We start from the raw sequence: 144,179 nt of genomic DNA, 5'->3' as shown, positions 1-144,179 counted from the left end.
CTTGACAAAGTATTTTCCAAGACTAAGATTATATTCTTTATAATCAGTAGAAGAACATGTAGGTACAGTCTTCATTCATTTAACTCATTTGGGATCAGCAACGGAAATTCACAGTGCTTATGGCTAGTGAGGTACTGTTGGGATATACCGTCTGTGTTAATGGCTAGCATTGGAAGAGAATAATTCCTAGTTTGCCAGTGTTGTTCCAGTTTCCCTCACTGACTTTTGCTGTGACGTAGCTATGAGCTATTCAACCATAATCTATAGAAAGTAGTGCAGAGAAGCATTCTTACTTGGGTGAGAGCCCTTGTTTTCAATCTGCCTCTGCTAAGAAGATGTCCAGAGGACACTTTGAAGCAATAAATGTCTCTGTACCAGCAAGTTTTTCTCAAATTAGCAGGTCTTCAGTGGATTTCTACCTAATTGATTAAATGGCTAGGATAAATGATTTATGAGAAAAGATTAAAATAACTTTATACATATTGCTTCGTTAAATTACAATTACTCTGCCTTTAATAATGATCTACAAGTATTATTTGAGGAGCATATGTTCCTAGGAAGGAGATGAATTGTTCAATGTTATCCAGGGACCTATAACTCGAAATACAGCTGCAAGAATGATACAAAACCAATCACCAAGATGATATTTGCAATCCCTTTAGTCACTTAAAATTAAGATCATGCAAAACCAATTTCCTTGACACGCAAGTTCACAGAATATTCACGTCAGAGAGTACCATTTGTGTGCCTAGATACTCTGTTTATATTGGCAACTGCTAAAAATCAGCTTAAAAAAATCTTTGGATTCAAAACCTTCCGTTGCAGAGATAGAAGCAATAGCAAGTGGCAGACACAGCAAGTAGTCAGCTATGAGTCAACGATATTCAAAGCAGTAATCAATGAACACTTAGGGAAGGGTCGTCAGCAAATGCTAATATTAGCCTAAGGAAGCTTCATCTTTAGCCAAGGATGTGGGGAAACACAGCCAGACAGACGAGTCCAGGAGGCAGAAACCATTGTGCTCTGAATTGCTCTGAATTGAGTAACTTGTTTGTTTCTCCCTAGACCCTGTTGGCCAGTGACATTCTCCCCAGGCTACAGTTAGACTTTATGAACACTCCACTCTACTGTCTGAAACAGGCTTGTTAAAACCATTCATCATGCAACTGTACAAAGACAGAGCTGTCTTTCAAACACTGCAGTCATGGACTAACTTATCCACTGGAAACATCTGTCAGGATTCATTCAAAGATGACTGCTGCTCAAATTTACCGCTTTTTTTCTTTCAGTTTTGTTTTGCAGTTTTGTTGTGGTTTTGGGTTGGGTTTTTTTTTTTGGTTTATTTTTCTTTGAACTGAATGGATTAATTCTATGTTTTTGATAAGTGATGCTAGGAAATTCAAGCCATTTTGAGTAGGTGGGATTTGCTATGTGGTATCCTGGTAGAGTCTTAGGCCAGTGCATTGCAGATTTTTTCCTGAGCAAGTTTTACTGCTGAAGTATAGGACAAATAGAAATTAATTATTTTTCCCCCTTTTTACATTTTCTTCTTTTAGTGGTGTCTCAGCTGTAGACGAGTAGAGGTGAAGGGCTGCAGTGCAACTTACAAAGATTCCTCTGTGTGCTAATGGACATTTGGAAGCAGCACCGAGGTTTGTGTCCTGTGGACATTCCAGGGTGGTTAGAGGAGGACATTGGCCAAGGAAAGGACATTGGCCAAGGAAAGGATGTCATGAAAGTGGAAGAGAGAAGAGTCAGAGCACAGTCAGCCCTGTGATTCTTGCAAGAGCATTTATTTGTCCTTGTACATTCAGACTGTTTCTAATGACAGGCAGCTTTTATTCACCTGTATACCCCACCTCATTTGAAAGTGTTTTGACATATATAGGTGTGTGTCTTGTATCTACAAATATAGATATATATACACATGCACCTCACCAACAACATATATTATAGAACAAGAATCCCTTTGCTAATATTTCTGATTCAGGACTGCTTTAGAAAGATTTAATCAGATGTTCCTCTTTAAGACATGTAACTGCTTTTCTGAAATGGGCCAAAAGGATTAAAATGAGAGTGAATTATCAGAGTCCCTTCCTATTAAAAAGCTGCCATTTTATAGTGAAGTGATCATTACTGACAGACCCAGGGATAACAATAACTTTGAACCCTATTCAAATCTAATAGAATTAATAAGATCCAAGATTTTGTATCCTTATGTGAAAACTAGATTTTCACTGTGAATAGATTTTCACTGTTTTTTATAGGCAGATACTTCACTGTAAAATACCAGAGGAGGAAAGACACAGTTACTTTGATGAAGTTTCTTGAGTTGTAAGTGACCTGAATTTTACACTGAAATAAATAGCTAATATGAGTTTGAGTGTGTCTTACGGTGAGATGGGGAGTTTGTAGAGACATAGCCATTGTCTTTTTTTAGACCTTTCTGACAGATGAAAGGAGCCTTAATAAGAATGCAAAATAAGAATTTATACCCACTTCAAAGCTCCTTTATGCTGCCAAAGTGGCGATTAGTGGCGTTTGTGCAAATGGCAATCAGACCCTTGTGGTTTCGAACTGTTTTTTGATGTGTGGAGAACATCTTAATAGAATTATGCTGTGTAGAATGGCTTCTCATAGCTACAACTTCATTAATTTTTGTACGGTTAAATATAGAAAACAGGGGATTTTTAATTGTAATTTTATCTAGTTTTCCCACTGGTTGTCAAGTGGAAGATTTTTTGGGGAGGAAGGGAAATTATTTCCTTTGGTATAAAAAAAAAAAAGGTTTGGGGATAAAATATCAAACAGTACATTATTTGGTTTCTGACCTGATCAGTCTCTGTGCAGCTTTGTCAACTTTATAAAACACATTGTCCAAAAGAGTGGGTAAGGGAGCTGCTCCTAACGTTTGCTTGTTTGCTTTGTCCTGCTGCGGCTGGTGTCTGCTTTCTGACACTTGCCTTGAAAATCGTTTAGGGCAGGGAGGTGATCTCATTATTTTTTGAATGTAGTGAGAACTCAGTATTTCAATGAGATTTTGAGGTGATGTCGTAAGTAAATACTGATGACTACAGTATTATGATTACTAAAACAATAACCATTTTTGGTGATGTTCCAGGTATGACAAATACGATACAAAGGATCAAGTTAATAATTGTACTGGAAACAAAAGCCATGGTTTGGCTCATAAGGAGTCAGCTTGAAGGCTTGTTAGGCTACATGAGACTGAGGAGTCATTTGTTATTCTAGGGGAAATGAGATATGAAGTTGTAATTACTGATGATTTATCTATTGCATTTTAATCTCCTATAGTTTCATCTGGGTAAACCAGGCTTATTTTCATAATGTATTAAATACACAGAGCAGGTCATGTATTCAGGCCAAGCTAAACTCAATAAATACAGGGGGCAAAGTGCATGTTTGCTCTGAGTAGGATTGGCGGTTAAGGTAAATTTTCAGTGACATTTCTGTGCCTGTGGTGGCTTAGAGGACCTCACACTGTTCGCCTTAGAAACTCCCCACAATGCTTCAGCACAGAAGATAATGTTTTTGCTGATGCTATTACCTAAGCACCTGCTTGATGGCTCCAGATTCCCAACTGCTGTGCCGCCACAGCAGAGGCTCCTGTTCCAAAAAGGTCTACCTCATAATATTGTAATACACAGTCAAGTGTAAGAGTGCAAGGGAAAGCAGTGAAATTTATAATAAATGGAGTCAGCAAATACCTAACCAATGTCAATTACTTTCAGGCATGACTTTGAAACTTGAAGAATAATGAAATTACTTTGAAGAATAAGGAAGTAACTTTGATGATCACAGGAAACTGTAAAAGACATGGCAGTCATGGAGAAGGCATGAAAATACTTATCTAAAAATGTAGTGAGAAAATGTCTTGGAGCACCTAGAAAATGAAGACAGTTAGTTTGATGCACTAGAGAGAGGGGGGGTTACAGAGACCAGCCATGTGGAGGAACGTGAACATGCAAGATTTGCACAAAGGAAGGTGTCTTGCCGTCCTTGAGAACTGAGATCTTTATAGGCTTTGGGCAAAGTATGCTGTAGGTGGAAAGGGAGGGTCTGTCCCAGCAATGATACAGGGTCCATGGCTAGCCCTACCCGAGGCTAGCCATGTGCTAGCCTAGCTTGTGTCTGTGAGCACCAGCATACTTTTGAAAATCAGTCCTGCCAAGATACAGCTACAACATAAGACTCACCTCCTTATTTTCTGTGCTGTGCTGCTGCTGTCTTTCCACTGTCTCCTTTTTCTCCCCCCCACCCCACAAAAGGGGCTTTGTATGTGTTTGGGAAGAAGTCTTCAATTCTTTACAGTGGCAAATTCTGAGGGACTGAGCTGTAAACCCCAAGGGGCATGAAGATTTCTCTTCCTCACTTCCCTTCCTCCTGGGTTTGCATTGTTTTTTCCCATTGTGAAATGGTGGCCTAGGTCTGAGACTCCAGCATGGACATCCACTGCAATGCAAAGAGTACGAGACTAATTCCTTTAGTCACTACCAATAGGGACTTGGAGTCCTAGGTGGGATTAGGTGTGTACAGGATTCAGCTTGAAAGTTATTTTAACTGTTCTTTCTTCCACTATGCTGCACTTGCGATCTTGTCAGAAACCATATGTCAAACCAGCCTGGAGGGAATTTTTGTATCTGACTTGTCATCCCTTTAAGTCTGGGATTTAAAATAGGAACTTAGATACAGATTTAACTATTGCAATCCTACTGAGCACTGCTGTAAACTAAAATGAGTATTTAGAAATACATAGGTAGATGGATAGATAAAAAGGCTTCTGAAGAGCTGCTAGACTTCTACTTTTTCCCGTGACAGACCCTTGCAAGTGATTGTATTGATTTGCATTGCATACAAATTGCCCAGAACTTTGGCAGTGCATACCTATTTGCTGTCAGTTGCAGAATTAATGCTTTAAATGGACAAGAGGAAAGCGAATGTCACTCCAGTCTTCAAAAAGGGCAGGAAGGAGGACCCGGGTAACTATAGACCGGTCAGCCTCACCTCCATCCCCGGAAAGGTGATGGAGCAACTTGTTCTTGGTGCTGTTTCTAGGCACATCAAGGATAGGGGGATCATTAGGGGCAGTCAACATGGCTTCACCAACGGGAAGTCTTGCTCAACCAACTTGATAGCCTTTTATGAGGATGTTACCCGGTGGATAGATGATGGTAAAGCTGTGGATGTGGTCTATCTCGATTTCAGTAAAGCGTTTGACACGGTCTCCCACAGCATCCTCGCAGCTAAACTGAGGAAGTGTGGTCTGGATGATCGGGTAGTGAGGTGGATTGTGAACTGGCTGAAGGAAAGAAGCCAGAGAGTAGTGGTCAGCGGGACAGAGTCCAGTTGGAGGTCTGTGTCTAGCGGAGTTCCGCAAGGGTCGGTTCTGGGACCAGTTCTATTCAATATATTCATTAATGACTTGGATGAGGGATTAGAGTGCGCTGTCAGCAAGTTTGCTGATGACACAAAACTGGGAGGAGTGGCTGAGATGCCGGAAGGCTGCGCAGCCATTCAGAGAGACCTGGACAGGCTGGAGAGTTGGGCGGGGAGAAATTTAATGAAATATAACAAGGGCAAGTGTAGAGTCCTGCATCTGGGCAAGAACAACCCCATGTACCAGTACAAGTTGGGGGCAGACCTGTTGGAGACCAGCGTAGGGGAAAGGGACCTGGGGGTCCTAGTGGACAACAGGATGACCATGAGCCAGCAGTGTGCCCTTGTGGCCAAGAAGGCCAATGGCATCCTGGGGTGTATTAGAAGGGGTGTGGTTAGCAGGTCGAGAGAGGTTCTCCTCCCCCTCTACTCTGCCCTGGTGAGGCCGCATCTGGAGTATTGTGTCCAGTTCTGGGCCCCTCAGTTCAAGAAGGACAGGGAACTGCTAGAGAGAGTCCAGCGCAGAGCCACGAAGATGATTAAGGGGGTGGAACATCTCCCTTCTGAGGAGAGGCTGAGGGAGCTGGGTCTCTTTAGCTTAGAGAAGAGGAGACTGAGGGGTGACCTCATTAATGTTTATAAATATGTAAAGGGCAAGTGTCATGAGGATGGAGCCAGGCTCTTCTCAGTGACATCCCTTGACAGGACAAGGGGCAATGGGTGCAAGCTGGAGCACAGGAGGTTCCACTTAAATTTGAGGAAAAACTTCTTTACTGTAAGGGTGACTGAACACTGGAACAGGCTGCCCAGAGAGGTTGTGGAGTCTCCTTCTCTGGAGATATTCAAATCCCGCCTGGACGTGTTCCTGTGTGATATGGTCTCGGCAATCCTGCCCCGGCAGGGGGATTGGACTAGATGATCTTTCGAGGTCCCTTCCAATCCCTAACATTCTGTGATTCTGTGATTCTGTGATTCTGTGACAAGCCTGCATGCAGAATAGTATTTTAAGCCATTTAGTAGCAATAACAAAATCATATTAAAAGCAAGAGGAGAAAAAAAATAGGAAATACTAATTAATATAAAAGCAAATCTTAAATAAAAAGTTTTATTAGCTGTGAACCTATGTTATAAAGGTAATTTTCCTGAGCATGGAAATTAATTTGTTTTACTTTTGCAAACAACTTAAGGTGGATTTCAGACTTTAAGGAAGTTATCTTGACAGAATAATTACATAAAAAGGTGGGAGAGGAGAGGGGAAATGTACAGATTTTACTTTGGAGTCATCTAAATGACGTAATGGTCATTACAGGGTATAGTCTGTTTACTAATGATCTTTTCCTTTTTTTTTAATAATTGGTCCTTAATTTCAGCACAGAAATAATTTCAGACATCTCTGAATGTAAATAACATTTTTCCTTGAAAGTTTAAAGAATAAAACCGCAGTTGCATAGTTGCATTTCAAATATATGCTGAAGAAATTATACAGTAATTTAATTGTGGTGAGCTTTTAAAAATAACTTTTAAAAAGCATTCCATGACTCCTTTTAATTTTCATTCTGTCTGGTTGCTGTAAAGGTGGACTCTACCACACATTGCTGCACAGGCTAGAGATGCCTGAGCATCAGACTAGACTAATCTGGCTAGCTGAAAGCAGTCTGGCCAAGGCAGCGTAATGCTACATCCAGACTGATTAATGCAATTACGCAGACAACTGTGCTGCAATGAGTTGGTTGCTTACGGTCCTTCATTCAGGATTTCTTTGGTATCTGTGCACACTCTCTGTCCTAAAACACAATGGCTTGGCATCACTTACCACACTCTCCCCATGCCTTTGAATTATTATATTAACACATTTGCCATGACAATCTCTGCTGCTTTCTCATCTGAAGAAACAGTTTGATCATGTTGTGCTAGTATTGTTTGTAAGTGTGAGGGGGTCTGCATGTTTGCCTGGAGGTGCTGCAAGGAAGACAGGTAAAAGTTTGTCTAATATTGTTTTGACTGTAGCAAATAGAAGAGAACTGAAAAAAGAAGATGCAAATTGACACAAAGTTATCAATGTCAGCTAAGTGCTGGGAATGCAAAACACTGAGCCAAGTTTCACAAGGAGTTATGAGCCCTGTTCTGTGATCCATATGTAACTCATTTAGGTTTAATAGGTAAACCATATCTTTGGAGTCATTCATTTCTACCCTTACACACACAGTTGCCTATATATATGTGCATGTACAAAAATTCTAAATTAGCGTGAATATTATTTACATTTTTAAAAACAAACAGAAAATTCACAGAATGCTTAGTGAAATTGAGGGGCCAGAAGATGTCAAAACCAAAATTTCTTTTTTTACTGAGATCCTTGGAAATATAATGGAAATTATCTTTCTATAATAGTTTAAAATTGCTGAGCAATCTTAGGAGTTCAAGTAGAAAATCAATTTCCAGCTCTTGTGGATGGATGCATAAAATTCTACTGGCCATATCAAATAGCTCTGCACACTAAAATATATCTTAACTTTAAAGCCTATAAATTACATTCATTAAAAAAAAAAATATGGTTACCCCTGATTTAAACATTGGCCTTATGATTTGGAAGTAGGCCATAGTCTGAGCACCTGTTAGAGAGCAATATAAAAGGTAAATGTGCTATAACATGTTACCAGATGGCATATATATCTGTACAGTCTTGCATGCAGGAAGTCAAGCAGCCAGAAAATGACCAAGTTTTTTAAGAAATGAATGAAAGTCTCATTTTTTTAAAAAAAAAAATTTCTGCTTAAGAGCTTGATTCATTAATGTCCTTTATTCAGTCAAGGGATGGAGATCTGTTCCTGGGACCAGACTGACCTTCTAAGGTTTTATCTTCTGGTGCAGCAGTTCTTGAGAGAATACAAAGACAGAACCTATAATTCCCGTTCCAAATGGCATGTGGAAAACAATCCTTTTATGTTACTGTGCTGACAGAATTGAGCTACGTGCAATCCCATTCACTCACAGCTATGCTTACGTGACTTTCTCTTGAATAAGGGAAAATAGTTCCTACAGTAACTTTTAAAGAGACTTCTCTTTATTTTTTTCAGGGTTTAATGTGCATTTCTAGTACTGGTACAACTTTGGGTTTTTACCTCTGCTATCATTTATGCTTAGCAATCAAAATACAGCCCCCAACTTAGAAAATTTTCTCAAGCTCTTGAAATTCACGTACAAAGTAGCCCCATGGACTGTAGTATTCATAAGTTTTCAGGCAATTATTGTATAGCGAGAAACTGCTACAGATAGTTGCATCATATGAACACAGTCCTGTATTACTGTAGTACTTTAGCAGAGTATCCAAGACATCTCACGACTAAGTCACACACCATTTCATAATGTTGAAACAGCCAGCTCCCATATACTGTATGTGTTTCAGTGGTGCTTTAGCACTTCTTTTGTTCCACAAATGAGGAAAAGGGAAGTAAAAACCAAGCCCTTGTTGAAGGCACTCTGTCTGCTAAAAAGGCACTGAGCTTTCCATGTGATGGATATTCTCAGGAGGGCATTCTGTGATTTTAAAATATTCTTTCATGAACGGCAGCTTTTTGCTAATACATTTTTAGAAAAAATCATGCAAGGCATGGAAGTTCTAGACAATCTGAAGTCAAAGTCAATTAAAAATGTTATTTTAAAAAAAGTAAAGTCTGTGTCAGAGAGGACCTTTAGCCCCATGTTTGCCTCTTTTAAGTCTATATTTAGCACCCATGGTAAGATACTACTTTGTCTAGAGAGGGTTCAACTGCAATGTGTTGAAGAAAGTACCAAATGCCATATGCATTTGTTCTGTCTTTTCGCTTCCTTCTCACTTCGTTTTGTATGTCTAACACTCACCTCAGGATTTTCCTCCATAGACTTTTCATATCTGGTGTGATATTTTTCTTTTTTTCCTCTTCAGTTCCTGCTGTGCAAAGAAATACTATTTCTGACACAACAAGGGTTGATTAGAATAATGTTTATTACCTTATTTTTTTACCTCCTCCTTTTCATATTTTCACATTTACTCTCATTACCTGAAACTCCTCTCTAACATGTGTGGAATCATATATAGTATTATTTTATAAATGTTTTTGCTTAATTCATTGCTCAATTTTCATAGCCTTGCTATAAGTCACTGGCCCATTGATATGTCAGATGTAAATATATTATAATTAATTACCAATTATTTGGATATCATTCAGCCAACTGACATCAGATAGACATGCATCTATGCTGCATACTACCGAGTTACAACTATTGTTTATATAAAAACCCATTGTGCAGTTATCAAAACCAATAATTGCACTGATTTCATGGGGAATATAATGAAATTTAGTATGAAATCTTAGGTATGTGGATAAGTTCATTTTTTCTCAAGTGGCAGTGGTCCAAGATACTGCTGGGTGATGTGGTGAACCCTGTAATGTACTTCGCAATACAAGTAATGTACTTTGCAATACCAGTGCTGTTACTTCCAGCCACTCCTCCTACTTAAATAGGTACATTATATGAGTTAAGGAGGATTTACTCAATGTCTGGACAGATTAAAGGTTAAAAATTCCATCTGTTTGTGCAAGAAATCTGTTCTTATGTGTCTTTTATCCCATTTCTTAGCTCTTTGTGAAAAGAAAAGTCAAGACCAAGGTTTCAGCTGGTTTAAATTTAGGGCAGCTGCTTTTACTTTATCAGAGTTGCATGGGCTTAACAGGAGCTGGGAACCCCGCTTAATTAACACGTAATTTTACTGACTATCTAGGAAATGTGATTCAACTTAAGCTGGAATTGTAAACCTTCTAGGAGCTCTCTTCTGTAAATGACAGTTGAGGTGATTTTTTTGCCAAAATAAAGCGGCATTGAAAAGTGGGAAGTAGGAATGAGCACATGGCAAAAAGCAAAACAGAACACTACAGGGGAAAAAAAAATCAGCATTGAGACTGACAAACTGTTCCCTCATTTTCACATGGAAAGTAAATAGAAAGTTATATTGATATTGCACACAGATGCCGGAAAACTCTCTGGCTCGTGCAACAGAATTGGACACACATGAATACTTAAATCAACAGAATTTTAATGTGTGGCTGAAACAAACTCCTAATGACCATACTGTATCAGCTATGTTGCAGCTGTCTCTGGCTATCAAAGCTTTCTTTTCCTGACCTAAGGGAATGGTAGCTCACTTTTAAAATGTAAAATTCAAGAAAAAGAGGAATTTTTAAAAATACTAGGAGTAAAAAAAAACCCCAAAAAATCATGTTTTGGTCACAAAGTAGAATACAATGTCAGGTAATACACAGATGACCTGTTCACAGAAGGCCATCTAATTGCCTCCACTTACATTGTGTGGGAGGGAACAGAAGGACCTGAATCTTGTAAAGTACCTTATGCCTAGCTGCTGCTTCTTCCAAAGAGCAGTTTTGATTGAAGCAATTAAGGCAGACACAAAACGGGAGTGGGGAGGTTGATGAAAAGTGTAACCATTCCAGGATAAGACAATTTCTGATGTCCACACAATACATTCTTGCTTAGGAACAGTATTGGACTGTGGGAGGGGTCTGGGTACAAAGAACTGTGGTTTTGCATGGGCAAGCAATACTTTCATATGAGAGAACAGAAGAAAGCAGGGTGAAGATGCATGGGATCTTCCTTCTCTTATTATGCAGACTTACAGGTCATGCTCCTTCCGCTTCTTCACAGCTGCTAAGCTAGGCATGGACTTACAGTGAAGCTAGGGGGTTTCTGCCTTCTTCCAGTTTGCATCCTGCTGCAGTAGCTGCCAGGGTTGAGCAAGACAGTTCTAGCTCATTTCTGCCTATCCAGGTTGCACTGCATCCTGACTTGTAACCTGCTGGCTTCAGAGAGGTGATGCCTCAGGTATGTATGGCTATCAGTTATCTCTTGTCTTTTCCAATGATATTTCTGTGAAAAAGTGCTGTGCTACAGTGTTTTAATGGTTCTTTCTGCCAATACGTAACATTCATTCCCTTCTACGCAGAAAAGCAGTAAATAAAATGGAATGTAAAAGCTCCCAGGCTTAGATGTCAATGAAATTTTCTCAGAACAATTGTCTGGTCCATGAATAATCATATTTAGTCTGTTTGACCTGATAACACCATTTAGTTATCCTATTTGTCTCACTAAACTCATGGAGGCATAAGGGGAAAATAGAAGCTTCTGAACAAGAAAATCAAGGTCAGATGACTCTAAACAATGTTTTCTACAAGTATGAACACTTCTTATCTTGCCTGTCTTAAACCGGTGTAAATGATGCAGAATACTGGTAGGAAACAGGTATTATCTGCATCCAGTATTTATAGTCCAAAGTGTGATTCTTTCGGCACAGCCAAACCGTGCCAGTCAGGAACAAAGTTAGATTTATTAAAAGATCTCAGGGGAAAAATGCTCAATGGATTTTGAGATTGCTTTGAAGGTAGGGGTTGCCATTGAATGTGGATGAGTATAAGCTAGTAAATTAATAGAACTTTGTCTGCTTCATAATGCTTTTCAGTAGAGACTTCACCTCCCTACTTGCCTACAGTTTCATACAGTTTTGACACAGGCTGGAGCTATGCACATGTAACATTGCTCTGTCTTCTTCAGATCTCATTCCTTGATATTTATACACACTCTTACTTTGTGCTGATATTTTGCTACAATAACTAGAATTGCTTACCTGACCCATACCGTTAAAACCATTTGCTTAGGAGACATCCTCTTAGTTCAGTAACTTTTGTAGTCAAATTGCACTAAGGGGGAAGGACTCTTTACAGGTATATTTGGGACTAGAAGATCTTGTGCTATGAGATGATGACGATAGTGATGATGGTAATAATATGTTATAGAGATGGATGTTTACAAAACAGTGGCATTCCAATAGTGAGCAAGCCAGTAAGAGAAGAAAAATGTAAGATCTTTACAGATAAGCAAATTAAAACCAAATCCTTTTAATGGCTTTTAAAAACAGCAATTTTAACAGTTTTTATGCTTTTTCCAGGAGAAAAGAAGTTAGCAGACTAATTGTAAAGCAGATTCTTGGGTTAATTATCCTTATTAGTTAATAAGGATGTAACTGGACATTTTATTGAAGACTGATTTTTTTTTTTTTTACATTTCCAATATGACTACGTTAGGAAAGAGATAGAGAAAAGTGTTTTTGACATCCAATCGCAAATCCACAAATTATTGCCCAATTTCAGATCACACTCTATACGTAGTGCTATCGCATGCAATATGAGTACTGTCCGAGAACAAAATAGTGACAAGAATATTTGAATTCATCTTCTTTAAGACTGCAAACATTGTTAGTCAACGTAGAAAAGCTTGCTTTGCTATTGTGTTTGAAAAACACATTTGTACAGAAGAGAACATTGTTTTCCCATGTTTGAACTCTCTTTTCAAGAGTATAGAGTACTTCTGTCAGCAGCTTTTTATGGAAGTGGCCGTAATCACCTCTTGCCTTCCTGTTATTTGTTGAGCAGGTATCAGCCTCCCTTTCCCTCAGATGCTGTACCTGATTGATTGACATACCTGCTTTGATTCAGAGCAATTGTTCGCAGCCACTCCACAGCTGTGAACTTTCACGCTGCTTTTTTTAGGTGTGAAGAACACCTTAAGTGCCCAAAATCAAATATCTTCACTTTTTTATGACTATATGAGTTAGTCTAATGAAAGATATTACCTCTCCAGACCTTGCTTGGCTTCAGATAACAGATAACATTCTAGATTCTCTCTCTGACACTTTTGTCAGATGTCTTCAGATATTTTACACTGCTAATGCTGTCTAGTTTTTCCTTATGCTTATATAAACTCCAAATTGACTTGGAAATTAAGAAAGAACTAATGACAGCTGCCTTTTCCTTATAGGCAATTTTTCTTAGCAACCTACACTGGCTGTTTTTGTGTCCCTCAGTTAGTGACTGGAATATCTCACACTCTACAATGTTGTTTTTCTCTGAAGACAGTGATTACCATCCCTTTTATTGACAGAAGACCGTGACAGAGAATGGTGATATGCCAAAATCAATAAAAGCCTAAGACAGACCGCCTTCTGATTCCCTGACCAGGACACCAGGTTGTGAACTATCTTTTCTTGCTAATATGGTCAGGGCAAGATTTGCTGAAAGTACGAAATTCCAGTTGGTTCCAGATGAATGGTGTCATTCCAAGAGTTGTAACCATTTCAGATTAGTCATTCATCATACCGCTACATTGGAAATGTTTGAAATAAGCTGAGGAAAAGCTGCTGCAGACAATAATGTTATATTAGAAGTACCATATCAAGTGAAACCACAAGTGTTGACCAAAATACAGATAAGGCTGGAAACAGCCTTTACGCATCTATGAATCGATGATAAAAGGGCTGAACCTCATAGATTTCAAGGCCACTGGGAACCACAATGGCCATCCAGCCTTAACTACTCACAAAGACACAGTGCAGAATTTGGACAGTTGAAGAAAATTATTCTGAAAAAGAATAACAGTCCAAACTCCAATAGTCCAAAGAATAATTTAAATCTCTTGAAAAAGGTAAGTTCTTTCCTCAGTACAGATGGAACAGATGATAGACTTGGTCACAATTCCTTGGAAATTCTTGCAGCCCTTTCTTTATTGAGAAAATTAACTTGCAACCCTGGCAATGCGCAAAACCATTCCCCATTTTGTGTTTCCCTTGCACCACTTCCAGCTTTATAAGTTTTATCATTGTCATCAGCATAGATGTAATTGCCTCCTCTGTGGAAAAAGCTTACATTATAGATGAGGTCCCTCAGTGTGCCTCCTTTCCTGCCACCTCTTTTCTTTCCCCCTAGAATCTAACACTGCACTGAGTGACCTTCCAAGTCTCCTTGAAGGCAGAAGGAAGATTGAAGCTGCTGGTTTTAAATAAGGGGCAGCTGCATTTATTAAGCTGATGGGGTTAAAGCTTTGCATCCTGAAATAGTGCAGGGGTAGAGAGGGTTCCCTTTTGCAAGAAGGTGGTGTCATTCTTACAAAGTTACAAAATCAGACTCCTTGTTTTTTGGTCTTTACCCCCACTTCTGAAAGGAGAATGGACCAGTTAGTCTTTGCCTACACCCCTTCTACAAGAGTGCTGATGTGAGGCACAGTAGCTACGAGCTTGAGCTCTGGCAGTGAATTGCTTGCTCCTGCTACCTGTGTGGCTAGTAGGCTGTTAGAGAAAGGTGAGCTAGTGTGAAGGGTTGTGTAAATTCAGGAAGGGTTTTCAGGCTATAATTCTCTCTCATAGATTGTGAAAGAAAATATCTTATTTCCTGCGCATTTCTTACTAGTACACAGAAAGCTGACATTGGCAGTCCCTTTGGTGTCTGGCTTTCCCCATTCACTGTATGTGAAATTCTGGTGTTTCCCTTGGATTTTTGTGTCCTCTATGTAGTAACGTTTGGTATACCTTGTGAATTTGGATCCACAGATACTCATGAAATATCTAACAGCTCAGGATAAGCTCTATGGGCTTTTATAAAATCCATAGCATTGAATAAACCTTCTTCCAAGAATAAGACAATCAGAAGGATGCTTGATCTTTTAAAATGTAGCAACAGCTAGGAAAAAAAAAAGCCAGTTTACTCCTGTGAAAATCCTTAGTCATTACTAGTAACATTACTAGTCTGAAAAGCAATAATTTCATTGTGACCAGCTGATAGTCCTTTTTTGTTGTCTAAGAAACTGATGATGATTCAATATGCTTTACTGCGTTTCTTTTCAATGTTCTCTGTGTATGCAGTATTTTCAGTCTAAATTAGGAGAAGGTTGTCTTTTCCGTTGCAGAACTAGAGTTTATATAGATTCCATCATTACATCTCCAATTAGCCACATTTTCAATACATTGTCAAAAAGATAAAGCAAAACGGCAGGACATTATTCTATTCCCTTAGAGTATTTTCTTGTGTTGACATGTCTCTTGTGCATTTTTTTAGTCACCAAACAGCTGATATTTGAAGGACTTTTTTGCAGGACGTCTGTACTATCATCTGTATTGGTTGAAACATCCATAAGGAGTTGCTAGGTAGTTCAGCCTTGCCTGTATGGTATCATAGGGATTTTGTGGTGTCTGTGAACAGCTGAATTGTAGTTTTTATTAAAAAGGACTGAGTCATTTGCACTCAAGTTATATGATGTTAGCCAACCTTCATTTTTTTTCCTCACAACATCCCTGGACATCTTATTTCACTATATTAATTTTTCACTTTAATGTACCTAACTCAAAATATATCAGGACCAGGGATCTGAAACTAGTTCATCTTGGTTATTTAGGTCACACCATTTAATTTCATAGACCGAAAGGAAATGATATAAGACTGTATTTGTTTTCTGATTGGGTAAGTATGTGAGCACTTATCAAATAAACAGTTACGGAAGCAAATTTAGATGCATGAAATTGAAATTTGTTTTGCCACGAACATAAACTGTGTACAGAAATTAACTCCAGGTGGGTGAAGAAAAGCATAGCTGGAGGAGATTCAGCTACAAACATAAGTCTGCATCCTACTAGCGTGTTATACAATATCCTCTTAGCTTGACTGTCTGTTCTCTTGGTTTCATTTCCCCCCACATCTGAAGTCTTCCCTGCTGCGTCTTAAGCTCATTAATGCATATGCGTCATTCATTAACTAATAACTAGAGTTGTGCAAAAACCCCACTTTTTCTGATTTAGCTGCAGAACAAAAATCTAAGCAGAGAAACATAAATGAATGGGGGGAGGGGAAGCAGTTCAGACTGAATCAAATACTGGTTTCTTCCCTTGTTGCAAAGAAGAAAACTGGAAAATTAGTTTCTGCTTAAATCCTTCCAAGTGAAATGAAACAACTTAATCAATGGGGCTTACTTGAGACACCTGCAGGAAAAAAAACAACAAACACAGAAACAAACAAACAAAAAAACCCAAAAAACAAACAGATATGGAAGTGAAATTTTCACAAGACTGAGATACTGGTGGTGACATGCTCTGTTTGTGTTAAAGCTGTTGGAGTGCAAAGTGGCTAGGGTATCCAGGTGGTGAGGCATCTCCACCCATCTCAACAGGAAGAGTCTGATCAAGACACTGTTCCCTATTCAGAGGCTGCGGAGCATTTGGAGCTAACAGGGATGCTTCTTGATAAATATTTAAATTTCAGTAGAATGGAGAGTGAAAGCCTCATATGACAATGAGCAACACCGTGAGAACAGTCACCATGTCATGATTCTGAATGTATCTGATGTCAGATTATATCAGAGTTATTATTACTGTGATAAGCAGTGTATTATTTTTTGCATCATGCCTATATAATGTGTACAGGAAGAAAAGCTGAAGTAGGGGACCCCTAGCCAAGAGCTCCAGACTTTGACAACTTCAGCTATGGCCTTCTGACCCACCACTGATCTGACAGCCAGGCAGGACCAAAGACAGTACTGCAAAAAGCAGAGAGAGAAAGGATGGAAGGAAACCATGGGATGCTTGCGTTATTACAACTCAAGGTCATACAGCTTGTTTTAAACAATTGACACATATTGAAGGCAGCTACCTGAGGCATCACAAGAGAAGGGTAAGTGGATAGATTTTTTGTTGTTGTTTTTATACGAAATATCAGAGTATTCCTGATACTTTCTTTTCTGGTCACCTTTTTAATATAATTGTTCCACACATGAAATCTAAATCTAGTCTATTAAGGATAACATAAGAGAGGATTATTTAACAACAGAATTTTAAAAAAAATTATCGTTCAAGTGACCTATTGACATGCCTTACACAACGCTGAACACAACCTAGACTGTGTGTGTATTCTGTTGCGACAAACAAAATTCTCTTTGTTAGAAAACCACTGAAATGCATGAAAAAAAAGCAAAACTGAGAAGTCTTCAAAAATGGCAGTAAAGATTAGGAAACAGAGGTAATGGGAAGTGTTTAAAAATGGAGTGCAGTGTACTTTGGAAGAGAACAGTCCCTGTCTTTAAAATCCTGGGTCCTAATGAAGGGCTTTAGTGTCACTGTGACTTGGTAGATGATAGCCTTCTGCCTCTGGGACAGAAAGTTTTTGGCTCAGATCCATTTAGTGCATTACTGGGGAAGTTGTGCACATCCAGAAGTCACGTTTCGGGTGAGATGTGAAATGGAGGTGGCCAAAAAATATTTCAACATCTTCCAGTCTCTTATTCTGGTTCTGCTTTCAGATGCAGTTCTGTATTGTCCTCTGTTGCTCGTTGCACTACCAAAGTGCACTCAGAAGCAGAGGTTATTTCTGATGACAAATAGGGTAGCCTTTCTTTCTCTTAGATGCTCTGTGACTTTGCAGAGGCATAGTTCATAAAAAGTTCTCTGTTCTATTTATTTTTGTTCTTTATACTGAGGCCATTAGTATCTCAAGTGCTTCAGCTTCCTTTCTGGGATGGGAAATGCTCCAGAGTAACCCCACCCTAACATTAATTCCCCTGTATTTTCCATGAACTTCTACATCACAGTATCTATGCAGATTAGGGGTCATGAATAAATCTAGAGATATAACACTGATTAAGGTCCTTTTGCATCATTCCTTCAATGTTTTTACCATATTCTGCCACCATAGTTCTGAAGATATTCTCATCTGTGTGCGTTGCTGCAGCAATGAGATCAGTTGTGACAGTGAGTGACACTAAACTGGGAGTGGAGGAGGTGTGAAGCTCCCCTGTGGGTGCTCCTGGGGACCTCCAATGAACATTTTCCTTGGGTGAATTTCTCAATTTCATTCAAGAAATAAGATTTATTTTCATGTAGTGAGGGAGCAGAGTGTGTCTGAGGGTGCCTTTATCCAGTGTGCCAGGGGATGACCTACAGCAGTGGGAGCCTGCCAGGCATGCAGCGGGAGGAGCCCGGGTTGCAGAAGGGCAGGGACTGGAAAAGAGCCCGGTGTTTGGTCTGTGGGATCATGCCTGGAAGTCCAGCTCTAGCTGCGGCACCCCGGGAAAAACAGGATCTTTACAGACGGGCAACTTTAGTTGTGTGGAGTCCTTCCATGTAATTATCCAATAGAGAAGGCGTGAAATTCTGTGCCAGCAGTTACCCTTCTGGGACTCACAGTGGGGAAGAGGGTGCTTAGGAAAACACAGCAGCAGGCAGCCAGGAAGGGCTCAGCACAGAGGGAGAGCTGGATGGCTTCACAAAAAAATCTGTCCCAGACTGGAAACAAGAAGTGGGTGTGTGTGCACAGCTGGTGCCAGGAAAGAAAGGAAAATCAGAATAATGGGCTTAAATCTCTCTTGCTGTTTCACTGGTGGGGTGGGCAGGAAAAGGGTAAGGATAGGAGATGATTGGTGGAAAAGAGGTAGGAACAGAAGCCATGTGGCCCAGAGCCTGGGCTTCAGATTAGATTTAGGAAAGCTGAATTCTGCTTTTGTGTTTTCTGCTGACCTGCTACTTGGCTTTTGGATTCTTTATGTCTTGGTGCCTCTGTTTCTCCTCCTCTCTCACCTGCCTTGTCTGATGAGACAGTATCAAAGCCAGTGGCAGTCCCTAAGGGCTCTTTATTTGTACACAGCCAAAACCAGCAAAGCACCTGTCATGACTGTGGCTTGCAGGCAATGCATTTGTATGCATTTGGCTAGTAACAACTACAAAAAAACATAGAAACATGTTCAAAAAGGTTTTTCCTACATTTTGCATGAAAATTCCCAGAGGCCAGCAGTATGGCACAGGCTCAGGTCTGACTACTGTTCTGTGAGACACAAAGACTCTGTCCCGGGGTTGGCAGATAAGCTGAAGCCCTCTGTGTTTTCACCTGCTCTCCTGTCCTGACAGGTGGGATTTAGCTCACCTGACTTTAGGGTCTAGATGCAGTTGCATGACCAGAGGCATTTAGGTCTGTTTGAAGCTGTTGTACACTGCCATGAAATTCTCCATAATGCTGGTATGTTTGAGCCAGGAGTTATGAAAGACTCACTCCACTCTGAAATGGCTGTAAGAGGCTTGACGAGATATACCACGGCACCCAAAATGGTGCTAGACATCTATACTTAGGCAACTGTAGTTGTGCACTGGAGATCTGTATCTGAAGTAATCATTCTGCTCGCCTTTAATAGCAAAGGTCTAATCAAAGAAACTTTATTGACTACCTCAGCAGACAAAGAATCGCATCTAAACTCCACTGACTGCATTAACTGGATGTCTATTAACAGTGAAAGATCTGTGATGACTAGTTCAGATGCGCATGCCTGCACTGTGGACATCCAGAGCGAATCAGGCAAATCACAGCTGATATCAGTGCATTTGCTGAAGGATGGGGAGCTAGCTGCATAACTGTTGCTCAAGTGAGGAATAAAGTCATGTCAAAATGGTGGAAAACAATGGGATATACAAAAAATTTTAAACAGTAGGGATTTATACTATTTTTTTCTCCTCCTCTCATTTGATTTGCTCTGGAACCTATATTGTAAGCTCAAACTATTCAACAGCTGTCTCTTTAAGGATTTCAGTTCAAAGTGTGTGTAGGATGAAGCAGAAACAAAGAGAAAAAAGAAATCAATTTTCATGAGATACCATTTAGCTTTTGTTACAAACACCAAAGAACAGAAAATTAGTCCAGAATTCTTGTATCATGGTATGCCAGAAGTCACATGGAAACAAACAAGACATGTAATCTCACCATGTGGGAAGAAGTAAGGAAAACTTTTAGTTTTCAAAAGATATGTTCAAACTTTTCCCACCCTTTTGAAATACACATATAGTTATGCATCTTACCTATGAAACATTTGGAGTAGGAAAGTTCCCTTGAAAGGCTGCATCCTTGATCTCAAAAGTGGAGTTTGGCAAACTGTTTGATCGGTGATTACAGCATATCTATGGATCAGAACATTAGAAATTTAAAGGAAGTAACACTGAAAATGGTTTGGGCATGATTCTGTACTCACTCCACCTGGCTTTCACAAGATGCTGAGCTTTGATTTCAGCGGTTGTCAAAGTGAAAGCTGGTAGTCATCCATGACGTTGGGTTAGTACAAGTTTGCAATTGTTGACCTGAATCTCCCATACTGCCTGACAGTGTTAGGGAAAAAAAATATACAAGAATACAGTAATGGACGTTTTTCTTTGCTAGAAGACCAAGAGCAAATCATCACACCCACTTTTTAGTCTTTTATTTGCTAAATAATATTCTGCACATCATTTGCATTTCTCTTTCACAAACAAGCTTGTTAAGAAGCACAAGTTATGCCTGCAAGAGCTTTCCACTGCAGTTCTGTGCTCTTTTCTCATTCATGTGTACCTGAAGTGATAAATAAAATCTGAAGTTATAATAAGCAAAGCTGTGAAATGTATGTCAGCCCACTGAGTCTTTTCCTTGACAGTACAAAAGAGAAGGCAGCTTCCTGGCTATTCAGGAGCATTATGCTACCAACAAAACTCCCAGTCCTTATAGCAGAGGTTGTCATCTGCGCTCACCAAATACTGAATTAAAGTATGTATTTCAGGGTAGAGAGTGGGATGTTTATGCTTGTGGCCTGAGTAAAAATGTGTATGGTATTTAACTCCCATACTTTTTGTCTTGTTCAGCAGATATGTGGTTTGTTGCAGAGTTCTCTAGACACATACCTCATTAAGCAGAGTGAGAGGTTCCGTTGAGAAAGGGCAGGGTCACAGGTTAAAATTAGTTTAATATGTGTTTTCACATATACTGCTGGTATCAACAGTCACTCCAGGTTTATACCAATGCCACTTACTTTCACTTACCCATCAGAGCAACACAAGGCCACCCCCACGTAGCAGGGTGCTGGGTGAGATGTGCAAAGGTCAATTGGCCAAAAAGCCACCTGGGATTAGCCATTGAATCCAGATGTTCTTCAGCAATAAAGCCTCCAAGAAGGGATTCTGTGAAAGAGGGAATTTATTTTTTTTCCTATTTTTTTTCCCAAAAATAATTTGTGCATCTTCCCCCACTCTTGTTTTGCCAGGCTGGCAGGATTACTCTGTTTCATCCTTTTCTGAGCAGCCCAGAGTCCCTTCCCTCAAGTCTGCATGTCTGCAGGAGGCCAGTGCTTGGTAGGTGCCTAAAGATCTCTAGCCTTGCTAGTGCCCTCATCCATCAGTACCACTTCTCCAGTGCTGCATTAATGGAGACAGCCTGCTCAGGGATAGGGACACTGGAGCTGGGGCTGCCTAGCGTGGTGGGAAGGGCTGGTTGCCTTCCAAAAGGTTTAGTGGGAGGAGAGCAACACTACGATGTGTCTGAAAAGGAGACCCTGGCTTATCTATAGAGAGAGACAGAAAATACTGAGGCAGAAGAAGATCAGGCTCCAACATCTGTGCTGGAAAGTGAAGACCAGTCAGTGCTAACTGGGAGCTTGTTCATTTTGGGGGCAGGATGGTTGATATAAAAAGTTTCTTTTTAAAAACATTTTTCAACCCGCATTTATTTGCATTTAGTTTTGAACCAGATTGTACTTGCAGAGCAGGGTATGTGTTTGAACTCTACTGAAAGCCTGCAGCCAACAAGGGAGATAAAGGCATTCTGTTCCTCACGCCACGCAATAATAGGGAAGGCATTAATAATGCTGCACTGAAAAATAAACCTTCTGTTTAGATAGCTTTATGCAACGATAACAGGAGCCTGTTCATGAGCTCAGTGTACTCTCTGTTTACTAGGTACACTATGTACAAATTACAGAAACTTGCTCAAGCCCCTGGAATTACAAAATTCACAAGCTAATTAATCAGAGCTTGACAACACAGCAGAGGCCACATCATCTCATGTGCAGAGAGGGAAAATAATTTTGTCATGCAGGCACAAACCTGTGCTAGAAGACAGCTGGTTTTGACTCCTAGCTTTGTTCAGTCAATCCTGCTTAAATTCTTATGGGAATAATATTTCAGATTCAGCAATCTGTCTGTGTTAATAATTAAAATTTGAAATTGGGGGCAGGGAAGTGTTTGTGTGTGAAGCAGGAGTACCTTTTGACATAGATGAATACTTAGCACAATCTGGAATTAATTTTTGGACTATCTGTATGTTTCTGTAATATAAATAATTACACATCATGTACAACAGAAGAAAATGGATGACAACAGCTAATGCAGAGGCAACATTATCTGTAAAATAAAGTGAGTCTCAGCTTATCTTCAGAGTTTCTTCTAGGATGTTTAGACTTTTTTTTTTCATTTCTTGAAGTTCAAATAATTTATAAGACCTGCTAGATACACTCTCTGTGTATGATGTTGTGAAATTCTCAGTTGTTCATGGAACTGGGTAATTTGCTCTTTATATGTCAAATGGGACAGCAGGAGTGTTTTCAGCAAGGGGTCCTTAGCCAGCAACTACGCTAAAAAACTAGCTGGTTAATATTTTATGTGGTGATCATAGATTGGCAGGCTGCGAAGCAAATCTATGCGTAAAACTAAAACAAAGCAATCAATCACACAAGCTCCATAAAGCGTATTTATGAAGATGTGGAAATTCTGAAAGAAACTGAAATCCTCTTGGAGTGCAACAGTTGGAGGTATCCTGTCTTTCATAAAATTTTGCCACGTTGGCCTCTCCAGAGATCTCAGGCTCACATGAAAAAGATTTTGTCATTATCCTTAGATTTAGTTTCAGGCTGTTTTGTTCAGTCACTGTGCTCCAGCATTAACCACAGCAATGTGAAGCATGAACATTGCTGCATATTGTGAGCACTGTAACAACAATAGTCATTTGCCTGCCTGTATCAGAGGTTTTAAAGCTGTGATTGTTTTCTGTTTAATGAAACATCTCAAAAACTTGCCGCTGCTACAATTATCTCATGAAAGTTAAATGTATATGTTACTTGGAAAACCCAAGCTTTTGATAGATGTTTACAATTTTTAAAGCATGTTAATTCTATTTTTGTTTTCTCTCTCTTCTCAGAGGTGTACCTAGACAGACCTAGGGTACCAGGTATATCATGATATGAAGAAGGATATGAGAAGACTTGATAAATGTTTTAAGAACTGACACATTTCTAAAACTGTTTTCTGTAAAGTATATGACCTATGTAGAATAAATGATGGAGCAATGCAGAAAGAAAGCTTTACTGGCACAACCTTTATATAACTCTCTAGTGTCATTTGATTCTATATATATTTAATGAAAAACAGGGAATATGAACTGGATTTTATTGCCTTTTTGAAATAGCAGCATATGGATTTTTTTTTCAGCCTTATTTTCTCTGAAATGCATGATCAAACTCTTAGATTTCCATTCTAAAAATAATTTCAAAAAGGCTCAGTGGTGGAAAACATCTTTTAAAAAAATGTTTTTGTAGAGGGAAGATTCTAAGGGGTTGGAGTCCTTATGCATGTTAACATATCCTGTTAATATCATAGCATTTTCATGTAGAATAAAGATAATCTTGGTCTTCATTTCTCAGCATTTTTTCTCTTTTCTGTAATAACAGATTGCTGTTCTCCTGTCTGCACTAAACTTGCACCAGCTGTATCAGAAATTCAGCACAGGGAAAGAAAAAAGGTCATTTACCTTGCAGATCCAACAGCAGTCCTCAGGTCTTTGGCCAGAGAAGGGCTAGTTTCAGATTATGTAACATTAGATGATGGGGTCACACATTAGGAGCTATTCCAAAAATAAAAAGGTTTATAAAAAAAGGAAGAAAAGAATGAGATGTACTGTCCTAGCCCTAAGTTTTGCAAACTAAAGGTACTGCTTCTTTTCTAAATCCAACCTGCTAGGATTTTCTGAAATATCACATTTTGATGCTTTAGCTCAAAGCTTGATGCTTCATAAATCTGATTTTCTAGAGGATGTCCTTTTTGACAATGAATGTTTTGCAAATTTCTCTACAAGAGTGTAAAGTACTGAATTTAGCTTACGTGTGGACATATAGCTTCTTTGAGGCCTAACATATTTCTAAAAGACCCTCAGCTGGAAGTAGTAGCAGCTGCTGAAGGAAATGGAAAAGAGCATCAAGATCTATTGCATAAAGGAAGATAATATGATCAAGATACTACAAATGGCATAAGGCTGCTAGGAGTCTTGCTAATCCTTTCCCTCTGAAGGCCCTCTCTGCCTGAGGAATTTGAGAAGGGGAAGAAGGAGTACAGTAGGAAAGTAAAAATATGATGAAACTGTTTAAATAGCAAAATAGGTTTTGCCATGGAAAATGTCACTGTTTTCCATTGGCGAAAAAAATCCCTTTATAGAGAAGCATAGATCAATGTAAACAGTTTGTGGCCACTGAAGCCCAAGATAGAAGTTTTGTTATCCCTATCTGTATTCCCCAACAGCCTCACCATTTCAATGACTCTGAGGCACAATATGATGGCTGTGAGCGACTGTCTTCCCTCATGGTGCTTCATGGAAAGTGTGGTCCAATTTGGAGGTCCAGTTTGTGGAAGAAAATGTCACTATGACTCATTTCCCTGCAATGACCTTAAGTAGCTGTGAGAACCTTCACAAGTTAAAATGTATTGTTTGGGTTTTTAGCCAACATAACCATTTTGGACTTTTGGCTAAAAGGAAGTTCTATTTTTTTTTCATTCTTAGTCATATCTCATGTTCTCGTTTTTGTTATTTGGATGCATCTGTGCCATTTCTGGGGCTCAACTGCCCTGGTTCATTATGACTTTACCTTCCTGGTGATACTGCCCACCTCACCAGCTCTCATCTGCATTAGGTATTTGTCCTTACATTAGTACCCCTGAAGAAAAGAAAAAGCACAGTGTGGCAATGATTTACAAAGACTGACAAAACACTGAAGCAATATTTCACACACCCCTCAGATCACAAAAGAAAACTCAATTTCTGGAGGGAACAGTAGCCATCTAACTAATTGCTTTAGGCAAAAAACTCACTGTCAAGGTCAGTCTAAAAACACAGTGAGGCAGAGTATATTTTATTACATGGAACCTCTCAGTGTTTTAATTTGATTATGTTATTAGTTCCATGTAAGTGTATTAACTGAAAAGGCATGATTAGCTGAATAAATTTCAAAAGAGATGTGAAGGCTGGTGTCAGCAGTTAGAATTCAGACACCAGTTTTTGCCTATGAAGGCAAGAAATCAAAATTTAAGGTGGAACTTCCCAGAAAAGAGGCCTGGAAAATCTGTCATGGGAAAGGAACATTTATGGGATTTCTGCTTGTCCAGTCAGAGGAAAAGCCTCTTTGGTCAAACGACAAGAAAAAGGAGAGTTAACAGATTCTTTTGAAGGTCAAGTCGACCTTGGAAAATTAATCTGGAGAACATAGCTCTAAACAAATTTTCCAATAGCAGAGAGCAGCACAGTTGTGAGGCCCTGTATGAAAAAAATCTTTGTACACTGACAGCTTATGTTCACATAAAAAAAAACAAGCCACACAACGTTTATTTTGGCCCATTAAATATAAAGAAAGTTGACTCTACTTCAAAGTATATTTGAGGACTTAAAACGTAAGACTTAAATTCCATTAGACCACTATTATATGCTTTTGAACACATGAAAACATGCTGCTGTGAACGCAGATATTCCTTCTTTCTTTTTCCCTCTGCCTCTCCTTGCACCTTTGGGCATTCAGCTGCTCTTTATGTTGCCCTTAGAACTTGAGATAATCTGATTTTAAATGTCATTCCTGCAGAAAGAAAAAGATGAGAACATTAGGAATTAGAGAGATTCTATCTGTCTGGACACCAAAAGGCAAGCACTGACTGGGCATGATGTCAGAGAAAGAAAGTAAAAATTTTTTCAGTGATGCAAAGGAAGAAAAGCAGAACCTATGCAGGAATTGCATATATGTATAACTAATTGTATCTATGTTTGTGCTCTTCTAGGGTGAGAAAGGTCTCCTGATGTGAAGAAGGTCTTGATGTTGTCTTTGATCTCCCATTTGCAAGGTGTCAGGACTGCTCAACCTTGGCGCTGCTGGGAGAGGCCCCTCAAGCCTGTGCTGCAGAGCTTGCAGAAGGGAAAGCAAGGCAGAATGGGGTGGTGTGGTAAGAAAATACCCTCCTTGAACTTAGGAGAGGTCTTCAAGAGGAAGAGGAAAGCACACAGAATGAGAAACTAGTGTCCCTGGGCCAGCAAAGGTGGCAGCAGTTCTGCCCCTCCAGCCCAGCAGGCTGTTTCTAGCCAGGGTGTGAGCAAATCAAGCCCTGAATGCTTCCTAATGGCCAGGATCCAGTGTAAGACTTAGCTGCAAAAGGCTCTGTTCCCACTTTCCTGAGAGGTGAGAGGACATGTCAGGAGAGATTCTTTGCCCTTTGAGTTTAATGTGAGGTGCTGTAAGTGAATCAGACACTTCAGAATCTCTTCACAATGGCACAAATCACGATTGTCTGCCCCTCCGATCTTCTTTTCCCCTCCTGTGTCTTCTGGATGAATTGGCTATGTCATTTCAATGCAGAAAGGATGAAATCTGTGCTACCTGTTTTAGTACCCTGATTTTGTCCCATTTGGACTTAGATTTTCATTCCAGTTTACCTGTTTGCAGGAAAAAAATACAAGCAATTAGGTCCTTAGGACAACTTGCTTCTCTTCCCAATTTTAGGGTTATACTGTAAGAAATCATTGATTGGGCTGTGGTTATGCAATATATGGGACAAACACCTTTAAAGGAAGAGATTGTTTGGCTTCCTTTGAACTTGGTTGCCTTTGTCCAGGAACAAGTGTTTTGGGAGACAGTGGTCCTGAGTTGGTTTTGTATGAATCAGATATGTAATTTTTGACACTCATGTTTACCTATGGGAATGCTTTGAAGGACTTACAGAGGCACAGGTGAATAAAAAGCAAAGCAAAGCTGTAGAAACAGAACAATATGCACCAATCATACTACTGTGTTACTGTCCAAAGGAAGAGTATGTGCATATATCAAAATATGCATTTAAAAAAGGTTGTAAAAATAGCTCACATCAGCATGCTTTTGCCTCTGGGGAGGCAAAGAAAAGAATTGCTCGAATCTCCCTGTCAGACAGGCTGTGAAATATTGGGTGGGAAGGCATCAGTGGCAGCCAAACCAAAGTCATGGATTTACCCTTAAAAGATGGTTCTGCAAGCTATCACTGTTTCAAGAAATCCTGATGAAATCATTGTGATGACTACTGTGAGTTCTTATTTTATAGAACTAGACACTTTGCTGGAGCACAGGACATTCTTTATCATTTGTGTGTTTATTGAAACCGCTATGATGTATATAAATTGAACTAAAAGCACAACAGTCACTGTTATGAATAGAACAGATCAAACCATTCATTATGAATCACATTTATTATAAACCTTGCTTTTGTACTGAATAACAAACTACCAAAATCCTAGGAATGAAACAATTTAATGCCCCTTGCTCACCCAATGATCCTTCCTATAGCTTATTTTAAGGTGAGTTATTAAACTCTAAGCACTTGAGTGCTATTTTTGGAATATGAGAGAGCAGGCTGTAAGGAGTTACAGCTGTGAGCAAAGGTTCTCTGAACTGGCCTCTCTTTTTCAAGCTTACCAAGACATACACCAGTCGGCACATTGGCAAATGTCCTCTTCTAACTCAGCTGGAAGTGAGAATGAGACTTTGACAATTTCAAAACAGCCTATCATTGCATAAGGGAAGGAAGGGAAGGTGCTGCTCCAGGGCACTATTCCAGGGTCAAGTCCTACACCTGTGCTGTTTTACAAAAGGCTTTTCCAAACAGGCAGAGATAGCAGCTGACAATGAAAGAAATTGAAAGATTTTGGTCAAATAATTCCCACTAAATATTATACGAGAAATGGGCTAAAACTATTTATGGGGAATTCATTCTCAAGGATTATAAAAATAAAAGTAAAAATGTATGTACCAGCTCTAACATATTTTTCACTGCATTAGAATAATTTTTAAAGCTAAAGGAACAGTGTGAAGTGTCTTACATGATAAAAAATTAATACTAATACCTGAAGAATTAAAAAAACAGAATCAAATTCTTAAGCTATTGGAAATCAATAAATACATTAATTACTAAAGCTGCAAAATCTATCAGTCTTGTAGGAAGGTGTAGTCTTATATAATATGTTCAAATGCAACATTGCCTACAACTTATTAGCTAGTTAAGTCCAGACCTTTTGAATGCTGTAATATAGTGAGATTTACTTGAAGAAAAGGCACAGTTAATTTCTTATCACTGGCAGCTTTCTGTTGCAAGAAAATCTATTTTTCTGCCTAAGGACTGTAGCTGGTATGCCAAAGACTTTTTATTTTCTAACATACTTCTTTGGGCATTGACATTAATGCTTTGGCACATTCTTGTAAAAATTCAGGAACTGATCATAAACTTTAAATGAAATAATTTTCCTTTGGAAATGCAAGTTTCTCCCAAAAAAAACCCCACTCTGTAGTAAAATGTCGATTTCCATTGAATCTATTTTGGGAAAAAAATCTAATTGATTGGTGTCAGAAAATACAAATACATTAACAATTATGATATGACTTTTTTCAAATATATAGCAAAGAATAATACAAAAAAGCATTCACAGAGTATTAAAATTTATATTCTGCTTTTGCTATGAGAACATATTGAAGAAAGCCTTTCGTGCGCAATCAAGTAAAATTTCTTGAAGATACAAAGTTCAGATACCCCTAAATAGTTGTAAAATTCCAGGTTGTGTGGAATATATTTCCACCTTCTGGCAAACCCTAACCTGTGTCTCAGGTTGGTGCCCTAACTCACCTCCGGTGCACATATTCCAAACCTTGTTTGCTTGCTGACCAGCCCAAAATCCACAAGTTGAAAGGAGGGCTGCTTCACACCGATGGGCACTGCAACTGTGTTTGGGAAAGACACCTCAAAGCAAGACTGTTCCAAGTACCTTCTCCTATTTCAGGCTTCCTTTCAGTTTCTTCTTATTGGCTGTTGCTGTTGCAGGGTTTTTCTGCTGGACTACACCACTCCCATCACACATGTTGAGTAATGACTGTTCAGGCAATAAAAAGACATATAATCTCCTTAAAATTTGACTTTATTTATTGCTAGCAGGTATCTTAAAAATAGCAAGCTCATGACTATGCAGAACAAAATAAGACTTAAATTTTACTGAGCGCTGAAGAGAAATGAGCAGCCTTAAACAGGGAGCTGCCAGTAATCATGAGAAAGGCAATCACAGAATCACCCAGGTTGGAAGAGACCTCTGGGATCACCGACTCCAACCATTGCCCTGACACCACCATGTCAACTAGACTATGGCACTAAGACCCATGTCCAGTCTTTTCTTAAACACATCCAGAGATGGTGACTCCACCACCTCCCCGGGCAGCCCGTTCCAATGTCTAATGACCCTTTCTGAGAAGAAATTCTTCCTAATGTCCAACCTGAACCTCCCCCGGTGAACCTTGAGGCTATGTCCTCTTGTCCTATCGCTAGTTGCCTATGAGAAGAGCAATGTGATGCAGTGAGGCAGTACCCCAGATTTCCTGATTCTTGTTGCCTCTTCCGTGTCCTTTGATAACAAAGATGGTGCCTCTTGCTTATCCACTGATAGATGGCTCCACTTGCACTGACTTTTTGAACACAGTCATCTATTAGCATCCAGCACAACAGATGTGGTGAACATGAAGTTGCATTGGTGCATATCCCTGGAGGTACTTAAAAAATGTGTAGATGTGGTGCTTAGACACATGGTTTAGTGGTGGACTTGGCAGTGCCAGGTTAATGGTGGGATTTGATGATCTTAAAGGTCTTTTCCAACCACGATGATTCTATGATTCTATATCACTAATGGCATCGTCTGGTAATTGTCACATTTGTTGGTATCCCTAGTGAGCAGAGGATCTGAATTCACAATCATATTTTGAATGAAAAGTATGAGACTCAGTGTGCCACTAAGACACTAAATGTAGCTGTCTAGATGTGGTTGTCTACATTTGAGTGAGATGTCTAAACTCTCATTACAGTCAGTTGAAATCTGGGGTGTGATTTACCTACCTACACTCCAGCCACTTGAGATGCTGCCTGTTGTACCCACTTGGCTCTTGATGCCACTCAAGGAGGTGTGGGTATCCCAAAGGTCTTTTCATATATAGGTAGAAGCCTCATGTAAACACCTCTATGTAGGTACTCAAATTTAGGTGCCTTGGTTCAGAGTGGAATGTCCTTGCCAGCAGTCTTGGTGACAGTGACATAGATAATAGATGCAGAGTAAAAAATTTCCCTTCGGCTGGAATTCATGCATAGTCACTCTATCTGCTTAACCAAACATACATATTCTTATAGTCAAGTAGTATTCTCAAATTCATTGTTTTCTTTGAAATTCATTGGGGTTTTTGACATTTTTTTCTAATTAACCCTCTCTAATGGAAGCTGTTGAGAACCCAGCCCTCTGAAGTGATAACAAATATCTTCATGCACAGCTGATATGTACCATGAAGGTCTTTTGATTGTCTCTTCCAGGATATTTGGTTTCTAGTCCTGATGAGGCCTTTGAACATTATTCTGAGAAGTGTTACTCTGTTTACATACTTGAGTTTAGGTTCTACTATTTAATATAATGAGATACATTTCAAGGAAGTGTCATGCAAAAAAAAAAATGGTTTTATGTCCTCAACTTGAGGGTTTATATCACGCCCTAGACTTTTTTTTTAAAAAAAAAAATTGTTATTTAAACCTTGGATATCCTATTCATTGATCAAAAGAAGAATGGTCACATTTGCAGGCACTCGCTAAGCTCTTAATTACCAGAACCCTGGATACCTTTGCTCACTCAGACAACATGATTAATTTCATCTGAGATGATGAGTTGGGTAGTTCTCAGCCATAGCCAAATCATACATAGTCACAGAGTGCTGACATTGGCCATTAGGATAGGTCCAGACAAGCTGTGGTACAAAGCAGAATCATCAGAATATACCAAGGATTCAGTCTATATTTTTCCACTCTCTCCACTGACTTGAAAAAATAAAGTAAGCTTCATATAGTGTTGCCCAGTCAGAGGATAAAATGGTCTTTCTGTTGGGTGATGCTTAGCACCCTCAGGTGCATAGGATGAAGCTATGCAAGGTAACTGGACCAATTTTGAGACCAGCTGAGGACAGTTTTATTACTTCCTTGGCAAAGTTAGCAGCATACTGTGTTAACGGTACTGAGAAATTGATGAAAAAAGCTCTCATTTAGACAAGTTACTCTGTGCTCCCCCTTGTTCAGTCCTGTTTGTCACTGCTGTGTCTGGCAATGGCCATCGGTATGGTACAGATAGGTCTAGATGCAATAGTACCTCATCTTCTGCTGATAAAATAAGGCTTCTGCCGTTACATAGGCCTTACTCATAAACATGACTGTTGCTTATGTGATTTCTGAGATGTAAATATCATGTATTCTTCCCTAGCTGAACAGATTACTTCCATTTTGTTAAACAGCTTCCCTCTGGAGCACAAGAAAACAGTCAGGACACTGTTTTGCTGCAGTAGTATTGGTGTTATTTGTGTTTTGATGTTTGAATGAGAATTTTCTTAGGAGGCTTATATTTTCATCTTAATTTTGCGTTAAATAAAGTTTTATTGTATTTCCACTGGTGTCCCAAGGAGGAATTTGGCCTGATGTTTTTAACCCCAAGGTTAATTCACATACTTTGGTTTCAGCTGGGAAATGTGAAATTCTTGATTACTCCAAGGCTTCTCAAAATTGACTAGTCTATGAAGACATTAGGCCTTCAGCTTTTACTTGCACTGAATAACACTTTAGGGGATGACTAGTATTGCTGAAACCTATGACCCAGATGTTTAGGCATTTTCTTCCTGTTGACTGCAGGGCTGCAAGGAAGCTATGAACCTTTTATTCATCTGGGCTAAGCGAAGGGACATTCCACAGCGTTTCTGAGGGATGTAGGACCAGAGCCAAACTAGAAACAAAAGGATACTAGCGTCATTAATGATGGCTTAAAGCGCTGATTAGTAATAACAGCTTTTATATATTAGAAATTGTGAAATATCACCAAGAGGGGAACATGTTTGAAAAACATTAAAAACTATTTGAGAAATGTAATAGTTGCTTATGCTGGGGAGCTTGTTTATCTTGTTACCTTTGACGTGATGCGGTTGTGGTAATTGTAATGGGACTGCAATAACTCCTAGAGGTCCCATTTTGCTACCTCTTATGAAAGTTCTTGAAAAGAGAGGTCCTTGAATAACAATGTTGTTAATGAAACACTCCAAAGGACAACAGTTGCCAAGAATGGTGTCTATATTCCTGATGTTATAGAGCAAGGGAGGAAGCTTACTTCTTGGCTGGGATCAACTGTTAACATCTCAGCTGGTCACGCTAGATCCCCTTTATAGTCAGTAGATAGAAACAGCCGCCTCTAGAATGCAATTCACCAAGCCTACACCAGTTGTCTTAATTCTACCTATTACTCCTAAAAGTGTTTATTGACTTTCACTGATTATAAAGGGAGGCCAGATGCCTAGAATTAGCCTGCTGTGGGTAGATTCTACCTACACATGCTTCAGGAAATCAATGTTCTCATCGCTGTTGATCATAGTAATCTGGCATACAAGAGCACAGACAAGAGGGGGCTCACAGCTGCTTTAATTATTGGTATTTTATAGATGCTGTGAGATCCTAGTCCCTCTGGTAATTATTTATTATTATTAGTAGTATTAATATTGGTATAATTTGTTTTAAGTTTAGTGGGGAAGCTCCTAAAACAGGAACACTGTTTTGTTTGTCTTTTTGTAGGCTCACTAAATTAGGCTTTCAAGTCATGTACAGCTTAGGAGGAGGTTGGGGCTTTATTGACATAGGAGCAAATATGAATCTCCAACTGTGGGAAGCAGCAGGCTAGAAGATGTGATGAAGTGGATGTTAATGGGATCTCAGCTGAATGTTCAGCCTGTTCTTATTCTTCAACAGAGAGACAGGAGTTTGGGAAGCAATTGTTATCGTCCACTTGTAAAGCACTACCAGCTGTCTCTTCATCTCAGGCCTTGGAGAGGTGTGTACCTCAGACACCTAAGGTTTTGATATGAAGTTTGTGAGTCAGCAATGGTAGTCACTCCTGCACTACAGAGTACGCTAATGGATTCAAAAACGCCATGCTGTTTTATATAAGCTCTACCACAGAAAGAATATCAGTAACATGCTGTTAAACCATGAAACAGAAATCATTTTGGCTGCCTAATAAAATCCTGACAAGTTCAAGAACCTGTTCCTTTTCAGTCGTGATATTGTGCCTAGAATGTTTAGGGTAGGTTTCTTTTAGCAGGTAACACAGCAGGAGCATCTCAGAAAATATCCCATGCAACAGTGTGTGTATTAGGAAGTAAATTGCATGATCAAGTGGCTTCTCTATTGTTTTCTTGCTCACGGCTTTTCTGGCTCAGCTAACAATGGAAACGTTATTGATATTGTTTGTGTATTACCATTCCTGCACAGACCGTTTGCTCTCATTTTTCAAGATTTTGTAGCAGTTAATCTAACAGTTTATACTTGGCAGAATTCACATTAAGATGTATGTATGTGGTATCTGAATAATGATTAAAGGATTGGGCATCCATATGAGAAAGTTGATGAGTTGCTACTTGTGGTAATGACACTTGCTGTTCTTTTATCCCCAGCCAGACAGCATTAGATGCTGCCTTTACAAAACAGTCTTGTCTTTGTCAAGCAGGAGGTAATCTGGAACCTCTTTCTTAACCATCTGTTCTTTGCTGAAGCTTTGTGAGGTGCCCCAGTGTCCTTGTTCTGGCTCTCCTTACAATGCTCTGAATTCCTTTCGCATCTTTAGACTTCAAAGAGAAGCACATGGGGTGACATGGTGTACATTTGTCTGCCAGATACAGCCCTATTTCTTAGGTGTTTGTTCTGCTTATGCCTCTGATGTTTCTGTTTGCTTTTCTGCAATATAAGAAGAAAGAGACCTACAGAGTTATGAACTGCAAGAATATTTAGTCCATACTCATACTTACTATACCTCAGATTTACAGGACTGTTTCTTCTGGGAATAATTAGATCCTCCACACATTGGAGAAGCTGTTTGCAGATCCTGGTAATCAGAACTAGATCAATTCAATTAATGCCCAAAGAAAATTTCTGATATTTCTTCTGTATTATCACTTGGAAGGCCAAAAAGGAGTTCCCACTGCCATAATACCTTGCTGTGTTAATGTGGGTCATGGGAAGTGGTTTTTTCCATTGCCTAATTGAATGCCAGCAGTGTTGAGAACTGATAGCAGTTGCTGCCAGAAGAAGCCATTTGTAGAACACAATAGCAAGTTTTATCGAGCCTGCAAAATTAGAAGCTGTGCTATGTAAGAAGACTCTTGGAAAAGCATATCAGCAAAGATACAAAAACACACCAGCATTGTGGTAGGTAGAAAGCTTGTCTGATGGACAGCAATTGTAGGAAATGTTATAGCACTGTTCCAGTTGAAAAACGCAAACTTTATGACTTAGTCCTTGGGCTGCATAGCAGCATCCAAACTTTGCACCCCTGGAACAGCCTGAGTGTTAGTAATATGGAAAATCTGACTCATGACTGTCTGAGGTCCCAAAGCAAGGTTTGGAATGAAACCTGTATTTATTTAAGGATATATTTCTTGGCAGCATTAGAGGAACATTAACATAAATTCTCTGCTTTCAAGCTAATTTCTACAGTAACAATAAAAAGTTCTAGGTCAGAGATCATACAGAACTTTTTTAAGGAAAATAAAATTAAATTCCATTTTGAAAGTAGTATCTATTAAATATTCACAGTTATATCTTCTAGAAGAAGGTATAAAAGTCCTTGCTGGAAACTTTTCCTAGTTTGGAAAACTTGTAACAGTTTAGCGCTAGATCACACATCTGTAAGCAGCACAGATTGTACTTGCAGAATGGGAGACTGTGCTGTGGAAAGCAGCAGCCCGGAAAAAGACTTCAGCTGATTAAGGAGCAGTCAGTGTGATGTGATGGCTGAGGGAGTTAACGTGCATAGGGAAGGTACAAATGAATGAGTACAGGTCTGGCATTGTTACTCTGTAGTTAAGCAATGAGGCATGGGGAGCCCAGGGTCCATTTTGTGGCCAAGAACTCCAAGAAGATGCACTCAGTCAAGGGCTCAATGAATGACTTGGAGTGTGATTTCAATTAGGTGTTTTTTTCAGTGAGAATCATAGTAAACTCATTGTATTTAGCCTATCCAAGAGAAATTTTAAGGACAACTTGATAACAGACTTTAAGCATTTCATTGGGGTGAAGTCAGATCAGTTCAGAGTGAGACTATTCAATCCATTCTTAGTAGTGAGGATAAGAGAATATTGGAAATTCAAAGGGTAATGCAAGAGTATCATCTTTGGAAAATCCTGAGTTCTGTATTATTGCAGGACTGTGTCAAAAAAGCCTTTTCTGGCCTTACAATATGTGAATATAGCCTTTCCCCATGCCCCGCCCCCCCTCCTCCCTTTCAATTAACACATTTGCTGTTTCTCTTCTAAAGAAAAATTCTTTGGGTTCTATTTTTCAAATCCAGTAGCACTGACTTGAAATAGAATCATCATTAAATTTAGATGCTGGTACTTTCTGCCTTTTAGATACTGGAAATTTCATCTTGTTTTCATGAAAGGCTTACTAACATAAAGGTACTTAGAAATAAAATCTCTGTGTAATGTATTCCATGCTGAATAAACAGGTTTGCACATAGGGTAACTCATTAATAATTGCTTTCCATAGCTCTATCTGCAGACACAACTGGAGAACTTTTTACTTCAGTTTAATATTGTGAAATTGTCTGTAAGTAAGTGTAGACTTATATTTTAGGTGTGTATTAATATTCTATGAAGTGTTCTTCTGTCAGTGTAGAATAGCCTTAATCTAAAAGTGTAGTGCAGTCCATCTTTTCCTGATCCTTCCTGGCATTTCAATCCCAGAAGAGATTCCACAGTACCAGTGAAAATGTTAGGGTCAGACTGGAACAGTGCTGGGGGTCAGTCCCACACAGGTTCTGGTTCTGATATGCCACTTGAGATAGTGCTCAGTTGTACTGAGCACTAAAACTGGTGAGAAGTGCCTAAGCATTGAGCTACAGCAGAGCTTTGATTTCTAGAAATCAAAAGATAAGTTAGAAGCTGAGAAGTTAATTCAGATGCTTTCCTTATAGCCAACTGACAGTAGAGTGTTGTTGACAAACAGTTTGGCCCAAAACATGTTTGGATTGTCATAGAAATCACAAAGTTTTAAAGAATTTTTTTTTCTTATTTGCTACTTACATTTTAAGTTTTTTGAACTAATTGTATTTTCAACCATGAACATCAGAATTTGTTCTTAATAAAGTAGAGCATAAAGGAATGGGGAATTTAAGAAAAACTTCAACACTGATGATAAAAGTCCTAAGTGTCATCAATACTGCAATAAGGTAAAGTCAAGGCTGTCCTCTTTATTTACCAGAGAATCAGTACTTCCAGTTCTTTTTGTCTTATGAAGTACTATGCCATCCGTCTACCTCAGCATCTTATTGTAACCTGTATAATCTCTTAAAGATGAACAGGGAAGGTGTTTTGGTTCCATTGGCATTATACAAAGAAATTAGCAGGAGATTATGATGTTCACAAAACCAGGATTTGCCTACAAGGTTTTTATATGAAAAGCTAATACAACCCCTTCCATCCCAGAGCTGAAAGGCAGAAAGCTTTCCTCATTAATCAGCCTTCTCTTCATCTTAACAATACTTAGCAGTCACAAAATGCTTTGCATCCCCCAAGCACTGTGCCAAAATTAAGGATCTTGTTTAGTAGTTAGGCATGTAACTACCTGCTAAGGGAGTGCTGATAGCAATCATAAGTACCAGTTCCCAAGTTAAATAAAAAAAAAAAAAATGAGGGGAAAAAAAAAAGAAAAACTAGATGCTTAAAACAGTGCCCACAATTTTAGAGGACTCTTATTTTTTCCCCTTTTACAGTGATTAGATATCATGTTGATAAATGTCTTGGTACCTCTGAAGAAAAATAGACCATCAGTGTGTCGTAATTTTGCCTGAGCTGCTAGGAATATAGCATCTGAAAAAGCAGCAGGGCAATAGATTTTATGTAGTCATTTCTCTTATGCTTTTCTAGGTCGTTTTCTAGGCCGCACCTTGAATACTGTGTCCAGTTCTGGGCCCCGCACTTCAAGAAAGATGTTGTGGTGTTGGAGCGAGTCCAGAGGAGGGCGACCAAGCTGGTGAAGGGTCTGGAGGGTCTGACCTATGAGGAACAGCTGAGGGAGCTGGGGTTGTTTAGCCTGGAGAAGAGGAGGCTCCGAGGTGACCTTATTGCAGTCTACAACTACCTGAAGGGAGGTTGTAGTGGAGTGGGAGTCGGCCTCTTCTCCCGGGCAACTAGCGATAGGACAAGAGGACATAACCTCAAGCTTCGCCAGGGGAGGTTCAGGTTGGACATTAGGAAGAATTTCTTTTCAGAAAGGGTCATTAGACATTGGAACGGGCTGCCCAGGGAGGTGGTGGAGTCACCATCTCTGGATGTGTTTAAGAAAAGACTGGACATGGCACTTAGTGCCATGGTCTAGTTGACATGGTGGTGTCAGGGCAATGGTTGGACTTGATGATCCCAGAGGTCTCTTCCAGCCTGATTGATTCTGTGATTCTGTGATACAGGAAAGCAGGAGAGGGGCTTTTTAGAAGAGCAAGTAGTGACAGGATGAGGGGGAATGGGTTTAAACTGAAAGAGGGTAGATTTAGATTAGATATTAGGAAGAAATTCTTTGCTGTGAGGGTAATGAGACATTGGAACAGGTTACCCAGAGAAGTTGTGGATGCCCCCTCCCTGGCAGTGTTTAAGGCCAGGTTGGATGAGGCTTTGAGCAACCTGGTCTAGTGGAAAGGTGTCCGTGCCTGTGGCAGGGGGGTTGGAACTAGATGATCTTTAAGGTCCCTTCCAACTGAAACCATTCTATGATTCTATGATTCTATGGTTTGGTGACTTTTGTTATGTCCATATTGTTAAGTAATGTGGACAAATAACATCCATAGAAGTAACAGTTGATGTTGAGGGCCTGACATCTGCAATATGCACATTTTAGTGTTTTTATATTAGGACTAAACTGGTCCCATGACCTGAGTGCCCTTTACAGCTGGAGTGCATTAAGTACACTCCCAGGAACACATCTTCCAGTTCAGTTTCATCCAGAAGGAATCCAGGTCATGCACTCTGAGACCACTCTATGGTGCAAATCAGAGCACAACAAACAGAGATAATAGGAAATTTGCTTTAAAATCTCACTCTTCCTCTAAACTGAAACACTAACGTAGGCACCCTTCTGCGACTCGGGTGGAATGTAATGTCTCTAACTCAACAGAAGATCCTGTACTGGCACACACTGAGGAGCCCATATATCATTTTGAAGCATTGGCTGGCTTGTTTTCAGGGGAAAGGAGTATTCATCTTTCATTACGCTTTGTAAGCAGCAGCTAGAAATAGAGGTGGGAGAGCTGGAATGAAAGACGTTGATTTAATAAAATGTTTAAGCATGTGCAGTTCCTAGAGCTCACATTATTTAGCTATTTCCTGAATCTGAGCCCCTGAAGGTTCATGCTTGAAAAGACTGGGGTATCTACAATAATGTTTTCCTGTGGTAGTCCTCAAATATCAATTCCTACTGTGAATTTAGTCATATGTTGCCATATGGATACCATTGTGGAGCCTGTCAGGCCAATGTGCTGTCTGAAGCGGTGTTGAGCTTTCCCCAGAGTAAGGCAGAGGCACCCACCGCAGTAGACAGCTGTGTAACAGTCTGCTCCCAGCATGAGGTCTCCAGTCCTAATTTAAGTGAGAGAGAGATCACATTTTGAAGTAAAGCATGATTAACACCTATTTCAGAGTGCTAACAATAGCAGTTCTAACTCTGATTACAAGCCAGATTTGCATGGTGTGTTTAAGGCCCATCTCTAGCAGCAGTCACCAGGGGTCATTAGACTCTGTAGACATCCATCTAGACAAGAGTTGACCGTCAGTGACCAACACATCATGAGAATTGTCCAAACATAGCCAGAAATATGCATATGAGGGACAGCCTGCAAAAAGAATGTATAATTATTGACAATAAATATGGTCAACCACCAAAAAGAGAGAAGAGTAATTTAATGGTGTTATATGAGAAAGTTGCCTTGAGTTATAGGACCCTGGAAATCTCACAAGCTGTTCCTAACGAAGAAGCTGCTTTCTCATTGTTTCATTTAAAAGCTGGCAAATATCCTGGGTCAGGGGGCTTCCATCCTTTCCAAATTTTTAGGTTTGTTCACAGTTTATAAGCCTGTAACTTTGCATGGTCTCAGCATGCAAATGTTCAATCCCTTTTTGAGTCATGCTGAGATTCTAGCCGTGTTGCTGCCTCATGAGAAGATGTTCCATAGGCCAAGCAGGAAAAACACATTTCCTTTTACTAGTTTTACATCTGCTGCCTTTCTGTTTCCCCAGATGTCACCCGTTACAACAAAGTAATGGAGAAAGTGTTCAATTTAACACCTGACTGCTCCTCATTAGTTTGCATGTCTCTATTTTGCACCTTATTATTTATTTTCTATTTATCTTACAGTGAAATAAACAGTCACATTTATTTTTCATTATTTCTCAGTTCCTGAAAGTCATTTTCTCTGGAGCCACCTTTTCTCTGTTGTGTCATTTTTGCTGCAGGACAACCAGAACTCAGCACATGACTTCAGGTAAGGGATTTGCCTCCGCATAATCTGTCATCCTTACAGGCCACCATGTTATAACCCCACAGCAACTCCTAATCCCAGCATAGGTATCCTGGCTCAAGCAACCTTCATCTTGCTCTCAGGGTGCTCTGTCAGTGTTATAACTGACCTTAGTATCTTCCCTTCACACATCCCCAGCCCTTGAAGTGTCTTCCTCCACCATACCCTCTTCATTTGCTCCTTCGTTTCTCCTGTGGCTTTAATTAACCTTCTTGGTGCTCTCTGACCATTTGCCTATGTATTTTTATCAGAAAGGATGAACTGCAGAGATGTTAGCCCTGTCTCCCCACTACCACACACATATCCTGTTACCTTCATTAGCTGCTAGCTGTAGAATCACTCCACTGGTTTTAGTCCCAGTTTGCATATCCAATATTTACTCTTCCTCCCTCTCTGCCCAATTTCCTCTCCTATAATTCCTAATAGCAGTTTCTTTCCTACCCAAGTCTGAGCACTGTTTCTCTTCATACTTTAATGTCCTTCTGCTTGTTTCCTTTTTCCCCATCTTGCTTTTGCTGTTCTGTATTCAAAAGACCTGCTTCCCCCTCTGTATAACCCAGGTGCCTGAAAGACAGTAACAGAGAGGACAAGATACCTCTCAAGCTCGGTGCCCATCCCTTTCTGGTATGCTCAGCTGCTCTGTGGTTATGGCACTGATATCCCTTGTGCCCCATGGCTGGTGAGAGGAATGAACTTTGCTGTGTGGGGAGAGGATATATGATTCAGACAGCATCCGGAGCTGAAATAGATTCAAGAATAAGTCTTTTAGTGTGTGTGAAAAACAATTTTTAAAAGTTCTTTTTAGTTGAATTTTCATTGGGACGTAAGTTTTTGCCCCACAGAATCGTTTTACTGCTGCTCAAAGATGTCACTGTGATTTTTTAACATGGATCAAATAATGTGTTATTTCACCCAGTTTCAGCCTTGATGCAGTTGGAACTGTTTCTGAAAGAGAGAACAGGTCAAGATCCATTATTAATAATAAAAAGAGGGACTTACAGTGAAAGATGTCAGCGAACCTGGATAGAGGAAAATGTAAAGCACAGTCACAGTATGAAAACTGTAATTCAGAAGTTGAAGTGGAACAAAATTTACAAACCCAAGTAAAATGCTTTTACATTCTCAGAGAAACATTTATTGAATGCAATTACTCAAATTCAATGAAATTATTCTGTTACTCTCCATGAAGCACTTTAACATCACTTGAATTAAACTGAGAGATTTAAAGACTGCCTTTTGATACTTGTTTGTTAAAATCAATATGTTCCTGAGGCAAGTTTAGGTTCTGAAGGAGCCAGCTGCTCCAGTGGAAAAAAAATCCATTAAAACCAGAACAAAATGACAACCACCTCATCTATTTGTCATTTTTTCTCATGGTAAAAGCTGACAATAACACCAGCTCCTTGTTCCAAACTTTGTGGTACTGTCCAGGTTGGTCATGAGCCTTTGTGCAAGGATAGGTTTGAAAAGCTTCAGTTTTTATGTAATGAACAATGTAGATAGTTCCCCTGTCATTGCCCAAGTGTATTTTGTTTGCCCATGTGGTTTGCTGTTTCCTCAAATGTATCATTAATATATTTGAAGAAACAGCAATCTTGACTATGCCGAATGGGTTATGGGAACCAACAGACTGTCTTCACTGCAACCCTGATCATCAGAGACAGTGTGCTTCTGCTGTAACAGAAAAGGCTGATGTTTTTCAGTTGGAAGGATGAATAATAAAATTCTGTGTAGTAAGAAGCAGCTTGTATTCTTAGGATTGCCTGACACTTTCCATATAAAATGCTTTGGTAATGTTTTATACTCAGGGCTCACATTGCTCTGCATAGAATGGTCCAGTAAATATCCATTGGGCGTTTTAGAGTAGGAGGTTGGAAAGGAGGTTGCTCAGTTTCAATGTTGATATAAATTTCACCTAATTTTAGATAACTGTACTCTAGAAGTTTGTGTGTGAGATAATCCTCCTAGGACACCTTTATAATGAGCGCTCAGACTCTTTTAGTAGTCTGTCTTAGAAGTGCCTGTCTATTTCTCTTGATACTACTTTCAGTGTTCAGTGACTGCAAGCTCAGATAAAGACATTCATATGTAGTCAGATGAATGCTCCCTTGGTGCTCTCCTCTTTAGAGGCTCCAGTGTCCCATAATTTCATACACAGACTTGAAATTTGAATTGGAGGGGTCTGGCCTCCAAACCAGATGTACCATTTGTCATTTTTGAAAACCTGCCCAGTAACAAGCCTTTTGGGAAAAAATGCAATTTACACACACTGAGACTTGCTATAGCTTCACAATTAAGTCTTCTGAAGAGTCCTGTCCTGTGTACAGTCCTATACTGAGTGTTATTCAGGCAGGACTTCTTTTTTTATCCTCCAGTTTTTGTTGTTACAGACCTGGTCCTGCCTGAGTCCCTGTGCCAAGAGTCTCTTAAGCTCTCCAGACTGATCCCTGGCAAGCAAGAAAGGAGAAGTTAATTCACTGAAATTAGAAGAGAGTGAGGTTTGGTTAGCAAGTGCATACCAGTGCAAGCAGCCTGTAGGTTGGCAGAGGGATGAAGAAAGAAAGGAAGGTCTGGACTGGCAAAGTGAAGCCATCGAGTGGAAGATGGTAGGCTGGGAAAAGAGGCTTTCCAAGGGGCCATCATATGGCAGGAGAATTAGGGTTGACGAAGCAGGAGGGGGGATCAGGACGAGAAGTGTGCGAATGGGAGAAGGATGGAAAGGGGACTTCAGTTCTGGTTCCTCCAGGGCAAGGATGAAGGGCAGAGAGAGGCCTGGGACAAACAGAGAGGAACCAAGCTGCAGGCTGATTCCTTCCTGGCAGGGAGAGAAATAATCCCCAGGAATAACATCAAGCCCCCAAACCTCCTCTGTTGTCATCAAGTATCTGTGAAGCTCCTTGGCAAAGTGTGTGCCTCATTGCCTTCCAGTGGTTCGCAGCCAGAGCGATGGTCTGTTGCTGCCCTCAGTTCCTCCGGGTCCTCGAGCAGGGAAGGCTGCAGTGGCAGCACTGCAGTCACAGAATCACAGAATCAACCAGGTTGGAAGAGACCTCAGGGATCATCGAGTCCAACCGTTGCCCTGACACCACCCTGTCAACTAGACCATGGCACTAAGTGCCATGTCCAGTCTTTTCTTAAACACATCCAGAGATGGTGACTCCACCACCTCCCTGGGCAGCCCATTCCAATGTCTAATGACCCTTTCTGAAAAGAAATTCTTCCTAATGTCCAACCTGAACCTCCCCTGGCGAAGCCTGAGGCTGTGCCCTCTTGTCCTATCGCTAGTTGCCCGGGAGAAGAGGCCAACTCCCACTTCACTACAACCTCCCTTCAGGTAGTTGTAGACTGCAATAAGGTCACCTCTGAGCCTCCTCTTCTCTAGGCTAAACAACCCCAGCTCCCTCAGCCGTTCCTCATAGGACAGACCCTCCAGACCCTTCACCAGCTTGGTCGCCCTCCTCTGGACTCACTCCAACACCTCAACATCTTTCTTGAAGTGCGGGGCCCAGAACTGGACACAGTACTCAAGATGCGGCCTCACCAGTGCCGAGTACAGAGGGACGATCACTTCCCTAGACCGGCTGGCTACACTATTCCTAATAGAGGCCAGGATGCCATTGGCCTTCTTGGCCACCTGGGCACACTGCTGGCTCATGATTAGCCGGCTGTCGATCAGCACCCCCAGGTCTCTTTCCGCTGGGCCACTTTCTAACCACTCTTCCCCCAGCCTGTAGAGCTGCATGGGGTTGTTGTGGCCGAAGTGTAAGACGCGGCACTTGTTCTTGTTGAACCTCCTGGCAGAACAGGTGGGACATGCCTCCTCAGTTCATTTGCTTTCCATTATAATGTTTTCTGAGGAGTAAAGGTTTTTCTTTTCCCTTCCCTTTTGAGAAATGAAAATCAATTGCACAGAAGTAAGAAAATAACATCATTAACTTATATCAATAAACATATGACCGTTTGTCACGGTTTAAAGCTGGGCTGGCTATTAACCAGGTGGCAGATGCTCTCTGTTAACCCTCTCCCCCCCCCTAAGGGAAAGGGAAAAGGGAAAAGGGAGAGAGACTTATGGGTTGGAAAGTTAAAACAGTTTTAATAAACTATAATAATGAAAAAGAGTATAATAACAATAATAATAGAAATAATCAAATATATACAAATATATACAAATATATACAAAACCAAGACTGAGAGCTTGGAAATCCTTCTCAAGCAGAGTTGCTCCCCCCAGCACAGGCAGAGGGGAAAATGCAGTAGCTCCACCCAGCACGGGCAGAGGGCAAAATGCAATAGCTCCACTGCCATCACACCTGCAGGCTTTTAACTGGAGATTTGGCAAAGCTGGTACCAATGAGTGGGAGACAGGAGGGCCCCTCCCTCCTGGGCCCCACCTCCAGGAGGCAGTGAGTTAGTGATAAGCAGGAAAGTGAGAATGACATGTATGGGATGGAATACCTTGCCGGTCAATCCTGGGTCACCTGCCCCGTCCACTCCTCCCTGCAGGTAGAACCCCCTTCGGCTCTTCACTCATAAGCAGTGAGGAATTTAGCAGTGACCTTGGTTTCTCTAAGACTAATTGGCCTGGTTTGGGCCAAACCAGGACACCGTTAAACTTATGATCACAGTATATTTTTCCTGTTTCATTAATTCTCTCATATGTATTCACACCATTATTATTGGCTATCTGGATTAGCACAGCCTAGTGCACTATTGCTTTAAAATACAGAGTTAATGTCTACTGTACCTGACAAAAAAATTATAAAAATATCGAGCAAAGATGATGATATTTGTCGCACAGAGATGTACGGAGCTAGATCTTTGCCCTTGGATCTTCCAAAGCTTCTTGGGAAGATTATTTCATTGTTTTTCATAATTTTAAGAAGTCACCTAGTTGAAGATGGAGATCTGCAAATGTGGAAGGAAACAAAAAAGGTGGTACATCTGACAGGCTCTTACCTTGCGCCAAGATCACTGTGAACGGTGCTGCTGAATCTGCCAAAATGCTTAGTGCCTTAAGGCTGGGCTGCAGTCTTCACCATGTCTCTGTACATAGATGTTCTTGGAGAACTTCGGCCTCTGTGGACCTCGGAAGGCAGAGTGGGCTGCACCTCTGCCCCCCTTCCTGCTGACACGTAAGAGGTTTCATGGAATTGCTACGTGTACATTTGCCATGTGCTCCTAGTGCCATAATGTTTAGGTTTTGTTTCTTTTTTCTTTTTCCTGTACACTCTTTGTTCAAGTGTGGTGGGGGAACAAACAACCAACCCAAAATACAAAAAAGGACTAGAACAATAAACAAGCCCCTGAGGAGACCAGGGTCCAACAAAGGCAGCAGCCTGATGAAAGCCTCAAGGACTCTGCTTTGCATTCTGCTCTCATCCTGGGTATCCTAAGGAGACTAGCTGCAAAGGATCCTGGGAAGATGCACCCTGTTTGTGAATGAATAGCAGCTCTTTCCATTTACAGCTGCTTCGGTTCATTTCCCTACATAAGCACAAAAATAACCACTTTGGATCTTTAGTGAAGGGAGGGGGAGGAAAAAAGCTCCCAGAATTAACTCAGGGAAAGAAAGCCAGGTGCCATCTTTGCATTATATCCAAATGAGATGCAGCTGTTTAAATGTAAATATTAAACAAGAGAGAAGAATGCCTTAATTAGCCCTCAAAAGGAGACAGGAAAGCTGTAAGAATGCACCTGACACTAAGCAGTATGAGATAAACTCATTCCAGCTGTCACTGAGCTGACTGTTTGAAGGCAGAGCAATGCTATTTTGTGCAAACAATGTAAAATGCTTAGGGAACTGCAATTAGCATCAACATGCATAGTGTAAGTGAATGCAGCCTGCTGGTGTTTACTTGGCTTTGAATCGCTAGGGTTTGGAGTAAAAAAAATAAAATTAACTATGCATTACACACTGGAGATTTTATTCCAGGCTTTTATGCATTACAGGAGACTGAAAAGAAGCCATCAATCTGACTTTAAAAGAAGATATGATACTCAAAGGTCATTCTGAGTTTTCTCCTTCCTACCTGAGCAATAAAATGTACAGATTGGGTCTATGAGAGAAATTTTCGTACAAGCTGTCCATCACATAAATAAACCTGAAATTTCCCATGCAGTGTGTCAACGTAACACATCTTGCCAGGTGGAAAAAATATAGATCTGAGATTTTTTAAAAAACATACACAAAGAGTGGAATCAAGGTTATGTAATATAGATCAAAATCACTAGTTTACTTTGTCTTTAAAGTAATACATATAAATTTGCAGTATGTAAGTTACCAATTGTATGCCAGTACGTACAAGAGACTGAGATGTATAGAAATACCACTCTACTCAATATATTATTGTTATAGGACTTAGTCTTCTCTCAGTAACCTTGGCTGTAAGCCAAAATTTTGTATGTTTACTGTACTTATGGGACTTGGGAGTTCACCTCAGTACTCAAGGTTTTCTCATCTAATCTGTCACCAGACTTGCTTTATTAAAGCTGATGTTTCATGCAATGGGATGAAGCTGTACATAAAAGGCCTTTGTTAATTTTTGCCAAATCTTCCGTAAAAAATAAATCACTTATGGAAAAGTAAAGCCCCAAAGGAATTGAGTCTACATGTTAGAGATTAACCTAGTGATTAAAAAAAAAAATCTAAATCTAAAGACATTTTGAAAGGAGAAAAAAGTAAGCACGTAAATGACCTTTTCCCAGTATGGTTTGAATCACTCATATCACCTATTTTGATTCAAAGCAGGTACATACCTGATGTGTTGATCCATTAGGTGAGACTGAAGCCAAATCTTTTGAAGTTAGTCTTCTGGCTGCAGAGGAGGAACTGATAAACCTGAGACATCAGTGTTGGCAGGATTAGCTCATTTTTGCTTGCTTAGGATAACAGAGGGACAACACTGGGTGGGTTTGTGCTAGCATTTGGAGGTGACTCTGGGAGGACTTGATCTGGCAGACACAGAGCAATACAGATTAGAAATAATGACTAAATTATACTGGTCTCCTGGCCAGTCATTCCAGCTATCTGGTTTATCCTACCTGCTCACAAGACATGCTGTCATAGCTTGCAGCAAGTGTTGTAGTTGTGGCATTTTTTTTTCTTTGAAATTTGACAAGCTCTGTGATATATACCAAGATAACAAGCCTGGAATACAAAAAGTCATAGCAGCTATTGTTCATTACCAGATACGTGCAAAGTGATGGGAATGACAAGTCTGGGAACTTTCACTGCAGCACCCACAATTTGGTGCCACATCTACAGGAAACATCCATTTGTAAGCACAGCAGCAGACAGTATGGCCCCAAATACAGTATGTAGTGACATTAAAACTCCAGTTGCTGCTTGGTTTGCAGACTTCCCAGACAGACAAGTACTGCAAAGCATCTCTTCCACTGTGGACCACTTGGGGGGAATGATCAGCTACATTTATGAGACTCAATTATTGACATATTTGTATGTGAAATGGATCCTCAGCCAGCAAACTCTTGATTTTGTGTGTGCTATGTAAAAAAGCTTTATATTAACTATTTATAATATTAGCAGATCCCCACATGAGGGAGCAATTTATAAGAGATAGGTAATTTCAATAGGCATATACAACTCATTCTGATAAAAGAATTTACATATTGAAAACAGGGATTTGAATGTATACAGTGTCTCTTTATTGGCATGGAAAAAAGGAGGATGCTAAGGGCAGGCAACCTTTAACCCTATTCCAAATTGTATTATGTTAGTAGTATGTAAAATACTTGCAAATATTAGAGAGAGAAAAAATACTGTCTCTAGAATTGTAAACATTCCATTAAAGACTGAATGTGGGAGGGAGTTTGGCAGCTGCTGTTTTGGGTCATATAGCTGGTTATTGGCAGAAGTAGGAATGGAAATAAGGTCTCCTGACTTCCTGCCAATATACCACACGCTGCTGTTTTAGCATGGAATTCAGCACAGACAGATATTCCAGTGGAGACAAAATGGGCTTGAACTGGAGGAAAAGGCATCATTAACATGAAACAACTGAAGGAAGAACCAAAAGGTACTTCAGTGGAATAGCCAATAAGACCTCTGCAAAACAGCCACGGTGAAAGATACCATATCATCCAGTCAGGCTAATAGATATCAAAAAAAAATCTTTTCCTGATGATGCAGCAGAAAGCAAGAAACTTCCTCCTTCCTGAACTAAACCTAAGAAAGTTTGCTTTTGTTTGAGAATAACAGCAATTAGGATGGATTGTCTGAAAAGTATGTTTTTCTTTTCCTTATTACCCCAGATGAGTCACATTGCAATTACTGCATTGTCTTTCTGTATATTCTGTCTCCATAAGCTGACATCTATGCTTACCTATTTTTAGTCATTAAAAATGGCACTGTAGTCCTTCATTAGTTCTTTGTAATACCACCTTCAAAAGAAAAGCATTCACATTATTTTGTAGGAACAACCTCAAGTTTGCCAACTGCTTATGCTGGTTAGTCACAAGAGTACCCTCCAAACTTCTGTTCAGATGCTCAGCTGTCATGTTCACCCTGAGTGTTCTTGGCCTGGCTTTCTGACAGGGAGCTCCCAGACAGATGCTTGTGGACTTTGCAGTCCACCTAACCAGGACATGAGCCAAATTGTATTTTGTGCCTCTTCAGAAGCTGCAGGTTTTGTACCGTTCATGTACGGTCATATACTAGCTCCCAGCAGCCAGGAAAGATGCCAGCTGTGCCACTGAAGACCTGACTGCCCTGGAAGGATGACATACTGGTTGTAGCCTGCACATCCATAACGGTAAAAATGATGCACTGATTTGGACCTTGATGAGCCTATCAAATTACAAACATACTGTTAAAAAGTGCCCTAATGCCCCTTATGGCCAGCCAATCCTATTTGGACACCTATCTTCCGGAGACCCTCTACAAGGAGGCTGTGGTTGAGTCAATAAATATATATGACCTCTTTTTACCAGGAGGCCAAGCCAGACATTGTCAGGACACTACTAACTGTGAAAGGTGGGTCAGATAGAAGCACGGATAGACTAGGCCAGCCACCAGACTGCTGTATGAGGAGACTGAAGTGGTTCCTCTGTCCTGAAGCTGATGAGAGACTGCTGCTACCCAAAACACCTGTTCTAGCCCAGACTCAGCTATCAGACCTTGGTCCTTGCCAGTAGACAAGGTGCACAGGACAGCATGTCTCTGTATATGTATGCCACTAAGAGGACAGTTAGCTCTAACCCTGCTGGCCTCCAGGAGCCATATATCACAGAATCACAGAATCACAGAATGTTAGGGATTGGAAGGGACCTCGAAAGTTCATCTAGTCCAATCCCCCTGCCGGAGCAGGATTGCCTAGACCATATCACACAGGAACGCGTCCAGGCGGGTTTTGAATGTCTCCAGAGAAGGAGACTCCACAACCTCTCTGGGCAGCCTGTTCCAGTGTTCGGTCACCCTCACCGTAAAGAAGTTTTTCCTCATATTTATGCGGAAGCTCCTGTGTTCCAGCTTGCACCCATTGCCCCTTGTCCTGTCAAGGGATGTCACTGAGAAGAGCCTGGCTCCATCCTCATGACACTTGCCTTTTACATATTTATAAACATTAATGAGGTCACCCCTCAGTCTCCTCTTCTCTAAGCTAAAGAGACCCAGCTCCCTCAGCCTCTCCTCATAAGGGAGATGTACCACTCCCTTAATCATCTTCGTGGCTCTGCGCTGGACTCTCTCTAGCAGTTCCCTGTCCTTCTTGAACTGAGGGGCCCAGAACTGGACACAATATTGCAGATGCGGCCTCACCAGGGCAGAGTAGAGGGGGAGGAGAACCTCTCTCGACCTGCTAACCACACCCCTTCTAATCCACCCCAGGATGCCATTGGCCTTCTTGGCCACAAGGGCACACTGCTGGCTCATGGTCATCCTGTTGTCCACTAGGACCCCCAGGTCCCTTTCCCCTACGCTGCTCTCCAACAGCTCTGCCCCCAACTTGTACTGGTACATGGGGTTGTTCTTGCCCAGATGCAGGACTCTACATTTGCCCTTGTTATATTTCATTAAATTTCTCCCCGCCCAACTCTCCAGCCTGTCCAGGTCTCTCTGAATGGCTGCGCAGCCTTCCGTTGTGTCAGCCACTCCTCCCAGTTTTGTGTCATCAGCGAACTTGCTGACAGTGCACTCTAATCCCTCATCCAAGTCATTAATGAATATATTGAATAGTACTGGTCCCAGTACCGACCCTTGAAGGACTCCGCTAGACACAGGCCTCCAACTGGACTCTGTCCCATTGACCACCACTCTCTGGCTTCTTTCCTTCAGCCAGTTCACAATCCACCTCACTACCCGATCATCCAGACCACACTTCCCCAGTTTAGCTGCGAGGATGCTGTGGGAGACCGTGTCAAACGCTTTACTGAAATCGAGATAGACAGTTTTACCATCATCTATCCACTGGGTTACGTCCTCATAAAAGGCTATCAAGTTGGTTAAGCACGACTTCCCGTTGGTGAAGCCATGCTGAGTGCCCCTAATGATCCCCCTATCCTTGATGTACCTAGAGACAGCACCAAGAACAAGTTGTTCCATCACCTTTCCGGGGATGGAGGTGAGGCTGACTGGTCTATAGTTACCTGGGTCCTCCTTCTTGCCCTTTTTGAAGACTGGAGTGACATTCGCATTCCTCCAGTCCTCAGGCACCTCTCCCGTTGCCCACGACTTAGCAAAGATGATGGAGATTGGCCTAGCAATGACTTCCGCCAGCTCCCTCAGCACCCACGGGTGCATCCCATCAGGGCCCATGGATTTATGGATGTGCAGATTGCTTAATTGGTCCCTGACCCAGCCCTCATCTACCAAGACAGATTCCTCCTCTATCCTGACTTCTTCTGGGGCCTCAGGGGTCCGGGGCTCCTCAGGACAGCCTGCAGCAGTATAGACAGAGGCAAAGAAGGCATTCAGTAACTCCGCCTTCTTTTTATCCTCTGTCTCCAGGGCCCCCACCTCATTCATCAGTGGGCCTACATTGCCTCTAGTGTTGGTTTTACCTGCAATGTATTTGAAGAAGCCCTTCCTGTTGTCCTTGACCTCTCTTGCAAGGTTTAATTCCAAGGAGGCCTTAGCTTTCCTAGTTGCCTCCCTACATCCTCTGACAACAGACTTATATTCCTCCCAAGTGGCCAGCCCCTCCTTCCATGATCTGTACACCCTCTTCTTCCACTTGAGTTTGCCCAGCAGTTCCCTGTTTAACCATGCAGGTCTCCTGCTACCCTTCCTTGACTTCCTACCTGTTGGGTTGCTCTGATCTTGAGCTCGGAAGAAGCAGTCCTTGAATGCTAACCAACTATCTTGGGCCCCCTTACCTTCTAGTACCCTGTCCCATGGGATTGCCCCTAGCAATTGCTTGAAAAGGCCAAAGTTGGCCCTCCTGAAGTCCAGGATTGTGATTCTGCTAGCTGTTCTGTTCCTGCCACATGAGATCCTGAACTCTACCATCTCATGGTCACTACAACCAAGGCTGCCCTCAGCCTTCACCGCTTCAACCAAACCCTCCTTGTTAGTGAGGATAAGATCCAGCAGCACTCCTCTCCTAGTTGGCTCATCCACCATTTGCATCAGAAAGTTATCATCAATGCACTGGAGGAACCTCCTGGACTGAGGATGACTAGCTGAGTAGGCCTCCCAGCAAATATCAGGGTAGTTGAAATCCCCCATGACAACCAGGCCCTGTAATTGCGAGACTGCTCTCAGCTGCCTGTAGAAGGCCTCATCACCCTCCTCATCCTGATCCGGTGGCCTGTAATAGACACCCACAACAGTATCACCCCTGCCAGCCTGCCCCTTAATTCGCACCCACAAACTCTCAACTCGCTCCTGATCCGCCCCTGGACAGAACTCAATACATTCTAGCTGCTCACTCACATAAAGAGCAACTCCACCACCTCTCCTTAGCGGCCTGTCTTTCCTGAACAGGACATAGCCATCCATGACCACATTCCAGTCATGCGAGGCATCCCACCAAGTCTCTGTAATTGCCACTAGATCATAGCCCCCCGACCGAACATGGATTTCTAACTCCTCCTGTTTATTCCCCATGCTGCGTGCATTGGTGTACAGGCATTTCAGGGAGCGAGCTGAGCACACCGATTTCACCCCAGGGGGATGGGAGGCCTCCTGGTCTACCTCAACACTAGAGCGTTGCCCCAGTGGTGCAAGCCCAGCTACTACCCCATCCCCCTTCGAATCTAGTTTAAAGCTCTCCAAATGAGCCCTGCTAATTCCTGTCCCAGAACCCTTTTGCCCCTACGACATAAACCTTTCCCATGTATTACCGTCACGCCTGGTGTCTTATAAAACCAGGCACTATCAAAGAACCCAAAGCCCTGTCTGTAGCACCAGTCTCGTAGCCAGGCATTAATAGAGAGAATCCTACTATTCCATCCCACGTCATCACCTGAAAATGGAAGGAGGGAGGAGAAAACAACTTGTGCCCCAGACTCTTTCACCAACCGTCCTAGGGCCTTGTAGTCTTTCTTCATCCCCCTCAGACTACGGGATGCAGCTTCTTCCCCACCTGTCTGGAAGATCAGCAGGGGGTAGTAGTCTGTGGCCTTCACCAGGTTGGAGAGTTTCCTGGTGATATCCTTGATTCGGGCTCCAGGCAGGCTGCAGACCTCCCTGTGATGGGGGTCAGCTCTGCATATTGGGCCCTTAGATCCCTTTAGGAAGGAGTCTCCAACCACTAAAACTCTTCTCTTCTTCCTTGTGGAGGAGGTAGCTATACACCTGTCAGGTTTTTCTGACTGTGGTGGGACCTCTGATATAGGTTGCCTCTCCACCACATCCCCATTGGACCAGCTGTATTCCACTAGGGCTTCATATCTATTTCTCAGAGGCACCTGTGGAGGCGAGGTAGGCAAGGAGGGCACTCGCCTTTTGCCACAGCCATAGACTTGCCTCCACTCACTCCTCTCCTCTAGGTTATCGTTTTCCACCTGAGAGGGGCAGAGTACAGGGGACTGTCGATCCTGGGAACTCTCCGGCAGGTGCTCCCATTTTTGTTGCAGGGAGGGCAGAGCCTGGCTCCACCAGTCTATCTCCATTTCAGCCTCCCGAATGCTCCTAAGCCTTTCTACTTCGGCTTGAAGCCTTTCAACCTGGCTGTGCCGCTCGGCCGAGCAGATCATCTACCTGCTCACAGCGCACACAGCCCCCTGACACCACAGAGACGCTGTAGCATTCCCTGCAGCCTGCAACCTGCACCATTGCCTCCTTCCGTGGGAGCTCTGTCTGGGTTCCCACATCCATTTTGATCTTCTTCCGCTGGGTAGATACCATTGTTCTTTCACTGAGCTGGGAAATGCCTGTTGGTGACACCCCTGGTTCACAGCTCCTTGGCACCTTCCTCGCCTTGTGCACTGGGAGGGAGTCAGCGCCCTCCCCAATGAGCTGCAAACTGCTGCGGCCTCTCCTGCCCTGGGACACACCCAGTCACTGCTGACTCACACTGTCACTGTCACTGCTGAGTCTCCCTCTCCCCTCTGGCCAGGGACTAGTCCCTGTCCTCCAGGAGGCTTTTTATCACCCAATCAACAGGGGGTGGTGCATTTAAATAGCCCGTGGTACCTCCGGCTATGCCCCCTCCTCTCCTGATTCGTTGCAGGGAACCTCCGGGTCCGGGGTAGGGGGGGAAGCAGCTCGGGGCTGATGCTCGGGGGGGGCTCGGGGGGGGCCCAGAGTATGAAAACCGCCCGGTTACAGCCCGATGTCGCCCTCGCCCCTGCACTAACCTCAAGTCGCTGCCGCCGCTGTCGCTGCTGCCGCCGCTGCACATATATGTGCTCAGAGACACACACCTGCCATTTTCCTGGCAGATCTATAGGCTCTCTCCATAGAAAGTACATTCTAATCTAAAAGGGTGCCAAAAGATGGTAAAGATAATGTGGGTGATCATGCTTGTGCAGCTGCACATCTCGCCCTGCATAGACTGCCCTTCCAGGGGCAGAGTGACACCCCAGAGAGGAGAATCCCCAGCCTGTTTAAGGAGAGTTGAAGAAGGTGCCAAGGCAAAGTGACTGTAATGCCAAAGAAGAGCTGCCACCAGTGACAGCAGCCAGGAATATGCAGGGACTGCTGGCTGGCCAAAGAACCCAAATTATCATCTAGCACAGAAGTGACTGAAGCTTCAGACTATTGTCCACAAAGGGAGTTGCGGGGAGAAGAGGGCCTGGAAGGAAGGACGGGAGATAAAACCAGTGGGAGGGGCAGGCAAAGACAGAGGGGGAGCATCCAATGGTAATGTCATGTCCTCTAAGGGTGTAGCATGGCTGATTTCCAAGTGACACTATCCACTCTCTGCTGGACTTTGAATGACAGTCTTACTCTAGAGAAAGGGCTTCCTCCTATCACAGACTAGGGACATAGTGGCATTTTTACTGCACCTCAAGGATCCAAAACTGGTTTGAGCAACCTGGACCAGTCCAGTGTGGGTGTTGTCATACCATGTTAGATGGGATGTCAAAAGATGCCCTTTTTTATAGATCTAGATCAAGAAAGTGATAATTATCAGAGAGTCTGTGGCAGATACAGTTCCTGTGCAGCAAAATCTTGCAGAAGAGCTGACATCCCCATGGACATTTCATTCAGAGTGGATGTGAAAGCATGCAGAAATGAAGAGCATCAGCCAGGGCTGGGGGGCAGCTCTTGAGGGTGCCCTAGAGAGGAGTGTAGATGTAGCTACTGATAACAGCAGGCTCTCTTACAGAATGTTGAGTGGGTCATTTCCAAAATTACTACAGCTTTCCACAACATGATGCAGTCACCATTAGATTGCAGCCTGACAGCTGGGTTTGTAAATCAGTTTTCCTCAGCTGCTGTATAATACACTTAGTGGCGATTACTCCTGGTTCCGTGGAGTAGTTCATGCTATTATTAAATAACACTGGACAGATTAATTATTATTATTTACTTCCTTCTTTGATGAACTTGAGTCCTGTGATGGCTGACGAATGATGCAGGGTATTATTACAAATGCAACATAAAATGAAAAGCATTATATTCACAATTTCTATTCCTACCGATTGATATTTAATAACAAGATGAACACTAGAAGATTCCTAGACACCCCCTGCCTCCCAAAAAAATGACAGTTGTCCTAAAGAGAGATCCCAAACTTGCCTCCATTCTTTGGTCCAATGAAACAAGTCATTGTGCTTCCAGCATTTTGTATACCACAATGGAAGAGAAGAAGGGGCCAAAATTAGTCCTTTGCATTTCATAATGAATGAATGAATTCTTATCCCAGTTGGCAGTCACAGAGCAAGCACTGTCTGCCTCTCTTTCTAAAGAAAGTCTCCCAACAACAGAAGTTTGACTTAATACAAAGAGAACAGTCAGAAATGCCATGGGGATCACTGTTGCTGTTGCTTTTAGACAGGAAGTGTTTTTAGGTATAACCTAGGGTGATAGATAGTAAGATAAAGCTGAGAGTACACTTCCATGCTGTAGAGATGTAGTGGGCTTTTGGCTTTCCTACCTAATCCTTTCTTAAGGAGAAAAAATCTATTTTCGTCATGTTTCTGCAGGAGAATGGGAGTGGGGAGTAATGACGATGTTTGTACTGTGAAGAAGACTTTTTGCTTGTGTCGAGTAAGTCAATACATCCACATGTGGTAGGTTATATGGGAATATTAGTTAGACTCTGAAGGTTGTGTAACTGTGGTATTGGCAAGCTTTTCTACAAATGTCATGAAAATTGCTTTTTATTTCTATAACCAGAGGAGCTAGTTTGGGGATTTCAAGGTATTACTTTCTTTACCCTCTGCACATAATTTGAAGTCTCTTTTCCTTTTTTGTTTTTGTTTGTTTGTTCTTGCAATGGCTTGTTTGAAGAGTATGAAAGCTCTGACTTTTTTTTGTCAATGGGCAAAAAAACCCCATTTGTCCTTTCACTGATTTCCTTGATCTTGGATCTATCCCCATAATTCTCTCTGACACACATTTAGTATTTTTCACAAATTATAGGCAGTATAATTGTGACTATTCCTTAAAACTGTAATTTGAATTGTTATTTAAACTACAAACATGAAAAAATGGGGGTTTTTTTTGACCATCTTTCTATTCCTTCTGTCATCACCACCTACACACATGACACTGCTGGTTCCATCTCCAGTGCTCTCTCATGCAGGCATCAGACTGAAAGAGAATGAATATATCATCCACTATTATACTCTCTTTGGGATGCCATTTCAAGCAGTCTGTTTGTCAAAGCAATTCATTTGTTTAGATTTTGGAGGGATAAATGTTTATCCCGTAAGGCCTCAGTCATACAACCTAGACAACCCAAAATGCCTATTTGACATGAAATTGTGCACACAGGCAATGGAGAGTCTGGTCTTGAGGTGATGGGAAATTGTGATAGATGAGAAAGAGAAAATGACAACATTTCAGGATGTAAGTGAAGTTTTCACTAGAACATTGACTACTGAAGATTTTTTTGAATGACTGAGACTTGGCTTTGGTAAACCAGACAGTTTAGTATGAGGACTGGCTACATTTCAGGAAATAAATACGTGAGGTAGAATAAGACTTCTTCTTTTTTTTTTTTTTTTTTTTGTGTCAAAACTACAATATAAACTCTCCTTTTTGTACTGCACTTTGAGATTTTTAAATAAATGAGAAACAAACTCATCTACTGTGACATTTTCCTTATGTGCCAATACAATTGTGATGTGTGGAAAAAGCTGCTAATGATGAGCCCACATCTTAGATAGTACTTTTCATCTATTCTCAAAATGTTCTACAACTGAAGTCAGTACTATTAATTCTCTTTATATAGATTAAGGGAAATTGAGGCAAAAAGCAGACAGTTACTGTACTCAGGATTATTCAATAATCCATTAGACAAACCAGGACTGGAAATAAGTCCTCCATGAGTTCAAGAAAAAGTAGAGTCAATTTAACTGTTAATGACATTATTACTGTGGGGCATATTAAAGGAATGCTCAGAGATACCTTTGAAGATGCTATGCATAGCACAGCCTTCATTGAAGAATGTATATCATTCATTGTATGTGCAAACATACACATAGACACACACAAATGTGTGTATATTAGTATATTTTGATGTGTTTTAGTTTGTTTGAACTGTTGTTTGTGAGGTACAGAACTTATAGAATCATAGAATGGTTTCGGTTGGAAGGGACCTTAAAGATCATCTAGTTCCAACCCCCCTGAAAGGGAACAAGCTCTGGATCCAACTCCCAGATCCAAAAATCCATTTAATATAAAGTCCTCTCATCCAGGACATATCAGATATTAAACAGATAAGAACAGATACTACACTTGATCTTAACCAAAAGGGCGAGAACTTACCTGTGGGCACTTCAAAGGAAAGATTTAACACTACCCAATTTAAATCTTAATGAGCCAGATAATCACCTAGTATAAATAAGCAAAAATCTACTACATTAAAGGTCTCATCCCCCTTCTCAGGTCTTACTGGAAGAGGAGTCAAAGCCTAAAGCCCCAAAATGGCTAAACTCACATTAATTTGTATTTATCCAAGATAACTTTTTCCTACTGTCTTTTTGGGAAGCGTGGAAATCGTCAACCTGCCTGTCACCTGGGATGACAGCTGAGGCACTGTCACAGACTGACTTATCTGCAGATCTTTGGTGTTCATGCTCAGTTATTTCCTAATGTCTTTTTCTGGGTAAAGCCTCATCTTCACAGCTAAAATTCATCTAGACTAAAATGATTTTATGACTCAGTTCTTGCAATATCCTTTTCTCTTGCCCTGAATAAGTGAAATTTGTCTTCCTGCTATCCATGCAGAGTGCTATTGCAATGATAGCCTGGTACTTGGCTATATAACCCTTCCAATGACTTGCAACTACTGCATTAAACGTAACTTATCCTCACATTCACAGTCTTTCACAGACTATGCTTTCCCTAATCCTATGGGTCAAATTCTCATTGCCAGTCAGTTTATGCTACCAGCCTCCCTTATCCACTGGTTACGTTTCCAAACAAGCTTAGTTATCTTTTCCTCCATTTTGCCTTTCATGCTTGTAAGCAGCTCCCTTTAAACAAAGCTGCCTCATTATCTTTCTTCCAGTCCCTCCTCCAAACCCTGTAGAGATGCTTACATAAACCACATCTTTGACTTTGACTAGATTGCAACCATGTTATGACTACTCTCCACCATGCACACCCACACTGTCCCACTGTTACTCTGTACTCCTTTTTTCCTTTGAGCCTTTCTTTTGTCTTCTGTCCAGATGTGTAAAAGCTTGCAGGCAGAGTCATCTTGCTCTGGTTTTGCATTGCAGTGAGATCCTGTTTCATAAGCACAGCTGAGGTACTGCATGGTTTTCTTGGCTTTGTCAAATCTGAGAAGCGAGCAGGATCCAAGTACATGTGGTATATCTAGCTGCCATGTCACCCTCACCACCTTCAAAACTTATTAATGTAGGAAAAACACCTTTGGTGCTTAAGATTTAGTCTCAGCAGGGCAACCTGCTACATGAGAATGATGCTCGGGACCCATCTGTGTTCGAGTTACTTGCAGATGCAGAAGCAATGTCAAGACAATGTGAACTGTGCAGACCTTTAGTGGATGTTTTGTGGGTGCAAGGAATGCAAGGCTGGACTTTTGCCAAAATCAAGTTAATATGTACAGTGTTAGAAAAAGCAATTTAGAGATTGGGCCATAGGTAATTAGTCTCATTAAGTTTGCTTCCCAGAAAGGTATTGCTCTTATTTTTCTAACTAAACTTCATACCTTATTCTTGCCTCTATTAGTAGCATCATTACTATGTTGCCAGACTAAGAGACTCATAACAAAGGCTCACCTTTATCTATACATTTTGCAAGCATGCTCCAGCAGATGTGACTTCTGTTATCTGCTTTAGGCTATTGTATGTACTTTTCCAAACAAGCACAAGAATATGACTCCCATTAATTTATAGATAACTGTCAGGGCTGGGACCTCTTCCAACAGACCTTATTATAGATGTGTTTTATCAGTGGAGTTTAAATTAAAACAGCTGTAAAAGCACTAGGATTATTCTCTCTCTCTCTCACAAAGATACAAGCATGTTCCGAACTGAGATCAATAAAGACCCTGACTCAGAGGATGTGTTGCGATTTACATTAATGTGCATTATGGGAAAAAGATAGTCCTGCTTCTGCCTGTTTTAGGATAGCCAAGAATTGCAAGAGTTAGTAGCTGAGTAATGTGAAGTCTGTTAAAATAGTGTAGGTTGTTGTGCCTGCACTGAAATTTCAACAGCTAACAAGAAAATGTATTGTCATGCAAAATCTCTCTCATAATAATTTAATCCAAAAAGTCACTGGAATCAGGAATGCTAGTGGTTTTCTTCAAAGCAGGAAAAAAATTTTAAAAAGAAAAGGCAAGGGACAAAGGGATTTTTGTAAAATGTTTCTTGAACAAAATTTGTGAATGCAATCGTCTTGCCAGCAAAGAAAGACTAAAAGCCTCTGGAAGCTTCCTAAGCTCTCAGTCAAGTTCATGATACTATTCTGTGCCCTGAAGAATATTGTAGCCATTTGTTTAAGCAATGAAGTTTCCATCTGTTCTATCTTGGTTTAAAGAAACAGTATATTTTCAAAAACCTCAAGGCAATGTTTACTGAAAGCGTAAAATGTCCCTGAAGTGACATCACAGAAGCAAAATATAGATGGCAGAATTTTAAAGCTCACAATCACAGGAAAATGCAGCTACAGTTTCATCCACACACATATGCATGATTATATCTGTATGTGTAAATAAAGAATAAACAGGGACAGAAGGAGTACTGGATTTACTTTAAAAGCAAATGACAGTTTTCAGCTGACTTACCTAGTTAGCAGAGAGTCTTTCTAAATAAAATAAATGCATTTTTACTTTGTGTGACAAGCAGAAACGAAATTAAACATCAACTTAGATGTAGTTTATGAAATATTCAAATCATGTATTGCACTACATCTTTACTTAGCATATATGTAATGTGTATTCAGGCAATTTTGGAAGAATACAGAAAGTCTCAAGATAGATAAATTCTACAGCAGGCTAGTTTTATTTATACTGTATGGCACCTACAGAAATGTTAGTAAAAAGAAACTAAGTGCAGCCTATCTGTGCAAGGCTTCAGATAGCAGGTAATAAAATACCTGGGTAGTCTCCTGAGTTTTCAGAATGATTTGAGTGAAGTCTGTATCTCTAACTTTGTTTCCATTATACTGAGAATGATATAAATTCTAATACCCTGTGACAACAAATATAAAAACAATCAGTGTCTTCCAAAGTCCCAAGCTATTGGGGATCCATTAGGAGCTGTAGTTGAGGTATGCATTTAGGGATTTGTCATGGTCCTACTGAGGGGCTGTGTATCATGCTGCCTCATTTGCCATTAGAAAACAATGACCCACTGTATTTTGAACGCAGAGACAGACTTTCCACTTGTTGACAGACATGTAATTTTACTAACTCAAGGTGTAATTCAACCCATCGTATTATTATTGGGATACCTGAATAGTAAGTCCCTGATTCGCTTCTTGCATAATATGCTGAGGACTACCAGTATTTAAGCATGACTATGATGACTGAGTCATAAATAAGAGTCCTGATCTAAAATATAACATCAATAAAAATCACTAAGACAGAAAATCAGATTAAGTGGAACCTTGCACAGGAGCCAGAGGAAAAGCTGAAGAGACTGAATATGAAACTTAAACTTGCACAGCTTTTGAAGAAGGTGTTCAGCTATTTTGATAACAGTCACAGGGGAGAGATCTATTTCCCACAGCTCCTAAAGGGAGTACCTATTTACTGCTCTAGAGAGAAAACCAGGGGGCAGGGGAGTAAGAAGGCTGGGTGTGTGTTAAAAGTAGCTAACTCAGTGTTTAAAGTAGCCTGAAAAATGTGTATGAGGATCCATCACCATCACTGCATTTACTTATCTTACCAGCATACAACTGCATCTTTCCCCATGCCTCAGCTCAGTCTGCTCCCTTCACTCAGTCATTCAGCCTCTGCATCAGTTGTGGCCCTGGCTGCTCCTACTGCTTCTTCCTCTGGGGTCCCCATCCTCCTTTGCTGGATGCTGCTACAAAGGAGTTAAGCTGTTTTGCTAGATACTTTCTGTTTCCTCTCTCTCCTCTTTTTTTCTTTAAGAAAAGGCTCATGCAAGCAGAGGTTGGAGCTCTCTCCACCTTTTGCAATAGCCCTCCTGGCGCTTTCGCTCTTGGGTGGCAGCGGCAGGGCAGCCAGTCAGGCGGATGGAAATTCTCCAGAGGGGGAGCTGGAAATATGCAGTGACCCAGTTGCTGTTTCCAAGCTGTGTTGCCCAGTTCTCTCATCTGCCACAAACTAGACCATTTAAGTACAGTTAGCATACACTGTGTATACACTAGAGGGTATATCCAGCACAATTATAAATCTGGCATGCAGCTTTAAGCTTAGTCACTATGGTAGCAAGACTAAAGATGTTATGCTTGTTCCCTAAACCTTACATCTGCTTATTGCCTATTTTATGCATCCTATTGATCTATGCATCCAGATACAAGCTGAAGTCACAGAATCACAGAATCACAGAATCACAGAATGTTAGGGATTGGAAGGGACCTCGAAAGATCATCTAGTCCAATCCCCCTGCCGGAGCAGGATTGCCTAGACCATATCACACAGGAACGCGTCCAGGCGGGTTTTGAATGTCTCCAGAGAAGGAGACTCCACAACCTCTCTGGGCAGCCTGTTCCAGTGTTCGGTCACCCTCACCGTAAAGTAGTTTTTCCTCATATTTAAGTGGAACCTCCTGTGTTCCAGCTTGCACCCATTGCCCCTTGTCCTGTCAAGGGATGTCACTGAGAAGAGCCTGGCTCCATCCTCATGACACTTGCCCTTTACATATTTATAAACATTAATGAGGTCACCCCTCAGTCTCCTCTTCTCCAAGCTAAAGAGACCCAGCTCCCTCAGCCTCTCCTCAGAAGGGACATATTCCACTCCCTTAATCATCTTTGTGGCTCTGTGCTGGACTCTCTCTAGCAGTTCCCTGTCCTTCTTGAACTGAGGGGCCCAGAACTGGACACTATACTCCAGATGCGGCCTCACCAGGGCAGAGTAGAGGGGGAGGAGAACCTCTCTCGACCTGCTAACCACACCCCTTCTAATACACCCCAGGATGCCATTGGCCTTCTTGGCCACAAGGGCACATTGCTGGCTCATGGTCATCCTGTTGTCCACTAGGACCCCCAGGTCCCTTTCCCCTACGCTGCTCTCCAACAGCTCTGCCCCCAACTTGTACTGGTACATGGGGTTGTTCTTGCCCAGATGCAGGACTCTACACTTGCCCTTGTTATATTTCATTAAATTTCTCCCCGCCCAACTCTCCAGCCTGTCCAGGTCTCTCTGAATGGCTGCGCAGCCTTCCGTTGTGTCAGCCACTCCTCCCAGTTTTGTGTCATCAGCGAACTTGCTGACAGTGCACTCTAATCCCTCATCCAAGTCATTAATGAATATATTGAATAGTACTGGTCCCAGTACCGACCCTTGAGGGACTCCGCTAGACACAGGCCTCCAACTGGACTCTGTCCCATTGACCACCACTCTCTGACTTCTTTCCTTCAGCCAGTTCACAATCCACCTCACTACCTGATCAACCAGACCACACTTCCGCAGTTTAGCTGCGAGGATGCTGTGGGAGACCGTGTCAAACGCTTTACTGAAATCGAGATAGACAGTTTTACCATCATCTATCCACTGGGTTACGTCCTCATAAAAGGCTATCAAGTTGGTTGAGCACGACTTCCCCTTGGTGAAGCCATGTTGAGTGCCCCTAATGATCCCCCTATCCTTGATGTGTCTAGAGACAGCATCAAGAACAAGTTGTTCTATCACCTTTCCGGGGATGGAGGTGAGGCTGACCAGTCTATAGTTCCCCGGGTCCTCCTTCTTGCCCTTTTTGAAGACTGGAGTGACATTCGCTTTCCTCCAGTCCTCAGGCACCTCTCCCGTTGCCCACGACTTAGCAAAGATGATGGAGAGTGGCCTAGCAATGACTTCCGCCAGCTCCCTCAGCACCCGCGGGTGCATCCCATCAGGGTCCATGGATTTATGGACATCCAGATTGCTTAACTGGTCCCTGACCCAGCCCTCATCAACCAAGACAGATTCCTCCTCTATCCTGACTTCTTCTGAGGCCTCAGAGGTCCGGGGCTCCTCAGGACAGCCTCCAACAGTATAGACTGTTGTCTATACTATAAATACGTAAGTCCCTAGGCTTACGTATTTATATTCTTTGTGAGTGTGCCGTGCTGTACCATTACCTGGTTTCTCAACAACTTTAGATTTGTGCTGTACAGCAAAAGTAGTAGGTAAAGGCTAAAGAAACAGTACTTGATTCAATATTTTTTAACAAATTAATTTTTAAATCAAGACATTGCACTTTCAGATCAAGACATTGCACTTTCAAATCAAGACATTGCACTTTCAGATCTTTGAGTCCAAATAACATTGAAAGAGTTTGTAGAAAAATGATAACAATGATAACAAAATGGAATATGAAATATGAAATATGAAATATGAATATGAATATGAATATGAATATGAATATGAAATATGAATATGTTATCAGAAAAATTATAACAATGGAATTATATCCACATTTAAACTTACCGGCAACCGTTATGTTTCTGGAGTTCCTTTGTATCACACATTTTCTGCCATAAAAGTAATATGTTAGCCTATTCAGGGCTGTTTTGTGTGTGTGAGGCCTGGGTATGACTTGTTAAGTGGCAGTAATGTTACAAAGAGTATTGATTTTGAAATGTTTCCCACACAATGCTTGGCAACATTTTTTCAGATGAACCATTTGATTTTACTAGTGCAGAGGTCATAGTTTATGTTGTGTTACAGCATCATAAATGAAAGACTTCAATGAAGTTGCATTAGATTTAACCCATAGCAACCAAGAATGACTTTACATCTAACTGTGTCTGCTGAGACAATTAAAAACACTTCAGATATTTACGAGCTGAAGAAGTCTGACATCATTTGCAACCTATCCACTGTACCAGTCACTGCATTTTGTAAGGCCTTTCTGGTGCTAAGAGCAGTGAGATATCAAAGATGAAGCCACTGCAATTTGAGATAACCCATCAATCACACACAAAGAATTAGTGATAAATAGGATAATGAAGATATTTTCTGTAACAGGAGAAATGAGGTTAAGAGTAAGCACCTGCAGTACTATTACCAACCCTAGGAATTGTAAAAAATAAACCATATAAAGAATAAAGCTAGATATGCTTAACAATAATTGCTTATTCAAATTGACAGTCAAAGTTATAGTGCATAAATAAAGAATTCCTCCTGATCAACTCACAGTTTCAGAACCAGGTTGGTTGATCAGCTTTGTAACACTCCCCAAGAAATGAAGAAAACTCCAGCTCAGAGTCAGAAGTCATGGAGCTAGGAAATATGCTTCCAAGGATGGAGACTCCACCAGCTCCCTGGGAAACCAGTTCTAGTGTCTGACCACTCTCACAGAAAAAAAATTGTCTTATGTTTAAACGGAATTTGCTGTGTTTCAGTTTGTGCCCATTTCTCTTGTCCTGTCCCTGGCATCACTGAGAAGACTCCGTCTCCATCATCTGTACTGCCACCACCAGGTAAGATCCCTGAGCCATCTCTTCACCAGGCTGAACCGTCCCAGGTCTCTCAGACTCTCCTTGTATGACAGATGCTCCATGTCCGTAATCATCTGAGTGGAGTTTTGATCCAGTATGTCCATGCCTTTCCTGTACCGGGGAGCTCAGCACTGGACACAGTACTTCAGGTGTGTCTCAGCAGGGCTGAGCAGAGGGGAAGGATCACCTCCTTGACCTGGCAATGCTCTGCCTGATTCAGCCTGGGAAGCTGTTAGCCTTCTTTGCTGTGAGGGTGCATTGTTGGCTCATGGCCAACTTGGTGTCCACCAGGACTCTCTGATCCTTTCCTACAGAACTGCTTGCCAGCCAGTTGCCTCTAGCCTGTCCTCATGCCTGGGGCTTGATATTTCTGTTTGTCGAAGTTTTTAAGGCCCTTGTCAGCCCATTTCTTCAGCCTCTTGAGATCCCTCTGAATGTCATTATGCCCATCTGGTGTATCAATCATTCCTCTCAATTTTGTATCATCTGCAAACTTGCTGAGGGTGCATTCTGTCCCATCATTCAGGTCATTGACAAAGATGCTAAAACATACTGGCCCCAGTAACGACCCCTGGGGCACACCACTGGTATATCCCAACTGGACTTTGTGCTGGTGATCACAACCATTTGAGCTCAGCAGTTACCCCAGTTTTCAGTCCACCTCAGTGTCAATTTGTTTAGTTTATAGTTCATTAACTAATTCTTAAGCAAATGCTGGGTTGTTCACTGCAAATCTATCCCACATGATAAAAAATGGTGCAGAGATAACTCACTTAAGTAGCTAAATATATTCAGGTAGCTAAACAGCTCTCCAAATGGGTGAGAAAAAAATCCACAGCTAAATAATGTACCATGAAAGCTGCTATCTCTGAATGGTACTGTGATGACTTCAACGGCTTGTGCAACTATATTTTGCCCTCTTGACTTGACTATTGCACATCATTGTCTTCTTGTTCTGAACTTGCTTCACTTTATCGCTCAAAAGATAATTTTCTTCGTATGCCACCCAAAAAAAAAACCAAACCACCAAGCGGTGAGTCCCTTTTCACATACATTTCCTACTGTTAAATAAATCTATTTATCATTAAAGCCTTACATAGCCTGTTGCTGCTCCAGCTATTGTCTTTTGTAGCTGCTGTTGCATCATTGCTGTCATCCTTCCTGCATTTGTGATGCTACTTCTCATTGATCTGTAATTAAATGTACAGTTATCAATCGCTGATTTTCCTGGGAAGTCCTGGGGTCTTCAGGAAGAATTTGTCCTAGGACCTCTCCTATTCACTACTTCAAGAAGTTACTTATTCAGTGATTTCCATAATGTTTGTATCATACCGGCCTAAAAGGTTTGTAAACTTTAGAAGGGCAGAGTCAGAATCCAAGTAATATAAACTGGAGAATGTATAAATTCACCAAGGGGAAGTCAACCAACTTGATAGCCTTTTATGAGGACATAACCCAGTGAACAGATGATGGTAAAGCTGTGGATGTGTTCTATCTCGATTTCAGTAAAACGTTTGACACAGTTTCCCACAGCATCCTCGCAGCTAAACTGAGGAAGTGTGGTCTGGATGATCGGGTAGTGAGGTGGATTGTGAACTGGCTGAAGGAAAGAAGCCAGAGAGTGGTGGTCAATGGGACAGAGTCCAGTTGGAGGCCTGTGTCTAGCGGAGTCCCTCAAGGGTCGGTACTGGGACCAGTACTATTCAATATATTCATTAATGACTTGGATGAGGGAATAGAGTGCACTGTCAGCAAGTTCGCTGATGACACAAAACTGGGAGGAGTGGCTGACACAACGGAAGGCTGCGCAGCCATTCAGAGAGACCTGGACAGGCTGGAGAGTTGGGCGGGGAGAAATTTAATGAAATATAACAAGGGCAAGTGTGGAGTCCTGCATCTGGGCAAGAACAACCCCATGTACCAGTACAAGTTGGGGGCAGAGCTGTTGGAGAGCAGCGTAGGGGAAAGGGACCTGGGGGTCCTAGTGGACAACAGGATGACCATGAGCCAGCAGTGTGCCCTTGTGGCCAAGAAGGCCAATGGCATCCTGGGGTGTATTAGAAGGGGTGTGGTTAGCAGGTCAAGAGAGGTTCTCCTCCCCCTCTACTCTGCCCTGGTGAGGCCGCATCTGCAATATTGTGTCCAGTTCTGGGCCCCTCAGTTCAAGAAGGACAGGGAACTGCTAGAGAGAGTCCAGCACAGAGCCACGAAGATGATTAAGGGAGTGGAACATCTCCCTTATGAGGAGAGGCTGAGGGAGCTGGGTCTCTTTAGCTTAGAGAAGAGGAGACTGAGGGGTGACCTCATTAATGTTTATAAATATGTAAAGGGCAAGTGTCATGAGGATAGAGCCAGGCTCTTCTCAGTGACATCCCTTGACAGGACAAGGGGCAATGGGTGCAAGCTGGAACACAGGAGCTTCCGCATAAATATGAGGAAAAACTTCTTTACGGTGAGGGTGACCGAACACTGGAACAGGCTGCCCAGAGAGGTTGTGGAGTCTCCTTCTCTGGAGACATTCAAAACCTGCCTGGATGCATTCCTGTGTGATATGATCTAGGTAATCCTGCTCCAGCAGGGGGATTGGACTAGATGATCTTTTGAGGTCCCTTTCAATCCCTAACATTCTGTGATTCTGTGATAAACATCAAAAAAATTACGTTTGCCAAGGGCAAGTAGAAAGCGCTGGCCTTAAGACAGAGAATCAAATATATCAGCCTAATGCAGGGAATAAATGCTTCAGTGAGAGTTCAGGAGTGTAGGAATACAAGTCATCAGCATTGTGTGTCACTGTGTGTATTGTGCAAATGTCACCAGGGCTGTATTAACAGAACTGTTTTATTTAACATGCCAGCTTGTTTCTCTCTCCTGTAGGTGTTCGCTTGTTTCACTCAGTTGGCATTCTCATCTCTTATACTCCATAAATGGCCCAGAAAACATCTCTCAACTGAGTACTGAAGCTTTTAGTCATTGCAACAGCAAAAGTAATGGCAAAGAGGGATGCAGAGTATGTAGCTCACTGTCTTTTTGTCCCAGGGTCCTATACGAAATGCATTCTGACACCTCAGTTCTAGAAGACCTCTCATTTCAGGGCTAAGCTTTTTAAGGAGTCTTTACAACAGTCTGCCATTTAGTAGCACTAGCAGTGGTATTAAGAAACATCCACTCTGTGAAAACCAGGAGTGATTCTTAGCTCCCAGCTCTGTCTATGTGCTATGGCTGTGTCCCAAGAGAAGACCAGGACAGGACTGGCTATTCACGAGGTCTTCCCCAGCATCTTGTCTTCCTTGCAAAGGCCCTGTGAGGTATACAGCAGAGAGGAGCCATGTCACACCCCAATGCAGGACTGGGGCTGAAACGCAGAATATATCAACTTCAGTTTTATTCTCTTTCCTCAATGTGTCTCCTGGATGGTTCCTCAATAAAATGCAGCACTGGGATGAAGTACAAATAGGTAGGTACAGCTGTAAGATGTCAGACTTGAGGTCTAGTCTAATATCCTGTCCCTGAGAGTAGCCCGTACTGAATGCCTAGGGAATAGTATAAGGAAAAAGGCTTGGAGAACAGTTACAACCCAGTAACAACTTTCAAAGCATACCATCCAGAAGCAGAAAAAAAACCAGAAGATGATGATTTTGCAGTAATAAAAGGATCTTCAGCAAACACAAGCAAAGAAAGAGGAGCTCTTATTTAAAGATCTCACCTATTTTTTGGTAGCCTTTTCTGCTATTTTATGGCAGCCATTTCTGTCTGTAATTAGATTAAAACTGGTTCTGCAACAGTTCCACATGTTTATCTTCCATTGGCTTTAGTAGATCTGTTCATACTACTGAAAAAGAATACCTTCTAGCTAAGAATTGGCTTTTTTTTCCCTTCTGCTGTTCATTCTGTGTTCTTCCATTCAGAGCTCACCAGGGGGCTGCGTCAACAATTTTTGTCCTTTAGTAGGTTCCTCACATTAACCTATGGGTTTCTTTGCAAAGCTTTTCCAGAGTCTAGAACAAGCACCTTCCTTAAAATTCTTAAAATATCTTAATGTATATAATCTAGTCATATCTTTAGACCTCCCAGATTTGTGAAGAAATTTACTTTTACAGAGATATAAAGGCATTCCAAAAATGGAATATACTGAATTTATAGCCTCCCTGATAGAGCTAGAAACTTATTATGCAAACTTAAAGAGTAAATTCAGTGGACACTAGAAATGAAGCACTACATTTAACTACAGAAAAAGGCTATTGCTTAAAATATATGAAATATATAAATAAGAATATAGACAAAAGCTGACAGTGGCGGCAGCAGCGACAGCGGCGGCAGCGACTGAGGTGAGGGCGACATTGGTCTGTAACCGGGCGGTTTTCATACTCTTAGCCCCCCGAGCAGCAGCCCTGAGCTGCTTCCCACCCCACCCCGGACCCGGGAGTTCCTGGCAACGAATCAGGAGACATGGGGGCGTAGAACCACCCCCTGTGATCGGGTGCTAAAGAGCCTCCTGGAGGACAGGGACTAGTCCCTGGCCAGAGGGGAGAGGGAGACTCAGCAGTGACTGTGTGAGTCAGCAGTGACTGGGTGTGTCCCAGGGCAGGAGAGGTTGCAGTCGTTTGCAGCTCGTTGGGGAGGGCGCTGACTCCCTCCCAGTGCACAAGGCGAGGAAGGCGCCAAGGAGCTGTGAACCAGGGGTGTCACCAACAGGTATTTCCCAGCTCAGTGAAAGAACAATGGTATCTACCCGGCGGAAGAAGACCAAAATGGATGTGGGAACCCAGACAGAGCTCCCACGGAAGGGGGCAATGGTGCAGGTCGCAGGCTGCAGGGAATGCTACAGCGTCTCTGTGGTGTCAGGGGGCTGTGTGCGCTGTGAGCAGGTAGATGATCTGCTCGGCCGAGCGGCACAGCCAGGTTGAAAGGCTTCAAGCCGAAGTAGAAAGGCTTAGGAGCATTCGGGAGGCTGAAATGGAGATAGACTGGTGGAGCCAGGCTCTGCCCTCCCTGCAACAAAAATGGGAGCACCTGCCGGAGAGTTCCCAGGATCGACAGTCCCCTGTACTCTGCCCCTCTCAGGTGGAAAACAGTAACTTAGAGGAGAGGAGTGAGTGGAGGCAAGTCTATGGCTGTGGCAAAAGGCGAGTGCCCTCCTTGCCTACCTCGCCTCCACAGGTGCCTCTGAGCAATAGATATGAAGCCCTAGTGGAATACAGCCGGTCCAATGGGGGATGTGGTGGAGAGGCAACCTATATCAGAGGTCCCACCACAGTCAGAAAAACCTGACAGGTGTATAGCTACCTCCTCCACAAGGAAGAAGAGAAGAGTTTTAGTGGTTGGAGACTCCTTCCTAAAGGGATCTGAGGGCCCAATATGCAGAGCTGACCCCCATCACAGGGAGGTCTGCAGCTGCCTGGAGCCCGAATCAAGGATATCACCAGGAAACTCTCCAACCTGGTGAAGGCCACAGACTACTACCCCCTGCTGATCTTCCAGACAGGTGGGAAGAAGCTGCATCCCGTAGTCTGAGGGGGATGAAGAAAGACTACAAGGCCCTAGGACGGTTGGTGAAAGAGTCTGGGGCACAAGTTGTTTTCTCCTCCCTCCTTCCATTTCAGGTGATGACGTGGGATGGAATAGTAGGATTCTCTCTATTAATGCCTGGCTACGAGACTGGTGCTACAGACAGGGCTTTGGGTTCTTTGATAGTGCCTGGTTTTATAAGACACCAGGCGTGACGGTAATACATGGGAAAGGTTTATGTCGTAGGGGCAAAAGGGTTCTGGGACAGGAATTAGCAGGGCTCATTCGGAGAGCTTTAAACTTGATTCGAAGGGGGATGGGGTAGTAGCTGGGCTTGCACCACTGGGGCAACGCTCTAGTGTTGAGGGTAGACCAGGAGCCCCCCATTCCCCCTGGGGTGAAATCGGTGTGCTCAGCTCGCTCCCTGAAATGCCTGTACACCAATGCACGCAGCATGGGGGATAAACAGGAGGAGTTAGAAATCCATGTTCGGTCGGGGGGCTATGATCTAGTGGCAATTACAGAGACTTGGTGGGATGCCTCGCATGACTGGAATGTGGTCATGGATGGCTATGTCCTGTTCAGGAAAGACAGGCCGCTAAGGAGAGGTGGTGGAGTTGCTCTTTATGTGAGTGAGCAGCTAGAATGTATTGAGTTCTGTCCAGGGGCGGATCAGGAGCGAGTTGAGAGTTTGTGGGTGCGAATTAAGGGGCAGGCTGGCAGGGGTGATACTGTTGTGGGTGTCTATTACAGGCCACCGGATCAGGATGAGGAGGGTGATGAGGCCTTCTACAGGCAGCTGAGAGCAGTCTCGCAATTACAGGGCCTGGTTGTTGTGGGGGATTTCAACTACCCTGATATTTGCTGGGAGGCCTACTCAGCTAGGATCCTCAGTCCAGGAGGTTCCTCCAGTGCATTGATGATAACTTTCTGATGCAAATGGTGGATGAGCCAACTAGGAGAGGAGCGCTGCTGGATCTGATCCTCACTAACAATGAGGGTCTGGCTGAAGAGGTGAAGGTTGAGGGCAGCCTTGGTTGTAGTGACCATGAGATGGTAGAGTTCAGGATCTCATGTGGCAGGACCAGAATAGCTAGCAGAATCACAATCCTGGACTTCAGGAGGGCCAACTTTGGCCTTTTCAAGCAATTGCTAGGGGCAATCCCATGGGACAGGGTACTAGAAGGTAAGGGGGCCCAAGATAGTTGGTTAGCATTCAAGGACTGCTTCTTCCGAGCTCAAGATCAGAGCATCCCAACAGGTAGGAAGTCAAGGAAGGGTAGCAGGAGACCTGCATGGTTAAACAGGGAACTGCTGGGCAAACTCAAATGGAAGAAGAGGGTGTACAGATCATGGAAGGAGGGGCTGGCCACTTGGGAGGAATATAAGTCTGTTGTCAGAGGATGTAGGGAGGCAACTAGGAAAGCTAAGGCCTCCTTGGAATTAAACCTTGCAAGAGAGGTCAAGGACAACAGGAAGGGCTTCTTCAAATACATTGCAGGTAAAGCCAACACTAGAGGCAATGTAGGCCCACTGATGAATGAGGTGGGGGCCCTGGAGACAGAGGATAAAAAGAAGGCGGAGTTACTGAATGCCTTCTTTGCCTCTGTCTATACTGCTGCAGGCTGTCCTGAGGAGCCCCGGACCCCTGAGGCCCCAGAAGAAGTCAGGATAGAGGAGGAATCTGTCTTGGTAGATGAGGGCTGGGTCAGGGACCAATTAAGCAATCTGCACATCCATAAATCCATGGGCCCTGATGGGATGCACCCGTGGGTGCTGAGGGAGCTGGCGGAAGTCATTGCTAGGCCAATCTCCATCATCTTTGCTAAGTCATGGGCAACGGGAGAGGTGCCTGAGGACTGGAGGAAAGCGAATGTCACTCCAGTCTTCAAAAAGGGCAAGAAGGAGGACCCGGGGAACTATAGACTGGTCAGCCTCACCTCCATCCCCGGAAAGGTGATAGAACAACTTGTTCTTGATGCTGTCTCTAGGCACATCAAGGATAGGGGGATCATTAGGGGCACTCAGCATGGCTTCACCAAGGGGAAGTCATGCTTAACCAACTTGATAGCCTTTTATGAGGACATAACCCAGTGGATAGATGGTGGTAAAGCTGTGGATGTGGTCTATCTTGATTTCAGTAAAGCGTTTGACACGGTCTCCCACAGCATCCTCGCAGCTAAACTGAGGAAGTGTGGTCTGGATGATCGGGTAGTGAGGTGGATTGTGAACTGGCTGAAGGAAAGAAGTCAGAGAGTGGTGGTCAATGGGACAGAGTCCAGTTGGAGGTCTGTGTCTAGCGGAGTCCCTCAAGGGTCGGTACTGGGACCAGTTCTATTCAATATATTCATTAATGACTTGGATGAGGGAACAGAGTGCACTGTCAGCAAGTTTGCTGATGACACAAAACTGGGAGGAGTGGCTGACACAACGGAAGGCTGCGCAGCCATTCAGAGAGACCTGGACAGACTGGAGAGTTGGGCGGGGAGAAATTTAATGAAATATAATAAAGGCAAGTTTAAAGTCCTGCATCTGGGCAAGAACAACCCCATGTACCAGTACAAGTTGGGGGCAGAGCTGTTGGAGAGCAGCGTAGGGGAAAGGGACCTGGGGGTCCTAGTGGACAACAGGATGACCATGAGCCAGCAGTGTGCCCTTGTGGCCAAGAAGGCCAATGGCATCCTGGGGTGTATTAGAAGGGGTGTGGTTAGCAGGTTGAGAGAGGTTCTCCTCCCCCTCTACTCTGCCCTGGTGCGGCCGCATCTGGAATATTGTGTCCAGTTCTGGGCCCCTCAGTTCAAGAAGGACAGGGAACTGCTAGAGAGAGTCCAGCGCAGAGCCACGAAGATGATTAAGGGAGTGGAACATCTCCCTTATGAGGAGAGGCTGAGGGAGCTGGGTCTCTTTAGCTTGGAGAAGGGGAGACTGAGGGGTGACCTCATTAATGTTTACAAATATGTAAAGGGCAAGTGTCATGAGGATGGAGCCAGGCTCTTCTCAGTGACATCCCTTGACAGGACAAGGGGCAATGGGTGCAAGCTGGAACACAGGAGGTTCCACTTAAATATGAGGAAAAACTACTTTACGGTGAGGGTAACCGAACACTGGAACAGGCTGCCCAGAGAGGTTGTGGAGTCTCCTTCTCTGGAGACATTCAAAACCCGCCTGGACGCATTCCTGTGTGATATGGTCTAGGCAATCCTGCTCCGGCAGGGGGATTGGACTAGATGATCTTTCGAGGTCCCTTCCAATTCCTAACATTCTGTGATTCTGTGAAAACGTAAAGCACTTTTTCTTTCTCTCCATCTCAGTACCTGGAATTCTATGGAAAAGTCTCTGCAGTTCTCTAGCTTAATCTCCAGAAGGGGTTCAAGGGCAACACTGTATCATTAAATATACTCTTTATTCCTAACCCTTAACTTTCTTTGCTTCTGTAGGTATTGTATTAGCAGCTAACCCATTAGCCTGTTTGTTACACAGTCCATGCATGTGGAAGACATTCTAGCCCTACATGCCGAAGAGAATTTTACAACATAAATGATTAATAGTCCTGGTAAAACTGAGCTCTGGTTATCACTACTGCAGTGTGGTGTTTTCCCTCTGTTCATTGTTGATCTTTAGGTATTCTTTGAGCATTTTTTTAGTTCTAGATATTTTGAAGTTCTAGGGTTTTGGCTGTAGACCATACTGTCACTGGCCAGGTCACAGTCTAATCACAAATACCAAAATGTTATTGGAAATATATCTATTATTTCCTTCATCATCACCTAAAAGTTAAGAGGTGAAGTCCGTTCCTGGTGTAACTTTGGTGAAGAATGCACTAGTCCTGTAGTGCAGCAGTAGATACTTAATGCTTTCCTGTAGTGCAGAGGTCAGCAAAACCAGCAGAAATAGCCAAAACTCCTGGACAGTGTTTATTTGAACACAACCAAGGAAGTACTTGGTATTTAATTAACATGTAGCTCATGGCTGCCTCTCAAAGCGCAGTGATTCTTGTTTTAACACGTTAAGATACTGCTATACAGGCAGGAGCAGGGCATCCAATCTTCAGCACAGAGATAAGAGGGAATCAGAGACTTTACATACAGTGACAACCTGCCTTCCCATTTTAGCTGTCCCACACAGACTGACCAAAGAAAGGAGCCTCTTTGCCCCCAATATTCCTTCGTGCCCTCTCCAGGGAAGTCATGATGACTGAACCTCTGCTGAGACCATATCTGCTGTTCAAGAGCACAAAAATGAGGTTTGTTTGGTGTCATGCCAGCTAGAGCAAATGATGCCTCAGTCTTTCTGGAAGAGGAAACAGATATTATTAGAGCTTACACATTGAAATAAACGATCAATAAAAATAATTGAAAGACTGTTTTTACTAACTATCTACAATGTAAAAGGCCTTGTGTTAAATCATACATTAAAATAAAGCTTGCATAGAGTTCCCATTTGTTATGGCAAATTTTGTGACAGATGGAAAAACATTTTTTCATCAGAGATTTCATTAATGCAATATGTATTTTTTCAGTGACATTTTCCTTGTATGCTTACTTGATAGATGGAAGACATTTATTTACAGATGTTGTGTAACTACCCAACTATCTACGTAACTAACTGCCTTTAAGATGTCAAAATACAATTGTATTTTTTCATATATATTTCCACTGTGGTATAAGCAGAACTTTCCACAGAGCTGGTAAAAAGTCTATAATAAATACATAGCCCCTCATTTTACTTACAAATGTTAATTCTCCCAAACCCTCAGGGATCTCTTTCAAAGTCTGGGATTGGAACTCAGTCCTGATGCCACTATAGTGTTACGGAGAAAGATCTGCTTCAGCTCAGGTAGACAGAGATTTCCCCTGCCCAGTAAATAACCCACAGGCAGTTCCCAGTCTCTGAAGTCAGTTGTCCACCTTGGGCCAAGACTCTTTGGTGCTGTAGTGGTGCAAATAAATAAGTAGTGGTATTAAAAGCAAGGAAATGGCACTTTCAATGCCTCCACCAATCATCTCCACCAATCACCTCTCATGCTATCCATAGGGAGGTAATAACTTAAATCAATGATCTTCCTGTCATTTTGGACCTCAAAGTGCATAATCAGCCACCCAAACTGCAGCTAGAAAAAGGCGCTTTTTCCACTGTGCACACAGTACCAATTCCCACAATAACAGTGAGGAATGCCACAGCATTGCTACATCACTCCCACCAGGCCAGTCCCGGCTTCTGAGCAGCTTTGAGGGTCACTGTAGATAAAAATTACTGTACTGGCTTAATGTAATATAGATTCATAGATTCAGTCAATGCAATTCTTGTCTTGACCTGGTAATTGGTGCATACTGTTTAAGGAAAAAAGGGTTCTTGGCAGGAAACATGAAAATGTTCTCCTAATCAATTATACTGTGTGTTCATCAAAAACACCAGGGGACTCAGACGTATCCTTGGGGAGGGAATTCAAGTACCAAATTTTAGGTGACATTTTTATATGGCAGGTACAACAACTCACAAATCCTGTACTCTCTTATTTACATAAATAATTAATGCTTAATTAATAACTTGCTGAGAACATTGATCTTGCCTGTATACAGCCACATGTGTGCAACCAATATTTTTAAACTGTTGGAAAACAAGCAGAAGCACTGCTCCTGGTTGAAAGATTTAAGCTCTTTCAGTCTGAGGTCTGAGTTATTACAGGTGTCAGCATGAACTGTGGTGAATCTGTGGATGGTGTAGCCCCTTCCATCCCCCTTTCCTGGGCCTGTGTTGTCTGGCAGGGGACATGAAAGGAAAACTGATGGAGGCAAGACAGCATCTGACTGCAGAGAGGGTGGCACAGGGCAGCTGGGAAGTGAAACCAGGTGTGGGTACACAGCTGTGAAAGAGGCTTGATTTACATTCAAAGGTAGCACATCTGTCCACGTGCATCAGCTACTGTGTCTACCCTCATCAGCTGTCAGAGGAGATGATCTGGGTCACTTCGGCTGATGACTGATTTTTGCAATTCAGATTACAACTCCCTCTTCCTCTTGACCAACAGGAAGATGGATTTAACTCAAAGTGGATGTCCTTTTGAAACTTTAATGATGTCTTTCCTCTTATTGTGAGAGTAGAAGCTTTTTCTAAGCTCTCTCTTAAAATATGCCAGTGCATATGGAAAAAAGATATAGAAAATCACTGATGAGAAAAGTTGAAATACCTACATCCACAGCATCTCCTTAGTTCTGTGGGAGTGTTCTCTGGTGTCCAGGTGTCATGGTTTAACCCCAGAAGGCAACTCACTCACTCCTTTTCAGTGGAATGGAGGAGAGAATCTGGAGGGTAAAAGTGAGAAAACTCGTGGGTTGAGATAAAGACAGCGTAACACGTAAAGCAAAATCCATGCACATACGCAAAGCAAAACAAGGAATTCATTCACCACTTCCCATCAGCAGGCAGGTATTCAGCCATGTCCAGGAAAGCAGAGCTCCATCATGCATAGCAATTACCTCAGAAGACAAAACTCCATCACTCCAAATGTTTCCTGCTTCCTTCTTCTTTCCCCAGGTTTTTATACTGAGCATGACATCATATGGTGTGGAGCATCCCTTTGGTCATTTGGGGTCAGATGTCCCAGCTGTGTCCCCTCCCAACTCCTTGTGCACCCCCAGCCTACTTACTGGTGGGGTGGGGTGAGAAGCAGAAAAAGCCTTGACTCTGTGTAAGCACTGCTCAGCAATAACTAAAACATCCCTGTGCTATCAACACTGTTTTCAGCACAAATCCAAACTATAGCCTCATACCAGCTACTATGAAGAAAATTAACTCTATCCCAGCCAAAACCAGCACACCAGGTTTCCATGTTTTCTGCTGTTTCACTTACACGTCTGAAGCCTCAAGGTATCTTCTACTCCATAAAGAGACAACATAACTGCCAAGAGGGGAATCTACCAGTATAATTTGCCTTAGATTTCTACCTTCATTCTTCACACCAAGCATTTCCTCTATTGTCAAAGTTTCAAGATGACTCTCATCTACCTTATTCCTTGACTCATCTGACAGATAAGTTATACATGCTCACTGCTTTTAGTCTTTCTTTGGTTTTCATTTTCTTGGTGCTCGGTGAGAGTAAGAGTTGAGACAAGTGGGTTAGAAGACTATTTTTAAAATTTCTATCACACTGTGCTCTGGCTTTGTTGTCTTTGTAATGTTGAGGGGAGGGCACCTACTGCAAACAGGACCGGCTTTCTAAAAGGTCTGCCCTTACCCAGTTAAAAAGGTATTTTTTGCACTTATCCTGGATATTCTGCTCAGGTCTCTTAGAAAGTGAAGCAAATTAACTGAACCTTTGACTGATGGTGTTATCCTGGAGAAAATAGGTATCTACAAGCAGGCTTGTTTTTGAGCACAAAACAGGGTTTGAAGGAAGTTGGTTTTCACTTGTGAGAACTAACAGAAGTAGTTAAGACAGTTAAACTATTGAATTTGCTCAACAATGTGCAAAGTCATTTAGGAGGTGAACAGTATAGAGAAAGGTTGCAACTGCAGGCATGTGACAGGCACAGATGAAAATTAAAAAAAATAGAAAATGAAGTGATAATTTGCCATGACAGGCATTTAAGAAATAGAAAGCTCCTAACGCCTATGTCTGGAAGAAGAGGCTTAGGACTGTGAGAAGGGAGGCTGTTTCCTCAGTGTGAAATGATCGGCTTGTATAGACAAAGAAACAAAATTGCATCAAAAGAAATTCCAAGTTTTGTCATCAGTTTATTTTAATGGGAAAAAAAAAAGCCTCAGAATCTGAATATGAGCCAAATAGAAAGAACAATATATGTTTTAGAAGACTAACATAGGAAGCGCATATAAACAAACATGGCAAGTTACCCCCAGGGTGGTAGGACTTTCCTATGGCTTTTGTCTACCAGCCGCCCTTACTTGAGCTGCCCTTCACTGCTCTGCCAGCTTGACAGAGACACTGCTTTGAGCCGTTACAAAACACACACATGCTAGTTGGCTACCAGTGCACATATACTGACTGCCTAACTGCTGCCAGGAAGGTGTAAACAAATTTAATTGCACAGAAGCATGTTAGAAGGGGCTCTAATTTGTGTGTCTCTCTTCTGCCCTCCTGCTGATTTTACTAATTTGTGTAAGAATTTATTTATTAATTGCTAAAAAGTACAGGCAGGCATGAACCCTCTAACATTCCTGCAATAGTGGGCTTGGGGGAAAGGGCTTCATGTGCTTTCCCTAAATTGCCTCTCCCACTGCCACTGACCGAGGCAGAATCCCAGTGGGTAGATGCACCACTGCTGTGAGCTGGGAGGGTATTTCTTATGTTCTTAAATGCAAGGCATCTGTACCTGTCAAATGTGGTTGAAGTTGGCTGACAGCTTTAGAAGTTATGGGGACTGTGGGACAATTAATAGGAAGAGAGACTGTATAAGCCTCATTTCCTTAGAAACCAGGCAAAAATATTCCAACCCATTATCTCTTTATGAATTATTTCTGTAAAGATTGCCTTTACATGCTTTAAATATCAAAGCCACGCTGACAGAAAATTCAGTGTACAGACTATACATAAATGTTTTGAGATTATGTCTTTATTTCCTTGAGAAACACAAAAAAGTAAGAAGGTACAGATAAATATAGCTATTTTTTTTTTTACCTAAGTCTAAACAGTGCATTTCTCTATTTAGCATTCCAGCTCCTGCCATGAAGGTAGAGCTCAATTCACAGCTGCTCTGTTCTCACTCCAGATCAGAGTGTCTGCACAAGAAGAGCAGGATCGAAAGAGGTCACCTCTGAGGCTGCATCCTCCAGTAAACATTTCATAAACGCCGTCACTTGCGGTTAGAAATTGTTCAAGTCCTTGCAATGCATCAGGTCGGTAGTGTATACATTCTTCCTGTGCAGCAATTCCACAGCATTTATTACTTTAATTCTGAAAGGACTATCACTACTGCAAAGAGACCATAGGAAGTAATTGGCTTTTATCCAGGCAGCATGTGCAGCCGCCTTCTGCAGTTTGCGGTGTCTCTGTGGAGGTACACTGAGCTTCTAATTAAACCTCAGGATTCTTTTTTTTTTTTTTTTTCTCCTGCTATGACATGAACAAGATTTGTGGTTTAAAGCAGGCACTGGTATTTTCATAATGTTCTTCCACATGCTTGTGATCCTCAGCTCAGGTCGATCAGGAATCTATCAAATATATTGAGGTTAACACTGAAAAATCCAGACCCTTATTAATTTTGTACAATTAGCCTTAGTAGAATTTCTTCTTTCCATTCTTATAACTTTAGGACTTCACTTGAAATACAGTAGTGGAAATATAACCGAACCTGAACTCTGTTAACCTAATTGTAAATCTATATCCTCTTGCTTCTTTTAAAAATTGCTAAATATATTCAATATTATAATAATGCTTGGAGCTTGGATGATTCCATATGTTAAAAGCTGGCAGGTAGGTAATACCAATTTCAAAAGAGAAAATAAATATATAAAGATTCAGTGGTGAAAGGGAGATACTGGGGAAAGCTGGAAAAACAGCACTCAAAAGTGATCAGTTTCTGCTGAAAATTTATAATTATTATCCTTTTATTTTTTCAGTCCAGAATTATCACTGGCCTTAGAAATGGCCCTTTGAACAGCTCTTAGAAACCGCTCTATGAAATATGTGTTTCAGAAGCATTCAGAGTTGGTGTAATATCCAGCCCTCAAAGCAGAGGGAGTATGGTCAGTAGCTCAACCTAATAATTAATGCTGGTTGGAACTCTTAAGAGCTGAGCAGCTCAGCTTCTTATGTGCAGTCCTGTGATTTTTCACTGCATGCAAATACTACTTCATTAACAGCAGAGATTTATCCTTACTTACAGGGACAATGAAGCTTATGTTTACTCTGATTCATGTTAACAAAGTCTGAAATATTTTGGTACAAATCACTGCAATGATAGAAATAAAGACATTTTGGTGATGAGGATAATCAGGGACAGTCCTCTGCTCTTCAGTGTCTATAGATAAGATTAGATCTCTGTTTTAGAAGATATACTGTCTCCCAAATTTAATTTAAAGGTCTGAGGGAAAATATTAGTGGCTGAGGTTCCTTAGAATGAGCTTTTTACCTGGGCAGACTAGTAGTCCCTGATAGTCCTTAAATTTCTGGATTTATGCAAAGTTATTTTTGAATTGAAGAAAATGGCTAGTTATAAGTGCATGTATTTTGTTCCAGCATGATACATGGGCCCAGTAGGCAGTTTGACTGAGGTACTAGTGTTTCAAATAACTACCTGAAATTTTCCTCTTCTTCATCTTTGTGTTTAAATGTGGCGAGGGGTAACAGTTTTAAACTGAAAGAGAGTAAATATAGATTAGATATTAGGAAGAAATTCTTGACTGTGAGGGTGGTGAGACACAGGAACAGGTTGCCCAGAGAAGCTGTGGCTGCCCCCTCCCTGGCAGTGTTCAAGGCCAGGTTGGATGGGGCTTTAAGCAACCTGGTCTAGTGGAAAGGTGTCCGTGCCTGTGGCAGGGGGGTTGGAACTAGATGATCTTTAAGGTTCCTTCCAACCCAAACCTTTCTATGATTCTATGATCCTATGAAATGTACAGCCTGCCCCTGCATAATTGACATGAAATTTTGTTATTTTAAATTCAATTATCACACAATAATATGGTTATTGAACAGGCTTAACAATCAGAAAAGGAATTTTAGGCATTAAGAATTAAATATATAACATAAATATTAAATCTTTATGATTTCTGTCAAAATTTAAAACTGGTTTTAAAGCTAGATGGAGACCATGTATTTATCTATTTATTTAATATAGCCTTTTAAAATTGTGTAAACATCACGGGAAGAACACTAGTATTTAATATTTAAAGAAAATCATTAATATTTAAATGCTGAAATATATTTCACAGAATCACAGAATCACAGAATGTTAGGGATTGGAAGGGACCTCAAAAGATCATCTAGTCCAATCCCCCTGACGGAGCAGGATTACCTAGACCATATCACACAGGAATGCGTCCAGGCGGGTTTTGAATGTCTCCAGAGAAGGAGACTCCACAACCTCTCTGGGCAGCCTGTTCCAGTGTTCAGTCACCCTCACCGTAAAGAAGTTTTTTCTCATATTTATGTGGAACCTCCTGTGTTCCAGCTTGCACCCATTGCCCCTTGTCCTGTCAAGGGATGTCACTGAGAAGAGCCTGGCTCCATCCTCATGACACTTGCCCTTTACATATTTATAAACATTAATGAGTCACCCTCAGTCTCCTCTTCTCCAAGCTAAAGAGACCCAGCTCCCTCAGCCTCTCCTCATAAGGGAGATGTTCCACTCCCTTAATCATCTTCGTGGCTCTGCGTTTGACTCTCTCTAGCAGTTCCCTGTCCTTCTTGAACTGAGGGGCCCAGAACTGGACACAATATTGCAGATGCGGCCTCACCAGGGCAGAGTAGAGGGGGAGGAGAACCTCTCTTGACCTGCAAACCACACCCCTTCTAATACCCTTCTAATTTCCTATGTTAAGACAAAAAAATAGAACTGTACTAAAATAAAGTAAACTAAAAAAGGGTAACATAAATCAATGAATAGCCCCTATTCTAAATAGCCCATTATTGCTAAATATTTATTTAAAGACTAAAAACATTACAGAATCACAGAATCACAGAATCAATCAGGTTGGAAGAGACCTGAGGGATCATGGAGTCCAACTGTTGCCCTTACACCACCCTGTCAACTAGACCATGGCACTAAGTGCCATGTCCAGTCTTTTCTTAAACACATCCAGAGATGGTGACTCCACCACCTCCCTGGGCAGCCCGATGTTATATACAAAATGATATATATATATATGATGTATATATAAAATGAAGTTATATACAAATTAACTTATGGTTAATTTTAAAATTTGTATTAATAGTTGTTGGACACTGATTATTTTGTAACTCTCAGCCTTGTATCGTCTGTGGTTACAGCTTCTCCTCAGATTGAAAACTTCCAAAAATATCACTTGGAAAGCGAATTATTTGGCAGCTGCAGCAGTAACACACAGAAATGCTTTCTTAAATTTCTCATTTTATATTGATTATTAAAAAAAGAGTTATGTTTCAGATTTTTGGATCTAGCTAAGTAGTACAAAAGAAGTAAAGTTGTCTTTCAGGCACATGTATTTTGAACTGATCCCTTTTTTCTGGGTTTGTTTCTGTTCCTAGTTGTTAGGACAGTCAAAATGTTTTGGATCTGCAGAACTTGAGCTAGAAAATGTAATGAGAAGTAGATTTATGAGAAAGCCAGCGTGCCATTCTTTCTTTCTTTCCCTCATTGGTAGACATTTTCTGAAGTATAAGGCCATGTTTTTCAGGTCTTCTAGCTTGTGAGCAAACCAGCCAAAACACATAGGACAGAAAACTCTAACAAATATCTTTTTTTAAAAAATACATTTACATGCGTATGAATGAAGTCATTATATTCTGGAAGTTTTTTGTTGACTTCAAGCAAATTTGTCAAACCCTGCTGGTGGCTGTGTATGAATACCCAAAGTTCTTTAATGCATCTTTATTACACAGTTTACCCTTTCGCCTTGTCGAATTCCTTGAAATGCCTCAGTGTAATTACATGTTTCAGTGCACAGCACATTGCACACGGGTAGGGTAGTCATAAATTCTCCTTTGCTCATCTCCCTCTTCTGTGGGCTCAAAGCTTGAAATTATTCCTACTGAAATTAGGGGAAACTCCCCATGACTGAAGACTGTACAGAGAGTGGCTTTATAGGAGCAAAGTCTCGCTTTCAGCATTGTGGTACTGCTCTGGTGGACCCCAGTAAGTTGTCCTCAGCTCTGGCAGAGGTGGGTGGTGGTGGAGGTGGCTGGAGCAGGTTCACGGCTGGCTCCCAACAGAGCCTTCTCTCCACATGGGGCACCAACTCTCATGCCAGCCCGCAGCTTGACCACCATGGCAGGAGTGTTTGGCTGGACGAGGAGTTCATGGAGGACAGCTGTCCTCTGATGCACCTTCCATGTCTGAGTTAGCCCAAAGGTGCAGGGTGCAAAGCTGCTGGAGATACGGGACATGGAGTCTCTTTCTTACCACCTCCTGGCCAATGGATAAGGATCCCACTAAAAGGAAACTTTCTTGGTTGTATGTGTGAATGGTGTCCCCTGGATTATTCTGTAAATGCATCTCCTCTCTAATCTCCTCTCTAATGTGTAACAGGGAATAATTTCTCATCCTTTCTGACCAAGGAAAAAATGCAGTGTAGTCAGCTAAGAGTGCTGATAGCTGATATTTTTCCCAAATAATCACCCAGAAAGAAGAGGATGGAAAATGAAATATATTTCTCTCCCATGGAGAGAGGAAAGATGAAGAATAATGGGCTAAAAAGAAAATAGATAGATTTTGTATTCAGTGAAATTTGAATATTTAAAAGATAATATTTCCTAATTAGCTTCTTCTTTAGCACTTGGTAAGAAGATCTAAGATTTTCATGCTGGGGAATATAATCTGTTGAGATTCACGTGTCTGATAGCTCTCATGGTGTTACTGAGTGCCGTCTGTCCCTGCATGAAGCTGCGGTGAAGTCTGTGCAGTCTGCCCCAACCTGGAAACCAAGTCTAGCAGATGCCGGAGAAAATCTCTGTGATGCTTTATAATGGGATATTTTGCAGGGAAAGAATTAAGAAGATTTAAGGCAAAGGCTGTCATGTGGAAATCCTACCGTTGGTCACAGCAGAACAGCTGTGCACATGCTGAGCAGGGAACGTGCCACATCCCTCCGCTTGACCTTATGTGTCCTAACAGAAATGGTCTGCAGAGCCAGAAAAGGACACAGGGGCCATAAGGAAGAGTTTTTAAAACATTTTTCTCCTATTATTTCTTCCCCTAGACAAACAAACTGCTGCTCCATGGTGATTATGAAAACATATAGCATCCTCCTCTCTAAATTGGAGAGAGATGGATGGACTATATGGTGGATGATGAATTGGTTGGATGGTCACATCCAGAGGGTAGTGGTCAACAGCTCAATGTCCAAATGGGTATCAATGACAAGTAGTGTCCCTCAGGGGTCTCTATTGGGACCAGTACTGTTTAATATCTTCATCAACGACATAGACAGTGGGATTGAGTGCACCCTCAGCAAGTTTACAGACACCATCAAGCTGAGTGGTGCGATTGACACACCTGAGGGAAGGGATGCCATCCAGACAGACTTGGACAAGCTTGAGAAGTGGGCCCATGTGAACCTCATAAGGTTCAACAAGGCCAAGTGCAAGCTCCTGAAACTGGGTCAGGGCAACCCCAGGTATCAATACAGGCTGGAGGATAAAGGGATTGAGAGCAGCCCTGAGGGGAAGGACTTGGGGATACTGGTGGATGAAAAATTGGACATGAGCTGGCAATGTGCACTTGCAACCCAGAAAGCCAACCATATCCTGGGCTGCATCAAAAGCAGTGTGGCCAGCAGGTCAAAGGAGGGGATTCTCCCCATCTGCTAGAACAGGTCCATAGGAGGGCCCAAAAAATGGTCAGAGGGCTGGAACCCCTCTCCTGTGAAGAAAGCCTGAGAGAGTTGGGGTTGTTCATCCTGGAGAACAGAAGGCTCCGGGGTGACCTTATTGCAGCCTTACAGGACTTAAAGGGGGATTATAAGAAAGATGGGGACAAACTTTTTAGTAGGGCCTGTCGCAACAGGACAAAGGGTAATGGTTTAAACTAAAAGAGAGTAGGTTTAGACTAGATATAAGGAAGAAATTTTTACACTGAGGGTGATGAAACACTGGAACAGGTTACCCAGAGAGGTGGTGGATGTCCCATCCCTGTAAACATTTAAGGTCATGTTGGATGGGGCTCTGAGCAACCTGATCTAGTTGAAGATGTCCCTGCCCATGGCAGGGGGTTGGACTAGATGACCTTTAAATGTCCCTTTCAGCCCTAACTATTCTATGATTCTGTGATTCTATGATATATTATTGAGTGGAAATTTTTCCGCCACCATTTTCTTTGCAAAGTAAATGCCATTTTCACATTCACTTATATATGGAAAGGAAATCAGTGTTCTTAACTGAAAAATACTTCAGAAAGCAACAATGTTTGGGATCCTTTACTGCAGCTATAGCATCTGAGATAGATGGTCAGGCTACTTCTGTGATCAAGAGTGTAAGGCCCTTCCAGAAACTCCTCTTAACTCCATCCCCATCCAGAGGACCTGTCACTCTCCACTGAATACAAGGGGAGCTCATCCTGCCAGCTTAGACCAGATGCCCAACTTCTAGGCAGTTAAAATGAAGCGAGATAGTCCCACTGACAGTAGGTGGAATAAAGTTGTCTGTGATAAAGATACTGAAGTTTTACAAGGAGATAGAAGCAAGCAGAGTGGGCTTGTGTAGGCAAGTATATCGTTTATTCCAGATGGTGTTTTTCTTCAGTAAAAGCTGCAGATTCTCTTAAAGACACTTCTGTGCCCCTCAACGTAGCATTTGAACAATGTGCAACTGATGTATTCAGAAAATTTATAAAAGACATTGCTAACAGAAAAATATATGGTGGATGTCACGAAGCACTGGTCTTGGCAGGACAGAAGGTGAAGAAGGAGAATTTGATGTAGCTGCATTAACAGCGAGAGGACTCGGGAACACATGGCAAGCTGCAGTGAGGGACTGCAGCTGGGAGCCCCTGAAGGAAGCAGTTAAATATACTCACTGGCCACAAATGCAGCTGTTTCTGGGACCAGTCAACACCAAGAAAAACCTCTAGTGAACACACAGGACATTCTGGAGAAAATTCCCAACGTTCTGAGCACAGATTTCTGTAGAAATTATTCTATCAACTCCTACAATAATTCCTGTCTCAAAAGTGCGTGCATTTGTAGAAAGTGCCTGGGGAGCTTTTTAATTTGTTTTCCTCTTTGAGAAAAATTCCTTACCCAGAACCATAAACAAGGAGTTTAAGAAGGCAAATAACAGAACATTCACACACATGGATACGCAGATACGCACACACGCACACTCCAAAAGCATTTGGCTAGCTAACACATGATGTGTCTTTTAAGTATTTTGTTCCCAGAAAATCTAATATCTTGAAAACCTTGTGTTCAACTTCGCTCCTAAGTTTCAAATGTGGGCAAAAGACTGTGGGAAATGCCAAATTACATCCTTCTCTTCCTCTTATTTCTTTTAAACAGTCCTTCATTTTTTAGGTATTTCCAACTACTTGCACGTAAAGATAACACAGGGAAGAGAACTCCAAGACAGGCATGGCAATTCTTCTGTATTTCTCTCCAAATTAGAGAAAAAAATTAAAACAGGAGTCCTCCTTCCCAACTGGAAAAGCTAGGTACACATATTAAAAAAAATATTAGTTACAGAATTAAGAATCCACATTTCAATGGGCATTACCAGATTAAAAAAAAAAAAAAAAAAAGGAAGCAGTAGAGTCAAATCTGAGATTTTCTGTTAATACTGTTAAGGAACTTGATCACGACAAGGCTGTCATCATGCACAGAAATTGTGAATAAAGATTAAGCATATTAAATGAAGATTAGATGTGGTTTAAACTGAAACCCCAAATACAGCAAGGACTAGGGGTGCATAATCATGGTTCCAAAACACAGCATGCAGGAAAATCAGCTAGTTTGGAGATCAGCTCAAATACAGCTTTTGACTGCATGGCCTCTGTAGCCTTAGCTATAACTATAAATTGCCAGGCTGTGATATGAGTATTTCTGCTGAAATCAGAGGCACTCATTGACCTGTGTGTTATGAGTCACTTCACTGCTTTTGCTTCAGTTTTTTTGCTCATTCTTTCTCTGTCTTTTCTTATACTCCAGACTAACCTTGGATTAGATGTTGTCTTGGTCACCGATACTGGCATTAGTGTAATAAAGGATATAAATAATATAACAATGCAGTTTATACACAAAACTACATTGTTTCGGACCAACATGATCCATATGTACTCCAGACTGTTTATTATTAAAATGTGAATAAAACTTTAGTTATCATGTTATCACAGTTTCTTTTTTAAAAGAATCAACAGTAAAGTTTCTTTCTGTTATTTCTGGCAAATAAGGAACAAGTGTGACTTGACTCCCTTACCCACAAAAGCACAACATGAAGAATATGCTTTGCAATGTAATGATGTTCTTAATTAATTAAACGTGTCTTTGGCTGCCTCTGCCAACGTGACCATGGAAAACATTGGGTTATGTCCTCTTCCTGGCTCATTCACAAGAAAACAAAACAGAACATTAGAGGTCCATGGTGCTGTAGTATGGTTTTATTTGTCCTAGGAAGTGCATATCATGTACCGCTGTGAAGAGATATTGCTCTGTTCTCTTAAAAGACAAAAAAAGCAGAGATGAGACTGCTGTATGACTAATAGAGTTTTGAGGAGATACTTCATATTCAATTTATAAAAGCTTTGCAGCTCAAAAGGTGACATGAAAGTTGAAAAAGATAAAAGAACCAGTATTTTAAATAGAAATAAAAGAAGAAGCGCCTTTGATACAAATAAGAGAATAACAGCAATTTCTGAAACACAGTAATTCTTTCCAAGTAAAGATATTTTAATGATTATGAGTACTAACATGTAGTTTGCAACTGCAGAGTCAGTCAGGTGCATATTAAATTGAACAAAATAAACCATTAACAGTCACATCTGTGTGTGACAATCAGAAAATATATAGAATTAAAGTAGAGAGATTCAAATAAGGTTAAGAGAAAAGAGAAGGCAGAAAAGCATTAATAATGAAGTAAAATAATAAAAGATAAATATGCTGAGAAGACAGGTTGTCTTGGCCCTCAGTTTACATATTGCCCTCTTCTGTGAGTGAGAAAAAAAATGCAGTAATAACATTTTCTAGACTTACCTCATAGGCAAGTTGTGGAAATTCATTAAGCAATATTCCTGTGGTAGTTATGGGTTGAAAGCACTGTATAAGCAAAAATCCTATACCACTAACCAAGTGGCTCAAATCAAACCTTTATATCCAGGTAGAAAAGCCACATGACATTGCAGAAAAGGGGAAGATGATATTTAAGACAAGAGAAAAACTAGAGAAAAGGCAAAGCAGATGACAAGGAGTGGGCAAAAAAGAAAATAGTTTTAAGTAGAATATGAAGAAAAAATTTGAAAAAATTCTCTTATATAGAAGGTATAATGGAGGAAAAGAAAGAGTGATACTAAGGGAAATCAAGGACAAGAAGAAGAGCTTCTTCAAGTATATCAGTAGCAAAAGGAAGACTAGGGAAAATGTGGGCCTGCTGCTGAATGAGAAGGGTGCCCTGGTGACAGAGGATACAGAGAAGGCTGAGTTACTGAATGTCTTCTTTGCCACAGTCTTTACTGCTAAGGCTGTCGTTCAGGAATCCCAGACCCTGGAGGTACGAGAGAAAGTCTGATGAAAGAAAGACTTTCCCTTGGTTGAGAAGGATCAAGTTAGAGATCATTTAGGCAAATTGGATACCTACAAATTTACAGGCCCCGATGGGATGCATCCATGAGTGCTGAGGGAGCTGGCAGATGTTATTGCCAAGCTACTCTCCATCATCTTCGAAAGGTCATGGAGAACAGGAGAGGTGCCTGAGGACTGGAGGAAAGCCAATGTTACTCTTCTCCCCTCTCCCGGGCAACTAGTGATAGGACAAGAGGGCACAGCCTCAAGCTTCGCCAGGGGAGGTTCAGGTTGGACATTAGGAAGAATTTCTTTTCAGAAAGGGTCATTAGACATTGGAATGGGCTGCCCAGGGAGGTGGTGGAGTCACCATCTCTGGATGTGTTTAAGAAAAGACTGGACATGGCACTTAGTGCCATGGTCTAGTTGACATGGTGGTGTCAGGGCAACGGTTGGACTCGATGATCCCTGAGGTCTCTTCCAACCTGGTAAAAAACTAAACTAAAAAACTAAACTAAACTACTTCAGTGTTCAAAAAGGGCAAGAAGGAGGACCCAGGTAACTATAGACCGGTCAGCCTCACCTCCATCCCTGGAAAGGTGATGGAACAGCTCATCCTGGATGCCATCTCTAAGCATGTGGAGGAAAAGAAAGTTTTCAGTAGTCAACATGGATTCACCAAGGGGAAATCATGCTTTACCAATCTGATGGCCTTCTATGAGGACATGACTGGCTGGGTTGATGAGGGGAGAGCAGTAGATGTTGTCTACCTTCACTTCAGCAAGGCTTTTGACACTGTCTCCCACAACATCCTCGTAGGAAAGCTCAGGAAGCGTGGCTTAGATGAGTGGACAGTGAGGTGGATTGAGAACTGGCTGAACGGCAGAGCTCAGAGGGTTGTGGTCAGTGGTGCAGATTCTAGTTGGAGGCCTGTAGCTAGTGATGTTCCCCAGGGGTCAGTACTGTGTCCGGTCCTGTTTAGCTTATTCATTAATGACCTGGATGAAGGGACTGAATGTACACTCAGCAGGTTTGCTGATGACACAAAAGTGGGAGGAGTGGCCGATACACCAGAAGGCTGTGCCGCCATTCAGCATGAACAGGCTGGAGAGTTGCGTGGAGAGGAACCTCATGAAGTTCAACAAAGGCAAGTGTAGGGTCCTGCACCTAGGGAGGAATAACCCCATGCACCAGTACAGGCTGGGGGTTGACCTGCTGGAAAGCAGCTCTGTGGAGAAAGACCTGGGAGTTCTGGTGGACAAGAAGTTCACCCTGAGCCAACAATGTGCCCTTGTGGCCAGGAAGGCCAATGGTGTCCTGGGGTGCATTAGAAAGAGTGTGACCAGCAGGTCAAGGCACGTTATCCTTCCCCTCTACACTGCCTTAGTGAGGTCACACCTGGAGTACTGTGTGCAGTGCTGGGCCACCCAGTTCAAGAAAGACAAGGAACTACTGGAGGAAGTCCAGCAGAGGGCTATGAGGATGATCAGAGGACTGGAGCATCTCCCTTATGAGGAGAGGCTGAGGGAGCTGGGTTTGTTTAGCCTGGAAAAGAAAAGACTAAGGGGTGTTCTTAGCAACACTTAGAAATACCTTAAGGGCGGGTGTCAAGAGGAGGGGACCAGACTCTTCTCAGTGGTGCCCAGCGACAGGACAAGGGGCAACAGGCACAACATGGGAATTTCCATGTGAATATGAGGAAAAACTTCTTTACTTTGAGGGTGACAGAGCACTGGAACGGACTGCCCAGGGAGGTTGTGGAGTCTACTTCTCTGGAGATATTTAAAACACACCTGGACACGACCCTGTGCAATGTGCTCTAGGTGAACCTGCTTTGGCAGGTGGTTGGACTAGATGATCTCCAGAGGTCCCTTCCAACCCCAATCATTCTGTGATTCTGTGATTCTGAAATGTCACAGTCTGCTTACTGCTGAGATTTACTCACTAAACTGAGGTGCCCCAGTCAGGATCCTAAGCTGGGATACAGCTAGCGGAGCTGGCAGCCTTAAATTATCAGTTACCCACCAAAACCATTGTTCTGAAATAAACACCTGAGCTGTCTGACCATGAGCAGGCAGGAGTGAGTGCCTCTTCCAGAGGAAGAGCCAATCTGCCAGGGTCCATTTAAAATTTCAGATGAATCTTCATTTTTGAGGTGAGGGGCTGCTTTCCTTTGTCGTTTCTTAATTTAGCATGCCAATGAAGTGTGTGTAGCATGAGGGCCCCATGTCTGCAGCCTGAAATTAAATAACATGGTTACTCTCCTCTTAAATGATTATATTAACAAGCTGTGTGGGTGTTGTGTGCAAACAGAGCATGACAGTTTTCCTCGGTGTCGGTGCCCTGTTTCAGACACAGATATCAGACCTTGGATTTAGGGCTGGCTGGAAAGCGGGATTTTCCATCTGTGAGTGCCCATGTCAGTAGCTCAACAGCAGAGACACAACAGGGGGAGGCCCAGGTTCAAGTCCATGGTTGACCTCAACTGGAAATCCCTGGCTCATAAAATAGTCTTGAAACTCTTTCTGTATCTTCAGGGAGTCCTTCACTTTGCAACGCAAGTCCATGGGTTACTCTGAAGATGTATGCACACATTCTCCTCTGTTATGTGTTAAAACAAAACAAACTGAAAGATCCTACTTTCGTTCTAATATAAGGTATAAACAATTTTGACAATTTTAACCTGAGAGCTTAATTCTTTCAAAAGACTCCTCTCTTCATGAATATTGTTGGGTTTTTTCTCATTTTTTTAAATTCAGGAGAATTAAATCAGCAATGTGGGTGTGTGAGTGGTTTTGTTGCCACTGTATGAAGGCCAAGATGAGAAAAAAATAGTATTAAAATGTTATCAAAGTTTTTTGGCTCTAGTCATTGTAGAGTACACAGAAACAATGCAGAATAGAAAATAAAATAGCTAGAAAAGTACAGTATCTGTGTTTCTATACTCGTTCAAAAGAGAAAGTGGAGGGAGAAGTTTCCTCTCTATTAATAATCTGAACTGATATACTGAAGTATGCACCACTGCAGGAGGGATATCTATGTATGGCAAAGGAAAATCTGCGTGAACTCAGACCTGTCAGTGAGTGGACATGGAGAATAACTCTGCGAACCGGCATAGCATCCTCTGCTAACTTATAGACCAAAACATAGAGGTTAGATGAGGAACACACTTCAACTGCAAGAAAATAGAGCACAAATGATTGAGCCTTCATGGGTTTCCTCATTTCCTCATTACTTCTTTTCTTAAATTTATTTATCTTGGTATGGACTCACATTGGCAGGGCCTTCTTAAATCAAAGAATCATAGAATCACAGAATCAATCAGGTTGGAAGAGACCTCAGGGATCATCGAGTCCAACCGTTGCCCTTACACCACCCTGTCAACTAGACCATGGCACTAAGTGCCATGTCCAGTCTTTTCTTAAACACATCCAGAGATGGTGACTCCACCACCTCCCTGGACAGTCCATTCCAATGTCTAATAACCCTTTCTGAAAAGAAATTCTTCCTAATGTCCAACCTGAACCTCCCCTGGCGAAGCTTGAGGCTGTGCCCTCTTGTCCTATCGCTAGTTGCCCGGGAGAAGAGGCCAACTCCCACTTCACTACAACCTCCCTTCAGGTAGTTGTAGACTGCAATAAGGTCACCTCTGAGCCTCCTCTTCTCCAGGCTAAACAAACCCCAGCTCCCTCAGCCGTTCCTCGTAGGACAGACCCTCCAGACCCTTCACCAGCTTGGTCGCCCTCCTCTGGACTCGCTCCAACACCTCAACATCTTTCTTGAAGTGCGGGGCCCAGAACTGGACACAGTACTCAAGGTGCGGCCTCACCAGTGCCGAGAGGGACGATCACTTCCCTAGACCGGCTGGCTACACTATTCCTAATAGAGGCCAGGATGCCATTGGCCTTCTTGGCCACGTGGGCACACAGCTGGCTCATGTTTAGCCGGCTGTCGATCAGCACCCCCAGGTCTCTTTCCACCGGGCCACTTTCTAACCACTCTTCCGCCAGCCTGTAGAGCTGCATGGGGTTGTTGTGGCCGAAGTGTAAGACGTGGCACTTGTTCTTGTTGAACCTCATGCCGTTGGTCTCGGACCATCTATCTAACCTGTCCAAATCCCTCTGAAGGGCCTTCCTACCCTCCAGCAGATCGACACTGCCACCCATCTTGGTGTCATCTGCAAATTTGCTGAGGGTGCACTCAGTCCTTACGTCTAGATCATCTATAAAGATATTGAACAGCACCGGCCCCAGAACTGAGCCCTGGGGAACACCGCTAGTGACCGGCCACCAGTTGGACTTTGCCCCATTCACCACCACTCTCTGGGCTCGGCCATCCAGACAGTTTTTAACCCATTTAAGAGTCCACCCATCCAAGCCCCGGGCAGCCAGTTTGTCCAGGAGGATGCTATGGGAGACAGTGTCGGATGCCTTACTGAAGTCTAGATAGACTACATCCACAGCCCTGCCCTCATCTACTAAGCGGGTCACTTGGTCATAGAAGGAGACCAGGCTGGTCGAGCAGGACCTGCCCTTCATGAATCCATGTTGGCTGGCCCCGATGCCCCCATAGTCCTGCATGTGCTGTGTAATGGCACTCAGGATGATCTGTTCCATCACCTTGCCTGGCACCGAGGTCAGGCTGACAGGCCTATAGTTCCCTGGATCGTCCTTCCGACCCTTCTTGTAGATGGGCGTTACGTTTGCTAATTTCCAGTCAGCTGGAACTTCTCCAGTTAACCAGGACTTCCGGTAGATAATAGAGAGTGGTTTGGCAAGTTCATTTGCCAGTTCCTTCATTACTCTGGGGTGAATCCCATCCGGGCCCATAGCCTTGTGGGTGTCCAACTGGCACAGCAGGTCACTAACCGTCTCCTCCTGGATCATGGGAGGTTCACACAGCCCCCCGTCCCTAACTTCAGGCTCTGGGGGCTGAGTCTCCTGAGGACAACCGATCTTGACATTAAAGACCGAGGCAAAGAAGGCATTGAGCACCTCTGCCTTTTCCTCATCCCCTGACACTACACTACCCTCCTCATTCAGCAAGTGGTGGAGGCTCTCCTTGACCCTCCTTTTGCTGTTGATGTATTTGTAAAAGCTTTTTTTGTTGTCTTTGACTGTAGCAGCCAAATCAAGCTCTAATTGAGGTTTGGCCCTTCTAATCTTCTCCCTACACGACCTGGCCACGTCCCTATAGACCTCCCAAGTTACCCGACCCTTCTTCCAGAGCAAGTAGGCTCTCTTTTTTTCCTTAAGTTCTAGTCTAAGTTCCCTGTTTAACCAGGCCGGTCTTTTTCCCCGACGGCTTGTCTTCCTACAGACTGGGACAGCCTGCTCCTGAATATTTAGCAATTCCCTTTTGAAGCATGTCCAGCCTTCCTGGACTCCTTTGCCCTCCAGGACCGATTCCCAAGGGACTCGGTCCACCAGCCTCTTAAACAGGCTAAAGTCTGCCTGCCGGAAATCTAAGGAAGGAGTTCTACTCTTGCCCCTCCTTACTTCCCCCACTATCAAAACTCTAACATTTCGTGGTCGCTACTCCCAAGACGGCCACCGACCCTCACATCTCCCACTAGTCCTTCTCTGTTCACAAACAACAGGTCAAGCAGGGCGCCTCCTCTAGTGGGCTCATTTACCACTTGCATGAGGAAGTTGTCCTCCACACATTCGAGGAACCTCCTAGATTGCTTCCTCTCTGCCATGTTGTATTTCCAGCAGACATCTGGCAAGTTGAAGTCGCCCACGAGTACAAGGGCCGGCGACCGGGCGGCTTCTGACAGCCGCTTATAAAACGCCTCATCCGCCTGCTCATCCTGGTTGGGTGGTCTATAACAGACTCCCTCCGTAATGTCCGCCCTACCGACCTTCCCCCTGATCTTCACCCATAAACATTCAACCTTGTCATCCTCACCATCTTCCTCAATTTCAACACAGTCCAAGCACTCCCTAACATATAGCGCTACCCCACCGCCTCTCCTGCTTTGCCTGTCCCTCTTAAAGAGCTTATAGCCATCCATAGTTGCACTCCAGTCATGAGAGTCATCCCACCATGTTTCTGTGATGGCAACCACATCATAACCTTCCTGCTGTACAGTGGCTTCTAGCTCTTCCTGTTTGTTGCCCATACTGCGTGCATTGGTGTAAACGCACTTCAGCTGGGCTAGCGGCCTTGCCCCCGACGCAGGCCTGTCACCCCTAGGTTTATATGTGGCTGCCCTGGTCTTATCCCCCTCCCCCATCGAACATAGTTTAAAGTCCCTAGTTTAAAAATCCCTTTGTACATTAGCTAAATCTCCGTAGACAACAGAATTGCTTCTGTTTGACTGTTTCTACAGTACAGTCCCATAAAAAGAATGCATGAGATTGTTAATGTGACAGTCCTTCAAGGCAAAGTCTATTTCATCAGTCAATAAGAAATCTTTGTGGAATACTACTAGAAGAGACGAATGCATTTAATTTTACGAGACTTTCATTATGAAAGGAATTTGAATAATGTCATTTGAAAGCTTGTTCTCAAGTGATTTTTAAAATAATTTTAGATTTTATTTTTGTCTTTTTATTGTTGGTTGTGCCCTATAAGAAGTCTGAAAATAATTTTCCCCTACAGACTTCTTTCCCTTTTTTCCCACGCAACAAGTTTTATTTCTTTTCCTCCTGTTATTTCAGTGCAGTCAAAGTGATTATGATGACTTTTATTTAAACACAATATCTCAAACCTATGTGCATAGCACCTTATGTTGCCAAAATACTTCTGCTCTGAGAGCAGTGAAAATAAAAGCATCCTTTTATTGCTAGCTGTTTGCTATGACTCCTACAGGAGAATCACGAAAACAATGATACCTCCACTGTTTACACGAACCTGATGCCCACTATTTGTATTGCTTTAGGACAAAGCAGATGAGGAAGAGGGGCTTGTCTCCCTTGCAGCCTTCTGGAAACACCTTGTTAAATTTCTTTGGTTTAATGCAACAACAGTAGCAGGATTTCTGGCTGTAATACACCACTAACACATGTTCAATGGGCAACAGATAATGTGATGTTATCATGCTGTTCTTGTCACTTGAGCTCCAGGTTTATTCAGAATCGTTCAGAGGCTGTTAGTCTGCAATGATGAATGCTGAAAAAATTGAAATTATTCACCCTGGTTTGGTCTCTAAGGAATCTGTGCAACATTTTCTGAGACTCTGGTTTGACACTGTAACATGTTCAGCAGCAACACTTGGCTTTTCCTCCTCTTCCTCTCTCCTTCCTCTTCCTCTTCCTCTTCCTCTTCTCTTCTCTTCTCTTCTCTTCTCTTCTCTTCTCTTCTCTTCTCTTCTCTTCTCTTCTCTTCTCTTCTCTTCTCTTCTCTTCTCTTCTCTTCTCTTCTCTTCTCTTCTCTTCTCTTCTCCTCTTCTTTCTTTCTCCTTTTTTTTTTTCTTTCATTAAATGTTTTGTGTTTCCTGTTGGCTATGTGCTTTGATCTGCTCCACAGTGAAGGTCAAGACATGAACCCTTGCCAGCACAGATGGTGAGACAGTGAACTGAAGTGCTGGAATAAGAAGCTGGGTTATGATGGAACTTTCTTATGCCTGAACTGCTACTGAAACTTTTTTTTTAGAGAAATCCTTAACTATAGACTCAATTCTGCAGGTGGTCCTGACCTACTGAGAAATGGAGATATTTTCAGTGCAAAGACCTAGCTGAGAGGTCAAAGTATATTTCTTGGTGATTGCGAGATATAAGCAAGCTCCTTAAACTTTCTGCATTATTGTTACTCAGGTATCCATCTTGATTTTCCAAATAAAATGGCCAGCAGACTTGAACTGGGGGCAAGTGCCCAGTTTCCATTTTTTTTAATATTGTGATGCTATAAAATCCATGTTTCCTGTGGTGAACTGCACCTCCTCCGTTCAGTTACAGACAAAGAAATGTTGAAAGGTGTTGACAGCCCATCAGAGAAAGCTGTAATGGGAGAGGGAGCTTCTTCACTCGTAGCATACTTGAAATGGACATCATACCCAATATCTTTCTCAGTCTGTAAAAAGAATATAGATTAAATTTTGGCTGCTACAAAACTCTGAAGAGTAGAAGTTTAAACAATGAGTTGGATTTTGGAAGATTCATGTCATTCAACAGTAATTGGAAACCATTTCCCCATTTTAAAACAGATTTGTCTTGAAATGTTTTTCCTCACAGAAGTACATATAGTCCTAACTTTTTTCAAGTAACACATTATTACTTCATAGGCAGAGACAGATGAGACAGTTCTTTAATTGTTTTAATGCATTCAGTAGATCTCAGACTATTAGAGCCATTAGAGCAATGCAAATAGTATAGGAGTCTATCATCAGTTTTAATGTACTTTAAATCTGGGATCCAAGAGCATGACACTGCCACTTTTGAACAACATTTGGTCAGAGGTGTACTTGTAGTTTGAAATTATTTCCATTGCAGTTTACTTTGATTTAATAATTTTATACATTTATGCAGTGTGCCATAGAATGACATGAAGATGTGTTAATCCATAGAGTCTGTTCCAAGTCTCTTAATTATTCAGTTTTGTTAATGTCTGAAATCTGCATAAATTCATCTTGCAATATAAATCTGCAACATTCAGTAATGCCCTCAAAATTACTTCTGATCTACAAATGTTTTCAGCTAGAAAAAACCTTGGCAATCTCTTTCCTAAGTCAAGCTTTTAAAAATGTGCTTCATTAAAACAAAAGTTTTCAGGAATCCTTTTAGCAACATCCATAGCTCTTAGGACAATGCTTTATACTCAGATCCATGCCCATGGGTTTTGGTTTGAGAATATTGTAACCTTGATCCTCTCATTGTGTTCTCAGTGATAGACCTTTGTGCCAGAAGAGAAATTATGCTGTGCAAATGGCTCAGGGGTACACAGAACGACGGCTACAGTTTATGGGCTTTGACACCAAATCCCCACAAGCCAAGACTTTTGCCAGAGGACCTCATGTCTTGAAGAGAGAAAGAAGTCAATATGTTAAGCGGCTTTGCTGGGTTCCCATAAATGTTCCCTTATATCCTCTAAAAGTAATTTTGTTTTAAGGAAAAGAGGCTAGTCGTCCACTTGTCAATAACCTCATCTATGGTATTCGATTTAGTTCCTGAGCCTGTTTCCCCTTTCTTTCTTCATCCTTGAATGGAACTTTAAAATAAAAAAAAAAAAAAAGAAAAGAAAAAAAGAAAGAACTAAGCACAGATGTGTTTCCCATTCTCCCACACTGTATCTAATAGCTTTTTCATCCCCTCAGCTCTCTATTTGTTTGCTCTTTTATGTCTAAGTTGCCCTCCAATTCCATGAACTCATAAAAATACTTTTGGGTCCCATAGGACATACTCAATTTGTAAAGTTTCTCCCTTGTGTTAAGTATTTGTTGGATTTCTTGGCTTAGTCTCCAATCTCCTACACTAGAGAAGCATGTAGAAGGCAATGCAATAGCAGTAGTACTGGAGGTGATTTTGACAGAATGCCCATGAAAGCTCAGCCAGTTTAAGTGAGAATTTGAAAAAATCAAAAAAGTGGGAATTAACACAGAAAGCTGAACTGGTTCTGGCAATCCTGTTTCTTACAGCATCTGCGTTTTCCCCTGTGATTTTATGTGGATTTATGCTCTTTTCACTGGGCCACTTACAACCACAGTAGGAGATGATACCACTTTATGTCTTAGTTCCTTCCAGCACAGTTCCCAACCCCCAGCTTTGCCATTCAGCGACATCACTCTACAGTGTGGAAAGAAAGAAACAGTACTGTGAAGAATAGAAAAAACTTAATTACTTTCCATATTGTGCCTCCTTTTATTCTGGATTTTTCCACTTCCTCTTCTTCCTTATGTCTGTCTCTTCTTACCTTCAGATTTACTCCTGTGTACAGGATTCACACAGAGTTAGAACAGGCAGCAGAAGAAAAATCAAGTGTCTTCTGCCACCACTGTTGTGGAAACACCATCTACAGGAGGGAAAGGAAAAAAAAATACTGGCAAGGGAGTTTATTGGTAGGGGAATCTTCCTGAACTGAATGGAACCTTTCTTCTACTTCAGACAAAACCCCTTTTACCCATAAAGCTACCATCTCTCCAGCCTAGGTTTATGAAGCCCAAAATCAAAAGCTTTTAAGGAGAGACAGAGTACATTTTTTTGTCAGTTATTCCTCCCACACTGAAATGGGCCAACTCCTTCCTGACTGAATAAACTGCGGTACTTGAAGATTTGCAGAACTTCTACTACAATAACTTTCCCAAGTGTAAGCCAACATCAAGGCATCATGTTTTTGAATTAGTTACAGTATCAAAGGAGTTTCTCAGCATGTCTCTGTTATGCTGTTTTCCAGATGGGATGGAGTTCTGTGAAATCTCTCTTCTTTTTGTGCTGCTAATCTTGCCTCATGACTGAAAGGCTGAAAGCCCTAAATAATGTTGATAATCCTCTGCAGTGTCTTTTCAGTCTTAGCAATGCCTTTCCTCTAATAAAACATATCTTTTGCAGGAGAGATCCCATGAGTATTTTTGCTATTAAGCCTTCTCTCCATCCTTACTGACATTGGAAGTCATTCTTCTGATTTGTATCATAGAAAAAGATTTAGAAACCCAGACTTTGCATACATTGTGTGATCCCTATATAACAAAAAGTATATTTTTCAGAATCCACAAAAAATTTGTCATGCAAACCTAGCTGGTTTCTCTGTGAATGATGTAAGGAATTCATGACTTGGTCAGAGGCACCTATCTTTAGGTGTTTACATTTGAGCTTGCAAATAGATATCTAAGCTGTCCCTATAGTGAACAAAGATCTTCCTAAACATAGGTGCTTACTGCGATCTGAGATACCAAAGAACGACCAAGATATCTGTTGATGGTTAGCAGATGGGACTTATGACTTAAAGGACATGTATAGCCTCAGAGACTATGGGTAACCGGAGGCTAGGCAAGATACACACAATGCCTACACTGAAGTGATTTCAGTAAGACTACAGACATGTATCTGATATATAGACACCTACATGTAAACCCTAAGATGAGTTACTCTCAAACTGATTCCCATCCCAGTCCATCTTTGGCTCCATTCAATCATTGCAGTGCCATTCAGAAGGCTGGTGTCTAGCTGCCAGTGAAGAAAGGCATGGATCCTGCTGCTCCTGTGTCATATATGCTAGATCTTTGCAGATGTCTCAGGTACCTTAGATGTATTTCAGATACTTGTGCATGACAATGGAGTCAAGCACATCATGTGTGTGCCTGGCAGTGCTTGTGTACTGTGTGGGTCCAATGGCATTGCTCTAACGTCTGTAGGAGACGTAAAGATGTCTGTTGATGTCTGTTGCTCTATTAAGGCTTGTGCAGAGACTAATTAAGCAAATGCTAAACTTTGTGTGTGTTAGCTAAAAATTAAATGTACTATTACTATGTATATAGTGTCATACATTATAGTGCAAACCAACTCTTGTAATTAATATGCTGAGAAGGTAATTATCTATCTCCTGTGCATTTTCTATGTGGCTGTGATCTGCAGACCCCAGCGAAGAAAGCAGAATTTTCCCATGCTCCTACTCAAGTGTGCTGGCAGTAGCTATTGTCTACCTTTTGATAAGGGTCATGAAAAACCCCCACTCTGAAGGTGTACACACACACACTTGCAGGCACACACACACACACAAGTGCCATCCAGCTGGGGATTGACCAGTCTTTATTTAACTTTCCTAATTCTATAAAGTTTTCATTTGTATCTTCTCTTTTTTTTATGACTCAAATTGTGTAAAGGAGCAACTGTGTAAACAATAATCAGTGACAGAAGTAACTTTCATGACACATGGAACATGCTAGAGAGTAGTACACATTTTTAAAAGCATGTGGTAAAGCAGGGAATTTGTTCTATCTTGAGTTCCTCCTCAGCAATATTAAAGAAAAAATAAGTTTTCTTCTAGAAGCTCCTTGAAATAAATAATTTTCCTTTTTCTCTTTTTTTTTAAAAAGATTAAGGCAGCAAAAACATTAACTTTCTGCACTAGCTGGTGAGATGCTCATAAAAAAGTCTAAATATCTATTGACCCTGTGGTCTCAGAGCTGCAAATAATCTGTACATAATAGAATTGCACTGTAAAAGCCATTTTTGTTATGAAAACCCTCTTTATGTATGCATAAATTATTTATATTAGTAGCTGTAGTTTAGCATAATGAATATTCATATCTTCAGTAATGCTAAAGCTGGACAAAGTGGAAACATCTATTTGGTTCCATAAAATACACAATCAAAGGATATCTATCACGTTACACTATCCAAAGGACTTTCTAAAAGTTCTTTTATGTCACGGAAGAAGTTCAGCCCTATGAACTTAAAGTGGATGGAGTCTCATAAATAGGAGCTATATAAGATGTAGAAGGAACCTAAGGAAGAGAAGTATCATTCAAGAAAGATGGATGCTTGCCTCTGTTAAAGGGACATTCAGCTAAACTAACACGTTCAGGGTTTGGCATCTCTTCTAAGGTAGTTGTCTGGCTTTACTCTTTCCTCTTTCCAAAGAGAAGATGCTAAGATGAATGATTGAACTTGTGTCTGGAGGTGCTCACAGACACCTTGCTCTGTTGCAGAAATTGTCATTGCAAGTCATTCTGACTTTAAGAGTGTCAGAGCAACCCAATATTTAAGGAACATCAGTGCACCCAGAAGGGCTGGTCACCAAGTCCATATCTAGAGTGAATGACTGGGGCACCTCATAATGAGCCTCTCAGATGGGGTGCCCTCTCTTTATTGTCCCTGTAGGGATCCCAGCTGATGCGTGGGTTCACAAGACTTTGAAAAGCATGGGTACTTGTTCCCAACCACCTTTCAGCTGGATGAGGGATGGGACTTAGGCAGGAGATATTCCTGAGCCTGATCCTCCTGGAGCAGATCACTGATAGCCCAGCTGTCCCTTAGGTTTTTACACTGTTGCATGCATAAGCAAGAAACTAAACTTTCCCAAGCTCTCAGCATGGCATCATTCACAAGCAGACAGACCCTATTCTGTAAGGTACCAAATGCCACCATGGAAGCGATGAGCATATCTTTGTCTGTGAAGAGAAGGAACACTGAAAACATCCCATACTTTCTGAGAAGATCCGTATCTTTAGACCTTCATAAACACACTCACATTCACTGGGGGTGTTTAAGCTTGCAATTTTATAAGGGACACCTGTTTCCATTATTTGCTTTAGAAGAAAACAGGCTACTGCTCCACTGCTTTTAGAAAATGTGGGTAAATATGCACAGAATACAGCTAGTTTGCTATATGGATTATATTGATTCTGCACCTTTAACAGGCCAGATTATTTGATGAGGGATAAATAGAGTAATTAATTAGTGACTATTTCTATCCATAAAACTTAACGATTGATTTCAGACCACCAGAGACTGCAGTGTTTTTGAAGTACCCATGCAGTATTTAAGTGCTAATATGCTGTTTAAAATCCCTACAGTTCAGGGCTGTCTGAATCCAAGTCTTTAAGCGCAGTCATGCTTCCATTTTGTATGAAATGTTTTCTAGGTGCTTAATCTGAATCTCTCTTGCATGGTTAGAAGTGTGAGAAATGTCTCAGTTCAAACACTTTCACACCTCACCTATACAAAAAACCATAAAAATCAGTAGGAAAAGGCCCAGAAGCTGAGACCTCTCCTCCCAGTGGGACTGACCCATAAGAGGACTACTGATGCAGGTTCCTTCTTTCACATGTTTTCTCTCACATTTCTTTCTGTGTGGAGGTCTGGCTTCATAGAATCAATCATAGAATCATAGAATCATAGAATGGTTTGGATTGGAAGGGACCTTAAAGATCATCTAGTTCCAACCCCCCTGCCACAGGCACGGACACCTTTCCACTAGACCACGTTGCTCAAAGCCTCATCCAATCTGGCCTTAAACACTGACAGGGAGGGGGCAGCCACAGCTTCTCTGGGCAACCTGTTCCTGTGTCTCACCACCCTCACAGTAAAGAATTCCTTCCTAATATCTAATCGAAATCTACCCTCTTTCAGTTTAAAACCATTCCCCCTCGTCCTATCACTACATGCCCTTGTAAAAAGCCCCTCTCCCGCTTTCCCGCTTTCCTGTAGACCCCTTCACGTACTGGAAGGCTGCTATAAGGTCTCCCTGGAGCCTTCTCTTCTCCAGGCTGAACAGCCCCAACTCTCTCAGCCTGTCTTCATAGGAGAGGTGCTCCAGCCCTCTGATCATCTTTATGGCCCTCCTCTGGACTCGTTCTAACAGCTCCATGTCCTTCTTATGTTGGGGGCCCCAGAGCTGAACGCAGTACTCCAGGTGGGGTCTCACGAGAGCGGAGTAAAGGGGCAGAATCCCCTCCCTCGACCTGCTGGCCATGCTGCTTTTGATGCAGCCCAGGATACGGTTGGTTTTCTGGGCTGCAAGCACACATTGCTGGCTCATGTTGAGCTTCTCATCAGCCATCACCCCCAAGTCCTTCTCCGCAGGGCTGCTCTCAATCCATTCTCTGCCCAGCCTGTATTGCGCTTGGGATTGTCCGGACGCACATGCAGGACCTTGCACTTGGCTTTGTTGAACTTCATGCGGTTCGCACAGGCCCAGCTCTCAAGGCTGTCAAGGCCCCTCTGGATGGCATCCCTTCCCTCCAGTGTGTCCACCACACTACACAACTTGGTGTCATCTGCAAATTTGCTGAGAGCACACTCAATCCCACTGTCCATGTCACCGACAAAGATGTTAAACAGGGCTGGTCCCAATACCGACCCCTGAGGAACGCCACTCGTCACTGGTGTCCACTTGGACATCGAGCTGTTGACCGTAACTCTTTGAGTGCAACCAACCAGCCAGTTCTTTATCCACTGATAAAGTGGACAAAGACATCCATCAAGTCCATGTCTCTCCAATTTAGAGACAAGGATGTCACGCGGGACAGTGTCAAATGCTTTGCACACGTCCAGGCAGATGACATCAGTTGCTCTTCCCCTATCCACCAGCGCTGTAATCCCGTCATAGAAAGCCACCAAGTTTGCGAGGCACAATTTACCTTTAGTGAAGCCATGTTGGCTGTCACCAATCACCTCTTTGATTTCCGTGTGCCTCAGTGTAGTTTCCAGGAGGATCTGCTCCATGATCTTGCCAGCACAGAGGTGAGACTGACCGGCATGTAGTTCCCCGGACACTAGTTCATCATGGACAAAGATTGGACACCATGACCTGTGATGAGAAGTGTGTGACCATTTCAGATGTTTACCTGTGATTCTCCCCTAGATGTGAGAAACAATTCTCAGCCACGTCTTCATTAAAAATTATGTATTTATACAGAAGAAGTTTTGGTTTACATGAATGAGCATTTTCCAGAAAAAAAGATATTTTGCTGAAAGATTCTCATCTCACTCTAATAGCAATATTGTATAAATTACAAAACTTCTGGCCAAATGCCTGCCCACAGAAGGATTTATATCTTTCTATACTCTCCAGCTCTTTGTCCAATGTAGTCCTGGAAACCAGATTTCCCACAGTTGTCTTTGAGATCGTTTCTGCCTTGCAGACCTCACTCATTTTCAGCTCCTCATTCCAGAATTTATCTTTTCTTAATTTGATCTCATTACTTAATTTGTAACCGTTACATAGGTTCATAGCTAACAGTTAGAATGTCAATGCAATATCAAACTGATAAGATTGACAGTATCAGGGCACATTACTCTTTTCTGAATGTCTTCCTCTACCCTTTGTGAAAATTAATTTATGGCTGATTGGGGATGTCAGGGTCCGCAGCAATGCCACACAGCTACATTATGTTCTGACTCCTGACTGGCTTGGCTTATTAAAGCTTTTTAAAAACTTGGCATCAACCTGTACTGGAGCTGCGAATCGCTCTGTTGTAGCAAAACAATCTACTTGTCAGTTTGGTTGATTTTAAAATGAGGCTGGTCTGATCAGACCTTTCACATATGGAGGTGCACAGCTGGTTCTGTTGTTTTCAAATGCATCCAGAAATATGCCCACTGGGGCTTCATGGAGCTGAAGGGAAAATGTTATCTCATGAAACAATTTTACTTTCTGAGGTGAAATATATCAGCTGGTAGTGACAGATCTCTAGAAACAACAGAGGTAAAATATGCTACAAAATTTTTCAGCATATTCGTATTTAATTATAGCAGAGTTTAAATACTATATGTCCTTGGAAAACAAAACAAAACAAAACAAAACAATAAAAACTGGGGAATTAATTAATCCACCTTGTTTGTGAACCTTTAAAAGGAAATTTCTGTGGACTGATAAAAGGAGCTCAACCAGTATTTGGGTTGCTGCAAATGTTCTTCCACTTTCTACTCTGCACAGATGACAGATGATGCTGGATCTGCTCCCTGATGCATTAATTGCAGGATTATCATTTAAGCACAGTAGCTTTATATCCTACTGTTGTGATCACAGTGTAGGCTGAGGTTATTTTCCAAGGGAACAGATATACGCGTGAGTGTGTGTACGTGTACTGGCATGATGTCCATAGTAGAAATGTTAAGGTTGTCTCTTGTACATCTCAATTTACTAATATCATCTCAGCTTTAGCTAATGTATTGCAAACACTCAGGACCAGAATCTTTGTTCAGCACTTGGGATCAGGGTCTTGGCAGGCAGCTAAATGCTGAGTAGATATGAAAAGGATATTAAACAAAAAAAAAAGTGAAAAAGAAAAAAAATAAATACCCCTAACAATTCTTGAGCAGGAGGATCTGCTGCTACTCATGCTGTGTCTGTGTGAAGTGCCTGCTGGTGGTTCCACATATAGCAAGAGAGGGGATGATTTGACTGAAGGTAGTCCTTGTTGAATTTCTGGGCAGACTTTATGCAATTCTTGATCTTACACTGAAAGGCCTTGAGCTCAAGCCACCGAAAGGCATGCCCATGTACATATATCCAAGTATTTTTTGAGGAATTAAATGCTTACCTTACCTTTCATCACTTTGTTTTTTCCACAACTGCTTTGCTGTTTTGAGTTGTTGGGGAATACAACTGTGTGTAGGATACACAGTGCAGGCACACCATGGAATAATGATTCTTTTTTCTCTTCTTTATTTCCTTTGCTATTTGAGGATAAAGAAAATTTCCATAAATGAACACAGATTCATAGTCTTTCTGTAGTTCCATCAAACAGAGAAGACAAATGAGGAAAGGTTTGCCCCTACATTTAAAATGTTCTACACGTGCTTTCTGTAGATGTTTATATGACTTTTTTCTCAGAACCATTGAAATGCAGTTGGTAGATAGATTTGACTAAACCTTCTGGGGTCATATTGTTGTCTTAATTTAGGAGTAAAATTGCACTCTTGTTTGATTAATGATTCTCTGGAAATATTTAACTTTAAGAATTGCTGATATAATTCTCAAATTCACCACCTATGCCATACAGTTTTGGCACAGTTTTCAGAGTAACTACAGAGTCATTGTCATGCTCTAATATGTATAAGTATTTTTTTCAGAAGACATGAGATATTTAATCCAAGGATGGTGGAGGGGGACATGCCTGCTACTGTTTTAATTCTTAAAAATAATATATTATCCTTCAGTACTTTGCAGGAATATTGGTAGAAGTTATGCTACGACTCAGGGAATATGCAGGTTACCAAGACAAACGTGAATTCTGCCTCATAAGTAGGGCCCACATCCCAGGGTTTAGCTTACACATATTGAGCAATTTCCCCTGAAAGAGGAGATTCTCATTGTCTAACTCCTACAGGATGAATGGCTTGTTGTGGTGCATTTTGACAGATCCCTCACTCAACTTCTTATGTGTAGCAGTACAAGAAATGTTTTGAAGTCTAATACAGAGGTGGCAGGTAGACATTAATGAACTCATATGCCACTATTTTAGAGAAACATGACAGCTTACGGACGACTTGCTTTCCACAGGAAGGTCTTCTTCGTAAAGCCAGAATCAGCCTCGCTTACCTTTCTCTGACATGGATTTTGTCTTCCTCCTTGGCCTCCCAGAGACATTTATCCTGCAGGCTGATGTTGCCAGATCTTCTGTTGCTTTGGGAAGCAAAGGAGGGTGTATGGCTGGGAGAGGAAAAGTAGACTTTGGAAGGGACCTGCCTAGAAGAGACTGGAGTGGACAGACAGTTTCCAGGCACTCTGGCATCCCAGCTTGCACAGAATAGCAAGTTTCTTCTGGTTCTTGAAGCTCTCATTTTTGGTGTTTCAGAGCAGATTTAAGAGACTAAGGAGTTTCTTTTTCATGCGGATGACAGATGGGTAGTGGCAAACAGGTTGTAATGGAAGAAAGACATGACAAATGAGGCAGCTAACTTTGTTCTCTATAACTCTCCTTAACATCTAAAAAGCATAGTAATTCAGAAAGAGAATGTAATGTAGTTCCTAGTATATCAGTAGAGAAAGTACAGAACAAAGCTATGGATCTGACTGGAAACGGGCAATTCCACTTCACATTAAGTTCAGACGTTTCAGAACAAAAGGAATAAAGCTCACGAAGTCAAGCTGTCTATCCTTTTGTTTAACCTTCATTTGTCTATTTATCTGTTACCTCACTGATAGCTTTTGAGGTAATAGGCCAGTTTCAAACAAAATTAACAGAAGAGTTAAGGTATAAAAACTGTGCCATTACATTATGTTGAGCTGGGTAATGGAAAGAGTCCTTACAGGTAACAGGTAACAGCCGTTAACGCCATTTCTCATCTGCTTTGAAGGTCCAAAGGTCAAATCACTTTGCATCTGCTGCATGCAGCATTTGTATGCATTTAAACCAGTGAAAACATCTTTTTGTTTCATCCCAGAGGCAGGAGGAAAAAAGATCAGGAACAAAGGATGCAAGTTCATAGCAACCCTGTCAGCATCAATTTGCAGTTCATGGAACAACTGGTTTCCTGCGCATTAAAATGAAAATTTAAATATTTTGGTTTTGGAATGTACAAACACCTATATGACATATGTGTAGGTTCTAGGAGTAAGAACTTAAGAAGAGCCGTACTGGATGACATCAAATATCCGGTTAGGACTAGTGAGGCTAGTTACTTTGTTTCCAGCAGTGACCAGTGGCAGATGCCTAAGGAAGAATACAAGAAAGGGGCAGGATATAGTGATACTGATAGCGATACTTTGGTAGTTCACCAGAGCTGTCTTCCTTCCTCCAAGGGCTGATGGTTCCCAGATGACATCAAGGGGATCTCTGCATTTAGCAGCTCTTGGTCAATTCCTCTCTTTGCTTTCTCAGCTTTCTTCTTGGTCTCATACAGAAGTTTACATCCAGGTCATACAATGAGGAGGTCCACAAGGTAACTGTGCGTTGTACGAAAAAGTGTATCTTCTAATTTCTTTTGAATTTGCCACCTGCTGGCTTCAGTTAATGCCTCCTAGCACTTGTACAGAAGAGTAGTATGAACAACCATTCCTTATTAGCTTTTCCAGTCTACGCTTTATTGTCCAGACCATTCCGGTATCCCTCTTGAAGTTCTCTCTTCCCTGTAGACTCCTGGTACTGGACTAGAAGCCATTTCATATCTTTTGTCACTCCGTATACTTTTGACTGTTGCTTTACTGGTTTGGGATTGTTTGGGACTAGAATTGCATATTAAATATACAATAAAGGCACATCATGAAATAATGACATTTTTTGTCTTCTGTGTTCCACTTGTTATTTAGTCCTGGGCCAATCCGGAAATTAAACATCTTTCTCTCCTCCCCTGGCTTGGTATGGGTTACTCATACCCATATACTATAAGCCAGTCTTTCTCACCCTAAAGAACCTTTTCCAAGAGATGTTATGCTTAACCAAAATATAATTTGGAAAAAAATGTCCCAATCAGTTCTAGTTCTGAAAAGACCTTTTCTTTATTCAGGGGACGACATAGTTTGGGGAATGCAAATACATTAGATTCCAGGAATTTTTTGAATCTAATTTTAATTTTGCTACTGCCTTTACAATTTCACTTTATAGTGGAAACAGGAGCTTACATAGGGAGTAGCGAGCCTGGCTTTTCCTCGTGACCATGTTCTTCTCAGTCCTGCTTCCTCCACTAACCCACACATATACAGTGAAGAAAGTAATTATTTCTTGGTTGTAGTTAACACTTTTTTGATAATTTAGACTTTTTGTTTTTGCAACAGTCCCTATGGCAGAACATTGGCTAACCCAGTGTTCAATGTTATATCTTAAAATTACTTAAAGATGAATGCAAATTGAGAAAAAGCTCTATACAAGCATCTGTAGCCAAATATAAGACTCATCTATGTTGTTTGGAAATTCTTTTATGTATTCTTTTAGTCAGCTGTTAGGAAATGATACAATACCATAGCTATCCGGTCTGGACAAATTAAATAACTGAAACAGCAAGCTGCAGCAGTGCAGCCAATATATAAAATGACAGTATATTTTTCTAAACAGAACACAACAGCTACACATAAATTTCTTTTAAAACAATTTAAAAATTGTTAACATAAATGACAATGCTGAGTTTTAATTTCACTCATAGTGCAGGCATGATGAGACAAGGATTAAAGTCTATAGACAGAGGATTGCAGTTCCAGTTTATTTTGACTGGCAAACTAGAAAACAGAAACTGCTGACTAAAATTTAGACAAGTGCCAACTGCACATTAAAGTTTTAGATGTAGAAACCTGCTTACTAAAGCTGGGTAAGGACTAACAAACCCTTTTTTTACAAGACACATCCTTCTTATTGGTCTCTAAATGTCAGTTTTACATATTTCACCATTATGTCATTTTAAAGAACTAATGTTTAAAGCATAAGAAAATGTTCTGCTTTCAGAATGAGGCACATTTCTTTCATCAGCACTTGTAGAGAACAACAGATTTTTTTATTAATTATTTACAAACTATTTATAAGCCAGGATTTGCAAGCCTTAAATGGTTAGAAAATACCGTTGAGCAACAACTTTTACATCCATCTGGTATTTTCACAGGGTGGATCATAGAGACAGACCCATGCAAACTGCTTTGTTTCTCAAAATGCCCTTCAGTTCTGGTGAATTTGATCTACCTTCTGAATGAGAAGATCAGGAAGTCACTAAAAAAGATGCAAGTGATTTTTTTTTTGCCTCTCTCACCTTATCTGTACATTTACTGTCTGGCAGAGTATATCTGGAAGACTGATGGTAGAAAATAAACAATGTAATCCTAAAAAAAAAAAAAATGCTGACTTGAATTTCAGGATGGATTGCATCCTGACAAAATGTACCAAAAGCTTTTTTCTCTTGAGCCACCATTACATTCCAAGAGTGCACTAAGTGCAGGCAACTAGTTACTATTCCTTGTAGTGAGGAGATAGTCTGCAAAACATACATCACTCTCTGAGTTCCATCTACACACTCTGCAAATGGCATCCTGGGGTGTATTAGAAGGGGTGTGGTTAGCAGGTCGAGAGAGGTTCTCCTCCCCCTCTACTCTGCCCTGGTGAGGCCGCATCTGCAATATTGTGTCCAGTTCTGGGCCCCTCAGTTCAAGAAGGACAGGGAACTGCTAGAGAGAGTCCAGCGCAGAGCCACGAAGATGATTAAGGGAGTGGAACATCTCCCTTATGAGGAGAGGCTGAGGGAGCTGGGTCTCTTTAGCTTGGAGAAGAGGAGACTGAGGGGTGACCTCATTAATGTTTACAAATATGTAAAGGGCAAGTGTCATGAGGATGGAGCCAGGCTCTTCTCAGTGACATCCCTTGACAGGACAAGGGGCAATGGGTGCAAGCTGGAACACAGGAGGTTCCACTTAAATATGAGAAAAAACTCCTTTACGGTGAGGGTGACCGAACACTGGAACAGGCTGCCCAGAGAGGTTGTGGAGTCTCCTTCTCTGGAGACATTCAAAACCCGCCTGGACGCATTCCTGTGTGATGTGGTCTAGGCAATCCTGCTCCGGCAGGGGGATTGGACTAGATGATCTTTTGAGGTCCTTTCCAATCCCTAACATTCTGTGATTCTGTGATTCTGTGAAATCTCAGAGGCATTTTTCAGAGGCACCAAGGTGGCACTGAGAAGATACTCTGGCACAACACAAGGAGTGATGTCTGCTTATTACATCTGAACATTGTCACATATGTGTTAAAACGAACAAACAAAAAAAATTGTATTCATATCCATGTTTCCATTCAAAAAATGACCAATATTTCATGGAATGATTGAAAAACTTAGACTGAGAAGGACCTCTAAGTCCTCCAAACTCCTGTTCAAGGCCAGACTTGTTTCAAAACTAGATAAGGTTGATAACGCCTTGAGCAAATTTTGAACATATCCAAGGATGGAGATTCCCAAACCTCTTAGAAGCCTGTTCTAGCAGTTAACCACTCTTATTGTGAATATATTTTCCATAAGTCCAATTTTTGTTGCTGTAACGTCTAAGAGTTACCTCTTGTCCTTTTGCTGGACACCTCCTAAAAGTCTGGCTCTATCTGTCTTCTCTGTAGCTCCCCTTCAGGTACTGGAAAACTTCAGTTAGATTCCTCCTCAAAGAAACCCTCATTTCTTTGGGTTCAATAGACCCAGTTTCCTCCGCATCTCTTTATTACATGGAGACAAGGGGCTCAAAACTCCAAGTTATCTCCCCGCTTTGTTAATCCTTCTTCTTTACTGGGACATTCAAACTGGACACAATACTGCAGATGTGGTCTCAGAAGTGACAAACACAGGGCGATAATAACTTTCTTTTGCCCTGCTGGTTACACTTTAGCCAATATAGTGCTGGATGTGGTTGGCCTTCATTGCTGGTAGGGTACACTGCTGTTCAACCTTCTGTCTACCAGGACTTCCTAGTCCTTTTCTTTGGAGGTGTCTTTAGCTAGTAATTCTCCATCCTGAAATGTTGCACAGAATTATTCCATTTCAGATTCAGGACTTGACATTTGTCTTTGAACTTAAGTTCTTGTCAGCCCATTCTTTCATCTTTTTGAGGGCCTTCTGATGGCACCCCACCCCTCCAGCATATCAGCTATTCCCTGCAGTTTGATGTCTTGCAGACTTTCTGAGAGTGTGCTTTGTCCAATGGTTCAGGTCATCAGTGAAGACGTTAAACACTACCAGTCCTTGAGGAATGCCAGTCATAACTGGTAACCCTTTGGTATTTGAACTAAATACCCTTTAAGTCATGGTCCATTGTATTTTACCCATTTTGTAAATTACCCATTCAGTCCATATCTTAACAGGGTTACTAGGAGAGAATATGTAAAAGCCTTGCTAAAGTCAAGATAAATGGCATCTCTGCTCTGCCCTTGTCTCCTGAGCCAGTCACTTAATCTCAGAGATCTGCCCTTCATAAATTCCTGTGGGTTGTTTCCAATCACCTTTTGTCTTTCAAGTGCCTGAAATGGCTTCTGTAAAGACTTGTTCCATGATATTCCCAGGGACTGATGTAAGGTGACTAGCCTATGAATTTTCTTTCTGGAAAAATGAAATTCTTTTGCATCTTCTTGCCTTCTGTTGAGGACGGACATAAAGTGTGCCTTTGTCCAGTCATGGAGGACATTCCATGATCACTACAGCTTTGCAGAGATGACAGAGATGAACTTCACAGTGACGTCAGCCAGAGCCCTCATCTCTCTCAGATGCATCCTGCATCCCAAGGTCTTATGTGAATTCTGATTATTTTCATGTAGTGTCTAATTTTTATTTCCTTTATTATGGTGGATAGCACTTCTCCAAACATTGTGCAGTACTTCTGTCCCCTGGGTTTCTCTATGGTAGACCCTGGATGCCTCTGGGACAAGTGAAACAATGATGTCCACATATCCCCAACAGAAGCTAACACTTGAAAATGTCAGGTTTTGCCTCTTTAATTTTTAAAAATCATCCACTTGATCAGAAAATAGTATTTACAGCATGATGATATCAAATACTATATCATGACTATGCAGAAGAAATAGTATTAACCTATGAAAGTGCAATGGATTTTCTTCTATCCTTGTCCAGTGCACACTGCCAGAGGAAGGAAATCTCATCTCATGTGACCTGAAGATATACCACTTTTATGCCTAACCATAATCTACACATACACAATTCCAATAATAATAATTCTAATAAATCTGCTCTTCATTGATAAGTGATGAAGGTTGCTTTCATAATATACCTGATATAACTCTTTCCTGAAAATAAATACAAGCCTTCCCATCCCACTGCCTTCTTGTATCTGCGTTGCCAGTAAACTATTCTGAAATTGTTACATGGCACTGCTGGTACCAGCAGGATTTGTAGAATGAATGAAGGCAGGTTTTAACTAATCCATATGGACTTGAATGTCCTTGCTTTTCTTGTTATTGTTGTTGTTTTTAAATCATCCATTCCACAGGCAATTCCAGATCCTATAGTCATTTGTAAATCCCGCAAAAATGCTTCACAAGTTCATTCAGAGAAGACACATGCTGAGGGGAAAAAAAAAGAAAAAAAAGTCCTAGAAGTTCCTAAAGTTCATTCCTCACCTATCTGGAAAGGATTTATATTTTTTATTTTTCCTTTTTTTGTTGTTGTTGTTTTTCTCTTTATTTTAAGATGTTTTTATCAATGAGGCAGCCATCACAGTTATTTAATCTAACATTTCTGCATCAGCAATTTTCTCCTAGCTTTTAGCCAGCATTTAGTTTTTCATTATTTCATTTACTTGTTACTAGTTCCATAACATGAATCGCTGAGAAAACTGAGCTCCTCCTTAGAAACACACCTACAGAGATGTCAGTATGTCTTAAATATCAATTGGCTAAACTGATGTTAGACTGAACATTAGTTCTCCTCCAAAAATTCAATGTCTTTCTTCCTACTTTTTTCTCCCAAATTCTTCCCAAGTAGGCCATATCTATTAAGAGGTACTTAAGCAAGGATACTCAACAGTTTCTAGAAGGACACAAGTTCACAAATCTGGTGAACCATAAGGTTCATTTAAAGCCTTTGTGTCCTTCATAGTTTGATGCAGATCTCTTGAAGCATCATAAGCACCATCAAAAAAAGTTCTCTCTGTTTGCTAATACCCTATTTGCAGGTCTATGTACCTGCTTTCTGCATTTTCCCCTATTTTTGTAAGGAATTGTTTTTGACAGCCTACTCATCAGAATGATTAGCAGCGTATATGAAGCAGTAGCAAACTGCTTCATAAGCTCTTAAGTTTTATTAAGAAAATAAATTACCCTAGAAGGTAGGTTAGCATATACTGATAGAAAACATCAATTACAGTTTGTTCAGGGGAAGACAAAGTGCAGATGAGTGAGACACAGTGGAGTATTTTGTGATGAGGAGAAATGGAGGTTGATAAGATTTGCTTAATGCTTCTAGGAAGAGAACAATCCTGAGTGCAGCTATAGCCAAGATCTGTGAATGATATGAGTTTCTTACTCTGCTGCTTCCAGAGTTAAAAAGAAGAAATGAAGAGGAGAAAAGTCAAGGTCTCACAAAATGCTGAGATGAGAGTTCACACCACAAACCACTGTGAATTGTAATTGCAGCCTAAGAGTCCAGTACACAAATCTTCCAGCAGCTACGTGACTGGTCAAGTTTTCTGGAAAGAAAGGGATAATTCAAATTGTTTCTGCTCTGAGATGCATCTTTGCACATGCAATCCATCTGCCTTAGCCCTATACGTTTTATCAGGAGTAGAAAACCCTTTTCATTTTGCAAGTTTATTGTCCCATGAATGCAATGAATTTGGTGGGTCTTCAGTTCTGACTTATCATCTGTTGCAAAAACAACATACTGGATGTGCTTTATCTACCAAACTGCAGTGAGAACAGCAACTGCATGGGCCAGGAAGACCAACAAAACTTGTATGTTCCCCACAGATCAGGACTGAGTCATGGTGACAATATCTATAAGTTACCTTTGCTGCTGCATTATATATAAACTCTGAATTTCGTTTCTCAAGTATCACTCTGGCACATCCCTCTACTACTAAAGTCACACAAGACTTTAGAGATAAATGTTCTTGCCTCATGCACTGTTATATGCAAAATTCATTCAGTATAAAATATCACAAGACATTCCACAAAATTAAATAGCTATATTAAATGGTGCAGTGATCCTTGTGGAAAATACCTAACAAGATCCTCAATTGTTTAAGATTTAATTCTATCAGTTATAAGAATGTTTCATTTTTTATCTTGCTGGAAATGTTATTGTAGAAACAGGAAGGTTTATACATCAAAGCTATGGTTCCACCTTTTCTAGTAACGTCATAAATGTCCTGTTTATTTCCAGCTGCCTTTCAAATAATCACAGTGTACTTTGCTTGCCTAGTATTTTTTAAATTGTGTATTGGAAACTTGATATTCAAGAAATTGTCCCCAGAATGACAGGCTGGCTTTGAATATGTTTCATTTCATCAACATTCAGTGAGAGAAAGAGGAAGCAGAAGTCTGGACAAACACAGATCAGGAGAATAGATAAAAGCAGAGCAGTAGGAAAAGAAGGAGTTTGTAAGTGCACTGTGAATAAAGACAGAGCTCACCTTCCTTTCTTGTCAAATAGAGCAGAATAAGAAATAATTGGCTTACTTTGTATGAGAAAAAAAGACAGGTTCAGTATTAAGAAATTCTCACAAGCCTATGAATGGTTAGATAATGGAGGCAGCTGCTGTGGGATGCTGCAGAATCAATATTATCGGAGAAGTTCAAAGTATCGTTTAACACTTGTCTATCTTTGATGAGTTGGGAGATATCAAACTGCCTCTGCCCGTCTGGGATTGAATGCCAATAATACCATTAGTTTTAAGTGTTAAGGATGGAAACAGTACAATGCAGATGAGCAATGATCATCTTCCGTCAGAAAAAATGAGTGCCCAATTTGCGGTCAGTGCCAAGAAGACTGACCTAATGCACAGAGCTCCTGCCAAAACGCACAAAGCTCAGGGCAGGATGATGGAAAAGAGCCTGGAAGATGAAGGATCAAACTACAGGGAACTAAAGGCAGCATGGGATATGGAGAAGAAGAAGAAAAGGGAGAACAAGATTGCATGATACAAGGCAGTGTTGCTTTACTGGAGTTCATATTCATTTCTGGATCATTTCACTTGTTCTTGAACATTTTTTATATTAATATGGTGCTATATCACAGCTGGGAAGGGCTTATACAGCATCTGGAAGTGGTGAATTTTGGAAAAGATAATGGCATACTTGGGTGGAGATAGAATTCACACAAATGAAACAAGATACAAACTGTACAGCGGGGTTGCAGGAAAGATGAGAGAAAATAGTCGTGTCTAAATGAAAGGAGTGAGATGTTCAGGACTCCTTTCAACCCCTAAATTCTTATGCCAAAAAACACTGAAAAGTGTTTGAGGCACAGCTGTACCACAAATGCATTAAACAACATTAAACAACATTCTTATCTGAACAACATGAAGCTTGCAGCATTAAGGAAAGACAACACAGTTGTCTGATGAAGTAAGGCTTTGAAAAATGCAAGTCTTTCCTAACTGAGATCAGCTGAACTAAAATGCCAGGAACAGATTGCTGTTATTACATTGCACTTTAACAGAAATGCACTGGGAATCCTGACAGCCAGTCTGTACTGTCCTGGCTACAGACTAGATACTTCACATCAGACATCACTTTAATGACATTTTGAGAGAGACATAGAAAACACGTTAGAAGAAGAAGAAAACAGGCCTTAGTGAACTGAGTCAGGCTTGGGAGAAAAACATTGTTCCAAACCCTTTATTTCACCTCGTATCTCTTCATTTATTGTTGTTGATTTGTGTATGTTCTCTGATATTTGATCCAGGCAGAAAGTCTTGGTATTCCCCATTGCTCTTTGTAGAGCTAACAGTCCACTTCATCAATTTGAATTTAATCGTAATTATTACTGCCACCCTTCCTATTTTTCTCAAGATACAAAACTACTTACTCTCTGACCTCTAGATAATCTCTCTTATTTCGTTGAAATTCTGTTTAAGGATATACCTGAGCATTTCAGGATTATGACAATCACACTGTGAGGAAAATCAAAATAAAATATTGGGAGTGGGCTATTTACTGCTAAAGAAAGTAAGAAAATTACAGCATAAAAACTTGGTTCCTGTGTACTGGATGTATCCCTTTATTTTGCCACATGTACATTCAGAAGACCATCCCAACCCAGAGCATGATCTCTGCTTGTCCTTCACAGGCCAGGGGGAGAAAAGGAAGCTCTGCCCTCACCTTGCGTCACCCATAACGCTGTCATCACTTAACTGTCATCACTTAACTGGCTGCTCCAGGGATTCAGCCAGTTCCTCTGCCAGAATGAAAAAAAGGATTGTTTTTCCATAGACAGTATGGGCCAAATGCATTAATTCTTGTGTTCCCTCAAAGCGCTGAGGGCTGGCGGAAGCCAGAGAGAGGACATTGGAAGGGTATCTACCAGTGCTACGAGGCAGAGCAAATTTTCTTTCATAGCCCCCGCTGGACAGCCTGACAAATTTATTGCCATGCTGGTGGCCAGATTTAGGATCAGGAAGGGAAGGTTTTTTTCAGGTTAGATCAGAAAATATTACCTATGTTTTGCCTTGCTTTTCTGAATTTAATGTTGACTGCTTGTGAACATCTAGGCATATTGCCTTGTTTTTTGGTGGCACCTCACTCTGCCCTGCCGCTTCTACAGGGCAAATACCACATGGGCCTCCCCAGCAAAATATGCTTTGATGTTGGACTTCGAATAAGAAAACTGATCTAAGTATACTGTCCCATAGCAGCTCAAACGATGGGTCTGGATGATTTCATAGTTCTTTCTGGATTCTGTGAAAGAGTGTCAGAGAAAATAATCCCTCCTACAAAATTACTTACAGTACAAATAGGCCATGTTCATTTACTTTAAAGAGAATTTTTGATCTTGCTTACCCTGGTTTTAATTCTGCTTGCTCATGGCAGTGAGCAGAATGACACTGCTGAGATCTAGTTTTAGTAAGTGACAAGTAAAACCCTTGTAGTGCAGTGCACTGCTCTCCCCTCACCCTCTCTTAACTCCATAAAATCACTGCCTCTGTAGTTTTACCTTTCCTGATCTATGCAGGTAACTTCACAACCCTGGCACCACACAGACTACAGAATTATTCCCTAATGGGAAATTGCATGGGATGGTGATAATTATCTCATCACTTCCCGTAAGTGCTAACTGGATTCCTGTTGTCATGTTTTAGAAGTTTTTCTATCTTCCTACTACCCTTCATATTATCCTCTCTTCAGTGCAGTCCTTAAATTATGAAATAACCTGCTGAAATTCATGTTGTGGTACAGATTTGAAAGGAATGCTATGACATTCATTTTCTGTATCAGAATATAGTACCTCCAAAGTGCAAGAGCCTTAAGACTGCAAGTATGAAACAGTTTCAAATAGGAACATCTTGTAGCTCAGAAATGTCTGAAACTTGCCTACAAAAGGAGAAAATGATCAAATCTAAAATATATGTTTGCCCTTGAACACAGATCCATATGTATGTTTGTCAAAGAAAAATAAATCATAAGCAAATACACATATAGTGAGGAATTTAACTTATCCTAGCTCAAACAGACTATTTATCATACTGTATTTTTATTTCATGTTTATTTTGTGAAATCACTTGATTTTATCGTATGCCTGCTGTCATACTGATGAATAACATTTGGCATAAAGCCAAAACATGATCTGGCCCTTGTTTTTCGAGGATTAAGTGAAAAAGGTATAAGATCTTTGTACTTTGTAACACTAAAGGAAAAATGCCAACTTATCACCGTAATCACTTTGAAAAGTGACCACCTGAATGAAATAGATAACCTGTGAGATTACCAATTCAGCATCGTTATTCAAGGTATTCAAGGACAGGAAAATGAGAGGAAGAGATGTCTTCAATCTTATGTAAACAAACAAGAAACTGAATAAGTCAGAAAACCAAAGAAAGAGATGGAACTGCCTTGTCTAAAACCTCCAAGATGCAGCTAAGGCCCTTAGATGATTTAATATCTTCCCATGGAGAGAGGGAGCTCACTCCGTCGAGATACTTTTATTGTCCTTCCCTTTCAGACCAACATACCTTCACAAATAAAACAGAGGAGGAAGAGGGAAGAGGAAACACAGCACAGTTCTGCATTACAGAAGATGCTGGCCACTCGATTTGTGTGGGAGGATAATTCCTTTGCCCAGATAAAACCTGTGGCATTAGAATTCTGAAGCATTTGGATAGAAGAAAAAAGCCCAAAGAGAAGGAGGCAGGAGTAGTGGTGGAGGGAGGTTAGTATGGTGTAGGCAAAAATTTTGGCAGAGGTAGATAGAGGAGGGATTGTTTTGAAGTCAACATGTGTGGTAAAGCTTAGTGAGAGAGAACAGGCACAGGATATTTCATTAGAGGAAGTCTGAAGTGGGAATTTATCTCACTCTCCATTTATACATTACTGATTTTTCAGGTTTCTCTTTCCCCATGAATATCCATTCACATTTTCCCACTTCACTTGCATTTTCCTCACAATTAATTTCATCTTGCTACGACCTTCACAGAACTGTAGATGCTTAGTCTTCAGAAGATACGCATATGTACCATCATCTGCAGATTTGCATGACACATTATTTATGTCCTTTCTCGATATGTTAATTAAGATGTTAAGTAAGTCCAAACACAAAAGTGACCCATGTAGTGCTCGACAAGACATGTACCATCTGCCTTTGGGATAGATATTTATCATTATTCATTATGCCTTGTTTCCACCAAGCAACTGTTTTTCAGTCTACATGTCAACATTACTGTCAGTGGCAATACGATGTTATGAACAAAATTTCATGAGAAAGTACACACAGTAAAACCTCGTATTACACCACCTGGCTTCTGTTTGTCTGCATAATTTGTCATTCCATTGAAGAAGTAATCCATTCTGACAAGAAAGATACATTCTTTTATTCCTTGTTTTCCTTTGTCAGTGAAATGAAGGTCCAAACGAGCTTCAGAGATAAAACAGCAGTGCCCCAGGAAGAGCCCTGATCTCCTCACTCATATCCAAATGTCCTCATTGTTGGGCTGCCACAGCTTGGCTTTCTGTGCTTGCCCTCCTCCTGATCTGTTAGTCTTGACTTGACAGATTGCCTGGTTTTAGCAGGAGGCCTGAAGTTGTCCTCCTCTCCCCGCTACACACACTCCTTCCATCAAGGGAATAATGTAATGGCTAGGGAAGCCTGGCTGCTTGGTAGGCCTCTGTGTTTGATATCCCTCGGGTTGAGGAGGAACCTCTCTCTTTCAAGGTGACTGCCTAGACCTTAAATTCAATTTTTGAAGTCTGCAGTTTCAGATTAAAAACAAATCTAAATGGTCACAGTGAAGTTGCATTATTTGTGAATTACATTCCTCAGTCTTACAGAAATCTGTATCATATTTTCTTCTTAATTTTTAGTTTTCTTCAATGCATTCTTTATAATCCTTGACCATTCTTGCCACAGACATTTTAAACAATGCTGACAATATAATATTCTCTGGTTAGGACCAATGAAAAACTTCATTAGTACTATCAGAAGAAGGTATTTTTCTTTCCATTCCATCTTTTTTTCTCAATTTTCAGAGTAATTGGTATTGTTGTGGAAAGACAGTCACATTCTACTGCAACAACTGGACAGAAAGAATGACTCCCCTGCTGCCCTTGAAAGGAGAATATATGCCTTTCACATCGCTCTTATTATTCACTATAAACCACAAAGATGCAGCAGTCAACTTGTCCATATTTGACATTCCTCCTAAAGTTATTTTGGCTTTTCACTTAAATCTACTTAATTATTTATCTGTATAATCAAATCTGCACAATCTCCCCAGAATAAATAAATGACATAGTTTAGATATGCAAAGGATGCTTAGTTTCTGAGAAAGAACAAAGCCTTTACAAACTCTTCCCAAGAGAACATAACATTGGAGAGAGATCAAAGGAGAAAACCCAATCCAACACTATTAGATAGATTAAATTTTATGTGTAATCTTGCAGTGGTATTGCTCAAGTTTCAGCACCAGAAAGGTTTTGTGAGCGTTCCCAGGAGGAAAAAAAGAAGTAACTGGCATGATTTGTTTAAGATATATTCCAAGGCCAGGAATGAGCAGATCTGCAATATGTAGCTTTCTGTGTACTTCTCCACACCATCATCCTTCTGGTGTGAGAACTAGATCTAATGCTCATTTGGGGGAGGCAGAGATGCAGCCCTGAAGCAGAGCTGCTTTAAGTTCTTTTCTGGGGATTTTTATGACTTGTACTTCTGCCCCTATGGATCTGAAGAAACAGTTTCTGTGAAAAAGATGGTTTGTTAAAGTTATCTGAGCATGTTCCCTCCGAACAGCTCTGCCTTCTTTATGTTCTTTACTGGACTCAGTCAGATTTGTTGATGTTTGTAGATGTGGGAGGGAGACGTTGCTTTGACAGCATTCCTTTCCCAGTTTGCTCTTTCATCATCCCTTTTAGGGGAAGAGTGTATGCCACCCTCCGAACCTTCTCTACCTGACTGCTGCTTGAAACTTGAAGTACCAGTAACTTGTGCATTTCCAGTTTCTTACTGTAACTCTACCAGTGCATGTTAAGAATTTCTGCTCCATGAAACTATTTTTTCTACTGTTTTACTAGAGAATTAATAGCTACTGAGTTATACAGAAGTAATTGCTATATCCCATTCCTGTCTTAATCTGTTCATATTTGCTCTTCTGTGAGTGTTTACAACAAGAATGGTATAAACATTATAAATAAGCTCTGACAGGGGACACATTTATTTACTTCAAGTATATGTAAAATGTTTATTTTTACTGTTCTGTCCCAGTTTGACACACAAGGTTTTACATTATACATTGAAATATGAATGTGCCTCTTGTTGTTTTTGTCTGCATGTGGGAGGTTAATATCCGTAAAGCAAAGTGACAATAGACAAGCAAAGCAGGGCCCCTGGGACATAAAGAAATATTGATTCGAAGTGTTAGAACCTCCTCATAAAAATATTTCGCTGGAACATAAAAGACTACATGACAAAACCAACATAATACACATGCTTTTAGATGGACAGCTGTGTTGAAAATTATTTTCCTTGTTTCTGAGAGATAATAGCAAAAGTATATAATGTCTGCCATAAGGCATTATCATATTTAATCACATTTCACAAGCTACTGTTTCTGCACAAAGCACTGCTTTTATAGTACCTCAGGCTATTTGGATATGTCTCACGAAACTCTGAAATATATTCTACTCACTGTGAAGTGTATGCTATGCCTGGATTTGAACAATTCGATATTCTTGACACAAAAGAACCACTGAATGTCATGAGGAAGTGCTAAAGGATGACAATGCAGCTATGTGTTTAAAATTTTCTTTTAAGAAGATCATCACTGTTGATCTTTATAATTGTGAGCTAACTGGAGAATATAAACTAGGGAATGTTGTAAAGTCTTATATCAAAAAACCCCATTCTCAACTAGCCTGGAGAAGCTATGAACTGAAACACATTTTGAACTGGGATACTCACAAAATGTGATAGGGATTTGGTGAAAGACTTAAGCTGTGCAGAAATAAGAAAAAATCCAGAAGTTTAGCCTGGAAAGTCATTCTAGGGAAAGTATTAACCTGTCAGTTTCCCTTGTTTTCATCTTGAAATTTCATTCTCAGATGAGTGCATTAAAACATTGCTTCTGTTAGAACTACACCATTTAATGCTGTAGATATTCCGATAATGGCAAGTAGATTTGACCTCAAAGAACTTATTACTTCAATCCTCTTTTTATTACACAAGTCATCGGTCTGCTTAATTTCAGCTCAGCAAATCACTACATAAATATATAGTAGGTTTTCTACTTAAGCAGATATATGTTTTGAGTTTTTGAAAGAGAGGCAGCATTTTCTTGATTAGGTTTAATGATAGAATATACAGAATCGTGCATGCTAGATGAATTCCAACTCTGAATTTACAGAAATGTAAAACAGTTATATATATTTTATTTGCAAAACATTACATTAATATCATATTAAGGCTATAGGACCAACTTTCCTGAAAAGTCATGCAGGGGCCAAAAGGCACAAAATAAATCAATCTTTTTTTTTTTTGTTTGTTTGGTAAATGTCTTACATTTTACCTGGGCTTGAATTACTTAAATTAATCCCGACTATTTTCTATAGAAAGCAGTTAAATCTCTTGTGAATTTATTATCCCGACTATTTTCTATAGAAAGCAGTTAAATCTCTTGTGAATTTATTACCCATAGATCAGAGGATAAAGATATTTTGTGTTGCTTACCCATATTGACTATGCCATCAAGCTTGGAGGTTCAAGGCTCTCTATGTCTCCCTGACACAGAGGGTTATGGTATTCCCATCTGTAAGTATTCAAAAATGTGAGTCAGACTATTAAAAAGTCACAAGACTGGCCTAAAACGATGATGTAAAACCCCCATATTTTGAGTTGTTTTTTATTTGTAATTTTCAACTCTTGATGGAATACTCAAGTAATTTTTTCAAGCTTCTGGAACCATGAAGGTCAGAAAGCAGAGAAGAGAAAACAGGCGCTTGAGTGGGAGTACTAGAGATACAACTGGCAGCGATGATTCAATCCATATGCAGATTATAAGACTTGGTGGGATAAAGAGGCTTCTCTGAAGCAGACAGAACCTGGGCAAGAAGACCCAAAATGCCAATTCTTGGAGACAGATAGAATTCAATTTTGACCTTCAGTCACAGTGCAGTACAAAAAAAAAAAAAAAAAAAGAATGTCAGAAAATCTCAGAAGAAAAGATATAAAGGAGACATCCAGGAATAAGGGCTCAGAGAAGGTGACGTGTACAAGACTGAAAAAGATGGTACAAGCAAGCCTAGGGACTAATGGAAAGACCAGTAATTCTTTAGCAGACACTCACTGAACCACCAGATGGTGATGCTATTCCACTTGTTCTTCACAAGTAGCAAAAGAAACATGGACAAGACAGAAACATGAAATGAAGTTAAGAAATGGATAAAGTGACATTGCTAGATGACTACAGCAGCATACCGTATGTGCTGGCTTCAGTCTTGGTTTTTATGTTCCTAACTGCTATTCGTAAGTATCTTCAATATCATGGACGATGTGTTAAGAATTAAAACTCTTGAGAAAAAAAAACACCAAGAATTGGGGACCTTGTTCAGTTGACATCTGCATTGGAACCAGCATCCTGATGGCACTTTGTAGTCCAAGGAAAGGGAGACAGGCAATTCTAAGGACTGTTTAATGCCAGCTGAAAGGAAATACCTAAAAGGATGAACTGTGCCTTACAAGTGCCTCTTATCAGCATTGACAAGAAATTATTAACTCAGGTGTAGATGTCTGTACCTACCTCTGAGGTTGCTTTCTACTTAGGACAAGGGCCAGGTGCCTAACTAATAATTTCCAAGACAAAATTACTACTGTACTCTTAGGATTTTATGAGTATCAAATAGTCCTGTTTCCTATTTAGTGAAAGTTATTAATCTTTGCTACTGGATAGTAAGATGGATGTGTCATAGTCTATGCTCATATTCTCCATCATCTTCTTCTGTAATGGAAGAATTAGGAAATTGGTAGGGTACTCAACCATGTTTTTCTTTGAGAAGTTATCAATGAACCCTTTATTTTGTTGAGATGATTGGCTGTGAAAATTTTTCATAAACATACTAATTTTTCTCAGCCTAGGCATGTTACAAAAATACTTTATTACTTTAGGTATACATAACAGAGATTTTTTAACTTAAATTTTATCTGGCCATACCAGCCTTCATTTATTCTAAGCTTGCAAAACAAGAAGTGAAAAGCATTTTCTTTTTGCAACAGAGTCAAGTTAAATTGCCAGAAAGAAATCTCTTATTCAGAACAGACAGCATAAGTGCTAGCTGGTACTGTTTAGTTTAAATTTCTTCTTGTTGAATGGCTCCAAATCACATCATTTCAGATGTTGCAAACAGTGTCATGAAGAGGAACAGAGCATCCATTTCTTCCCACTGAAGAGCATGGTGTTTAAATTGATTATATTTCTACCAATGCTGGGTTAGGCTATTGTTTCTTTGAACTGACTTACAGGTTGCAAGGGGTGCAGTAACTGACAGCCGGCTCCTGGGCTTACAGAGGGGAGACCTGAGGACAATTACACCCCACCGCCAGATCTCCTTGCTGGTAAATCCAAACTGACCATGCTTTTTCTCTGCTGTGCACATTCTTCAGCGGCTACTGGGTAGCCTGATTCTCATTTTGCAAATGGAAGTATCTAACGTGGAGGAAACCTTTCAGATAGTTAACAGCTAACCCAAGGCTGCTCTGGAGTGCTCTGTTTTTATCTTTGTCCATTTTCAGGGAGGGCTGGTTACTTCTCAACCTTTGGGATTACCTTTATTTTGGCTATTGCTGTCTTTAACTTGTTGGGGGTTTTCTAGTCTGACTCTTTGCTGTATATGTGAAAATCGTTTCTGAATATGTGAATATGATGAATTTTCTACATACAGTCACTAAATATAATGATATCTGAAATTGTTAGCACAGCACATACATTTTGAAAGAAAGAAAAATTGGACAAAGTATATTCTCCCTTTCCTGCATTTTTTCCTGGTAGTCTTCCTGCTGGCAGGCATGCAGATTCTTCACCTCCTGACATAACCCTCTGGTGTATTCCACCATCCTTTCCTGTTCTCCATCGTAATGAGCATGCTTCAAGGGGTCTGTGATGTGTTTTTGACTGCTTCACTTGATACTGATGCATTAATGCATTTGTCAGTGTTATTTTTGAGAGGTGGTGGGACTATAGCCCTATTCATCCTCTCCAATAAATCCAGATTTGCACCGAACACATCCCTCCCATGACCTTCTCCAAACAAGCCCTCCAGAACCTAACTAGCAAAGATATGAAGTTAAAGAGGACAGTTTTTTAGTTTTACTAATTTGAATATGTTACATAAGTTTTAGGAACTGGGGATGCTAATCTACATTAATCATCCAAACATTTTCATGCACCCTTACTGTTGATTGACCAGAATAAAGTTATAATTCACTGAAATCCCTTGACAACAAGAAGGTGCTTGGTGTGTGAATAACAACTGACATGTCTTCTGTATAATCAAGCAGAGCTGGCTGAGTAACAGAGAAGTGCATTACCCAGAACAAAGTGAACTTTTCTTTTTGTGTCAAAATTACTGGTATATTTACCTCCAGTTTTTTAGTAGATTTGTACATCTAGAAAAGAATGCATTACCTATTCTGAAAGAAAAAGAAGAAAGAAAATTATTTAACCCAACAAAACATGGTGGTGCTGTAGCATTAGCATATAGAATAGCTGGGAGGATTCAGGATGGGGAGAAGCTCAGGAACATTCAGGCAATTCAGAAAGTACTGGGTTTTGCTGTTCATGTACGTAGCAGACACTACTTAAGGGTATATGGCATTATGGCACTTAGTGTGGAAGACATACAATGCAATGCCTTGAAACTTGCAGGCCTCAGTGAGGCAACTCAAGCAATGAACCAGGCTATACTCAAAATGAAAACAAAAGGAATTTATAATAATATGTTGGTGCTTATTTATTAGCAACTGGCATCAAGCTTTCTGAACAGTAACACCAGGAAGACAAATTTAATCACTTCGGTGAAAAATACATTTGAGCATTATTTTTGACATTGTTTATTGCTATTCTAGAGGTTGGTATAGTCCCACTTAAAATACTAAATTATTAATATTAAATTAGGAAATTTTTACACACATCATCATTATCACACTCTTAATGTCTCTTCTTAAGAACATGTATAACCTAAGAGCAACTAGAAGACTGCATTCTCAAAAGACCAGGGAAGCTACAGGCTTGGGGAAGAGTGGCTGGAAAGCTGCCTGGCAGAAAAGCACCTGGGGGTGTTGATCAATCGCCTTCTGAACATGAGCCAGCAGAAGACCAACAGCATCCTGGCTTCTATCAGAAATAGTGTGGCCAGCAGGGCAAGGAAAGTGATTGTCCCCCTGTACTCAGCACTGATGAGGCTGCACCTTGAATCTTGCATTCCGTTTTGGGCCTCTCACTACAAAAAAGACATTGAGGTGCTGGAGTGAGTCCAAAGAAGGGCAAGGAAACTGGTGAAGGGTCTGGAGAACAAGTCTTGTGAGGAGTGGTTGAGGGAACAGGGGTGGTTTAGTCTGGAGAAAAGGAGGCTGAGGGGAGACCTTATTGCTCTCTACAAGTATCTGAAAGGAGGTTGTAGCGAGGTAGGTGTTAGTGTCTTCTCCCATGTAACAAGTGATAGGACAAGAGGAAACAGCCTCAAGTTGTGCAGGGGAAGTTTAGATTGGATATCAGGAAAAATTTCTTCACGGAAAGGGTTATCAAGCATTGGAACATGCTGCCCACGGAAGTGGTTGAGTCCTGGAGGTATTTAAAAGACATGTAGATGTCATTCTTAGGAACATGGTTTTGTGGTGGACTTGACAGGGCTACGTTAACAGTTGGACTCGATGATCTTAAAGGTCCTTTCCATCCTAAATTATTCTATGATTCTAAGTTAACTCATCTAAAGAAAAGAAAAAAACCCACTCTGTTTCATGATTGATGGTAAGTAGAAAACAGATGGCTGATCTGTATTCTTGGAAGCTGTCTGAAATATATTTTTTTTTGACATAAGATATAGGAAAGTACCACACAGAGCAGTTCCCTGCAGCTCCTTTCCCAGACGAGCTTCTGTACTCAGGCGACCGGGCAATCAAGACAAATGTTTGGTATTGAACTCCAAAGGGAGAAACAGACACACTAATGAATGCGGTGGTTCCACATGGTAGATGGTGGTGTGACTTCTTCCCTCAGCACGCTATCCCTGACCTTTTTTTTTCACCCCATCAGAGGTTCAAGCTGGTCCTCTTTCTACTTGTCCTTCCCTCTGGCTGAGGTTGGACTCTCTGTTGTGCTGATTCACTGGTTTATGCAGGTGTGCTCCAAAATCATTCCTTGAAATAACCCGGTGTAAGGAAAAAGAAAATGCCGCCATCGCCACATTTCACAAGGAAAAATCTAAAAGTATGTTTTCCTTGGCTCTCTTGTGCAGACACTATTTTTGTTCTTCTTTTCCCATTCCTATAATCAAAAAAAAAGCATTCTAAGTGTTTTTTGATTAATTTCTTGAAGGAAAATGACCAAGACATATACAACAAATAATGAATAACACTGGATTGAAATTCATTTGGACAATTACACATAAATACATTAAAAGAAAACACATCATTTCCCAGAGAGTTTGAAACATGAAAAATAGGTAAAATACTTGGCTCAGTAAAGAAATTGTTTATCCAGCTCTAATAGTAACACATTTACAAGATTAATTTCCTCTGCTGAAAGCTCTTCTGCAGTGGTAGAGCTGTCCTTTTCCTCCCCTGTGAAATATGGAAATGTGCCTACAAAGATTTGTGAAAATAAACAGCATTCTTTGCCAAGGAAAACATAAGTTGCAAGTGTCCTGGTTTTATATCTATAAGGATTATAACCCATCCCCTCCAGAAATACATCGTTCATTATCTTAAAGACATGTGATCTCTGAAGCAAGATATTGTTGAAATGCATAGTTTAAAATGGACTTTCATTTGTTATGTCACTTTAAGGCTTCTTGAGGGAGTTGGCTGTAAATTGCTGTTGGCAAATCTTAAAAGATGGAAGGCAAAAACGTGTTATTTATTGAGTGTTGACTGTGCATTTAGCCCTGCACGACAGAGGGAGCAAAACATACCAATCCCGAAGCGAAATTCTTGGTTTATCTTAGGTGATATAATACAAACACACAAATTTCCTGTAGAACAAGGAAAGGCCTGCTTTCAAAAAGGTGTTAACGTATAGGGTGCATGGTAGACACTCAATTTATAGTGGATCATCTCTGGAAAATGTGGTGGGAAAATATATAGTAAAGAGGGATTTGGAAGAGCAAAGGTATAAAGGGAAAAACAGAGATACAGCGATGAGTAGAAGACAGAGACTCCACTGAGAGAACACTTTTCAGTTACCTGAAAGTTTCTTAGTATTTTAGTGTTCTTTAACAAGCAAAAACATTTCAGATTCTTTCAACACTCTGGTAGTAGCTTGTGAGAAATCTCTGCGCTCCATGATTTACACATCTGTTATACTACTGAGCAAAGGGACACATATTAAAAATGCAAGTATTTGCATGGATCTGAATTTATTTGCATAAAATTAAAGGGAATTTTGCATGTGTATGGGCTTTGAGCCGCTCAGGCTTCCAGTTTTGCAATGTTTTCGGGATTCCTGACTCTTCTTTGCACGCGTGATGTCCCCTTAATATCTTGACCTGTCACTCTTACCTTTATATACTCAAAGAACAGCAGGGGAAAAAAATTCAGTAAGTAAAGAAAAAACTATCTGTGGAAAAGCAGTGATTGAGCAGATGTGAGAAAAGATGAAGGATTTCCTGCATTGTGAGAGATTTTATTTTTTCCTATTTAATTATGTTGTATATCATACCGACTGGCCCTTCCTTTACTTTTTCAGCAACATTGTTCCACTAAAACACATGGAATTTGGTTTCAATCTTCCCATCACAATTTCAGATTTTTGCTGTTCCATCAAGCAGACACAGCGCACAGATGCTTCCTCTCACTGAGAAAAATCTTCACAAAGTTTTCTGAGCACATCTATCCATTTACCAATCCCTTTTCCCTGTCCTTCTTGGAGATCCCAGTTTCATGACGACTCTGTGGGTGAGAGGAGTTCTGGGTTATCTGCAGTGCTCAGCCAAGGGTCAGGGTTGACTTTTTAGGGACAGAAGTAAAAAGGAAGCCATCTGCCCATCAGCAGTGCAAACAGCATTTTGGTATCATTTCCAGAAGGAAATAGAATTGTTGCCAGACCAGGGTATTCCTGCTGGTCCATATGGATGCATGCCATGGGAAATGCATTATCCATTAAGAAAACCTGGAGACAAAGTAGGTCTGAAAATGCACTTTTTATGGTCTGTGTGGCTTTAATGCTATTTCTTCCATGGTAGAGTTTCTGTGATAAATTAATTCCTCATTGAAATGTGCACAGAAGTTATGGCAGGCCAGAAGTTTAAGGACCTTGTTGTTTGTTTTCCTACTTTTGCTCATAAGGAGAGTGAAAACAAAAGTTTATGATTTCAGGTGCTACTTTGCTCTATACAGAGTGGCTACAAATCTTTACACTAAAGGTAACCAACAGAGAAGGGCTGAGTCTGCATTACAAACTGATCAGTTTTAGGATTATAAAAGAAAAGACAAGATGAGAGAGCAGTGCAGAGCAAAAAGCTCTGCACTGTTTCTGCATAAACAATATCTATGTCTCCTTGAGCTTTACAGATTTTATATTGAGGCTGAAGATTTAGTTGAGTCAAAGAGATCAGAATCAGATGCTGCTATAGTAGGTGGGGGGATGTAGCCACATTGTGGATGTGAGAGTTCTGATGAGCTTCGGTGTCTTCTGGTTATGTGAAGTGAATTGTGCCATGACATTCAGTGCTAGTGGTTGGGAGGAAAAGAGTTATACCTAGGTCTCCTGGTACCTTGGTAAAGCCACAGCTGCGTTTCATGCATCATTAATATTGCATGGGAGCAGAGCCAAGGAGACAACTATTTGTCTCACAATGCTGGTTGTTCTTCAGCTGCAGAAAGCAAGCCCATGCTCCCTGTCGCTTACGCACTAAGGGAATTCACCACACTACCTTCACACAGCCTAATGAGCCCAGGAGACATCCAGTGTGTGACCCGGGCAGAGGTGAAGCTCTGCTGCAGCAATTATTACCATTAAGTGCTGAGTAGTGGTACCAGGATTAGCCTGATATTACCTGCAGATACAGACGACAAGGAGCTGGGAAAGGGGAGGGACTGGTGTTCACTATTCTGCAACTGCAACTCTTCAAAGTGTCAAACTTTGCAGGGTTTCCCCTGCAGCAGTGAGGTGGGTAAGCTCCTATTTCCCCTACATGCTTCTGATCTTCAGTCAGTGTTGAGGTCCAGTGTGCTGGATGAGACAGTCAGGTGTGGAGGAACCTGGACGAATAAGTTAAAAAACACAAGAAGAGCTGAAGATCAGGGATGAGGATACTGCATGCCAGTCACTGATCATCAGGTTATTGGTACACTTAGTTCAGCCTTTCTTGGGCTGTTTTCATTTATAACAGCAGACAAGTTAGGGAAAAGGGCTGGATTGGCTGGAGAATATTTTCTTGTGAGGTTTTGAAATTTGTTATCATTCCAGCACTGAACAAAGTCTGTGACTTGTAACATAAAATTAATGAAAGTATGCAAGAAAACTTTTTAAAATAAAACTGCCCACCCAGAGTAACTATTAGCTCCTCTAATTTCTGAGAAACTCAAGCTCAAGAGACAGCTCTTCCAGTGCCAGAGCAGGGTCTCAGAAATATCTTCTTTCCTAGGTGCACTCTCCTGGCAGATCTGGGAAACTTCTTCCTTGCTCACTTGGAAAAAAATGTAATGTGGGTAAACTATCTGAATTGGCCAGATGTTTTTAGATAGGAGGGGAAAAAAAAGAAGATTCACAAACATCCTAAAGGAGATATCAACTCCTTTTTTTTTTCCCCATAGTCCTGCTATTCAGAGAATTAATGTGGGATGTTCTGATTTAATTCAATCCTTTTCTGGAAAGGATTTTTACCCATATTAGGACTCTGATCAAATTTATTGTAGGATATTCTGAACTAGAAAAGTGTTCTTAATAAAGATATTTCATTTTATACAAATAATTAATGACAGCGTCTGAATGTCTTTCCCTCTCTCCTGTTATCTGAACCATGATATTCTTAATTTGCTATTCTTCTTTCTCCCTTGCTCCCTATTCTTAATAGTTCTTGGACTGGTGGACTCCAGGGGCACTACTACTTCTGGCCAGGAATATCTTCCCTGGACAAGGACGATTTTGGATCCTCCTCTCAGACTGTCCCTAGGGAGACATAATGAAGCACTTCATTTGTAACTAAGTTCCTGCACTTCTAATATTTGTATCTAACCTTTTCAGTTAACTGTAGAAAATAAGTCCTAGAGTGTAAATAGCATACAAGTGTGCCCATGTGAAATCCATCAGGGCTATCATCTCAAAGATGCAAAGGTTTATTAGCTGAAATATCTGGAGTACTTCTTCCCAAACCGAACTACGATTAAGTGTCTAGATAATGACACTCTTGAGCACATCAATCACCTATGTGTAGAATCACAGAATCACAGAATGTTAGGGATTTGAAGGGACCTCGAAAGATCATCTAGTCCAATCCCCCTGCCGGAGCAGGATTGCCTAGACCATATCACACAGGAATGCATCCAGGCAGGTTTTGAATGTCTCCAGAGAAGTAGACTCTACAACCTCCCTGGGCAGCCTGTTCCAGTGTTCAGTCACCCTCACCGTAAAGAAGTTTTTTCTCATATTTGTGTGGAACCTCCTGTGTTCCAGCTTGCACCCATTGCCCCTTGTCCTGTCAAGGGATGTCACTGAGAAGAGCCTGGCTCCATCCTCATGACACTTGCCCTTTCCATATTTATAAACATTAATGAGCTCACCCCTCAGTCTCCTCTTCTCTAAGCTAAAGAGACCCAGCTCCCTCAGCCTCTCCTCATAAGGGAGATGTTCCACTCCCTTAATCATCTTCATGGCTCTGCGCTGGACTCTCTCTAGCAGTTCCCTGTCCTTCTTGAACTGAGGGGCCCAGAACTGGACACAATATTCCAGACGCGGCCGCACCAGGGCAGAGTAGAGGGGGAGGAGAACCTCTCTCGACCTGCTGACCACACCCCTTCTAATACACCCCAGGATGCTATTGGCCTTCTTGGCCACAAGGGCACACTGCTGGCTCATGGTCATCCTGTTGTCCACTAGGACCCCCAGGTCCCTTTCCCCTACGCTGCTCTCCAACAGGTCTGCCCCCAACTTGTACTGGTACATGGGGTTATTCTTGCCCAGATGCAGGACTCTACACTTGCCCTTGTTATATTTCATTAAATTTCTCCCCGCCCAACTCTCCAGCCTGTCCAGGTCTCTCTGAATGGCTGCGCAGCCTTCCGGTGTGTCAGCCACTCCTCCCAGTTTTGTGTCATCAGCGAACTTGCTGACAGTGCACTCTATTCCCTCATCCAAGTCATTAATGAATATATTGAATAGTACTGGTCCCAGTACCGACCCTTGAGGGACTCCGCTAGACACAGGCCTCCAACTGGACTCTGTCCCATTGACCACCACTCTCTGGCTTCTTTCCTTCAGCCAGTTCACAATCCACCTCAGTACCCGATCATCCAGACCACACTTCCTCAGTTTAGCTGCGAGGATGCTGTGGGAGACCGTGTCAAACGCTTTACTGAAATCGAGATAGACCACATCCACAGCTTTACCATCATCTATCCACTGGGTTATGTCCTCATAAAAGGCTATCAAGTTGGTTAAGCATGACTTCCCCTTGGTGAAGCCATGTTGACTGCCCCTAATGATCCCCCTATCCTTGATGTGCCTAGAGACAGCATCAAGAACAAGTTGCTCCATCACCTTTCCGGGGATGGAGGTGAGGCTGACCGGTCTATAGTTACCCGGGTCCTCCTTCTTGCCCTTTTTGAAGACTGGAGTGACATTCGCTTTCCTCCAGTCCTCAGGCACCTCTCCCGTTGCCCACGACTTAGCAAAGATGATGGAGATTGGCCTAGCAATGACTTCCTCCAGCTCCCTCAGCACCCGCGGGTGCATTCCATCAGGGCCCATGGATTTATGGACGTCCAGATTGCTTAATTGGTCCCTGACCCAGCCCTCATCTACCAAGACAGATTCCTCCTCTATCCTGACTTCTTCTGAGGCCTCAGTGGTCCAGGGCTCCTCAGGACAGCCTCCAACAGTATAGACAGAGGCAAAGAAGGCATTCAGTAACTCCGCCTTCTTTTTAACCTCTGTCTCCAGGGCCCCCACCTCATTCATCAGTGGGCCTACATTGCCTCTAGTGTTGGCTTTACCTGCAATGTATTTGAAGAAGCCCTTTCTGTTGTCCTTGACTTCTCTTGCAAGGTTTAATTCCAAGGAGGCCTTAGCTTTCCTAGTTGCCTCCCTACATCCTCTGACAACAGACTTATATTCCTCCCAAGTGGCCAGCCCCTCCTTCCATGATCTGTACACCCTCTTCTTCCACTTGAGTTTGCCCAGCAGTTCCCTGTTTAATCATGCAGGTCTCCTGCTACCCTTTCTTGACTTCCTACCTGCTGGGATGCTCTGATCTTGAGCTCGGAAGAAGCAGTCCTTGAATGCTAACCAACTATCTTGGCCCCCTTACCTTCTAGTACCCTGTCCCATGGGATTGCCCCTAGCAATTGCTTGAAAAGGCCAAAGTTGGCCCTCCTGAAGTCCAGGGTTGAGATTCTGCTAGCTATTCTGGTCCTGCCACATGAGATCCTGAACTCTACCATCTCATGGTCACTACAACCAAGGCTGCCCTCAACCTTCACCTCTTCAACCAGACCCTCCTTGTTAGTGAGGATCAGATCCAGCAGCGCTCCTCTCCTAGTTGGCTCATCCACCATTTGCATCAGAAAGTTATCATCAATACACTGGAGGAACCTCCTGGACTGAGGATGGCTGGCTGAGTAGGCCTCCCAGCAAATATCAGGGTAGTTGAAATCCCCCATGACAACCAGGCCCTGTAATTGCGAGACTGCTCTCAGCTGCCTGTAGAAGGCCTCATCACCCTCCTCATCCTGATCCGGTGGCCTGTAATAGACACCCACAACAGTATCACCCCTGCCAGCCTGCCCCTTAATTCGCACCCACAAACTCTCAGCTCGCTCCTGATCCGCCCCTGGACAGAACTCAGTACATTCTAGCTGCTCACTCACATAAAGAGCAACTCCACCACCTCTCCTTAGTGGCCTGTCTTTCCTGAACAGGACATAGCCATCCATGACCACATTCCCGTCATGCGAGGTGTCCCACCAAGTCTCTGTAATTGCCACTAGATTATAGCCCCCCGACCGAACACAGATTTCTAACTCCTCTTGTTTATTCCCCATGCTGCATGCATTGGTGTACAGAATAAGCACCACCATCACATTGTTAAGACTTCCATTATCCTGAGTGAAATGGAGACACAATGTCTGTATGTCCTTTCTCCTTAGCATTTTTCAGGACAGTTATGATGTTGTGAGTTAATTTCAGCAGGGACAAAATAGCTCTATTAAGAGTTCTGGGTCAACTCCAATTCATCTCCAGTCTAAACTCTGATCTTCCTCAAAAAGGTTTTGATTTTGCACTCATTAAATGAGAACCAGGTGAGGAGTTAATTAAGTGATTTTGCTTTGATAAAGTCTGACTTATTTAGTTTCATGGAGCACAGTCATACAAGTTTTTTTCTCCCCTTGCATTTCATTTTATTTGTCTAGAGTTAAATTTCCTAAACCAAGGAAAACAAACTTTACATTGATTTCTAATCAATATTTTCTTTGCATCCCTGCAACCAACAGCACAGGGTGACAATGTCATATTCAAGATAAATGGGCTTTCGAAATGCACGTTTCCTGTATAATTGAAAACAGAGCTACACATTAAAAAAGCATTTGCTTTTTGATGTTCTCTTGTATAGGGGAAATTGTCTGGCAGAATGAGTGTAGGTCTGTGTTTCAAAGAGGTAAGTACCTTTCTGATCTCTCCCTAGGTATGGCCCCCTTCCATCATGATCTCCAGGAGAGTAATTTTTTGTATTTTTCCAGTTATTTCAAAACAGAAAGACCACCACTTTTTCTTTTCTATTTTTTAAATTTTATCAAAATCCATTATTTTAAAAAGAACCTTTTAAAAATAGTTAGAAGAAATTCTTTCCAGAAATGAGTTTTAATCATTTTATCCATTGCAAATCTTTATGGAAGTGAAGAGGTTTAAAGAAGGTTTTCCATTTCTTTTTTACTATTTTTAGCATTCATGTTTTAGAACTGCTACATTATTCATCTGCACCACTTGACTTCAGGGTTGTTTTATTCTTTAACACTATATATGTTGTACATTGATGATAATGTAATGTTTTCTTGAAAAGAACTCTTTTGGATTGCTCACATCACTGGCTTATCTTACCACATAGTTCAAATATATTTTGACTTCAATGCTCTGCATGTTTTATGTTCAAAGGCCGTGCAGGTATTAGTTTTAGAGCCAAAAGTACCGTTTTAAATATAAATACTTAAAACTAGCTCTTTCTGTTACTTGCAGAATTTATACAGACAACTTCATATTTTCTCAAATTATTCTATTAATTTTATACGTTTCTTTTTTCAGATCTTGCTGTGTAAGGACAATGTGAACAATGAAATGGAAAGCATCTTGGAGGGTGGCTGTGTAGCTAGTATTCTAAGTCATGTCATACTGTTTCTGTTCCCTGAGTGCATGAGAGTGATCCTTTAAATAGGCAAAGGCTATAGACTGGGCATCTGAGGATATGTTTCTGTCAAGGAGAGTGTTGGTAACTGCAGGAAAAGGAAGTGTTGTTACACAGACATTTTCAACCTTTTCCTTTCTTTGGTTGTGTAAACTTTACCTCCAACACTCAGCTTATGCCTCTTATGATGCTAGACCACAGCAATGTAGAAAAGTAGTTGTGGCAAAAGGAGAAGCTGGTAGCTGAAGATCAAATCAGATAAAGATAGAAGTATTAGCTTGTGTTAAAGGAACAGATCGTAATCAGATTTTATGTCTGCTGAGCATCTTTTTTCTGTTTTCATTGTTCAACTAGGAATCTTATGAATCTCACACTGTTTCTGTTAATCCACATAATGGCAATGGCAAAAAAATAATCTTTTTAAAAAGTGCTTTGGATTTTTGCAAAGACCTTTGTTTGGGGTTACTGTTGATCACTGCTCAGATATCTCATGCTTAACATGCTATAATCTGATGGGGAGCACATCCTTAAAGTCTTCAATGACTAAATTAATTTCTAGGCTTTGGCTTTAATACATCAATAAATTCAGTCCTGTCTGGAACTCATTAAACAGATAAGCTGCAAACATTTCTGGTAAAAATTCTAGGACTGGAGCATCTCAAATCTCCATCTCCATTTTTAAACTACCTGCTAGTTCTTCCAGTCATTACAGCCTGCAGAAACAGCTCAAAACGTTGCAATTTCATGGTTTTACGCAAGCAGTTTCAGTTTTGTCACCTGCTCCATAGGAATTGCTGCCCAGGTTTATCAAGAATAAACTAACGTGTTCTTAGAACCTGGACAATCACCATCAAATTTGAAATGAACATTCATCAACCAGTTTTCTGTGTCTTTCTAGTCTAGTCCTTGAAAGAAGTAATTTTACAGTCAAGTTCCATCACAGCTCCACAAGCTTTATTCCCATATGCAGGTCCTTGGATACCAGAGCACTGAGCAGTAAACACAAACATCAAGTCTTTTTGAACAGATCTACAGGGCTAGAGCACATGTAAATGAAACATTTTCCTATCCTTTACCTGTGCAGAGTATTTATTGAAAGAACAAGATGCTTAACAAAGGAGACCATATTCTTGTCTCTGTAGTTCCGTCTGGAAGAAGATTTTGAAGTGGGCCAAGAAAGATCAATGACAACTAAACTGTGAATTTGAAGGTGCACCTGCCAAACAAAAGGATCTAGCATGATGATGATTTCTGTTGTAATCAGACAGTAGAAAAAGACAATTTAATCATATCCCATTGGTTTTTGCCAGCATACTTGCAATGGGCCTAAAATGTGGGCTACTAGGTCTGATGTACGTTGTAGTGTCCTGAAGTTCCTAAGACTTTAGAAGAAATAAATAAACAAATCTTCATTTTCGCTGTTGTTAAGGAACAATTATGTTAAGGAACAGTTTCTTTTCTTATGAAATTGTCTTCCCTCTACTTACATTCTTCAGATCTTCATGTATGAGCATTTCTTTTCTGTGAAATCTCAGTTTACATGTACCAAAACCTCAATGATTGTTCTTATTCAGTTAGATTATAACCTAGTACGGCCCAGTATGGCCCATTTTCAGTACAGGGTTTGGTTTTGAATGTTAAGTAGTACTTCAAGTTCAGTCACCATCCCATACTTTGATTTAGCTGTCAGTGTCCTACAGAGGATGTCACTCCCCTATTAAGAGCTTGAGAAATTTCAAGTTCTTGTCTTAGATGCATTAACAATGCACAAGGCAGAAACACAATTTGATCGACAAGGAGATATTTTAGTTGGAAAAGTCCTGAAGGTAAACTTGACAAATGAGCAAGCATGACATGGAGATCGCAGGAGAAAGAGAACAGGGGAATGACATGAGATATTTTACAAAATTGCTTTTCTAATAAAGCCACATTTCAAGCTGAATGATTAGCACTTATTCAGCAGATCACCATGCACTGACCTTGGCAATATCACCAGGGTCAGATTTGTATACATATTCACATGCATGAATAATTCTCAAATTTTCCATTACATTAGGCACAAGCAGCTTTCTTTATTATCATGCATGAATGTCTTCTCTTGCCACCATATTCCTCTCGAAATGAAAACAGCAGCTTCCCCCTTACAGTAACTCAGCACTCTGGTACAGTGTCACCTTATATCTGTCTCCTTGAAAAGCCCAGTGCCACATTAAGCCTGGTTTTGAACAGTGATTCTTTCTCCTCTGTAGTTACCAATTAATGGCAAAACAGTGTTCATCCATGCTTGGGATGTGGTACCGCCTACTTTTGGATCATTGTAATTGATTGATACTGTGTAACTCTAGGAGCTTGACATAGCCTGTCATAGCTAAGACTGAAGTCTCCATGACAATGCTGCTGCAGCCGTTAACTACAAGGAGCACTCATCTCAGCAAAGAGGTTTCTGCATTGATAATACAAAATAGATTTCAGATTTTATGAATTATATATAGGATCTCATATTCAGTACCATAGAAGAAGTTAGATTGGAAGGGACCTCTGGGAACTATTTGATTCACGCTCCTGCTCAAAGCAGGGCTAACTTCAAAGTTATGTCAAGTTGTTCAGGGCCTTGTGCTGAATAAAGATATATCTACTCTGGGCCCCTCTTCTACTGTTTTCCCTGTGAATCATTTCCCTGTGAGTACTATTTTTTCCTTCTTCAATCAAATTTCATTTGTTACACCTTGTGATTTTTGCCCCTTCTGCTTTTTCAATGTCTCGCCAAAAAAAAAAAAGTGTGAACTCCATTTCTCTGTAACCTTTGGGTAGCTGAGGGCAGCAATTAGATTCCCTTTCTCCTCTTCTCCATGCTGAGCCAAATCAGTTCTCGCAGACTCTCTTCTGCCAGGTACTCCAGCCCTCTGACCAGCTTGGTGACCCTCTGTTGGATGCTTCCTTCTTTGCTCATCCCTCCACTTGTTCTGGAGGGCCCTAAACTGGACATTTTATTTCAGGTGAGGCATCGCAAGTGCCAAACAGATGGAAATAATCACTTTCCTTGACCTTTTGACTACACTTTTTCTAATACTGTGTTTTATGCAGCTACTCTTTTTTGCTGCTAGAGCATACTGCATGTAGATGTTCAATTTGTTGTCTACATAGACAGGTCATTCTCAGCAAAGGTGTTTTCTAACTAACTGGAGCCCAGACTGTAGTGTTGCATGAGTTTATTCTGCCCCTGGTGGAAGAATTTCATTTGCCTTAAGTGAACTTCATCAAACTTCTCTCAAGCAAGTCTAACAGCTGAAAGGTATCCCTAACCTCCAACGTATCAACCAACAGATAATCTACATAGGAATTTGGTTCATCGGGTAGCTGGCTAAGAATATAGAGCATGCAACTGAGAAATTTCTAAAAAATTAAGCAAATAGATTTAAATAATAGAGAAACTGCTGTGTGTATGGCTAACAAACTCCTTAGTCCGTGGCTAACCTCCCAGTGCAGCAGAAACCTAAGCAGTATTTCTAATATTTGGGATTATTTTTTTTGCAACACTGAAAATGGTAATATCTGAGAATTATTTATATTAGAAGTTATAGCATTTCTTAGGGTAAAATCTGGTACTTAAGCAGTACATTCACTAGAGTAATCTTTAGACGGTGTATGTTGTAGTTTTCAGTTTATTTTGTAGATCCACATAGCAAAAGTATTTTTCTTGCATCTTTCCAGTTTGCTGAGTTTGTGATTCTGAATTTTTCATGCCTTTGTCATTTTTGTAGGTCATGCTTTAACCTACACTAGTAATGTTTTCACAGCATGAACAGTGCTTGCTGTACCTTGACTAAATCACATTCACTTGCACCATTGTCAATTCAATTGGACAAGAAATGGTTATAGCCTTTTGGAAGGTTAGATATGATTCAAGGAGGAATTTCTTACCTATGTGAGAGATGCTTTTTTCTATAACCTGGTCTCATATAATTTCATCTGATGCTACAGAATTCATGTACACCAGTCAGCTACCTCAGTGCAGCTGCATGTTATCCTGTTCACACTCAAGCACTTCTGATGCAATATTTACAGCTGAAACCTTTAGTTTATGAAAAAGATCTTTAATACTCTCACGCAGTAGTGTAATTATTGTGTGCAAAGAGAAAGGGAGCAATCCATGCAAACTCTTTAAAGTAAGTCATATTGTCATGCTTCAGAAAAAAAAAGTCTTGTCATTTGAGTGGTTGCTTTTAAACAGTTGACTCCAAGGATAAAAAGTATTAAAGGCTTATATGAGCTTTGAAGAAAGTGTGTAGGAGGGATCAAGGGAAGGAGGTCACCCTCCTTGCCAAGTTATGGACATGAGAGAGCACTACAGTCCTAGCAAAATATATCGCTGCATGGATGCAATGCAGCTATCATACAGAGGCAGCATCACTGCCACCACCAATAGCTGCATAGATCAAAGCTGGTGGATGTGTCCTTGAGTGTTTCTTTTTTCTTCTTTATAGCAGAACATCTCATCGGTGTCACCTATGGTCCACAGGAAATACTGTGATACCACAGAGAGGATTGTTCGCATAAAGAATAAGGATAAAAGATTAGAAAAAGAAACTAAAGAAGATGTTCGAGCTGGGAGATGGAGCAATGGGGTCATGTTCTGATTTGCTTTTAGGGGATTAAAGTCTGATCTTTAAAACTCAGGTTTTTTTACGTACCTTGAAGACCAATTGGTTTCATTGCCTTTTAAGTGGGACAGCTGCACAAACTCTGAAGTGTTGTCAGGCTAGGAGGTCACACGTGTTTTGAATTGTACTGCATTCAGTCTGCAGATATTTTGCTGCATGTTTACAAATAGAAAGGCAGAGTCCAGGAGTTAAATTTAAAATATATTGGAGAAAGTTCTTCTGATATAATTGCGTATCAAACTCTTTTCTGTTGCATAAGTAACAAATTCATAGCACTGAGAGGATACATGACTCCAAATTTTCTTCTTGTATAAATTCATGTAATCCCACTAAAACTTGTGGAGAGGTACTGAACAAAAGAAAAAGGTGTAATTGATAGGCAGTGGCCTGGTGTAATTCCTAGTGTAAAAGGTAGTCTACTAGTTCCTTCATATCATGCATTAATCTTCAAGGGCAACAGTAGAGCAATCCAGTAATTCGTAACTGAGTTGTCTTATACATGGAGTCACACCTGTGAAATCACAGAAATAGAAAGCTGATGTTACATTTTATTGAATACCCCTACAATCTGGAGCAAGATAAAGAACCAAAAGTGTCATATTACGGGTTAAAAAAAAAGACAAGTGTAGATCAGTTACTAAAAAGAAAGTGGAGCTAGAAGTGAATGAAACAGAGAAAACTTGGACATTAAATACCTTTGTCTCAGTTTCAAAACAAAATATTGACAGTAAACAGATATTTAAATATAATTAATTTAAAAAATATAATGTACAAAAATACTAGGCTAAATATGTTTTAGATGAGATGGATGTATTCAAGTAGGGAAGTCCTGATTCACCTTAGGGCCCTAAAGGGACTAGAAAATGTAGTAGCTGAATCACTAGCAATTATGTTTAAGAATTGTGAAGAACTGAATAACAAACATATTATTTATCCTTGAAAGGGAGAGTATGGAGGACTTGGAAAATTATAGTTCACAGCACTCAAATTTAATCCCTGCAACAAATCATTAAGCAATTAGTTTAAGTATCTAGAAGGTAAGGCAGTGATAAAAACTATCCAACATTAGTTCTTTAAGAATAAATCAAGCCAAACAACTTTTTTTTTTGATAAAACAAGTCATTGAAAGAATAAGAGAAAGGCAGTAAATGTAACATACTTTGACTTCAGTATGATTTTTGGCACTGTCTCAAATGGTATTCTGTGATTCTGTGTTTCTCAGAAAGCATGCTGAGGAAGCATGGTGAAGATGAAATCTTCAGGTAGCTGTGCAATTGCCAGAAAAAATCACTGAGAACAAGTACTTATCACCAATGTTAGAAGGCATCTTAAAGGCTCAAAGGGCACTCTTTGGACCTCAGTTATACTTGGTGTTTTCTATAGTGACAGAAGATGGTATGAAGGTTCAATTTATGCTGTTTGCAGCTGCTACCGTGCAGGCAGGGCTAGCAAACATTTTAGAGCAAGATCAGCATGAGAACAAAAGACATCTTTGAATAGAACCAGTGTCATGAAATCAGAAAGGTCAAAGAGGAAAACCAATGGATAACAAAAAAAAAAGGATATGAGATTTATAAATGTTCACAAAAGCAAATAGTATTTTGGACTCTACTTTTGGTATGCTCTATGTAAAAATATGAGGCAACTAATGTGTTCTCATTTTAGCACTGGTGAAGCCTCAGTTGAAACACTGCACTATGATAAAGATGTCACCAAACTGGAGAGTATCTAGAAAAGAACAAGAAGAATGCTAGGAAACAAAAAAAACCCTACATAATCACTGCGTGTGACTTTTGATCCCCTCAAAACCTAGATGCAGATATTACAGGTAAGCTAGGTATGAGGATCTTGTGGGTCACTGGTGGATCACTGGGTATTTAGGCCCATACCAGAGGCACTATTATTTGAGCTCAGCACATTGGAGTGGATACTTAGTCTATGGAAGGTCAACTGTCATCCTGATTACTATGGGCTAGATCAAAATTGTGCAGTGTTGTGAACTGAGGCAAGATCCAGGGTGGGGTGGGGTGAAGGGAAGAAGGGTGAGACCTGTACATCATGATGGTCATTATCTCAAAATATTTTTCCAATGATTCATCATTCTTGGTGAAGAGTTGCCAAAGAAGCTATTTTCTACCCAGAGGAGTGAACATAAATAGCATAATGACCAGTTCCGAAGCTCAGACCCATATGATTTTTTTGAAGTGCTTAATTTCTGATAAATCAGTTGTAATTAGGTTTTAATTAGGGTGAAAAAATTTGAAGAATCTATGGTTCCTGGGATTCAAGTATTTCAAACAGACCATGAAGACACTGGGCTGCTCTCTTAGATATATGTTTTAGTGTGTGGATTTTGGGAAAGCAAAACATTTTTGTGAATCTTTATGTGGTTTTGATCTTCCTTTTAGTTTTGGTTTTTCAGAATCTCCCAAGCAAGGTTTCTTTACAAGCAATATGAGCAAAGTTTTGATCAGTGATGATGCGTCATGCTTTCTTGTCTTAGACACACACAAAAATGACAAGATATGACAGATGGGATTGAAATTGTTGCTATTTTTATCCGTCTGGGAATTATTTGGCAGAAACTCATCACCCTTAGCCTTCCCTTCCTCATTCCTACTGTCAGTTTATGACCTTCACAATCTGACACACATCCTTGCTCAGGTCTTACTTGCCTCCCCTCAGGTGATATGTCAGCATGGGGAGAAAAGTGTCTCCTCAGTCAGTGAAGTGTTACTAGCAGTACATCTAGTCTCACCTCTGAGATGTTTTAGAGGCAATTTTCTCTGCAGTTTGCTTCTGTTCCTGATGTGCTGGGGATCTCTCCTCTACCCTACACACCTACTGAGCAGCAAACAAGGATAAACCCACTTCCAATCTGATAAAACTGCTTTTGGGTCCTTTATGGAAAACCTCAGTCTTCCCCACCACTACAGTCATAAAAGAGAAAGGCAATTCCACTCTTAAAGAGTCTCATTACTCTGTTTCTACCGCAGATCACAAAAAATCACTCCTATTCGGATATCACGGGTGGGAACTGCTAAGCTGTATCTCAGCAAAAACTTTTTCTGCAGAAACTACCCATAGGTTACTTTGCCCATATCTCATCAAATCCATTCTTTGCTATCCCCCTGTATCCCCAGATATCACATGCTTGTCCTGTTTTCTAAATCAAAAGAAAGAGGAAACTTGTCCAGAGTCACTATTCTTTTCACTCTTCTCAGTCAAGCCAATATAGTGGCATCAGGGTTGTATTTCTACAACTTCGTAACAGCTTTTTGAACCCCATTCGAAAATAGAATTTTTTTTAGCTTTCAATGTCTAGTAGTCTCATATCCACATCTGGAGTGCTGGCACTATGTTATTCATCCATTATCTTTCTTTCTTACAATACGTTAAAATGCAGTACTTTGAAGACTGTATAAGAAACTTGCTAATTTATAATAATGTTTTTATATGACAATACACTGACAGAAGTAAATGTGGGTTTTTCATTTAAGAATAGAAAATCAAAGATATTTCACAATCTGAATCAAGTTTTGCTATTATATAAATTAAATGCATGTTCTTTCTTTGTTCTCAAACTCCTCTGCTAACTTCATAGAATCATAGAATCGTAGAATCATAGAATAGTTTGGGTTGGAAGGGTCCCTTAAAGGCCATCTAGTCCAAGCCCCCTACAATGACCAGGGATATCTTCAACTAGATCAGACTGCTCAGAGCCCCGTCCAACATGACCTTGAATGTTTCCAGGGATCGAACAT

At 41.3% G+C, this 144,179-nt stretch overlaps 1 non-coding gene across 1 annotated transcript; it reads right to left on the bottom strand.

Annotated features, from left to right (window-relative positions):
- Positions 1-57,134: 57,134 nt before the first annotated feature.
- LOC137660694 (U2 spliceosomal RNA) lies at positions 57,135-57,315 on the bottom strand. Its single transcript, XR_011047758.1, has one exon. It is a non-coding gene; the product is annotated as a U2 spliceosomal RNA (small nuclear RNA).
- Positions 57,316-144,179: the final 86,864 nt, after the last annotated feature.

This window comes from Nyctibius grandis, chromosome 2 (assembly GCF_013368605.1).
Source record: "Nyctibius grandis isolate bNycGra1 chromosome 2, bNycGra1.pri, whole genome shotgun sequence".
Lineage (NCBI taxonomy): Eukaryota > Metazoa > Chordata > Aves > Nyctibiiformes > Nyctibiidae > Nyctibius > Nyctibius grandis.
Note: the sequence above shows the minus strand (reverse complement) of the source record. Positions and strands in the feature narration are given on the sequence as shown.